The sequence below is a fragment of the Balaenoptera physalus genome, assembly GCF_965194825.1.
Source record: "Balaenoptera physalus genome assembly, chromosome: 15".
NCBI classification, from domain to species: domain Eukaryota; kingdom Metazoa; phylum Chordata; class Mammalia; order Artiodactyla; family Balaenopteridae; genus Balaenoptera; species Balaenoptera physalus.
Genome location: NC_138894.1, coordinates 93,479,374 through 93,609,044, shown reverse-complemented (window position 1 = coordinate 93,609,044; position 129,671 = coordinate 93,479,374). Strand labels below are relative to the sequence as shown.

At 47.7% G+C, this 129,671-nt stretch overlaps 1 protein-coding gene across 9 annotated transcripts; it reads left to right on the top strand.

The window, feature by feature from the left end:
* Positions 1-8,735: 8,735 nt before the first annotated feature.
* Positions 8,736-124,062, top strand: RNF144A (ring finger protein 144A). Of its 9 annotated transcripts, XM_082427590.1 has the most exons (10): positions 8,846-8,982; positions 12,277-12,402; positions 32,991-33,135; positions 86,101-86,246; positions 97,915-98,019; positions 98,156-98,216; positions 103,966-104,173; positions 107,510-107,660; positions 112,504-112,593; positions 119,855-124,062. In XM_082427590.1, exons 4-10 carry the CDS (start codon positions 86,112-86,114, stop codon positions 119,984-119,986), a joined length of 882 nt encoding a protein of 293 aa, XP_082283716.1. In that variant the 5' UTR covers positions 8,846-8,982; positions 12,277-12,402; positions 32,991-33,135; positions 86,101-86,111; the 3' UTR covers positions 119,987-124,062. The 9 variants fall into 9 exon arrangements, with proteins under 9 accessions (XP_082283722.1, XP_082283721.1, XP_082283716.1 ...); XM_082427592.1 differs by lacking the exon at positions 12,277-12,402 and having other exon boundaries at positions 8,847-8,982; positions 107,513-107,660; XM_082427588.1 differs by lacking the exon at positions 12,277-12,402 and having other exon boundaries at positions 8,847-8,982.
* Positions 124,063-129,671: the final 5,609 nt, after the last annotated feature.

Below are 129,671 nucleotides of genomic sequence, written 5' to 3'. Positions count from 1 at the left end.
GGCTGGGACACGGACAGACACATCTGGGGTACACAACCCAGTGTCAAGCCACTGCGGGCACACGTCATACCAGTCAGGGGAAAAGGCTGGGAAATTACACAGAAAACCCACATAGCAATTTCAACTCAGATGCCATTGAGCTGGGTTTGAAAGACCAGAAAGACTTTAACCACATTTTTCCCCCATGATTCTAAAAAGAATATGCATTTGGAGAATATTGGAAAAACAGAGTAAAGCAAAATGAAGAAAATAAAAATTACCCATAATTGTTATCACCCAGAGGCAACTGCTAATTCATTTCATGCATATGTCCAGTAATGCATAGTTTTAATAGAATTGAGCTCTTACTTAATTTTATTTTCCACTAATATCTTATGAAGGGTTTTAAAGCCAATTAGCATTCTTACACTTTAATGAGAACAGCCAGTTCTTAACAATTCACACAAAAAGATGAGAAGAGATTCAATGGTATTCTAAAAACCACAGTTAATTTGAAAAAAAATCACTAGATTTCGTTTTTGAGTTGTTCACATATTTGATTATGAATGTGAATGCAACCCGTGCTCTGGGAATTCATATTATCTAGAAAATATAAATATAATAATGAAAAGAAAGCTTCCCTGCGCAAGCTCATTCCTGGAGGATCCGGGGAACTGCCCAAAAGTGATTTATTTTTTCACTTGGGGCCATCTCGGCTGGTCCTTGCCTCATTCCTTTTTTTTTTAGGCTGCACCGGGTCTTAGCTGTGGCACTCTGGGATCTTCCTTGCGGCACGTGGGATCTTTCAGTTGCGGCACATGGACTTCTGCAAAATCCAGTTCTCTGACCAGGGATCGAACCCGGGCCCCCCGCATTGGGAGCGTGGCGTCTTACCCACTGGACCGCCAGGGAAGTCCTGTCCTTGTCTGATTCTGCTCCTAATTCCCATGTGTGAGTTTTTCCACACCACCAAGCAATTCTCCCACACCAGCTGGATGTCCTACAATTCAGCTCAAGTCTGACACTCTCTACCTGGTGGTAGCATCAGATTCTACAGGCTAAGGACTCTGTCCCACAAGACTGCCCCTCACCACCCCTCCCCCCCAACGCAGAGGCCAATCACAACTGCAGGTTGTCACCTGTGCTTCTGACTGACCAGCTATATTGAAGGTTCCAAGGACCCCCTCCGAGGATTGGATTAATTTGCTAGACCAGCTCACAGAACTCAGAGAAACATTTTACTTATTAGATTACCAGTTTACTGTGAAGGGATATAGCTTAGGAACAGCCGATGGAAGAGGTGCAGGGGGCCAGGTATGGGGAAAGGGCCCAGAGCTTACATGCCCTCTCCAGGGGCACCAGTCTCTCCCAGTCTCCACATGTTCACCAACCTGGAGGCTCTCTGAACTCCATCCCTTTGGGTTTTTATGGAGGATTCATTACGTAGCATGACTGGTTAAATCATTAGCCACTGGTGATTGGACTCCCCCTCTGGAGGTCTGGGGGTGGGACTGAAAGTTCTAGCCCCCTAATCACATGGTTGGTGCCCTGGCAGTCACCCCCCACCAGAGGTGGCCTAGGGGCTTTCCCAAAGTCCCCTCAGTAGAATAGCAAAAGACATCCGTATTGATGTCATTGAGATAGGCTGGGACCTGGGACCTGGGACCCCCTTACCTAAATGCTTGCACCTGGACGAATGTCTCCTACAGCAACGGAATAAAAAAAAACTACAGGGACTAAAGGTAACTGTGCACTTGCGCAGCTGGGGCAAATTATGAACAAGATACAAAAAGGCTAAAACCCAACTGCCACTTCTGAGGTGCTGGGAGCAAAAGCAGGGGACCGCACATGCCCCCTGCACACAGCACCACCAAAGGGGTGGGCACACCATCCAAGCCGCCCCTCCTGCCTGACCCATCTATCCCCCCCCCCATTTAAGGGACCAGCTCGCCCCCTCTGGGGAGCAAACAAGGAAACCTGTTACTTTTTTTCACTCCCTCCTGCTGCCGCATGAGTCCCAATAAAGCCTTGCCTCAATTCCTCATCGACCTCTAATCAATTTCTAGTGATTAAAGTGATCCAAGAACCTAGTAACAGCATCACTTAGGAAAGTCCAAGGGTTTTAGGAGCTCTGCACCAGGAATGAGGATGAAGACCAAATATGTATTTCTTATTATAAATCATGATCTCTCACCCTGAACCCCCTTAGCTCCATGTCTGAATAGACTGACTTCTATCAGTTCTCTCCTGGAGTTTGGGTTGTAATAAGTTCCCAAGAATTCCTCCCCATAAGCTGTTACTGAGGAGTCGCAAGATGTGTGTGTGTGTGTGTGTGTGTGTGTGTATGAAGCAGGAGCTGTGCATTTTCCCAAGGGATACCTCCTCACTCTTTCCGTCATAACACAGATGTCACTTTATTCAAGTGTTGTTTGCACTGACCTGACCTGTTGCAGTCAGCTCAGGTGGCCATAATAATACACCTTAAATAACAGGCATTTATTTCTCACAGTTCCGGAGGCTGGAAGTCCAAGACCAAGGTGCTGGCTGGTTGCGTGCCAGGTAAGCAATTCCTGCTGCCCTCACGTGGCAGAGACCACCGGTCGGTAACACTGGGGAGGCCTCGCCCAGGCTCCAGGCTCTGGGAGGGGGGTATTCTCTCCGCCTCCCGGGATACCCAGACTCAGCAACTCCCGGTATTACTTGGTTGTTATTTGTTTGTTTGCTTGAGTCTGTGGAGCCTTCTCTTGATGATTAGATGTTCTGAATGTGCATCTTCTTTCAGGGAAATGAGATGTGGCCTTACCCTGAGATCCTGTGATAAGAAAAAGTTCTCAGAAATACAGCCTGGTATCCAGCATTCATACACAGATATGAAATAGGACAGGAAGGAAAGGGGAAGACAGAGAGTTGATACAGACCTTCAGGCACATGCAGGATGGGGACGGAGGAAGAGGAAGCTGCATTCTTCCATCCTAACATGGAACCATGGTGCCAGAGCCATGGACACCACGAGAGTGAGGAAAGTATGAGAGCTCGGGTCAGGCACAAAGGCTGATGACCTAACGACACCAAAGGCAACAGCAGCGAACTGAGGTCTGAAATATTAGAAGAGGTTTGCCAGCTTGTCCGGGGTTAGAGAACTTAAGGAGATTGAATAATCTCCTTAAAATAAAGTATCTTTAAAATCATAGCAGAATAAAAGGTAAATACAAAAAAATCAAATGATTCTTAGAAACAAACAGAAACAAGAATCTCTAAAGGGTCTCCAGGTCTGTTTAGGTCCAGAAAGGGTCTTTGCAGCCCCAGTTCTATTCTTACTCCCATGGTCCCCCAGAACTGTCCATCCACAGGTGGTACCCAAGGCCCCGTGGATCCTGGCCGCCCAGGACCCACCCTCCACCCTCATTTCTGGTGGACAAACCCACTGCCTCGCCCAACCAGATGACCCCGTCTGATGTGTCCTGGTTCTGCCCTCTGTGTCTGTGCTGGGGCTCTTCCCGCTGTTCACTATGTCCGGGTCAGCTCTCTGGGAAGCAGGCTCTGACATGGAAGTTTCCTGGCAGGGGATGCTCTCCCAATGGCTCTCATAGGGAGTGGGGAGCAGAGGCCCTGCGAGGCGGTTGCGATAGAGCTTCAGCTGATGGGACGTGGCTGGGACCCTTCAGGAACGTTCCAAATTCATGCAGCTGAGCAGGCCTTTAACTCCCAATGGACCGATGATTGGAAGCACTGCCTCCAGACATCTGGGTGAGGCAGCTTCCTTTGGCAGAGGAGAATTCCCAGGAAATGAGCTGTCGACACCCCCTCACTCCAGGCAGCTTGGGGAGTGAGTGCTGCCTGGAACCATGGTTCCATGTTAGGATGGAAGAACGCAGGTTCTATAGGCAGGTCTGTGCAAGGCACTACAGCATCGACCTGTCACATCTCACCCAAACCCTGTCCAGTGGGCGGAGCTCCATGTCCTGTTCCCCTCTCAGCCTTTATTGTAAACCTTTAAGACATTATACCACGTGGCCACACGCATGAGGAATGAGCTCCGGGCACCACAGTCTCTGTTCTGATTCTCGCCTGATTTCCTCACGGTGTTGCCTTTCTGCCTCTCTGATGCCTCCATTCCTTCCAGGTTCCCATATTCTCTGGCTCCTGGCCGCCTGCCTCAAACGTGCTCTCACGTCTAAGACTTGATGACTCATTCTACTTAGCTGGTACTGCACATTGACTCTCCTTAAGACCCACAGTGAATTACTGTGACTCGACAGCAAGTCTAGAACGAAGGCATTAGTAAGTGTAGACTAGGTTTCCATAGCTTAACACATGCAAGTGTACATTCTTCTGGAAATTACCAGAAGAATTACCTAACAGGAGGTAACCCAGGGACCCAGACTGATTTCACTGTAGGGTCCAACCGTCTCACTAGGTGGCTGTGTGCTTACTGTGATGGGGACAGGCCGGGCCAGTTAGAGGTCTTTAAGTTCTTCTCTCTGCCTCAGCTCAGAAGTGACAGTCCTGCGCACAGTCTGGTGAACAAAATGAGCCACATGCCCCCTCCTACCTGCAAGGGGCTGGGAGATGTGGGGAAGCACATAGATATTTAGCGAGCATCAAATGTCTGCCCACAATTAAGTCCATCTAATGTTGAATATAACTGAGTCATTCCTTCAGAACTGGAAAAGCCTTTTAAAATTCTGTCAAGTCACAAGGGTCATATCCTATTGATTGTTCTAGAAAAGCAATATAATAAAACGTGAAAATAACTGAATCAGCCGAGAACCTTGAGTAGTAGTACCGTGGGTGTCACTAACTGGCAGTGATCTTGGGACCTCCAAGGGCCACTTTAAACCTCAGTGTTTCTATGTGTGAAATGAAAAGATGAGATTAAATTTTCTCTCTGGTCTAAATGTCTGCGTAGAACCTATGGCCTTTGCCTCTGAGCCATGTAGAAGTACAAGGTAGCAGAGAGTCCTGGAAGACAAGATTCATCTGTTCCTTTAGACAAATATTTATTAAGTGCCCAGAACTTGTTACTGTGCTGGGGTTAGTGGTGAACAAGACAGAAAATGTTTTTACTTTCTGAGAGGGTGCCAGAAAAATATCTTTACTTTTTGATTAACATGGTAACCTTCTTGCTTATTAGCATGTACTTTATCACCTTGGTATGACATTTTAATTTTTGTTATGAAAAACAAACAAACAAATCGTATTCTCTAAATCGTAGTCACACATGGGCACTTTCTAGCTACTTGTATTAGTGTGCTAGGGCTGCTGAAACAAAATCCTATAGGCTGAGTGGCTTAAAGAAGAGAAATTTATTTTCTCACAGTTTTGGAGGCTAGAAGTCTGAGATTAAGGGACCGGCAAGGTGGGTTCTTCCTGAGGGCTGAGAGGGAGAATCTGTTCCAGGCCTTCTCCTAGCTTCTGGGGTTTAGCTGGAATCTTTGCTGATGCTTAGTTTGTGGAGGCATCACCTCATCTCTGCCTTCACGTTCCCATGGTGTCCTCCCTGTGTGCCTGTCTCGAAATTTACCCTTTCTATGAGGACACCAGTTGTATTGGATTAGGGCCTACTCTTCTCCAGTACGACTTCATCGGCAACAACCCTATTTCCATATAGGGTCATATCAGGAGGTGGTGGAGGTTAGAACTTCAACCTATGAATTTGGGGGACACAATTCACCCCTAGCAGTGCTGTTGTTAAGTGATTGCAAGGATGAATTTCCCCTTCGCTTGTACTTTCTTTCCTGAAGTTCTGTTTTTCTTCCTTAAGCTATCATGCTTTGTTGTTTTGACCACACACTTTATTGTGACGGTAAGGTAGTTTTGCTTTTTTTGCATTTTCTCTCCAATTGTTCTGGGAAAATACCCGGAGCCTTGCATTTTTTCTAGCTCCAGGGGTCTTTGTATGGCAGAAGGCAGAGCTGCCTGAAGACAGACTCTCTGGGTTCCTTATGCGATGCTCCACCTGCGGAGGAGATTATTTGGGACATCTAGGCTGGGAAGGAAAGAGAGGGGGTCTTTGTGGGAAGGGAGGCAGGGGCTGGACAAGGAAAGCTTTCCCAAGAGGCCCTGAGAGCGGCAGAGACTTGGCATCGCCCTGGGAGGTGGGTAACCTCTCAGCTTCCCGTGTACCTGGGAGAGAAGCTGAGCACAGCCTGCTTGCAAGGGACTGCAGGGCATGGAGAAGGGACTGCTCGATGGACAGCGTGATGGGCTGAAGATGACAGGTTACATCCCATATCTCAGCACTGTAAAATCCCCCAGATTCCTGTCGCCTCTAGGGAGAGAGAAGTAGAACAACAACTGACATTTTGATTGCTTGCTACTCTAGAAATAAGGAATTGAATTTAAGTTAATTTTAAAAATTAAAGAAATGTGAATTTTCTATACTTTCAGAATGTGTGATTATGAATTCATACAAACTCCACTGTCTAAAAATGTTCTATTTTAAGCCACCAGTGTGAATCTTGAGCTTCGCTCAATTTTCTATGTAAAGGAGGAACTTCATAACAGACTTCCATTTCTCCAGCCTCTGGACCATTTATTTACTGTGGCACTGATTCCCTGGCCTGTAACCATCTAGCACAAGAATCTTGCCCTTAGTAGGTAATCAAAAAGGGGCTTGTTCAGAGAGTGAATGATGAGTCACATTGCCCACAGGCACAAACGCTTAGCAACAAAGGGTATTTTTTAAAGTGATCTTGACCTGACAAACCTCTGGGTGAGACGGTTGAGAGCCGTGACCTGTGCAGAGGGTCAGTCGGACAGAAAACCAACCAGTGATGGGTGGACATGACCTTGAGAGACATTGGAGAGAACCAGGAAGGTTGCTCGGTGGCACAGCTCAGAACAAATGACTCTAGTCTTTATTTATTGAGCACTTACTATGCTCAAGGCCCTCTGGGAAATTCCATACAAAATTACTTCATTGCTGTTCTACAGAATCTCACGACCTAATAAAATCAGGCAGTAAATATCCAAAGCATGAAGTCTAAGAGATGCCATGATCAGCATGGAGACAAACTATTATACAACTTCAGACTCCTGGAGATGGGGAAAGCAGTGATGGATTGGGAAGACTTCACAGAGGAAAACGACATTTGAGATGCAGTGCATGGCCTGCTGCAAACTGTATTGTCAACGATGGTGTCCTCTTTCCCCATCTCCCCAACAAAAATGATGTTAACAAAGACAAACAAACAAACATGGGAATGAAGTCACACACACACACACACACACACACACACACACACACACACACACGCACGTCACTGCTTAAGGACACAGTGGCTCAGTTGGGTAAGAAGTTGGCTTTGCACCTCAGCCCTCTTCCTGCCAGCCCTCCCCCCATCCCCATTCCCATGCCCCTGCTAACCATACAAACATCTGCATCTCAGTATGGCCCCATTCATCCTCCTCCCTGCTATTTGCTGTCATCCTTTCATTCATTTAATCATTCATTCATAAGCAGTATCACACCAGTACATTCCTGGTACCACAACCAGTGTATAGAAGGGGTGAATATATTTTCTGTGAAGCTCAGGCCTTTATGCAGAATCATTTTCATCTTCTGGTGAGAGGCTGGAGTAACCAAGTATTGTTGGAATTCTTCCCATTGTGCCTTTTCCTTGAAAGATGACATTTGTACAAAGAATTAGACAAAGATATCAGAAGTGCTCATTCATATTTGGGGAGGAAAAATATTTACCAGAATAACTTCTCAATGTAGATGAGAAGATTTATTATGATTATGATTATTATTTTTAAAAAGATGGTTATGTCATAGAGGAAGGCAAATGACACAGTGTCAAGATAGTTAAGAATCTTGTAGTTTGGGGGAAAATGAGACAAATAACAGCTAAGGACTATGGAATCCTTACAATTTTCCAGTTATGTTGAGATTGCTCTATGCATATTTGCCTTATTTAACCCCTGCCAAGATCTCGATGACCATCTGTATTTTTCAGATAAGAAAATCAAAGCACAGAGAAGTTAAGTAACTTGCTTAAGGTCACTGGGCCCGTAGGTGATGGCATTAGAATTCGTGTTGAAGAAAGCTATGGTGGTGGGTTTTCCCATACTTCTGGAGAAAAGAGTCTTGTCTATTGAAGGAGGCATTCTTTCATAGGCACCAATAGGTTTTGTTCAGATACGCATGCCTGAGACATGTAATTTAGCACTGGTGCAACTTCCAGCTACTAGAGGGAGTGGCAAAGAGAAATCTTACAGGAAAATTCTGCCTTCAAAGATCTTTGGCTCTAACAAGCTAGAAACCCCAAGAACAGGAAATAAACTGCTGTGCCTGGATCTCGGGAATCCCCAGAAGGAAGGACCAGACAAGTTGCCTCTTCTTCTCCGTCCGTCCAAGCAATCAGGTAGTGGGAGGCAAAGACATTTCACGTGACGCTGGCGTGGAAAGGCCCTCAGCCTTCATCTCAAGGTCCCCACACGCCGGGGCATCAAGCCCAGGTTCTGGGAGCCCCGATCTGCTCTGAGGCAGTGCTCTTTCTATCACCCGGCTAAGAGTGTTTTGGGGTCACCCGTTTCTCTCCTGTCTTGCTGATCGTTTCTCCCCGGCGCATGGGCATCTGGGGCAGTCTTCAGGCTGCCTCCGGACGACGCGCCCCGTGCTCCTCTTGGCGGCGTGAGGTCCGGGTGGTCCTCGGGCACGGGGTGTCCCCGCGGGCCTGCGCGGCCGAGGGCGGGGCGGGGCGCGGCGGCGGGCGCGGCGGGCGGGCGGCAGGGGGCGCTGCGCGCCGGGCGGGGGCGCTCGGGCCGAGCCTGTGCTCCCCGCGTCTTTGTGCCACTCGGCGCCGCCGCCCACTCTCCCCCCGCGGGCCGTGCGCCCCGGCTGGAGGGCGGGCGGGAATAAAGGGCACCTCCGGGCGGGGCGGCGGACGCGCAGCGCGGACACCCGGCCCCGGACCGCGGACCTAGGCGCGGCGCGCGGAGCCCCGCCCGTGGCCGAGCAGGAGCGGCGGCCCCGGGGCCCCTGCCGCGCGGGACCAGGTGGGTGACGCGCGTCCCCTTTGTGTCGGCCTCGCGGGAGCCGGGCGCGGCCGAGGGGCCCGAGAGAGGTGGCCGTGCCGAGCCGGCCTCGGGCGCCGGGAGCGGGCAGGGGCGGGGGCCGGTCCGCGCCCAGGGCGCCACCCTGGCCCTGCCCCTCGGTGGCTCCAGTGCCGCGACCCCTTCGGGACCCCGCCCGCCTCCCGGTCCGCCGGGTCTGCAGCGCCGCGTCCCCGCGCTCCGGCCGGTCCCGGGGACGAGGTGGCGGCCCTGGGTTGGGGGCCGCGGGACGGACCACCGCGGTGGACGGGGTCTGGCGAGGGCGAGCCGCCGGGGCGCGGGGCGGGGGGGCGTCGGGAAGGTTCAGCCCGGCCAGAGTGGGCCGGCGCCGCGTCCTTCGCGGGGCACATCCCGGCGCCCGGTGCCCGCGGCCGCCCGCCTCGCTCCTCCAAGCCGTCCCCTCCCCAGGGGCGCGCGGAAAGTTCCCTGCGGGTCTCCCCGCCCCACCCTCCGGCGGTGGCTGCCCAGCTTCCCCGTACCGTCCTGGGCACCCAGCTCCGGGCGCTCCTGCGAGACTGGAGGCTCAGGGTCGCGGGGAGGAAGGGGTGCCTCGTGCACCCTAATGATCTCCATAGGCAGACCTCTGGATGGGCACTCCAGAAGTTCTCTCTGCCTGCCCTCTTCCCAGTGAACAATTATAATAATAATAAAAATCTCGCTCGACAAGTATCCCATGCTGGCCTCGTGCCAGGCCTAAGGCAGGCGGGGTGAGGGAGCCCCAGGGGAGTATCCCCAGGGGGTCCTGCTGCCCTGCGGGGGGAGGGAGCTCTGGTCCCTGAACTAGAAACGGACCTCACATCTTGCTTTGAACTGTTGTGGGAGGAAAGCCTTTTTCTAGGAGCGGGCCTGGGGATCTGATAAGGACACATTCCAGTGAATCTGGCCTGGGGCAGCTGGCAGATAAGCTGTGCGGATAGTAAAGTGTGAGACGGAAAGTGTGGTGTGCAGACACCTGCCTGAAGAGCTGTGAGCTCTGTGCGTGCCCAGGAGGTAGAGGCAGGGGGAGGAGGGGCCCAGCTGCTGGGGAGCCTGGTACTGGGTCAGAGCTTGAAGGAGGGGCAGGTTCTAGGTGACAGGAAGGGCCCCAGGCCAGAAGGAACTGCCCAGCGGAGGAAGGGGGAAGGAACACAAAGTGTGACCCTCGAACTTTCCCCCAGGCCTGCAGCCCAGGTGTTCCCTTTCCTGGTACTGAGACTCGGGACCCGGTCTTCTGCAGTTTTCCAGCACCTTTTTAATTTTTGCTTTTATTATTTTTTAGAGAGTGCAAAGGAATTATGCCTAGAGCGGTCAGATGAGGGTAGATGGTGAAATTCTGAATTCCAGGCCTCCTTTGGCCTTGATCCTGTGGCAGTGGGCGCCATTGATGCTTTTGGAGAGTGAGCTGGGCCCTGGTTTAGAGTGGTGAAGGCGCGGTTGAAGGATGGGGACCACACCTTACTGTCCAGTGTGGGGTGTGTCGCCTTTAGTCCCCAGCATGGGCTTCCACCTGTGCCCCTTATCAAAGGTCAGGCATGGATTCAGGAGAAAACAAGGTGCAAATGACCTAATTTTAATGGGAGGGGCCTTTTCCAGATCCAGCACCACTGGGGTTTGGGAGGTTGTTTAAAGAAGCTCTGATTCAAGTGTCAGGACGCTTGGAAGAGGAGCTGGAAGGGAGAACTCAAGGGCTAGGGGCAGAGCTGCAGCTGGCGGGTGATGGTATGGGCGCCCACGGGCCGTGAAGATGGCGGTACTGAAACCTGCAAGAGCACTTGCCAATCCCTGTGTTTTAGAAGCGTGTTCCAGTGCCGTTACTTTGATCGCGTGTAATCCCTGCATCCAGGTCTTCACCTGAGTTCAGGGCTTGGCTTGTGGGCTCGATGTGGTTTGGGACTTGGAAGGGACTGCCCACACTTCAGTTGAAGCTGCTGGCATTTAGCGGGTGAACGTGCCGCTAGGCCAGACGGCGGCACGGCCAGACGCCGGGAGCCACGTTGCCTGTTTTTTCCACTGTGGTTCATAATTTGTCCCCACTGCCTTCTTTTGTGCACATTTCTCCTCCTTCTTGAGAGCCTTTCTCTCTGGTGTAGAGACAGGGGAAGTCTGTCCCCCCAGGCTGAACATCACAGAGCTCGCTGGTCAGCACAGATCACCAGGCCAGCTGGCCCACTGTGACTGAGGACACTGTGGGCTGGAGGGGGGAGGTCAGGGGCCCCAGCGACACAGAGGGCCATGGCTGGCCTGGGCCTGGCGTCAGCTCTCCCTACGGTCTGCTGTCCTTTCTCCTGTTCCACCCTAGAACTGGGAGGATGGAGATGTGTCAGCTGCCCTGGGGTCTGGTGGTCTGGAGCCCCTCAGACTCTTCCAGGGCATCTGGCCAATATGGACCTCCCCTGGATCCCGCGGGTGTGGAAGATCAGAGGCAGCCATGAGGCTGTGAGTAGAATGGAATGCTTCTACGGAAGATGGACCCTCTCCGTATTCCCTTGGGTAGTTTCCTACCTTGGAGACCTGAGAACTAAGTTGAAGGTTCTTTCCTTTAAGACTGGAAAAGTCATGTGAGGCAATCATTTCTGGAACCAGCCTCCTTTCTCCTTTGTTTCTGCATTACTGACACACATGAATACCTTTTCTTAATTAGATGAAGAAATTAAATGGAAGCAACTGTTCACATACCTGCTGGGGATTTGGGCTGAAAGGCAGAGCTTGTACAACTTTCTGACCCAGCTCTGTGACCTTGAGCAAGTGTCTTAACCTCCCTGTGTGGCCCCAGTTCCTTCAACTGTGAGACTAAGGTGTTGGTCTAAATGATTTCCAAGATCCAGATATAAAAATGTGCTGCTTTAAAGGTCTTTTCCAGGAGCATCAATATTGCCAATGCAACCATTTTTAAAGAATTTTGCAAGAAAAAACATTATATATATTTTTGCTTTCAGAACAATGGCTTTTCTCAAAGATGATAATTTGAGAGATGGGCTTTGAAGAGGGTGGCTCCTTGGTGATGAGAGTCTGCATCTTCCTTCTTTCCTGGAATCTAAAGCCTGAATCGGACTGTGTTTCCTGAATGGCCTATAGATAGACGCAGAGTAGGGCTTTCACCAAGAAGCAAGTAGACAAGCTGGATGCAGTGTTACAGAGAAAAAATAAGTTCCTGGGTAGCATGAAGAAGCATGTCAACCAACATGTTATAGTCTCCTGGAGTTTGGCTCTGGAGAGCCAGGGAACAGTAGGTGTTCATTTAGCGTTTTCCATCACCAGGTGCTGATAGGAAGTGCTCTGTGTGCTCGGACCCAGTTCTCACTTGGCCCGTAGGACAGGCATCTCTACTGTCCCCAACCTACCGAGGTGAGAGGGACAAGGAGAAGGTGTGGTGTCCGAGGCCAGGTACGTGGTACATGTTGAAGCTGGCACGGAACTCAGAGTCCTGTGGAAAAGGATATCTTCCGTGACCTTGAGGCGGCTACGGTCTGGGGGGCGGAAGGTAGCCAGTCACAGATTGTTCTAGCGCTGGGGTCGGTGTGCACCGTGCAGTGGGGCGTGGTGAGCAGTCTGCCCGCTGGAGCCATTGGTGCTGGCTAGGACCTGAAGGATGAGTCCCGGTTAACCAGGCGAATGAGAAGGTCAGGGTCAAATTCTGGGGCTGGGAACAGCAAGAAACTGCCCGGGGTGGGAAGGGAACTTCGGGCCGGCCCAGTGGGGCTGAGGCCCTGTCCTGCTGGAGGGTGGCCCGGCTCTCTCTGAACCCTGTTCAAACCAAGCTCCTGGGTGCAACGGCGCTGCTTTCACTTCTGGAATCTTCTGGACCATCCCAGCAGTGCGGGGGACTTTCGTTCTTTGGTGTTGGAGCCTCTGTCCTAGAAGTCTTCCCTCCTTTTCCCTTCCCGCCCCCAGTTTCCCCGGTAGGGGACAGAGGCTTCAGGGAAGATGAGAGGAAGCCCAGCAGCAGCCGTGGTGGTTTTTACGGCCCAGCGTCACCACGCCCTGTCTGCGGGGTCACCTGAGCAAGGCTGCTGTGATTCCCCAGGTGGTGGCAGCCGGGCCTGCAGTGGGGACGCTCCGAGCTGGAAGTGAGCCCCAGCGAAGGACGGCAGTGAGACGGGGGTCACCCCTGCTCCTGCCGGCTCCACCCTGCAGGCAAGAACCCGGGCGGAGCCGGTGGGGCAGGGGATTCCAGACCCGGAAGATGGAACCCTATGATATGGTTGACCTGGGACATGTTTTGGCCTCCAAAGGGTCAGTTTTCAAACAGTCCTTTGAAACGGCATGTTTGATGTTGAGGTGGCAGCATTTAAAGGTGGTTTGGAGGGAGGTGAGCTGTGCAGGCTGCATCGAAGGAGAACAGAGTGCCTTTCGGACTTCCACTGACCCGCTCGCCGCGCAGGTAGCCAGGGAGCCGTTCCTTGACGGTCTGTCTCTGCATCTGGGACGTGGTACCTGGCCAGCGGCAGGTGGTGTGTGCATCCCCTCCCTGCTTGTCCTCTGCAGCTGGCAGGTCTGCAGGCGCTCCCACGTTCCAGAACAGCCCCGCTGGCCACCCCTTGCTGCCCCCTCCGCGGGGAGGCTTGCCCACACACCCTACAGGAAGGGCAGCCTCCTGGGCAGAGAGGCTGCTTTCTCCCCCGGCTCATGGGTGGAAAATGCGCAGACCTCTGCATTAGGGGCCTCTTTGACCTCAAGGTAGGACAATCTCTTCAGTAGGTGTTCTGAGGCCAGAATCATTCAGATACTGTTTCACTTTCCCGGGACGATTTTTGTGGTTCCCAGTGGTGTCCGCCTCCAGGCTCACCACTGACCTCTTGTCACTTTCCTGCTGAGACACCGTTGTTTGTTAAGTCACGCATGTGCCCCTGGATCGAGCTTCCGAGATTCTTCCCACTTGGTTCCAGCCCGTCTTTCCAGGCTGATCTGTCCGCAGCTTCCACACGTAGGCCCTGGAACATTCTCCCACCACCTCCACGTGCCAAATTCCTAATGATCCTTCCAGGCTTCACACACATGTTGCCTTTTTCTTAAAGCTGTGGGATCATCGACGTGGGGGCCGTGGAGGCCAACTCCACCAGCACTGGCGTCTTGCAGATGAGAAAATGCAGGCGCGGAGCAGAGAGGACGGAATGGCAGACCTGGGGCTCCAGCCAGGCCCCTGTCCTTCCAGGCCCCAGCCTCCTCTTTCTCCCGTGAGCTGGGAGCCTCTTCTCTACCAGGTGTTTCCACACTAACATTTTTTCAGAACCTGTAATTGCACTTAAACCTCTCTAATCTAATTTTGCTGTAACTTTATCATTTCTTTTTTTTTTTTGAACTCTACTTTTTAATGGTTGGCTTTGTTCATCACTGAATTTTTGTCTTGTCTTTTGTTTTTCCCTCCTATCATTTCTTTTACTAAATTATAAGCTCTACGAGGGTAGGAACTTCTTCATGCTTGCATTCCCTCAGTGCCTATCGTGCTCTCTCTAAATGAATTTTTGCTCTGTGATTGAATCCAAGATAGAGAAACCTGGTTCAAAAGGGAACCTGAGGCAGGTTATCGACAAGGAGATGGGATCAGGGTTCACATTCTGTTCTCCAGCAAGATCTGAGCAAATCGAGAGATGCTTTCTCTTTGGGGAGGCCAGGCCACAGAGCAGGACACTGCAGGATGCGTTCATGAGGATGTCGGGGACCCGGGGCTGAGGGTGAGGCTCCATCAGCCTCACGAGTCTGGATCTTTCTAATGGGAGGCAGAGGTGCTCTAGGTAAAGAGTTGGTCAGGGTTCCTGGAGGGTTTGCCAGGTGAACGTGGTGGGGACCCTCGAGTCACATGGAAGAACGGAGCTGTTAGAGGTTCTGTACCTACAGGACATGTAAGATAATCCATAGTGGTGGGCGTGTTCTCTGTCCCCGAGGAGTCTATTTTTTGAGTGCCTTCCCCTCTGCTTTGGTGCGTGAGGCCAGTTTGCATTCTAGAGCATCTTGTAGGCTGTGTGTTCCCAGAGCAGCTTTGCTCTGGGAAGTGGGAAGGCTTGCAGACACCCTGGGGGGCTGGCTGTTGGTTATGACATTAAGAACATAAAGAAACAAACAGTCCCATAAATTGATTTTTCCTGACACCCTGATTGCCACACGGTACTTCTTGGTACCACATGCATGGCTCATAGCAGTCCTAGGACAATGGAATACAAAGAGCTTCCCGAAGGCTTTCAGAGCTGGCACCTCGGGATCCGAATTTGTTGGCGAAAACTGTATATTTCTTCCTAATCGCTTGGCAGGGGTGAGGCGGCACCAGTGCTGTTGTGGACCAGACAGAGCTGGCTGTCCCTGCTGGGATCGCAGTTGCTTCTTCTTCTTTATGTCTTGATGAAGCACTAGCCTGAGATAGTGGGAGGTAGAGCGGTGGGTGGGCTGGATGTATGAGAAGAAGAAAAACGGGATCTTTAGTCCCTCAACTCGTGGGACCCTAAGAAATTGCCTCTGCTTCCGTGTTTATTCTCCCCGCTTCTCCCAGTCTCGCTCATTGAGACCTTCCTAACTTCCCTCTTGTCCTCAGGCAGACGTATGATGCTATAGACCCAGGCTTTGTGTGCCCCCCCAAATTCGTATGTTGAAACCTGACCCTCAGTGGGATGTTGCTAGGAGATGGGGACTTTGCAAGGTGATAGGTTTAGATGAGGTCGTGAGGGTGGGGCCCTCATGAACGGGATTAGTGCCCTTGTATTGATAAAATAGACCCCAGAGAGCTCCCTCGCCCCTTCTCTGTGGCAGGACGTGGTGAAGACCGCTGTCTGTGAACGAGAAATGGGTCTCACCAGACCCCAGATCTGCTGGCACCTCGTTCTTGGACTCCCAGCCTCCAGAACTGTGAGGAATAGATGTTTGTTGTTTAGAAGCCACCCAGTCTGGAATTTTTGTTAGGGAAGTCTGGATAGACTAAGAGGCAAAATGGCTCGTCACCAGTCATATTGGGGGTGAACCCGCTCTGCTGATCATCTTCAGAGACCCTGATAAGGTCATGTTCCCAGACGCTGGGACCTAGGAGTTCAGCATATCTTTTGGGGACACAGTTCAGCCCATAACACACATCTCCCACTGCCACGCAGTACATGTGCATATGTCCTTGTATGTTACTGTATGTCTGGCCAGCAACACGACACTCCCTGTGTCCTCGGTGACAAGGCACGGAAGGGGCTGGTGGCTGGCCTTGGTTCAGCTGCTCTGACAACCCAGGGTCTCCTGTGTCTGCACCGTCTTGCCCTGGACCCCGGGGCCAGGTGGCTCTCCAGGCTGCACTCACATCCGTGTTTAGGTAGCCGGAGAGGTGGGGCAGTTGGTGTCAGATCCATTTGTCTTTCTTTATCATGGAAACCACCCTTTCCAAAAGCACCACGGCTGCCTCTGTTTCTGTCTCATTGCGCTGGGCTGGACGGCAGCTCCGGGGAGTAAGAGAAGCTGGGAACGTGAGAGACCACGGGAGCAGGGAGAGCGTCCCCGAGTGGATGGGACGGGACAGAGCTTCCGGTGTGGTGCGTGGCTAGACTGTGATTTAGTACAATGTCTTTGCTGCTCTCACTTGCTCTTCTCTGAAAGGCAAGAATCCACGTGGGATGAGGTCCAGACCACCGTGCACGTGGCTTAAATGTTCTTAGTGTCTCGCCAGGGCAGTGCAAGCACACCTGAATCTCCCGTGGATATTTGTGGTTTGGGGTGCAATGAGGGTCAGGAAATCCGTCCAGTCTTGTTCATTTCTGTATCCCTCTAACACCTGGCACACGGTGCCTGGGACACGGTAGGTGCCGAGTACATATTTGTTGAACTTAGTAGGCGTCTTTTTCCTTCAAAGACGTTCGAGTCCAGAAACAATATCGTCATTCCTTCTTTCTTTTTGTTCATTCATTCACTTGGCAACATGGTTTTGGTCCTGGGGGTTGAAAGGCAGATTAAGGAATAGACAGTGAGGGTGAGCCATGGGCGGGGTTGGGGGGGGACGGACTGGTGAGGCGTTTCTAGAACAAGATAGGGTGTGCTGTTCAGTAATCAACAGGACGGACAGGTATCAATCTCGTAAACTTCTGTAATTTTATAAAATCCAGTTTCACTAAAAACAACCACTTGGGACACATAGGAATTTCCATGTAGCAACACCGCTCACTCTCCATTTCTCCTATTTGTGAAATAGCTCCAACGTAAGGTGCATGCTTTTTAATATGCTCAATAAATATTTATTGAGCCCTCACGCTAAGCCAGGTCCTGGGCTGTGGAATGTGCAAATGTGAATAAGTCTCTGAAGGAAATGTTTTCAGTTTGTCCTTCAATGAATGTACCCTTCCTATAGCGGAGTGGGAACAGTTCTTATCTGTTAATACTTTAATCACTCCTAGGATTCTTTTCCTTTGGCCTGAAGCCATGCTTCCTTGATAGTGACCTTGTTTTCTCCCTGTCCTCAGCCACATGCAGCTGGTCCAGCCTTTGTCTAGGAGGACCAGCTCGACTGCCCGCGGGGGCCGCTGGTTGGAGGCCTTGGGCTGTGTCCTGGGGCCTGACAGATAAGACCTCTCTTTGGGGACCTCTTCCTGGTACAGCAGGAGCAAACCAAAGGCGGGCAGGCAGCAGGGAGTGCGGGTGGAGGCCCGGGCTGTCCAGGCAGCAGCCACTGGCCCCGTGGGGCTGCTGAGCCCTTGAACTGTGGCCAGTCCCACGTGAACTGTGCCCTGAGTGTAGAAAGCATCTGGCTTCCAAGATCTAGTGTGAAAAACAGAATGCAAGATGTCTCATTAATAACGTCGAAGTTGATTACATGTTGAAATGATTTTAGTTTGGCTGTATTGAGTTAAATATATTACTAAAATGAATTTCCTTTGCTTATTTTTACATTTTTTTTTTTTTTTTTAATGTGGATACCAGAACATTTAAAATTACTGATGCGGCTCTCCTGATATTTCCTTGGACTGATGGTCCGAAGGGACTTGGAGGGGTGAGTTTCTTTTTCAGCTGACAGACCTTGTGACCAGCCTAGCCCTGCTCCCTTCTAGAACCTGGCCACCCGGGGACTTGGCACTGGTGGGCCGGCCAGGAGCAGGTCTGGGCCTGGCTTGTGTCGAGTTTACTGTGACTGGACGGTTCTCTCTTGAGTTTAGTCCTGGATGCCTGAGATTCCTGCCCAGCTCGGCCCATCCTCTTCTCTGCAGCCTTCCCTATTCAGATTCAAGCGTTCCACTGAGGCCATTCAGTACCAGTTCAGATGCAAGTCCGTGGACTTTTATGTTTAATGTGTAAAAGGAGGGGTTCGCCTTAGATGAACATTTTTCTTTACAAAGCTCCTTGATCATTGAAATCTGCCTTGACTGTCAACTTCCGGCCTCGGGTTAATAGCCGCCAGCCCTCCTGGTTTTCTCTCCTGAGTCCCCTGTGGCTCACAGTGTCCACCTGGCTTGCCCTGGGACATCGGCTTCTGGCCACCCGCTGTCGAGGGTCAGGTCAAGTGCATCCAGCAGTCCTCCACCACTAGATGCCCAGTGGAGACTGGTTGAGAGAATCGTCTCCCACACATGTCCCCTCTTGGTGAATCTTGCCACCCGTGCCTGGCCTGAGTCCACACATCTCGCCTAAGATGTTCTAGAGTGTTTTCTCCAGCTGGTCAGCCGCCCACCCAGGCATCCTTCTCTAGCTGACCTCCGGAAAGCTGTCGTCCTCATTCCCGGCAACGGTGCCTGCCTTGTTTGCATCCCCGCTTCCAGAGCTGCCAGCTTTTTTTCCCTGCGTCTCTGAGATGTGTTTCTTTCGCCTGCCCTTTCCATTCTCTGGCCTGCCGTCCTTGGCTGGCTGTATTCCCTGCCGTCACTGGACACACTGCCATGGTCCAGGGCGTCCCAGGATACCTCTGCCTCCACACTCCACATCACCTGCCTTTCCCTGCATCCCAGGCTCACCTCCGCTTTCCTGACTCGGCACTCTGCCTTCTCCTGTGGCCTTCCTGGCTCACCAGCTGCTTCTCTTCCTGCCGGTTCCCGGGAGCTCTGCGCGGCCCCTTTGGCCCTCATCCTGTCCCTGAACTGCCCTGGCATTTTGTGGATGACACGGAGTTGAGTCAGCGTCCTTTTACTGCCGATCACAGCAGGCACGGTGCCTAGGGCCTGCGAGCTTTGCAAAATTGAGTATTTTAAAATCCTGGAAACAAGTATTAGCTCCAAAGTATTAAAAAAAAAAAACAAGAAAAGAAAAGAAGCCCAAAACCTGAAAAGCCAAAATTGATGGTAATACCCGTGTCGTGTTATGTCAAGAAAATATAACTGTCATTTAGTCAGCTGAGAGTTAAGACACAGTCATATAGAAAATCATATTTAACCTGAAATGAGGGTACTCTTTAGTGTTTGGCATGATTCATGGTGGGGCCTCTGGGAGTAAAACATCCCTGAGGTAAGCACTGCTCTCCATGCTTCTGCCTTCTGAGATTCGGGCTTCCCCATTTATTTGTCACACTGTCCTCGCTACATGGCAGGCCAGGCCTATCAGTCATTTTTGAATTCCCAGCACAGGGCCTTTTACACCCAGCTTCAGTGTGCTAAACTTTTATCGCAATTCAGTACGTTAAAAACATAAATAAATAAGGGACATGAAGATGCTGCCTGAAGGTTTAAAAGTTTTCTCTTTTTTCTGAAACATTACCATATGGTAGTTTTTAAAACCACTGACATTTATAAACGGACCCCACGTGACAAAAACCCTTAGATGAACTGCTAATAAAAATAATCATCTAGAAGCTGCAAATATAGTTTGTATCATTTTAGCTTAAATTGTATGTGGCTCCTTCCTTCCATGGACCCTATGTACTTTATACCACACTGCTTATCTAGAAACCGGTCTAGTTACAGTGTAACTACCATTATGTGATAATAAATACCTTGGGTCGTAAGATAAAAAATTTCTGGGTTAAAATTTTTTTTAATTGAAAAACAATCCGAAGATAAGTTAAGCTACAGGGAACATTTGCTAATATGATGAAGCGGGCTCTGCTGCAGAGCAGGGAGCGTTTAAATATAAATCATGTTGCCTCAGCAGGAAGAATGAATTTCTAGGTCTTATCTGGGGGAAGGGATGACTGAAGGATAAATGCATGATTTTTATTTGTAACCGCATGATTACTTCAGACAGTTGCACTTTGGAGAATTTTGCTCAAGGGAATGATACTAAATCTGGAGAAAAAGAAGTGCTTTAGGCCCAAATGCTCTTCATTTGTTTCTTTGTGTGTTTTTAATAATAGCCCCAAATGGCAAACATCTAAATATGGATAAGCGAATATCCCGCTCTTATTTGGTAAGATTTTTAGAGATTATGGTCATGGGAAAATGTTTAAAATATATCATTAAGTGAAAAAAATTATGAGACTGAATTGTATGCATGATATGTGTACAAAGATGGAAAATATACTACAGAAAGGGAATCCTAACTCACAAGGATTGTGACATTTTTTTCTATTTTTGATTTTTTAAATTGTGGTTCTTTTTAATTTTATAGTGGAATTATTTCAGTTTAAAAATGTTTAATTATAAATTCTGCACTCCCCCCCCCCGAATTTTATTATTTCATATACAACAAATATATTTCAGCAAATAACCCTGTGTCTCAAGTGAACGTTCTGCTTCCAAGGCTTGAAGAGAAATGAGTGTAAACTAGTAGACACCCCTCCTGTTAGTTAAACAAGATAAAGCAATACAAACACTGACATTTTCCCGAAAGGGGGCTCTTCCAGGCTTGCTTATAGCTAATGCCCCTGCATCCCAGCAGTGACACTTAATGTCAGAACCATGACACTCGGCCTGTGAAGTCCGGGCACCTCCTAGTCCTGTGGTTATGGTCACTGCCTGAGCTGAACGGAGCAGGACCACAGGCCCGGTGGCTCAGAATCCTCCTCCAGACTCCACATCCCATCGGTCACTTCCGCAAAGACCTTTAACCTCTCTGCAAATGGTCCCATTTTATCCACCTAAAAAGTGAGACTAGTACTAGGGCTACTTCTTTTTCGGGGCTCCTCTGAGGATTTCATAAATCGCCAGTGAGAAAACCTGAAGAAAAGCCTTTAAGCTCTATCCAAAAGGCAGAGTCACAAATAAGTCTTCAGAGTTCCACAGGGACGGAGGCAGCCAGGTATGAGATGTGAGGAAGTGGTGAGGGGTCTGGGAACTCGGACAAATACTGCCTCTAAATGAACTCAAATTCCATCTGGGAAGCACGTCCCGGTTGGATACAATACCGCCCTTCTGGTCCACAAAAATGGAAAGTATTAGACCCATCAAGGCTGTTATTTTCTCTAGCTTTTCAGCTGTTTCTTTTGACAACAGTCTAAATGAAATAATGCCACATTTCTTCCTTTCCTTATTTTTCTCTTTTGATTGTTGTTTTGCTTTAAATTTTCAGTGAAAATGCCCTAAACTACTGCATTGCTGGTAGACACAGCAGATACAGGCTATGGGCTGAGGTTAGTCCTACATGCATTTCTTATTGAAAGCTCACACTCCTCATGTTTTGTGTACCATCTTAACCATCACAATTTTAGCCTAGCTAGATGTTTATCAATTTTATTGATCTTTCAAAGAATCAGCTCTTGGTTTTGTTGCTTTTCTCTGTTTTGTTCTGTTTATGATTTCATTGATTTTTGCTCCAGTTTTTATGTCTTTTCTTCTGCTTGTTTTAGGCCTAAGTTGCTCTCTTTACTCTAGTTTTCTAAAGAGGAAGCTTTGATTATTGGTTTTAGATCTTTCTTCTTCTGGCGTATAGGCATTTAATGCTATAAATTTCCCTGTCGGCACTGTGTTTGCTACATTCTGCTCATCTTGATAAGTTATATTTTAATTTTCATTCAGTTCAAAATATTGTTAGTTTCTCTTGAGACTTCTTCTTTGGTCCATGTGTTATTTAGAAGTGTGCTGTTTAATCTCCAGATAGTTGGGGATTTTCCAGCTATCTTTCTGTTATTGACTCCCAATTTAATTCCATTGTGATGTGAAAGCATACTCGGTATGATTTTTGTTGTTTTTGTTAATTTGTTAAAATGTGTTTTATGGCCTAAAGTGCTCCATATGAACTAGAAGAATGTGTATTCTGCTGTTGTTGGATGGAATATTCTATGTGTCAAATAAATCAAGTTGTTTAGTGCTGTTCAGGTCAGCTGTGTACTAACTGCATTTCTTGCTGAATCTGTCCATTGCTGAAAGGAGTGGGGAAGCCTCTTAACCATAATAGTGGGTTTGTCTATTTCTCCTTGCAGGTCTGTCAGTTTTTGCGTCTGTATGTTCCCACTATGTTGTTAGGTACATACACGTTTAGTATTTTTATGTCTTCTTGGAGAATTGACTCCTTTATTGTTACGTAGTGTCCTTCTTTATCCCTGATGATTTTCCTTGGTCTGAAATCTGCTTTGTTTGAAATTAACATAGCTACTCCAGCTTTCTTTTCTTTATTATTAACATGTTATGTCTTTTTCCATTCCTTTACTTTTAACCGGAGTCTTTTTATTTAAAGTGGGTTTCTTTAGACAACATTTAGTTGAGTCTTGCTATTTTATCCACTCTGAAAATCTCTGACTTTTAACTGGTACAGTTAGACCGTTCACACTTAAAGTGATTATTGATATAGTTGGATTAATACCTACCATAGTTGAAATTGTTTTCTATTCATGACATCTGTTCTTTGTTTTTTTCTCCCCCTTTTTCTGACTTCTCTGGTTTTGAGTATTTTATATCATTCTATTTTATCTCCTCTATTGGCATATCAGTTATACTTATTTTTAACCTTTTTCAGTGGTTGTCCTAGAGTTTGCTATATATATATATATATATATATATATATATATATATATATATATATATAGCATATATATATGTATGTATTCAATATACATATTTTACTAAACTAAAAGTCCACTTTCAGATAACACTATACCACTTGCTATGTAGGAAAGGTGCCTTATAGCAAGTATTCCTGATTCTTCTCTCCCTGCCCTTATGACTTCACTGTCATTCTTTTCCCTTGTCCATATTCTGTAGTCACCCAATGCACTGTTGCTATTCCTGCTTTAAATAATTTTCTTTTAGATCAATTAAGAAAATTAAAAAATGAAACATTATATTTTACCTTCATTTATTTTCTCTCTAACTCTTTCCCTGTGTTTATGTTGATCTGTGTTTCTGACTTATTTTCTTTCTCTCTAAAGAACTTTACATTTTTTTTGTGGTAGATTCCCTCAGTTTTTGCTTGTCTGAAGAAGTATTTATTTTTCCTTCACTTTTGAGGGATAGTTTTCCTGGAAATAGAATTTTAGTTTGGTAGTGGCTTTCTTTCAACATTTTAAATAGTTCACTCCACTTTCTTGCTTGTATGGCTTCTGTAGAGAAGTCAGATCTACTTTCTTATACCTGCTCCTCTATAGGTACAGTGTTTTTTCTCCTTCATTTCTGGTTTCTTTCAAGATTTTCATTTGGTATTTGATTTGTGCAACTCAGTATGGTATGCCTAGGAGTACATATTTCGGTATTTCTCCTATTTGATGTTCTCTGAGCGTCCTGAATCTGTGGTTTTGTGTCTGTAATTGATTTTGGAAAATTCTCGGCCATGCTTGCTTCAAATATTTTCCTCTTTTTTCTTTTTCTGGTGTTCTGATTATGTATATGTCATATACTGACATATGCATATGTCAGTATGTATATTGAAATTTTCCTACAGTTCTTGAATGTTCTTTATTTATTTATCTGTCTATTTATTTATTTATTTCTGTTTGCATTTTAGTTTGGGAACTTTCCTACTGTTGAAATTTGAAATTTTCCTACAGTTCTTGGATGTTCTCTTCCTTCCTTCCTTCCTTTCTTCCTTCCTTCCTCCATCCCTCCCTCCCTCCCTTCCTTCCTTCCTTCTTTCCTTCCTTCCTTCCTTCCTTCCTTCCTTCCTTCCTTCCTTCCTTCCTTCCTTCCTTCCTTTCTTTCTCTCTCTCTCTCTCTCTTTCTTTCATTCTTTCTTTCTTTCTTTTCGGTTTGCATTTTAGTTTGGGAACTTTCTTTTACCTATCTTCAATTTCACTGACTTTTCGCTGTGCTTACTCTGTTGATGAGCCCGACTAAGGCATTCTTCATTCTTTACAATATTTTGTTTTCTAGCATTTCCTTTGATTCTTTAAAAAAATTTCCATCTTTATGTTTACATAACTGTGGATGAAAAATGTCACCTGCCACATCAGTAAACAAAGGATGTTGTGGCCATCAAGCCATCAGCCACTGCAGCCACCCACCACCAACTGTGTACCCAGAGGGGATTTAGGGTGGAGAAAAGTAGGACACTGGCCCTGGATAGCTGAGGTGCACATCAAAGGAATGGTTTCAATGAGTCCAGACTCTTACATCTTCCCATACATAGAAAAGCGCTAAATTCATTAACTTGAGATGTCTGTTTTTTCTTTAATTAACTGTAATCTTTTAATGTTCTGAAGACCCGGTTTTTGTTGCAAAACTCCTATGAATCCTGGTTCCTCCCTTACCTCTTCAGAGCGGTCCCTCAGAGTGATTTGAGAGGCTGTCTCCCAGGCTTAAGTCCTCAGAAAATCCTCCAAATAAAACATAATTCTCAGCTTTTAGGTTGTGCATTTTTTTTCAGTCCACATAACCCATTGGCTTTGCGTTTTGTCTACACTGCCCAAAAGAACCCTTATTGTATTAACCATAGCTATTTTAATCCCCTGTGTGATAATTCCAGTATCTGTGTCATGTCTGGGTCTGGGCTTGATGCTTGCTCTGTCTCTTCAGATTGCAATTTCTCTTGCATATGGTATGCTTTGTGGGTTTTTTGTTGATAGCTGAGCATGATGTATTTGTTAGTAGGAACTGAGGTAGAGAGCCTTTAGGGTGAGGTTTTATGTTAATGTTGGTAGGAGCTGAGCTGTGTTTAATGTGTGCTGTAGCTGTAGGTGCCAGAGGCTTCAAATTCCTCTTGTGAACTTTTTTGTCTTCCCTGACGTCTTTGGGGTTTCCTAAGAACTTTCTTAAGAACTCATCATTAGAGAGTGTCTGTTTCCTGCAGCCCTCTCACCTGTAATTCACTGTTACCATGCTGGTGCCCTGTTAATGGGGCTGTAAGTTGAGAGGCAGGGGAGCATTCTATACTCTCAACATTAAGCCTCAGTCTTTCAGCAGGACAGTGTACCTGGGCTGTGTTCTTCACAAGAGTTTCTTAGCTATTTTGCTCCTCCTTGGGTGAGACAGGGTGAGACAGGGTGAGACAGGACTGGAGTGGGGTCATTGCTGTTCTTCAGGTTAGGTGAGGGCTGCAGAATGGGCCTGTGTTATGTAGATCGTCCTGGGCATATTTCAATTGGTTACTCTTCCCCTCTCCAAGCTAGAAACAGGAGTGAATTTTCTTGGTTCTTCACTGTGAGAACCTGGTGGGATTCCTAGAGGTCCAACCCACCAAAGCATGGGGGCCTCCTCAAGACTGTGGCCCCTCGTAGTTTCTTTCTCACTCAGTCTAGTTCATACTCAACCTCTAGCAATTCATGAAAATTACCATGTAGGTGATCCTATCTGTTAGGGCCTAGAGGATTCTCCTTCTGGTGAACAGATCTTGGCTGTGACTCTGTGACCCCTCCAGATTTCAGGGGATTGGTTTGCCCTGTGCCCTCAGTTTTCTGACGGGTCCAAGAAGTTTCTGATTGTGGGTTTGTCCAGCCCTTTCGTGTGAGGATGGGAGTGACAGCTCTTTATGTGTCAGAGCTGAAACCTCAGGTCTCCACCCTCACAGTTTTCTGCCCACATGTGCTATTCTGCCTTACTCTCCTTTGTTCAATAACAAACCTTGTGAAGGCGTTGGCTGTGAGAGTGGAGAGGATATCAACGGAAACCGGGGCACTCAGAACTGCGGTGTGACGCTGGGGAACTTTGTGGGTCTGGGCCTTGACTTTTTAACCTATAAGTGAATGAAACCTCTGTTCCCTTCCAGCTTTGAATCTAACCTTCTCTTTCTTCTAAATTACTCATGATACTTTGCAGGATATTCTGCATAAGGTAGGTGTTCAAACTTTTCTTCAGTAGGCTGATAACTTTTTGCCCTTTGAAGTGGAACATAATTAGCTGAATAATCTTTTCATGGCTAATTTCATTGTTCTGTCGTTTATGGGAGATGATATAATGGATTTACATATATTAGGCATTTAAATATTTTTGAAAAACGGAGTGAATGACTTGAATGGAATTTTTCCAGGAAATATTTTATTTAAATTTTAGTTTTTAATAATGAAGTGCAAAAGAACCCAGACACAAAGGGTCACATATTGTATTATTCCTTTTTGTATGAAGTTCCCAGAATAGGTAAAACCATAGAGACAGAAAGCCAATTTCTGGTTGCCAGGGACCGGTTGGAGTGAGAGTGGAGATTAACTGCTTAGTAGGTAATGGGTTCTATTTTGGGGTGATGGGAATATCTTGGAACTTGATTGAGGTTCTGCTTGTACAATATTGTGAGTGCACTGAATGCACTGAACTGTTAACTTTAAAATGATTAATTCTATGTTATGTGAATTTGACCTCAATAAAAATTGTATATAGCACATTAAAAATTCAAAAGTCTAACAGTATAAAAACTTTTACAGTACAAAGCAATTCTTCCTTCTGCCCCAGGCCTTTAATCTTCTGAACCAGATGCACCTGCTATCAGTTTCTTATATACTTCCACACCAGTCCCTCTCACCTCCCTTTTTAAGTGGGAAATGCTGCATATTGCTTTTTTTCTACTTATTTTGGATTTTTCTTTATCAGCACATAAAGAACTACCTTTCTCCTTTTCAGAGCTACATAGTCAAAGGAGTTATTTTCTAAGTTCTTAAAGTTGGTGTGTGTTTTATCTCACCATTCTAAATAAACCATTCTTTCCTGTGGTAATGCCTCTACTATATAACAAGCTGCTTAATCTGTGCCTAATTCAGTATCCAGTTGGGTAAATCAATCTGCTCTTTGTGAGCAGGTTTAAACCTAAGAATTAGCTTCGTTTTTATGAGTCATTTCTTAGAATCAGGAAGGATGATGGTATTAGCCAAATGACTTTTATCACAACAAGAGAATTGAAAATCATTTAATTAATTGATAGTTAAGGAGCCAATGAATCTGTTCAATAGTTATAATTTGACAAATATCTCCATTGCTGAAGACCGTATTTTATTTTCCCCCAGAGAAGACAAATGTGAAATAACTAACTGCAGGATGACTCCAAAGGGATGGCTGTGGGGCCCTCTGTCCCCCAGTGTGTGATGCTATTAGTATACAATGCCCGTAGACAGAGATGGCTTTATACACGCTGGACAAGACCTCTATTCATCTCAGAGTCAAACAAATTGCACATATGAAAACCTCCACTTACTGTGGCCACAGAAACTGAACCGAGTAGAACTACACGCATTTTTGAATTAGGAACTTTCAAGCCCAGCAGCAACTAAAAGACAGTTCTTGATTTGGAAATTGAAAGATTGGGAAGAGGTGGAGGGACTGCCTTTGGATCTCTTTTGAGTACTTGTGTGTATGGAATTGTAGGTAAGTGGGAGGATCTCACTCTCTGAGCTGGAGTCTGTGCTGATAACCAGTTGGGTCTCAATGTCCACTCAGTGTAGAGACAGACAGGGAGAAGGAAGAGCCTCCACTAACTCTAATCCCTGTGCCCATGGCAGAGCCGGTTCCGCTCTAAGGATTTGCTTCAGGGAGCCCGGAATGCAAAGCAATGGGGCTTTTTGTGGGATTTTAATTCAGTTTGCAATATGAGATCCTGTGTGAAGCCAAAGAAAAATAACTACTTTCTCTCAATGTGTAGCATCTCATGGGTAATAGACTACATCAAAAATCTTTAGTGCTAAAAACTTAGAGTTATAAATGTAGAAAGTAAAAAAAAAAAAAAAGTTTAATTAGGAATAAAATGAAAAGTAAAATTCCCGTTAGTATAAAGTGATTACTGTTTTTTTCTACATTCTTCTAGAAAAATTTTGTGCATGTGAGTGTATAACTAAAACTTATGTTTGTGAATGGGATTATTATACACATGGTTATGTATTATGCCTTTGTATTTGCTGTTATGTCTTAGACATCTCTTCATGCCAATGCCTGCAGGTCCAGCTCCTTCTTCACTTATATGAAAGACACCATCTTATGTATTCAGCTTGGCCCTCTTGATGGACATTTAAGTCACTTTCCAGTTTTTATCTTGCAAAGAGTGCTGTGAAGCATTCTGTCATCTGCCCGTTCCCAAAGTGATACCTGGTTATTCCGACCCCCGACATCCAGCACCCACCCTGATCACTATCGTTCCTCATTGCAGCTAATCCTTTCGCTCCTGGTCTTCAGAAATACTTCATCCCCACAGGATCATCAGCCCTACTTTCTTTTCAGCGTTCACTGCCACCCTTATGTCTTCAATCCTCTTCTTTCTGAAATGTGGCCCTTTCTCCCACTTTCATAATCACCTGGCAAAACCCATTTTTGGGTAAGCCCATTTTCCAGGGCTCCGCCTGGTCCCCTGCCACCCTAGATCTGCACAGTGCTACCTCAGCAGGGCCCAGCAATCCTGCAGTATGTGTGTGTATATATATATATATATATATATATATATATATATATAGTATACGTATATATATATGTGGGTGTGCGTATATGTATTATGAAATTCTGAACGTTCTGAGTGGTTATCCCTAACCCCAGTTTTTTCTTTTGTTTTTGTTTTTTTTCGGCCGTGCCATGAGGCACAGCATGCGGGATCTTTGTTCCCCAAATAGGGATCGAACCTGTGTCCCCTGCAGTGGAAGCTCGGAGTCTTAATCACTGGACCGCCAGGAAATTCCCCCAGGTTTTTTCTTATAAGCCTGGTTATTTTAGTGATTCCAGCTGTTCTTTGTGTGGTGAATGAATTTAACAAGGAATAATCTTATGTATAACTCACTAATAGGACCCATTTATATATTGATGTACATACAATTGGTGAAATAATTTCTTTAATGCGTATTTTTGTACCAGGTTGGCTTTCTCAGGTTATTCCAAACAGTTGAGACCTTTGTTATTTGATGTAGCATCCCTGTTCCTATAAAAGGGTGAATTTATTAAATTTATATTGGAATGAAATTGAGATTCCAGAGGAGCACAGACTTAGGAAACAAGAAGCTTGGTCCTAGGCTGTGGTGTGTCATATTTGCTTCCAGTGACAAACGGTAATGTTTTTTATGTTTAATCACCCAGGAGAGTAATGTGTGGGCATAAAAGTTCCTATCAAGTCTGCTCTCCCTGAGAGCAGGATCATGCCAGATCCATTTTGGTATCATCCCTACCCAGCATCTCAGCAGATGGTAGGAGTGCAGAAAAGGGTTAATAACTGATAGATGTTTACTATAGGTGTTTCTGCTAAAACCCAGTACATAGATTCCCGGTTCTCTGCAGCACCAGCACTGAAAATAGCAAGGCTTGTGGGGACCTAGGATGGGGACTGACCGATCACAATCTGTGCAGCTTTGTAAGCAGAGCTCTGTGAAGGGCAGTGTTTCATACCTGGAGGATTGAGCCGAGGCTGGAGGTGGCCACCACTTCCACAAAACATGTGATTGAAGAACCACCGTGGGAAACGCTGCAGCGCTTTAATACTTTAACCCTTGCCTGTTTGGGGATCCCAGGCAATGCCAGTGTAAGGCAGCCCCCAGAGTGGGGCCCTGGAAGGTGGGCAGGGGTTTTCCGACCTGCTGGCAGCCTGAAAACACACAGGTTGACGGCGCAGCCTCCGGACAGAGAGCTCTGCGTGCAGCCTCTTTTCATGAACCTTTTTCTAATGCAGCTAAAACAGTCTTCTGTTGTCACTGCACCAGCTCACCAAGAGCTTTTCTTTCTTGCTGAAGATTATAGTTCTATTTACTGGCTCTTCGTACCTGGGAAAAATGGCAGAAACATGTAGTAAAGCAGACTTTTGTATTATCTTTTGTTTGAAGGGTTCCTATTGATTGCCAAGTACAGGCAGAGAAAAGATGTGCAAAACACCGGGTCACATTTTCTGAAGTTGGTACCTTGATGCTTCAGGGCAGAGGAGGAGCTTCCTGCAGATAGACAGGGTTGCTTTGTGCAGGGACCAGGTGATGGGCGGGGCTCGATCAGAGCCCTCAGCCTCCGCATCGAAGGCTGTAGACTTTGGGAGCTGGGCAGGAGCATTGCAGGAAAACTCACTTGCTCAGGCCCCACGTGGGCAAAGCTTGTCGTTTTAGTAAAAGCGCAGGGAGGAAGGGCTAGCTCCAGAGGAGATGTGGGTTTGTCCATTGGGATGTATCTCACGTCTACTCGGATGGAAACATCTGCTGCTCTCGGATGCCCTACTTTGAAGTGACTAGAAAGACAGAATTGATTTTGTTCTTTGCTTCCTGACCATAGACGCCTAAAAATAAGCCAAGTTCAGATGCTGGTGTTGCATTTCTGATGAGCAGGTGTTGTACTTGAGGAGAGAGAAACTTGGGAAATTCTGGAGTTATTATGCCCTTACATTTTTTCCAGTTGATATATTTCTTTTTTAATAATAGTTTCATTGAGATGTAATTCATAGAGTATAAAGTTCATCATTTTGAAGTATACAATTCAGGATATTCACAGAGTTGTACAAGCATCACCATCATCTAATTCTAGAACATTTTCAGTTCCCTCCCAAACCCCTGATCCAATAGCCGTAGCTCCTTACTCTGCCTTGCCTCAAACCCCTGGACACGATGAATCTACTTTCTGTCCCTCTGGATTTACCTGTTCTGAATATTCCATATACATGTTTTCTTGCAGTTTGTAGCCTTTTTGGTCTGAATTTTTTTTTTTTTTTTTTTTTACTTAGCATGATATATTCATAGTTCATCCTTAGTGTAGCATTTCAAATCCATTGTGTGGACATACCACATCTTGTTTTCACATTCACCAGTTGATGGGCATTGGGGCGGTTTCCACTTTTTGGCTATTTTGAATACTGCTGCTATGGACATCCACGTACAGGTTGTTTGCGGACGTTTGTTTTCCATCCTCTCGGGTGCATACCTAGATGTGGAGTTGCTGGGCCATACGTGACTCTGTGTTTAACCCTATGAGGAGCTGCCAAACTATTTCCCAAAGCAGCTGCACCACTTTAGTTTCCAGTAGCAATGTGTAAGTGTTCAGAATTCTCCACACCCACACCCATGCTTGTTATCTTCTGTCTTTGATTCTAGTCATCCTAGTGGGTGTGACGTGGTATCTCATTATGGTTTTGATTTGCATTTCCATAATTGAATAGTCATGTTGAACATTTTTAAATGTGCTTATTGGACATTTGGATATCTTTTTTGGAGAAGTGTCTATTCCGATCTTTTGCCCATTTTTTATTTGGGTTATTTGTCTTTTTATTGTTGATTTGAATGTGTTCTTTATATAATCCGGATACAAAGTCCTTATCAGATACGTGATTTGTATATGTTTTCTCCCTTTCTGTGGGTTGATTTAACTTTATTGATGGTGTTCTATAACACACAAAACTTTAAAATTTAGATGGAGTCCCAGTTTATCTAACTTTTCTTTTGTTGTTTGTGCTTTTGGTGACATATCTAAGAAACTAGTACATAATCTAAGGTCACAAGGATTTACTCCTATGCTTTCTTCTAAGAGTTTTATAATTTTTGCTCTTACATTTAGGTGTACAATCCATTTTGAGTTAATTTTTGTGAAAGGTGTGAGGTCTGTGTAGAGATTCATTTTCTGAATGTCAGTATCATTTGTTGAAAAGCCTATCATTTACCCTCTGGGTTGTCATGGCACTCTTGGCAAAAATCAGTTAGCCATAAATGTATGGATTTATTTCTGGACTGTCAATTCTAAGCCATTGCTCTCTATGTCTTTCCTTATGCCAGTATCATAACTCTCTTGATTACAATAGCGTTTTTTTGGGGGGGGGCATCCAAAAGTGTGAATTCTCCAACTTTGCTTTTCTTTTTCAAGGTTCTTTTGGCTATGTGAGATGTCTTGGATTTCTGTATGCATTTTAAAAACTGCTTGTCAATTTCTGCAAAAAAGAATGCTGAGAATTTAATAGAGATTGCATTGAATCTGAAGACCAATTTGGGGAGTATTGCTGTCTTAACAATATTGTCTTCCAACCCATGAGCACAGGATGTCTTTTCTGTTTACTTAGTTTTTAACTTCTTGTAATGATATATTGGTAGTTTTCAACGTACAAATCTTGCATATCTTGTTAAATTTATTCATAAGTATTTTATTCTTTTTGATTCTGTTTTGGTGCTCTTCTAACAGCGTATGTTATGTATCCATTGTACCAATTTCTGCCTTTTGATTGGAGCGTTTAGACCATTTAGTGTAACTACTGATAAGATAGAATTTATGTCTGCCATTTTGCTTTTTTTCCTTATGGATCTTATGTCTTTTGTGTTCCTTTATTCCTCCATTTTGCCTTCTTTTGTGTTAGTTTCTAGCATACCATTTTAATTCTGTTGTTCATGTTTTATACATTTTTCAGTTATTCTGTTAGTGGTTGCCCTGGGGATTACAGTTAACCTAATCTTGCCTTATGTTTAAACTTTTCTATGGCCCTAAACCTCTCCCTGTAGGAGTCCCATTGGGGCAAACCTGAATGGCTGTGATTGGAAAAGGAGGGGACAGAAATGGAGACCCAGGGACACACTGTTATCTGAGAATTGCCTGTGTTGGTAGATTTATCTGTTAACTTCTTTGTGGAATTTGATTACCTATACCGTAAACCTTAGTTTCTTCTCCGGTGATACTTTCCAAATGTTGATCAGATTAGATTTCTAGTAGTTATATCACTAGCTTTCCCTCTTGGGCTGGGGATTTGAAAGGCTGACGCTGGGTTCTAAATCAGCACAATGATCTTTGCTGCCCCCTGCCACCCCCCAACCTGCTCTCTAAGCTCCTGTGCCCTCCTGCTCCCCAGGTGTTCACCCTGCTGAGTCTGATACACTCCCCATCCCCCAGGTCTGCAGGAACCCCAGTGCCAGAGATCTTCTCCCACTACTCCAGATGGGCAGCCTGACATGAGAGGGAGGGCCAGCTGAGCACATCAGGACACCAGGATTTGGCCAGAAGACCGTTCCTCTCCTCCCATCAGGACTTTTCAGAGGTAACTTTGAAATTGGAAAATGAAAGCTTGAAAACCTGCATTTATGTCTTCTTGGTGGAATCTCAGGCCATTGTTGGGAAAGACCCCAACCTGGGTGGGTTCTCCTGTACCTCTTAACCACACCAAATAAGCAGTTGCCTAGTTTGCTTCCCCTGAATGAATCTTGAGGATGGTCTTCAACATATTATGTTAAGCGGTTATAGTAATTAGTATTTTACAAAGATTACCACACGGGTCCTCATTTTCTGCTTTTAACAAACTCATGAGGCTGTTATTGCTAGTCTGGTTTTGTAGACCAGGAAGCAGGTTAAGAAGATCAAAGTGATGCCCCTAGGGTCTCAGTGATTCATTAAGTCGTCCAGAACATATGGATTGAGCAACCGTATTGTGCCAGGTGCTGTTCTAACCCAGGACCCACGGTGAGCACAACAGACGCAAACTTCTCTCGTGGAGGTTCCAGGTTGGGGGCGGCGTGTGAGTGGAGGGTGGGGACAGACACCAAGAGACTGACCACCATGTGAAGAAGTAAATTTTATGTCTCATTCCCAGGCATTAAGTGTTGTGGAGAAAATAAAAAGCTACCAAGTTTAGAAGGGTGGAGTTTTAAATGGAGTGCTCCGGGAGGTCTCATAGAAAAGTCGACATTTGAACATGGATTTAAGGAACTGTGGGAATTAGCCATTTAACCGACTGGGACAAGAGACTTGGAGCTAGAAGAAAAGGTGGGTGTGAAGGCCCAGAGTCCAGTCTGTGCATCGCAGCACGTTGGGGGAACACCGAGAGGCAGGGGAGCCAGCAGAAGCGGTGAGTCGGGCGGCGGGGGGCAGAGAGTGGTCAGGAGGTAACAGAAACTTGACCATGTTTAGCATCGTGGGCTATTGGGGGGAATTCTAGGCTTTACGATGGGAAATCAGTGCAGTGTTTTAGGCAGAGGAGGGACGGGATCCATTCTGATAGGCTCATTCTGGTATCAGTGTTGAAGGATGGGGGGGTAGACCAGGAGACCACTTAGAGGTCATTAAAGAAATCCAATGTAGTAATTCAGACAAGAGATAATTCGGTGGCCTGCTCCACTGGTAGCCGTGGAAGTAGGGAAACGTGGTCACATTCTAGATATATTTTGAAGAAAGAGCCTTTAAGATGTCCTGGCAGAATGGGTGTGGGGCTTGAGAAGAAGGGAAAGTCCATCATGATGGCAGAGATTTTAGGTTGTGCAGCTAGAGGGAGTTGTCGCCACCTGAGATGGGGAAGTCTGCAGGTGGGGAGGGTTTGGTGCCAAAAGAGTTTAGAAGTTCAGTTTTGAACAGGTTGAGTTTGAGATTATAAGACCCCCCCAAATGGAGATGCTGAGTGGACAGGTATTTCCAGATCTGATAGTTGAAGATGGTGATCTGAGCTGGAGGTACAACGGGGGTCTTTGGCCTGCAGTTGGTATTTAAAGGAATAAGGTCAGTGAGATCCTAGTGACAGAGGAGTTCTCAGGAGTGGGCCCTGGAACATTCCAGCTTTAGGAGGAGCAAGGGAAGAGAGACACCAAGAGGCAGCCCCCGGAGAGGGAGGGGAAATCCAAGGGTGAGGCATCTCGGAAGCCACGTGAAATCACTTCAGAAGGAGGGAATGGTGAGCTGTGCCCAGCGTGTGGATGGGCCAGATGAGACGGAGACTGGAATTGACTCTTGGATCAGTGCCACGCAGGTCATTGGTGCCTTCGGTAAAAACAGCAAAATGTCATGTGGGTCTGGTGACTATGGCAACCGAGGGAAAGATGGAGGGAGAACCCTGAGACCGAGATTGTTGATGGCAGTTTGGAGAAGGTTTGCTGCAAAGGGGAGCCGAAAATGGGGTGGTACCTGGTGGGGTAAGTCAGGCCAAGAGAATTCGTTTTTAGTTGGAAGCATTAGCGTGATTTATACATGGATGGGAATGATTCAGTAGAGAGTAAAAAGTTGATAATATAGGACAGAGGGTTGCTGGAAGCATGTCTTGCGTGGGTGAGGGAGGTGCGTTCGTTCGTGTACAGGTGGAGTTGTTTGCTTCAGGAAGAGCACAGATAGTTACTGGTGGGGGACGGACCACATGACAGACACATGGGTGCCAAGGTGGCGCTCAGAAGAGGAGTTTTCTTCGGATGGCTTCTGTTTTCTTTGTGAAATAGGAAGTCAAGTCCCCAGCTGAGAGTGCCGTGGTGCAGGAGGGCTTGTAAGTTTGGGGAGGAAGGGAAGGAGGTGCGGAGTGATCACCTGTTAGTCGTTAAGAGTCCACCTGGAGCTCTTGGCCACAAGTTGAAAGACCCCATCGGTGAGATTGTGTGTTTTTCTAGACAGTTCAGCTGGGGAGTTGAGGGCACACACACAGTAGCTCAAGAATTGAATTATGGAGATCTGTGAGTCTGTTTCTGTTTTGTACAAAAGTTCATTTGTATCAATTTTTAATTAGATTTCACATATACATGATATCATATATTTGTCTTTCTCTGTCTGACTCACTTCACTTAGTATGATAATGTCTAGGTCCATACACACTACTGTATATAAAATAGATAACTAACAAGGACCTACTGTATAGTACGGGGAACTCCACTCAGTATTCTGTAATAACCTATATAGGAAAAGAATCTGAAAAAGAATGACGGATACATATATAAATATAACTGATTCATTTTGCTGTCCGCCTGAAACTAGCACAAATTTGTAAATCAACTGTACTCCAGTAAAATTAAAAAAAAAAAAAAAGAATTGAATTATCATTTGGCTGAGCAGAGAGGGACAAATTGAAAGGGGTGGCCCCAGCAATGGCATCTGCAGGAGAGAGATGGCCCAGGTCACCTGGAGATTACCACGGTGACTTGAGGACAGAGGACATCGGTCGTGAGGAGGAGGTTGGGCTGGGCGATGGGGGGATTGGAAGTGCAGGAGAAGGGCCAGAGCTGTCTGGCCGGGGACACTGGAGAGAGCGGCTGGGGAGACAAGAGGTGGTGGGCTGACCGTGTGCCTGAACCTGGGGATTTGGGGTGCTTTCGGGAACCTAAATTCCAACGTTCCTTCCCCCGAGCCTCAGGTTCTCATCACCCCGCTTTGCCTTTTCACTGCCTGCCCTTTATATTTTAAATTTTTGGGGCCACACCTCTAGGCTTGTGGGATCTTAGTTCTTAGACCAGGGATTGAACTCGTAGTGAGAGTGTGGAGTCCTAGCCACTAGGCCACCAAGGAACTCCCTCACTGCCTGCCCTGTAAAAGGGCCTGCTCGAGAGCTCTTGTTGAATCCCGAACCAGATACCAATATTACCAATGTTCCTCTGGTAATACTGGGAATATATTGCTAATTTCTTACCAACACATTTCTTTGCTGAGGCAGAGGGAGGCCTGCAGCCGTATCATCAGTGCAGTAAAGACACAGGAAATGTGACAGCTGACATTTGAAGCCGCCCTTCCCCTTCTTCACAGGCCTTGGACACTAAGAGGATTTTTCTTTTTCTTTTTTTTTTTTTTTAACCTCGACTTTAACGTTTTAGGGTTATTGCATCCCTCTCTGCAGTACATTTGCTGGTCCAGAGATAGAGTTCCCTCAGGTATGAGGGAAACATGAAAGCACCCTGGAAAAAATGCACTGCAAGGCCAAGTGGAATTGTGCATTCTTTCCTGAATCTGCCCACTCCCACCTCCCAGGACGTTCTGTTTGGGAATCTGTCTCCAGCAAATTCCAAGAGCTGAAATGGCTTCGTAGTTACAAAAGATTCATGTTGAAGAAGCCAAAATACCAGAAAATGGCATTCCAGCACAAGCAAAGATATTTTTAAATGTTTAGGATTTATAAAGAGAAACACCCTCCGAAGGATATAAACCACCCCCAATTCACACTTCTGTCATTGACGTAGCTATATCTAAAAGATAGTTTTCTTTTTTCTTTTTCTTTTTTCCCCAAGTGGAGAATGTCATTGGTAAGAAAATAAATCTTCTGTTAAAAAACTTTAACTGAGCCTTGGCCTTGACTCAGCCTTGGGAATGGCCGGCATTTGGAGAGCTGCAGCTGGGACAGCGGGGCTCAACGCTGCTCTTGGCTGGTGAAGCTTTAAGGCAAAGGTCGTTTAAAACTCTAACTAGAATCGAAAATATCAATACCCTGCTTTACTTCTCATGGTTTTGGAGTGGCTGAGGTGGTTACACGAGCAATATTTTTAGAAATAGAAACACTTAGAGATGCTGTTCTGAGATGCCATGGTGGAAGGTCCTGTTAAAATAAATCTTAACGACCACATTTCCCACATTTGTCTCAATTGCAGTTTCTTTGAATTTTTTTTTGTTCTTTTTTTTGTTTTGTTTTGAGAGCTATATGTGCTATCCTCTAAGCCGTGCTGTCAAGTCAGTATTTCTTGGGTAAGTCTCCGTGAGCGTTCTCAGTGTTTCCACATCCCAAAGTCCAGAGGCAGCGAGAACCACTGGTCAAGGAGAAGCAAGTGCCTGTTCCCTAGGACAGTGTGGATTTCTCTAGACAGCCAAGCATCAGACACCTAATGAACATCTATTATGTGCAAGGTCATGTGCTTGGGCCAAGAGGGATGGAAGAGTAGACACGGGGTGGGTTTCTGCTGTTATGTTTTCCTTTGACTACTGTTAACAAGCAGACGTGGAACGCCAATTCCCAAAACTTGAGCGCAGGACAGAGCAGAAGTGAAGCTGTGAGAAGTGGGCGCTGAGCACTAGATCCCTTCACGGCTGAGACATGTCTGAGTGGAGAGGAGAGAGGGACAGAGATGAGAAGGCGGTACGGAAGGCCACTCGGGCTGGACCCTGCAGGTTTGGAGTTAGACTCTTTCCTGTGGCTGGTCGGGAACCATTATGATTTGCTAAGGGTAGTGATAGGACTTTTTTTAAAAGTGATTTGGACAGATTCATTGGACACTCTTGTGCTCCTAATACAAAGAAAAGATGGAAAGCAGGGAAAACAGTCAAAAGGAAAAGTTTGATCATGTGGCTTAACAAAATTAATGGAATATTTTCCCCCCGATTTAAAAAATACAGTACGTTTTTGATTATTCCCCAAAGCCTAAGAACAGAGCTTCACAAACACATGCAAGCACTTTTACCAGAGAAATATCATCCTTCTATCATACTTATGATTTTAGCTACATTTAGCATTGCTTGATTAATATCAGTGAGGAAACCTTTAGTATCTAGTCATTATCATGTATTGAAAACTGTGTAGCATAATTGAATTATCTCAATCTCATTTTAATCCTGAATTTACTTATTTTAATGGCTGACTTTATGAGTGTATGCCATAATTTATCTATCATCTATATATAAACACACTTATTTGAATTTAAAAACAAGGTAAAATCTCTCTGATAGAAAGGAATTCTCATTGGCTCATTGGTTTGACAATGAAAACTGTCTTCATCTCTTAAGTTATTGGAAGGAGCTAAATATGCAAATACTATGGACAAACATATAGTTGAAACATGGTTATAATAAAATCATGTATTAAGGTATTTTCTATGGAGAGGTGCATTGAAATGAATGTATTTTTTCTCAAATTTTTTTCTGAGTGTATTTGTTTAAACAAGGGGCCTCTATAGTCAGCATGTTGTACATTAGATCCTCAGATCTTATTCATCTTGTAACTGAAAGTTTACACTCGTTTACCAACCTCTGCCTATTTCCCACACCCTCCTGCACCTGGCAACCACCTTTCTACTCTTTGCTGTTTCTCTGAGTTTTACTTTCTTTCCTTTTTTTTAGATTCCACATGTAAGTGATACCGTGTGGTCTTTTTCTCTGTCTGGCTTATTTCCAGACAGAGAAATAGCCTCCAGGTTCATCCATGTTGTTGCAAATGGCAGGGTTTCTTCTTTTTTTGAGGCCGAATAATAATAATAATAATTATATATATATATATATATATATATATACATATATATATATATACACACACACACACACACACACACACACATATACACACATATCACGTTTTCTTTATCCATTCATCTGCCAACAGACCCTTAAGTTTTTCCATACCTTGGCTGCTGTGAATAGAGCTGCAGTGAACATGGGGGTGCAGATATCTCTTTGAGTTCAAGATTTTGTTTCCTTCGACATATACCCAGTAGTGGGATTGCTAGATCACATGGTAGTTATATTTATAATAATTTGAGGAACCTCCATACTGTTTTCCATAGTGGCTGTACCAGTTTACATCTCCATTATGTGTCCAAGGGTACCCTCTTCTCCACATCCTTGCCAGCATTTGTTAACTCTTGTCTTTTTGATAATAGACATCCTAACAGGTGTGAGGTGACATCTCCTTGTGGTTTGATTTGTGTTTCCCTGATGAATGGTGACGTTGAGCATCTTTTCATGTACCTGTTGGCCATTTGTACATCTCCTTTGGAGAAATATCTATTTAAGTTCCTTGCCTGTTTTAAAATTGGATTATTTGTACTTTTACTATTTTTTTTTTAATAAATTTATTTATTTATTTTTGGCTGTGTTAGGTCTTTGTTGCTGTGTGTGGGCTTTCTCTAGTTGCGGCGAGCGGAGGCTACTCTTGATTGTGGTGCGCGGGCTTCTCATTGCGGTGGTTTCTGTTGCTGTGGAGCACGGGCTCTAGGCGCGTGGGCTTCAGTAGTTGTGGCGCATGGGCTCAGTAGTTGTGGCTCGCAGGCTCTAGAGCGCAGGCTCAGTAGTTGTGGCGCATGGGCTTAGTTGCTCCGTGGCATGTGGGATCTTCCCGGACCAGGGCTCGAACCCGTGTCCCCAGCATTGGCAGGTGGATTCTTAACCACTGCGCCACCAAGGAAGCTCTGTACTTTTACTATTGAGTTGTATGTGTTCTTTCTATATTTTGGACATTACCCCTTATCAAACATAAGATTTACAAATATTTTTTCCCATTCTGTAGGTAGCCTTTTCATTTTGTTGATGGTTTCCTTTGCTGTGCAGAAGCTTTTTAGTTTGATGTTTACTTTTTTTGTTTACATTGCTTTTGTTGCGTTTGCTTTTGGTTTCAAATAAAAAAAAAATCATTGTCAAGGCTTTTGTTAAGGAGCTTACTGCCTAGGTTTTCTTCTAGGAGATTTATGGTGTAAGATAGGGGTCCAGTTTCAGTCTTTTGCACGTGACTATCCAGTTTTTCCAACACCATTTATTGAAGAGATTATTCTTTCCCCATTGTATATTCTTGGTGCCTTTGTTGAAAATTAATTGATCCTATACATATGGGTTTATTCCTGGGATTTTTATTATGTTTCATTGATCTTTGTGTCTGTTTTACCCAACACCATACTGTTTTGATTACCATAGCTGCATCATATAGTTTGAAATTGGGAAGTGTTCAGCTTTGTTCTTCTTTCTCAGGATTGCTTCAGCTATTCATGCATATTAAAAAAAAAATGATATACTAGAAATTACATTTTTTGAACTGTTGCTACTTTATTTTAAAAAGGCAATATTTCCAATATGCCAGAAGTTACGTATTCTGCAAGTATTTAGAATTCTTCTATAATTTTTAATGGCGACTGAGGAATGTGCTAAAGGCCTGTGTACTTGTAAAAGGTTATTTTTGGCTATAACCCAGCCCCTCTCCAGTGAAACCAGAAAATCTCTGCTTTGGGCCACACAGAGCAAATTCAAGGCTTTGTGGTGTGGTGGGAAGTGATGGACACAGGGGTCAGAAGACAGGTCTAGGCCCAGCTTCGCCACTAACTTGCCCAGTGCAGCTTGGGAAAGTCACTGACGTCTCAGAGCCTGGATTTTTTCTTAGCAAAACGGGAATGACAGCAATGCTTCCCTACCTACCCGGAAGTCCCTTGTGAGGATCAGATATGAGTGAAGGATGGGGACGTTTCTCATGATGTGTAAACAACTGTCAGCTATTATTTACTGGTTAGGAACCAAATGCAAGTGAAATGACCACCTGCAGCCTCCTCTGGGATCTGAGGGAAGGGGCGGTGAAGGTGGTGTGCGTGCAGGTGGGGCCGGACCTTGGAACCACAGAAGATGCAAACAAGATGACAGGAAGCACATTGCTCACAGCTGTGAGGAGGGCTAGGCGTTCCCACAGTCATGCACGTTTTGTTCTCTGAGGAGGGATATTCTGATTACTAGGGAGGGCTGCAGGAATTTGGAGGATCTGGCTAAGGGATGTCTTACAGCACAGGAGGGAGAAGCCACAACCCTAGAGAGTTTGATTTACTCTCTGGCTTCTGAAGCCACTGTCCAAATGTCTAGGGAGAGATGAGGTAACTAGTGATGGCTGCTAATAGCTGTCGTTGGTATATCGCTTTGGAGTTCATACAGGAACCTCCATGTGCACTGTGTACTGTTATTAGCTTACACAGCTCTCCTGTGATTATAGCTATTGTTCTTCCTACTGTCCAGTTGAGAAAACTAAGACTGAGAGTGACTTGTTCGAGATGATGCAACTGGAAATTGGTGGTGGAGCCCAACAAAGCCAGGACACCCAACTTCCAGATCTCACTTGACCTTTCTGCCTGATAAAGAAGGTTTTGTATGGACTCTCAGCCCCCAGGAAAGCAGGGAAGATTAGGAAGTCTTGGAGAACATCTTGGTTCAGAAAGTTCAGAAAGGAAGTTACTTAAGTTTTTTTTTTTTTTTTTTTTTTTTTTTTGCTGGATATGGTTAACTTTACAAGAAACTTGCAAACTGTTTTCTACATTGGCTGTAACATTTGGCAGTCCCATGAACAATGTATTAGAATGTCACTTCCTCTGCATCCATGCCAACAGGAAGTTATTTAGGTTTGCAAGACATCTTGAGTGCCAGTAGTAACTATGGGAGGGGCCATATATATTGAAATGTGATGAATTATTTGCAGAGTTTAGGAACATCCTTGTGAAGTCCATTAGTGGGCGGGGTTGGTGTGGTGAGGGAAGAAGCCAGTTGGGCTCTGGGGCATCCATCCCTAGAAGTGTTAGGAAGTGTAGGCTGTATAAGATGACCACAAGGTACTTTGTAATTTTGTTCTGGATTCTCTCTGCTCAGTTCAAGTTCAACACTGTGGTGCAAGCTGAAGTGAACACCAGAGAGTGTAATCTTATCACTAATATCCCCCAGAAAGAAAATCAAATGAACTATGGGGTTTTGAAACATCAGAATGAAGATCATACTGTGATTTCTCCACTGTGTGAGTGAGTGAACTGAATGTGAGGATTAACAAGAAGCAGGATGTTTTGTGTATAAATTGCTCCAAGATGGGGAAAAAATCATATTTCATAATCTTTGAAGAGGGGGCTAGCCAGGAGAAAACAATTCATAGTCCTTTCTTCCCCCGTGTTTTGGGAATCAGAAAGCTTCCAATAGAATAGAGAAGAAATTACAAGTACAGAATCTGAGGAAGGTTCTTATTCTTTTATAGGACAGGACCCAAAGGGTGTCCTCTTTATTGAAAGGATCATGAAATGTGTAGACCTTAAGAGCTGGTATTGGAGTTGAATCTGGACTTCTTGCGCCCAGAGCTGCCTCCCTGGCCAGGGAGATGGAGGCGTGGGATTGGGTGGTGGTGTGGGCATGGTCCAGGACATCCGTTCAGAGAGCTGGCCACCAGCTCAGCCCGGACATCCTTGTTTTCTTTAATTTCATCGATGATGAATCAACAATGAGCTTTCTGAATCCAATGAGCTATCGTTGCTCATAACCACCAAATTCGAGTTCCTAAAGCTTACCAGTTAAGCTGGTTACTTAATTTTTTAAATACGTATATGCATGTAGTAAAATTATTAAAATACAGAGAGGTTATTAAATACAAATGTAAATGCTTCATCTCTTTGTCCTCCCCAGAGGAAACCACTATTGATTTTTAATTTTTCTTTTTTTTTTTTTAGTTTCCCCATCTAGAAAATTTACTACCCATGAAAAGTTACCCATTTTAAATCTGAACCAGATCAGACAACACCATTCTAAGCAGAGCTTTTAAAGAAATGTGTTAAGTCGGATCCGGTACATATAACACTTTATGTATGTGAGTTATGAAGCATAATTAATGAATATCCATGAACCTGTCTCTTAAAGAAAAACATCATTAACACTGTGACATTGATGTGGACATTTTCCTCTATCTGACTGCTCTTTCCCCCACACTATCATTTAATCTTCCCTTGCTATTTTTGGTAGTCTGTATTCCTAAAAGTATATATAATGTTACTCATTAAAAATTGTGTCATGCTGTTGTTCAGTGTTTTGTTTCTAAGATTTAACCACCTTGTTCCATGAGGCTATATTTATTCATCTCACTTACATAATATCTGATAAGGTTGACATCCATGCTTCCTCCTGTCAGTGGGTGTTTGAGTTATTTTCAGGCTTTTACTGTCACAAAATACTCTGCTATTTATATTCTTGCACATATCTCTGCTATACGTACACCATTTTTTTTCCTTTGGTTATATACCTAGGAGGAGAGTTTGGGCCTGAAGAAAGGCTAATTCATGACCAGCTTTACAAGAAAATGTCCTGGTGATTTCCATAGTGATTATACCACCAATGCACATTGCCATCAGCAGTGAATAAAAGTTTCCTTTAAGATTCATGCCTGCCTTATCCCAACACTTGGTGTTATTGGACTTCTTAATTTTTGACAAATTAATAGTAAAGTGAACTTAATGTACCAATAATATTGAGCTTCTTTTTACATATTTAATTATCATCTGTTTCATCTATTGTAAAAGGACTGTTCATCACCTTGGTCTAGTTTCCCAATGGGTTGTATAATTTTTTTCATTGATTTGAAAGCATTCTTTATATATTCTGAAGATTCATACTGTTAAAAATATTACCTTCTAGTTTGTGCCATATATTTTCACAAGGTGCTTTTTGATGAACAGAAGTTCTTGATTTTAATGTATTTAATGTATACAACCTTGGCCATTTATAGTTAGAGCCTTTCATTTAAGATATTCTTCTGTATCCCAAGGTTATAAGTTACTCCCTTATTTTCTTTTATCAGTTTTACAATTATTTGGAATTAATTTTTGTGTGTGATAGAGGAATCCAGGATTATTTTTATCCATAAAGAATAATAATTCGCCTAGTACCACTTATTGAATAATCCTTTTTTTCTATTGATCTGGGATATACAGCCTGTAATATATTGAGTTTCCCTAAGTGCATGGGTTTGTTTTTCTGTGTTATCTCTATTTGTATGTTGGTTAATTTGCCCACCTCTGTATCAGTGCTGCCTGCTCTTAATTACTGTAGCTCTCTACGAAGTCTTGATATTTGGTCCTTTCATCTTTTCCCTCTTATTGGGTGATGTTTGGCTGTACGTGGACTTTTGCTCTTCTATAGAGATTTTAGAGTTAGTTTATGAAACAGCAATAGCAACAATAAAAACAGCAACAAAACCTGTGGGGAATTTGCTTGGATTGCATTCAATCTATAGATCAATTGAGAAAAAATTGACTTTTTTTGATATTGAGTTCTCCTATCTATGAACATTGTGTCAGTATCCATATATTTGACTTCACAAATGTTTTTTGGGAAAGCTTTGTACTTTTCTGTAGATAGGTCTTACTCATTTGCTGTATGCTTCTAGGTACATGTGACATGTTTGTTTCCAGCCACCTCAGTTTTGGGGTGCCTTCAGAGATGGCGTCTTTGCTGGAGGATAAAAGTGTAATTGATATCTATACATTGATCTTGCCTCCAGCCTCTTAACTAAACCTTTAGTATTTCTAATATTTTGCCTATGGATCCTCCTATATGTAAAAAGCCATTTGTGAATAATTAAAGTATGGTTTATTCCTTTCAATTCTCACATTTTCTTTTTCCTGTTTTCCTTGTTTGAGTTAGGACCTCCAGTACAATAATGAATTGGAGCAATAGAAGATAGCCCTTCATTGTTCCTAATCTTTATAAGGAGTGTTCTAATTTGATTAAGAATGTTGTTTGCTATCACTTTTTTTCCAAATACCCTTTATTAGGTTAAGGAAGTTCCCTTATGTTTCTGTTTTACAGAGTTTTGTTTTCTGCTTTTATTCGTAAGTGTATGCTGAGTTTTATCAAAGGCTGCTCTGCATCTATTAGGATGACCGTATGATTTTCACTGTTTTCCTGTTACTATTTTATCTTACACGTATGGCCCATTCTCATGGTAAACTCTCTTCTATGCCTAGGATAAATCTAGCTTGTTCGACTTTATTTTTTTCCCCCTAAATACATGCCTTATGCACATCTGGATTCTATTTGCTCTTATTTTGTTTTAAATTTTTGTTTCTTTACTCATGAGTAAGTTTGGCCTCTATTTTTCCTTTCTTTAACTGCTTTTTGTCTGATTTAGAGAGAGGATTTTTTTTTTCTATTTTTCTATTTCTTGCAAGATTTTCTGTATGATTAGAATTATCTCCTCTTGAAATTTTGGTAGTACTCAGCTAAAAACAAGAACTCGTGCTTTCTTTGTTACAAGATTTTTATCTATTTAATTTTTTTGAGGCTTTTAAAATGATCTGAATCCCTATTTCTTTTTAAACTGAATTTCTTTCAGTTTTCTTAAATTATATTTTTCTAGGAGTATATTCCTAGTTACCTGTTTTTCAAATTAAAATTAGCATAAAATTATTCATTTAGTTTAAAATCCCTGCTATCCATATTTTTCATTACAAATATGTTAATTGGGCCATATCTCTTTTTTCTTCCTTGACCAATCTGCCAGACAGTGTATGTTTTATTATTATTTTCAAAGAAAAACACTTTTGACTCTGTTGACTCTATTTTAACTTTGTGTTTTATTTATTTTTGTTTACCTGTTAATAGGTCTTTTCTTCTACTTGCTTTGTGTTTATTCTGCAGTTGCTTTTCTAACTTCTTAAACCATAGACAGCTCAATAACTTTTAGACTTCTTTTTAAATATAAGCATTTAAGATTATAAATTTCTTAGTACTGCTTTAATGGCATCTCATAGGTTTTGTTAAACAATATTCTCAGTATGTTTAGTTCTACATGTTTTTAAAGTTCAATATTTTCTTCTAAACCCATGAGTTTATTGATAAGTCGTCTGTGATTTTCAAGCATGGAGAATCTTTTCATTATTGATGTCTGTCTTAATTGCACTGATGTCAAAATACATGATCCATATGATACCAGCTACTAGAAATTCGCTGGTCATTGTTTATGTCCCTGTGTAAGGTCAGTTTTTGTAAATGTTCTGTGTATTTTTGAGAAGATTGTGGATTTTCAGTTTGTTGATTATGAGAGTTCCTATGTCTATTAAATTTAGATCGTTAATAGTGCTTTTCATATCACCTCTATTTTTCCTAATTTTCTATATTTGCTATTAAACAATGTATTGTGATTTCCCCACTGTGGTGGTATATTTGCCGTTTTATTCAGAAACTATTTTATTTTTGCTTTTTATATTTTGAAGCTATTTGATATATACAAACTTAGAATTACTATAGCTACATAATGAATTGGGTATTTTATTGTTATATAATTGCTTTCTTTTACTCGAGCTATATCTTTTGCTTTAAGTCTTCTTTTGTCCGATAGCTTTCTTTGGCTTGCATTTTTCTGGACCACCTTTCTCCATCCTTTGACTTCCAATCTTTCCAGTTTCCTATGGTTTTATGTGTATCTCTGTTTCTAAATTTCAATTTTATCATTTATTTCTTTTGGCTATTGAGTTTAATCAGTTTATTTCTTATATGATTTAATAGGGTTGGTTATTTTCCTACTAAATTATTTTTATACTATTTTCTTTGTTGCTTTTTTTTTTAAAGTGCATGTTTGTCTCTTTGTATTCTTTTTCCACTTCCTCCTTTTACATTAGACAGTTATATATTCAATTTCTCTTCTCTTAGTGGAAACTGCTGAAATTTTACCATAAATACATCTAAGGTCTAAAATAAATATTTTAACTCCTTAATTCTCAAAATACACAAAAGCCTCAGAACACTGTAATTAACTTGGAAGCATATAAGCTAGGGGTACTTATTTATTTTTGGTTCAGTATTTTAACTGGACTTTAGTTATCTTCCAGCGTGAGAGACCTTTGCAGAATCTAATTCATCATATTGAGAGAAGTAGATGTCTCCCATTTTTTTGTTTTAAAGTAATTGCATCTTTGTTGCTACTGAAGATACGGATGGTTTCCAAGCCCATTTCAGTATTGGGAACATCACTGTGGGTGATAACCCCTTACTGCTAGGAAGGTTTTCATGACACTTATGTAGATGGTCAGTGAAATGGGTGCAGCAAGTGTTAGTGTAAAGAAATATTTGTTGGTCAGGTTGGACCAGATGACTGATCCAGATGTAACCTGTATGTAAACAGAGGGGCTTCCTTCATATATCATACAAACATACAGAAAGGACACAACAGCATTAACATTACTTCTTATCAACATGGTATTCTAGATTTTTTAATTCTGTAATTTCATTTTACCCTTATTTTCTATAGTGTATCAACACTTATAAAGAGACTTACACCCTCTTCCCTGAAAAAAAAAAAAAAAAAAAGTCCAAGTGTGTATTTCTTTAAAAAGGAACCTCTCTGTTCCATGTTTTTCTCAGTGACTTGAAGTTCTGGGACATACCATGGTTTCATTATCCAAAGGCTGGCACTATGCCAGACCCTATGGGGCAAGATCACCACTCCCTCTTCTCCTGCACGTTTCCCTCCCAGGCAGTGCCGATGTGTCTGGATATAGAATTGTGGAGTGTTCTGCTTAAAGGAAATCGTGCTGCTCATGTAGCACGTGGTTTCCACAGTTATTTCGGGGAGGTGGTTCAGTGATCCTTTCTTCAAAGAAGTCTTCTGGAAGCCTGATGTCTCAAAAATAAACAGGCTCAGATTGGAACAAACTTGGGGCACCTGTAGCCCGTGCCAGTGAAGGCCTCCCCGCCCTGGCCCCCAGGGAGAGCCGGGGAAGTGCAGACCCTACACAAGGCCTTTCCTTCTAGCTCCTAGCTCAGCAGAGGAGCAGCTGGAGACCTCAAAGGGGCCCCAGGTTGGCTGGGGGCTGGACCAGAGATCAGGTCTTTGCATCCTTTTCTAGGCCTTCCTGCCACTAATGCTTCATTTCCACAACCAGGATAGCTGCTCCTTCGTGCAAAGCCCACTAGGAAGCGATTTCCACGTTTCCACTTTCATTATTTTCTTTATATTCAGAACCACGTCTAGACGTTTTGCTTGGGTGACCCCAGTTCACCAGCTAGACTTGCTGCGTCCTGTGTCTTCTGAAACCCCAGCCCCGGGTCTGTTGCCGGCTTTCTTAGGGGTCTCCCAGACTGGGGAAAAGGTGGCTGGTAACGGGGAGATGGTGACAAAAAGCCTCATTTTATTCTGTGTCTTGGGCTTGCTTCAGGCCCTTTGCTGGTCTTCTCACTGCTGGTCACAGAGCGACCCATTCCTTCAAGCAGACAGACCACATGCTATTTCTGTTCTGTAAATTTCCAAGGCTTCTTCCCTGGCCACCTCTCCAACCACACGCAGGAGCAAAAAGTGTATTTGCAGCTATAATCAGCACGCTTAAATGCTGGTTAAATTCAGAGTAAGTACAAAATCTGTACTGCTCGTGACTCCAAAAGAAGCTATAAAAAATATCACATGGCCTTGAGCCCTCCGAGACCTTTGACAACGAGGTGGTCCCTCTGAATCTTTTCAAGGCTTATGGCTGTTCCAGAATATCCCAGATTACATGGTAAGGGGGGGTGTGATTCGTAGAGGATTGAGTCTTGGCTGCCGACTGGCAAATTCCTCTCTTGTTTCTATTTTTCTGGGACAAGATGCACAGTAATGGTCATTTATTTTCTTGTAAACGCTGTGAGGGCGGCGCCTTCCTTAATTGTCTCGGTAGCCTCAGTGTCTGGCACACGTATGGACCTGAAATAGTTGTGAAGTGGCTGAACTAGAGAGTCAGGGGGCGGAGAGCAGAAGAGGCCGCCAGCTCCCTGCCTTGACGCTCCCACGCGGACGCCCCTGATGCTTTCCCGTTTCATTTGTGCAGTCCCCGTGACGGCCCCATGAGAAGTGGGGTGGTTGCTTTTAATCCCCAATTACAGATGAGGGTGCTGAGGCTTCCAGGGGGTGTGGAAACATCCAGGAGCTTGTGAAGTCCATGTGCCATCGGCTCTTGAGTCTAGGTCTCTTGAATCTTAGGGGTTCTTTCCGTCTCACTACTGGTATATCCTCAAAGCTGCTCTTTTTTAATCTCCTGGCCCTTGGGGGCACTGGGCTACCTCAGCATCACGCTCTGGAAGGCTTGCCGCTGTAGATCCCACGCCCTCACACGTCCTCTGGTAGCCTTTCACTATGTACATACACTGCTGAAAACAGAGAGGCCCCTTGCAAATTGTTACTGATCTTCAGCAAAGTTCTCACTGGTTTCTCTGCCCCGGTAATCTAACTGGATTACTGCCGCGGAGTAATCGTCCTAAAATGATAAACATACTCTCTGTTCAAAACTCCATCACTGGCTCCCAGAGCTTCAAGGACCAAGATAAGAGTCTTTATCTGAACCCGCGAGGCAGCTCCAGCCTACCTGCAGCCTTGTCTGCTCTGAGGCCCCCGGCTCGCACCTGGCTGGAGTCCGAGGAGTGATTTCTCCGTTGTTACTCCCTTCCCTCCGTCCAGTGTCTGCAGGAAGCTGGTCCTGAGAGCCAGTTTGGTGGAGAAGCCCCTCCCCTGTCCCCTGCATTTGCTTCTGTTGGAGCCCATGTCCCTCCTCCCTGTCATCAGGATTTAACCAGCTCTGAGCGGGCTGTGAGCTTGGTGGGGAAGACCGTGCATCTCCTTGGGCTCTGACAGCACCTGGAGGGCCATGCACTTAGTCAGTGAGTGAACGAACTGCGTTTACAGTTCAAAAGTTCCCTCTTGAATCCCCTTACACGTGTGTGCGCAGTATGGGTATTTGGAAGGATGTGATGGAGAGGAGGGAGCTTGCCATGGGGTCACTCAGAGGGAACCTGCTCCACCTGACGTTCACCTTGGCGCTGGTCCTGGGCTCCAAGCCCCTGATGTACGGACGGCGCTGTGGCCTCTGCCAGGGAGGTTGCCCCACGGGGTTCGTCTCTGTGTTCTCCCAGCAGCTCTGCACAGCGCTCTGGCACGGCGCTGGCTCTCAGCCATGTTTATGGGATTGTATAACACTGTAATTTCCCTCAACACTTAGACTTTTTGAGCCTTTTCGGTTCTGGGCCTCTCATAGATCCCAGAGGACACTTAGAGGGACGCTCTGAGAGCTAATCCTACAAATGCTTTCGTTGTAATAAAAGCAGTGTCCTTTGCTCCACCCTTTCCAGTCTTTGAGCTGTGTCACCGTGTGTGTCACCCTGTGTGTCACCCGGTGTGTCACCCTGTAGGCCCCGTGGGGACCTCACACTCCCTGCTTTCCCAGCACCCTGTCCTGACTGGTCAGCAGCCCGATACAGGTTCTCGGCTTTTCTCCTGGACCGAGGCCACCTAATCTTGGATGTGTCCCATTAGTCACCGACAGACTGGGCTGGGAGCGGCAGGGGGCGTTCCGGGAAGCATGTGGGCCCCTGGAGGACTTCTGCCCCGTGCGTGGAGCGGACAGAGGGATGCCTGGCAGCCTGTAGGGTGGCGGTCATGCGGCTACCTCAGGGGCAGGCCCGCTTGTTCTCAGGATGGTGGGCCCCGTCCCATCGGCCCTGCCCCTGCAGCCCCTCCGCAGGCCCCCTGCTCTGGACTGCTGCTCCTGTAGAAGCTGGGAAAGGTCCAGAAAGTAAACAGGAGTGTTGGAAAGACAAAGCCCAGCTAACTCGCTAATGCTGTGACAGAGATGGTGTACACAGACAGATGGACAAAAAACAGACAAGCTCTTCTTGCTCTCCTTCCATCACCCAGTGAGGGAGAAAAAAAGCCCTACTGCAGGTAGAGCAGTTTCTAAGAAGGAAGGTCCTTAGCTCCCCCCAGGCCTCTTGGCACAGACCTTGAGAAAGTGGCCATGGGACCCGTCTGCGGTTCCGGGGGAGCTCCGGGCCCCTTTGGGCATCACACAGTCAGGCTGGGCTCGCACCTTTAGCTGATGATGTGGCAGCCTCTCTCCTGAATCACAGTGGCAAGTTCCTGGGCCTTTGATGTGGCTTTTTGCGCCAGGCCAGAGCCTCAGCGTCCACTATTCTGGGAACATCTGTGTGACCACAGTTGACCTCCCAGAGGGTCCCAGGCTGGCCTTCCCTCCCAATCAGTCCGGTGTTCCCGTGAATCTCGGTAGGAGGTGTGAGGGGTTTGGCCCGCACGTTGCACAGATGTCACTGACCCCGGGAGGGTGCAAGTACCTGAAAACACGGGATTTAGAGGAATACGGGGGCCTTTCGGTCCTTGGTTTTGTTGTCAGGGTAGGTGGTGTTGCCAGAGCCTGTCCACAGCTGCAGGGTTCAGTCAGAGGGTCTCAGACCCACAGGGGCCTTAGCAACGAATATAGGCCACATGTTACAAACTGCTTTTGTTTTGGCAGTGGAACTTTTTCCCTCCAAATCAGCTATCATGTGTGATCTGAGCTGGGGTGGAGGACGCAGAGCCCCCTTCCCTTCTACCCTAAATCATTGTGAAGACCCTGGGGCCCCTTTCTGGTCCTAAGCCAGCCCGCTTGCCTGCACAGGTGCACAGACACACAGATGCACAGACACACAGACACATAGATGCACAGACACGCAGATGCACAGACACACAGACACACAGATGCACAGACACACAGACACATAGATGCACAGACACACAGATGCACAGACACACAGATGCACAGATACACAGATGCACAGACACACAGATGCACTGACACATAGACACATAGATGCACAGACACACAGATGCACAGATACACAGACACACAGATACACAGATACACAGACACAGACACACAGTTGCACAGACACAGATGCACAGACATACAGATGCACAGACACACAGACACAGACACACAGATGCACAGACACAGATGCACAGACACACAGACACACACAGATGCACAGACATACAGATGCACAGATACACAGACACACACACAGTTGCACAGACACAAATGCACAGACATACAGATGCACAGACACACAGACACATAGATACACAGACACACAGATGCACAGACACACAGACACATAGATGCACAGACACACAGATACACAGACAGACAGACACAGACACACAGACACAGACACACAGATGCACAGACACACAGATGCACAGACACACAGACACAGACACACAGATGCACAGACATACAGATGCACAGACACACAGATGCACAGACACACAGATGCACAGACATACAGATGCACAGACACACAGATGCACAGACACACAGATGCACAGACACACAGACACAGACACACAGATGCACAGACATACAGATGCACAGACACACAGACACATAGATGCACAGACACACAGACTGGGGGTCGGAGGCTTGAGGGGCCCGGCGGGTTGTTCAGATGCAGGCGGGCTGGCCAGCAGCGTGAAGGGGGAAGGCCAGAGTGCTGTCTCCCCCTCGCTCGTCCACACGCCCGGATTCACCATGAACATTCACCAGCCTCATGCCATCTTCTCGGACCTTGGCTCAGGTGTCGGGGGCCTGGTGGCCTCGGGCTGTCGAGGAGTTGAGGCTTCACCTCTGTCCTCCTGGGCTACCGCCGCCGTGTGCTGAAAGGGCTAGCTTTGCCAGCGCCTGCGACAGTGAAGGATGACCAGCCCCACTGACCACTTCTTAGAAACCCTTGCAGTTAGGATGTGGTGTGTTTATATTGAATATTAGAGAGCTTAGTGTTTTGTTTTTTCTTTAAGAATCATTTACAAGCCCTTTCCCTTCAGTTCAGTGCTGACTCTGTCGTGAAGCACCGGATTCAGGCAGCTGTCACTGACGGGTTTCCTCTGTCCAGGCCCTGAGTGGCTCTGTGCGCAGAGAGGCTGGTTCATCCCTCGCGGAAACCTCACGAGACAGGCCTTATGCCTCTGTTTTTCCCATGACGAAACAGAGGCGCAGAGAGGTCAGGCTTGTGCCACAGGGCTGGTCAGTGCTGACCCCCCTTAATGGCCGTGTTTACCTGACTCCACATCTGCCCCCTGCGTCGCCCACCACCCTCCACTCCTCCGGCGGTCAGGGCACACTGTCTTTTATTTTTGTACATTTTTATACACCTGTGCCTGTTCTCCCGAGGCCAGATCAACTCAGCACAGGTGAATTAAGCTTCTGTGTTGCAGAAGGCAAACGTCAGAAGACCTAAAGGATGAAAACGTGGAGAAACTGCCACTTTTCTCTCAAAACCCTGGAGGAGAGGGTCGGGGTCATGATCTGGGTTGAGTGTCCAGGGTGCAGAGCAACACTGCGGTGGGTTGTGCAGAGCTCAAGGTCTAGAGCAGGGGGGCCGTCTGAGAGGACTTTGGGTACTGAATTAAGAATTATATTTTCCCCAACGGTCAGCCCCCCTAAATTCCACTTCAGATGAGCCAGTGTGTGGCTCGGTCACTGTCGAGCAGGGCTGGCTTCTCCTCTGATCGTCCTCTTCTCCCCTTCGAGCAGGGACGTGCGATGCTCCCGTCAAGTTGCCCCGGTGACTTATCTGGAATACACACCTCCCCCTCCCCCGTCCCCACCCTGCGAGGACAGGGGGCCTCCGAATCCCTGTAAAAGGCGCTGTTGCACCCCAGTCACAGCCCCGGGACAGCCTGGCGATCTTATACGGCACGAGCATCCCAGGCCTGAACCCGGGGGGCTCTCAGTTCCACACCCCTGGACTCTTAGGAGGCCTTGAAATGTTCACAGCCCCTCTCCTAATGAGACGTCTGGGGTTCCCAGGAGTAGGAAAAGGTGGACAGAAAGAGGAGGAATTGAGACCTGGGATGGAGCCGTGGGAGGGAAGCTCAGAGCCTCTGCAGAATCTGATGGCTAGTCAAGAGCGTGGAGGTCTTGGGTCCGTTTGCGCGCTCACATCCGGGCAGGAGAGTTGCAGCTGGAACAGCCCGTGGAGCCCCAAGTCCCATGGGTCCCCCAAGACTTGTCTGGCACCAAATAGGACTTTGATCTCACCTTCCTGCAGGAACAGAGATCACATGTTTCTCCTCTAAGCCACTTCTCTGTGACCCTTTGCTTCCTACGATCTCCCCAGCCCTCACGTTCTGTGAGTCTAAGAATAGTTCTTCTTTGGAAATGTGCAGATTGCCTCTCATACTTGAGAGGATGCTTTATGACAGTGGAGGCCTTTGGAAAACTACACGGACACACGAGAAGAGGAAGAGTCAACTGTGCCTTGTTTTGGTTTCTTGCTTATCGAAACCCTTTAATTTTATTTTTTTTTTCTGTTTCTCCCCTGGGGTGGGCTAGGGAAGATGTACAGTGTAGATGGAGACGTTGGTGCCTTTGGAAGAGAGTCTTTATAGCAGAGCCAAGCCCTCTGAGGTTTCCAGATAAACGCTGGTCTATGTTCTTATTTTTTGAAACTTAACCTCTCAACAGTCTGCTCTGGTGCCTGGAAGGCTCACCCAGAAGGGAGCCTTTGCTTCTGTTTTGTTAGCAGTTGAGTGGGGGCGTGCCCACGAGGATCCCTACGCGCTGGCTGCCCTCTCCTCTTGGCAATGAGGGTGGCCAGGCACGCGTTATGGAAAGTGGTGACCCAAACCTGTAATTGAAGAAATTTAACCCGATCTTGAACGTGAAGAGAAAGCAGTCATGACTCAGACGTGCTGGAGTTCAGGGAAAGAATTACTGAAGTCAGAGGAGCCATGGGCTTGCTCTCTGCCTGGCGTTTATTTCATCTCACTGGCCCTCAATTTCCTCACCTATAAAAGGAAGAGGTGCTGGCAGTCCTGTCTTTGCAAATCGCCCTGCATGTGGCTGTGTGTGTACTTACTCCCCTTGCCCTGGACGGGCGAGGTGTTGCAGGCAGGGTGTCGGGAGCTCTGCCGTGTTCACATTCACAAGTGGTTTGTTTGCTACCTTCAGTATGAAAGGAAGAACAGAAGAAAGTACTGTCTGCCTTTTATTTTGAACTTGGCAGTGAAGGGATTGTGTGAAGCCATTGCTCAGTGTAATGCCAGTTTAGGGTGTGTGTGTGTGTGTGTGTGTGTGTGTGTGTGTGTGTGTGTGTGGTATTGAAGAAACCTTTAAAACAGCCTGCTTAAGTGTTTGAAATAAACCTGACCTCCTTCATGTCTTTCTTGGTTTGTGAGTTTATCATTTGACTCTTTATGCCTTTTCTTGTATTTTCTCTTTAAAACATCAAGCCATACTTTTGCAATTGGAAAAGAAATAATAAATGCTTTTCTTTTTTTTAAGTCTGTTGTTAAATCAGTCCGTGGGTTTCTCACTGCCTCTTACTGCATTACAGAGAGGTTGGTTGCTTCATAGGTATTTGATATATATTTAGATTACGTTTTATTTCTTTCGTTGTACTCAGATGTTAAAATGATAACACGCAGCAAGATCAGACCAGGAAAAAAAACAAATGATTTTCTAAGGGGTGGAGGTATTTTATTTTTGCCGTTGAATTCCTGTAAAAGTACACTGTGCATCTCAGGATGCTATCTGTTCGTTTAAGATTTGCGTTAAGTGACGACTACACTCAAGGCTCTGGGAGTGGACCTTTTGGGGATCTGAAGATATTTGGCATAGATCCAGCCTTCACAGAGATGTTTATGTATTTGGAGAGATGAGACATGCATGATAATGACATCGTTAATACTTTATTTCAAGAGACACATGTCACTAAGAAATGGGAATTCCGATGAGCGTGGCTCCAGCAAGGTCGTGCTTTCATTTCCTGCATGTGGTTTGTTACTTTCCATCACTCCCTGGTCCTTCTGCCTGGCATCTCTTTCCTCTCGCATAGCAGCATCTTACTGGTCCCTTAAAGCCCCACACAAATAGCTCCTCTTCCGTGAAGCATTACCGATGAGTTCATCTGGAAGCGCGCTGTGTCTCTTCTGGGAACTCCTAGAGTGTTTGGCATTAGCTATGGTATCTGGTTGGCATTTGGAAATCTCCCATTGTTGACTAAATACATGTAAGATTTTGTGAGGAGTCTTTAACCTTCTGACAATAGGCTTCCTCATCTGTAAAGTTAGGGTAACAAATATCCCATTGGACTGAGGGCATGGCTAAATTAATGTAAATAGGTAAAGCTCCTAACACTTACTGGGCAACCAGTAAAACATCACTTCTTTTCCCTTCTATGTTGTGTAGTTATTTGTGCACGTGTCTTATTCTATCACCTGCGTTGGAAACCTCCTGAGGCTGGATGCTGTCCTACTCAGGGCCCAGTGCAGACCCTCACACACAGACTGGACGGCCCTTTGCCCTCTCCATGGTTTGTGCCATCGTGAGGCCAGTGCTGAACCTTTGGAGTCTTTGGTTGGTCTTGGTCTAGGGAGACCGCATGATCATAATGTTGATCTTGAAAGACGGAAGAATAACGGGGCCGTCCTCGGCGCAGAGAAGCAGAGGACAGGGGAAAAGTTGCACGTGGCCTGGAATCAGGCAGCAAGTCTGAGAGCAGCAGATTGATTGTTGAGATCCAGCTTTCTGTGTTTGAGACACGTGAGGGCATTTTTTTATGTCCCTTCCACAGAGAGGCACTGGGCCTTGAGTGGAGGGATCAAGGTGGCATCATGAGTTCTCCGATGACACAGACTTTAAATGTGTAACGATGCAAGCCCAACTTTTGCATGAGTGTATTTTCACCCTCACTGGCCAAGCGAGGGGTCTTTGGGTTGAAGTATGTCCGTGCATTTTAAAGAGAAAAGAATTTCCCCTCATTTTGTTAGGGCACCAAGTTACCATGCAGCCGATTCTGATCAGATAGATCCCCCGTGTTGGCTTCTTCCTGTTCTTGAAGGTGTTGATCGAGCCGAGTGCCCTCCACGTGCCCCAACCTTCTCCGCACATGTCACGCTGCTCCTCGGCGCCTGGCTGTCCTAAGTTAAACCCTTCGTCTGGCTTCCTCCCCCTTCTCAGAACGAATCTGTATAGTCAAAAGTGTGATGTCCACTTAGGTGTCCTCTGCCTGAGCCCCACGTCTGGAAAGAAAATGACGGAACGAAAGAACATTACAAGAGAAGAGAACCAAATAAACCACATGGTTTAACTAACTCCCTTTCCTTCCTCCTTCTCTCTTTATCTTTCTTCCACTTTTCTTTCTTTTTCCACACCCTTCCTCCCTCCCTTTCTCCCTCCCTCCTATTGACGAGTAAAAGTCTTCCAGCTGGTTCATGACCTGTCCAGGGGAAAAACTCAGGGTTTCTGGCTCATTTGTGCTTTATGTGCCAGTCATTGGATGAGGAACTGGGGTCACTGAGATGCATTTAGTGTAGTCCCTGGTCCCGAGTATCCTCACGTGGGGAAGGCGTCGGGCACACAGGCTATACAGAGTGAAGTGGTTTTGCACTGGAGAAGGGTCCCTCTGGGAGCTGTGCTGGGAAGTGGTCTAGTCTAGTGTTTTCCTCGCTCACCGACCGGCCCACCTCACCAGCTTGAGGCAGAGCTGTAGAAGAATTAATGAAGTGGCCCGGAAAAGAGGAGTAGGGTTAAAGGAAAACCATTGCAAGAGTAGCGGAGATGGAAAGGAACAACAAAAAAGCAGGGGCAAAGGAACACACTGGTTCCAGTGTGAATTCTCCTTATTTGGAGCAGGGCTTATGGTTTGAGATCAAGGAGACAGTAAGGAGATGAGATACAAAAGCAGGGTTTTCTGCATCAAAAGGAGTCCCGCGTGCGTGTTTATGCAGGGCCCTCGTTTGGAATTGCGTGTAGCCACGTGTACCCAGGTGGCAAACGTTTCCTTCGCCTTGGCTGGCGAGGCTGCTTTGAGCATATTACAGAAGCATAACCACTCCACGGACGAACGGGCAGTGATCGGGCTGGTGAGGAAATGAGGACGTGTCCTTTGCTGTTGAAGGAGGGTTGTCTGAGGCGGTGACACGAGACAGGTTTTCTGACCCTGCTGGGGAGACTGAGGTGTCTGTGCAGGGCTCCCCACCGGCCCTCCCCGCTACCCACCACACCTGCCAAGGCCGATGGGAGCCCCGGGGTGCGTGGGATGGCAGCACCAGGCCCCCTTCCCTGGGGAGGCTAGATTTCTCTCAGTTACAGAAAGGTCTGTACATTTAGGGCCTTGGTAAGGTTTGGGGGACCCATTTCTTATAAAGGCAGAACCTCCCAAAGTCGTCTTGGACAAGGTTGTAAAACGTGAGCACAGGTAGCTGCTCCAGGTGCAGGCGACTCCCCCAGATGTGCAGGGCTGATAGGCCAGTGGCACCAGTTCTCGGAAAATATTACAGGATTCTATCTTCATGGTTACCTAGATGAAGCCATTTGTCTATCCTTTCCAGGTGAACAGTGAAATAAGCACATTTTTCTTTTTCTGCAAGTAACTTTGTAATAGTGGAAGGAAATCTTTGTTTTAACTACCAGGTATATGTTTCTTGGGGTTTTCATTTATTATGTTTCCAGTTTTTTTTTTAATTAATTAATTAACTAATTAATTTATGGCTGTGTTGGGTCTTCGTTTCTGTGCGAGGGCTTTCTCCAGTTGTTGCAAGCGGGGGCCACTCTTCATCGTGGTGCGCGGGCCTCTCATTATCGCGGCCTCTCTTTCTTGTTGCGGAGCACAGGCTCCAGACACGCAGGCTCAGTAGTTGTGGCTCACGGGCCCAGCTGCTCCTTGGCATGTGGGATCTTCCCAGACCAGGGCTTGAACCCGTGTCCCCTGCATTAGCAGGCGGACTCTCAACCACTGCGCCACCAGGGAAGCCCACGTTTCCAGTTTTTAAACAGGATTTGCATTTTAGTTTTGAGAGAGTTAAAAGTTTAGTGTTATTTTAAAAAGGAAAAAAAAAGAAAGAAAGAAAAGGGAAGAAAAAAGAAGACTCTCCCCAAACCAAAATCCCACGTTCAGTATTAGGCAAGTCTCACTCAGCAAGCGTTTGCTGTGCCCTCGTGAGGCCCTGAGTTTGCCTCATTTTTTTAACTCCTATATAGTCAGAAAAGAGGAGATTTAATTGACCGTGTGAGTCTTTTTTTTTTTTTATAAGTAATTAACATTACAAATCCATTGCCTTTATTTTTGAAGATATTGTTCCTATTCAGTTAACCACAATTTTGTTTGTGTTCTGGGGAGATATATATATATATATATATTTTTTTTTTTAATTAATTAATTAATTAATTTTATTTATTTATTTATTTTGGCTGTGTTGGGTCTTCGTTTCTGTGCGAGGGCTTTCTCTAGTTGCGGCGAGCGGGGGCCACTCTTCATCGCGGTGCGCGGGCCTCTCACTATCGCAGCCTCTCTTGTTGCAGAGCACAGGCTCCAGACGCGCAGGCTCAGTAACTGTGGCACACGGGCCCAGTTGCTCCGCGGCATGTGGGATCTTCCCAGACCAGGGCTCGAACCCGTGTCCCCTGCATTGGCAGGCAGATTCTCAACCACTGCGCCACCAGGGAAGCCCTCCATGTGAGTCTTAATTGTGACAAATTGGCCAGAAGGGCTCTAGACTATCTTAAGATTGGGGGTATCCTCTCAACGTCGGGTACTTTCTCCACCTTCGGGCTAGGGTGCAGTACCCAGGCCACAAGCATAGCGGGCAGACGGCATGGTGCCCGGTGCCGTGGCCCAGCCCGGGGCTTCCCAGAGCCGGGGGAGGCTGGGCTTTGAGGGTTGTTTTGGGAGAAGGGTAAATTGCCACTGGAGAAATCCCCAATCACCAAAATATCCAAAACAATCTATTATAAAAAGAACATCTTAGGGTAGAGGCGAAGAGTAGCTAAATTAACAACTTCCCCCCTTGCATTTATGAAGTCCAGTCAATATTGGTCTGAGAGGGTGAGAGATTGGAGGCTATTTTGGGGTGGTCTGAAGAACCTCAAGTTTGTCTAGTAGAATAATAACCAAGGAGGGTGTTCTGTGAACAGGACAGTTAAGAGGTTAGTGGTTAGGGCCATTGGGCAGGTTTCGGCATGCCAGGTGGTCCCTTGGGCTGTGGGTACTCAGATGGGTATACAAACTACCCGATTCCCTGTTGACAGACCCGGGATACAGAGACTGGGTTTGTGTGTCCACCTGGAAGCCCTTCTGTCTTGGGAACGTCCTTGTTTCTGCCCGGCACAGACTCCTGTTCCCAAATCAACCCTGCTTTCTTGACTTCTGTTACCGTGTCAAGAGTGTCTCCAGGACCTGCGAGGGGCATTCGGGGGATACTTCTCTGTCTCCTCCTCCCCGGCCACCCATCCTTCCCCGCATCCCTCTGGCATCTTCCCTGACTATCCCCTCCATCCTCTGCTCCTTCATTTTCCCATCGCCATCCCCCTGAATGCAGGTTCTCATCAATTCAGACACGTATTCTAATAAATTCTAACCCATCTCTGTGCATTTAGGTTGTTCTGTCTCCAATTAGAGACTAATTTATCTGACAAATTACCCCAAATCAAGCTTTGAAAATGTTCTGTGAAACATCTAATTCCTCATGTACAGAAAGACACAGCCTGTTTGTCACCTGCCCCAGGAAATCTTCCCGAAGCTCAGAGCTGGGCACTCCCATTGGCGGGGGGATGGAGACCCCCGGTCTGCAGTGACTCCGGTGGTCTGTACCCCGCCCCCTGCAGCACCCAGCTGTGGGGAGGAAGCCCCCATTAACCACTGGGGGGGCTGCTCCTGATGAATCCTGCTCTGGCTGCCTTTCCTTCCTGCCTCACTCTGCACGTCTACAGCTGGGTCTCTGGGATCACTTTCCAGATAAACTGCTTCTGCTTCTGGGGGAGGCCAAGTTGAGATGCTTCCGTAGACTCTGTTTCCCTATATGCGAAACGAGGGAAAAGCCAAGAGCTTGCTGGGAGAATCAGATGAATTAAAGGGCATAGATGTACTTTTAAACTCAAAGCACTAACCTATTTGAATTTGGAATCCATATGTTGGCGGACCTCCTATGAGCATTTCAAGGAACACTGATGCTTTTCAGAAACGGGTCACTGCTTGCAGTGATGAGTCGCTGATATCTCTGGGGCCCGAGAAATGGTTCCCTCTGGAAAGGATTCTTAGTTCTGTGGGATTTGTTGTTAGTTGCTTTTAAATTGTGTCCCTCTCCTGCACTGCACTACTATTCCCCCTGCATTGCCACTATGACATGGAGTGAAGGGAACTTTTCTATGAAGACAGGATGTTATGGCCTGGGACAGTCTGATGCAAAGACAGCACGGCAGGGACAGGCGTGCTGGACTTGAGGTTCGCAGCCAACCCATCCCTGCCAACCCCTAGTGCGTCCCTTTGTCAAGTCCCTTCCGCTCTCTGGGCCGCTGTCTGGAAGGCTGGCAGAGAGACATTCCAGGGCCCTCCGGCTTTCCTTATTTGCATTAGAAAATACAGAGTCACAATATCCTCCAGGATGACTCTCAAGTTGAAATATGTTGGCAAAAACACTTTCATTTTATTTTGGTCGAAGGAGGAGTGCAGTGAATGTTTAGGGCACAGAAGGAAGCCAGGTGGGAAGTAGGGCTGCAGCTCCCTCCTAGCTGGCAGGCCCCGCTGAGCCAACTGCTGTTCACCTCTGCAGCCGGGCAAACCCTTGACTGATTCTGGGAAAACACAAACCCGTCCAGTAATTTCAGTGTGTCCTGTGGCAGTGGCAGGGATGAGGGGCTTCTGGCCCAGCCTGCTCTTGTCACAGAAACAAACATGCTTGACACAAAGGTCATTCTCTCCAACCATACAAAATAGCACCCGGAATTCCTTGTGAATTTGTTCTTTACAAGTCATTTGAGCCACCATGTCTAGAAAAACGAATTCACTCTTCTTCAGGACAAAGGAGGCACTTAGAACTTAGGGGGCAGTGGGCAATGGCTCTGCAAAGCTTCCTCCTCCAGCACCAGAAAGGGTGATGGTGGCCACGCTGTGTCCCCGAGTGCTGCCTTTCCAGGCCACCCCGTCCCCTGCAGAGAAAGCGTGAGGCTGGCAGCGTGTGACTCGTCCTGTCGGACAGACGGTGTCCTGTGCCTCGGGCTGTGCCTCCTGCCTCTGGTCCAGGGCTTGGACACGGCCTTGGTGACAGCCTGTCACCAGGGATGGAGCTCTGGGAGTGATGATGACAATGGCGGTGAGTCCGTGAAGGGCACTGGCTGAGTTTAGGGCCCTCAGCAGAGTCACTCGGGGTCTTCACAGATGGAATTAAGTTGAAATGAGGTTATTGGGGCGGACTCTAGCCCAATATCGTGAGTGTCCTCATCAAAGGGGGACATTTGGAGACAGAGACACCACAAAAGGGAGGACGATGTGAAGAGACGCGGGCAGAAGATGGCCATCCACAAGCCAAGGAGAGGGGCTACAGAGGAACCAAGCCTGCCCCCAGCCTGCCCTGGGACTTGCAGCCTCCAGAGCTGTGCGGCAATAGGTGACTGTTGTTTCAGCTGCCCGTCGGTGGTGGTGTGTTAAGGCAGCCTTAACTAACTAATGCACGTCTCCTTATCCTCATTCTATAGATGGCAACACCGAGGCTGGGTTGGTTGAGTAACTTGCCCAAGGTCCCCAGAGAGCACGGGCCGCAGGTGGGTGTGATATAGGTCATCTGGTTCCAACCACGTGCTCTTGGCCCGCAGACCCGGGGGGCAGGGGATGTGAGCCTTCTTCCTGCACAAGCTCAGGGGCTGAGTTTCCTCACCCTGCGGAGACGTCTCAAGGGACCCAGGGCTCCCTGCCTTTCTCCCAAGACCTTGTCCCTGTTCAAAGTTTTTTTAAAAATTAATTAATTAGTTAAATTTTGGCTGCGTTGGGTCTTCGTTGCTGCGCGCGGGCTTTCTCTAGTTGTGGTGAGCAGGGGCTACTCTTCGTTGCGGTGCACGGGCTTCTTATTGCTGTGGCTTCTCTTGTTGTGGAGCACGGGCTCTAGGCGCTCGGGCTTCAGTAGTTGTGGTGCTTGGGCTCAGTAGTTGTGGCGCACGGGCTTCGTTGCTCCGCGGCATGTGGGATCTTCCCAGACCGGGGCTCGAACCCGTGTCCCCTGCATTGGCAGGCAGGTTCTTAACCACTGTGCCACCAGGGAAGTCCCTGTTTGAAGTTTTGAGCTAAATTTATTGCCCCTGAAGCATGGCCTGCACACAATTTATTGCAGAAAAAAACATTTGTTAAAAAAAATGGCAAACAAACAAAAACCTTGAGGACATGAACTTTGTGCGCTAAAGTCACTCAGCTCTACCTTACTTTCCTAAACTTTTTTCTTCTTTGCCACATTTTTCTTACTTGTTTTTCTTCTTACAAAGTATAACATACACTTTGTGAAATATCTGGCAAATCTAGAGAAACAGGAAGACTGATTAGCACCTTGTTTGACTTTATTGCTGGTGTCACTGGTTGCCCACTGTCCCTTTCTGTCCTGGCTGCAGAAGCTCCAGCTGGTTTGAGGTTCACCGTAGCCCGGAAGTTATGCGGGGGCCTCGAGGGAGGGCTGTGCAGTGTTCTCTTAATTCTCTGATTTCCAAGAGTCTGTGAACCATTGTGAACCCATCTGAATACTCCTCCAGCTGTCTGGTTTCTCCAGTCAGCCTGATTTCTTTGGCGCTGGGAGCCCAGGACAGGGCTGTGATGCGGATGGCTGGGGGGCGGTCCCGCTGATTGGCATCTGGTACACGTGGTAGTTCCGACCTTGCTCCACATAAATGCCAGGAAGATGCTGAATGTTGCGAAATTAAAATACGGAGCTACCTCTGAGATGTGATGGTTAAGACTGAAAAACAGATTGAGTTCTTGGGTGGCTCTGGATAAAAACAAGATACAGTGTCAGGGTTACTGAGCGTTTTCCTTGACCCTTCTCTGTAGACCTCGTGCCTTCTAACCCTCATTTCAGCTGCGTGAACAGCTTATTCTAAACGCAGACAGCCCTCCAATCTCACTGTTCTGGTATGGCACCTCCACTGACCTGGGGATTAGGGGCCTGTCTTCTGATTAGATTCTGCCGCTCTGCTCTGTGGCCATGGAGGTCTCTTGTCTCTGAGTGATGTATATGGAAGAGGGCTTGGACAGTGTGATTCCCAAAGCTCTCCCTGCTCTTTTACTGTGTTAACAGAATGGAGTAAACTCTGCTTAACTGCAACTCTACCTTTGAATGAGGCCTTGCATGTTTCTGTGCTGTAGGTTAAGTACAGCATGTATATTTCTAGATTCCTTGTTTGCTTCTTTTGAACTTAATGCAGTTTTCTTTCTGGTCTTTTCTTACCGGTTTGCACACAGGGGAGACTGTAGCCTGGTTCATGAGCGGTGGGCCATGGGGGAGGAGCCTCATTTCTTTGTTCTCAGGCTCCTGGGGAGGAATGGCTCCCACCACCAGGCCCACAACCTTATGCAATAACCGCAAATCAGGCTGGAGCCACAGAACCCCTCCGCCATCCTGGAAGCCCCAGCGCAGCACACAGCTGAGAAGATGCTAATTTTACATGGTCTCCCTCCCCCTCCCCACCTCCTCCTCTTCATCATGAGCCAGGGTTTGGGATGGGCTCGCTCGTGGGCACATCAGTTCCACAGAAAGATTGGGTGGCAGTCTGAAATGCTGCCACATTTCTTTGTTCATTTGTCAAACTTCGGGAGACAGCTTCCCCCAGCCTACAGAAGGGATGTTATGTAACTTCTGGCAGTCACCCCACCCTCACCTTCTTAAACTGCAAGTCTTCATATGTTTGTAACTGATTTTTCCCTTTTAGAAGAATTTTCCAGTGGGTCAGGCTGAGCAGAAACAGCCCCAGGTGGTTTCTTCTGTGGGCTAATTGCTCTTTCTTGGGATGAGAGCGTAGGATCAGACTCCTTGGCAACCCTTTCCCTTTCTAGGTCCTCCCCACCCACTTCCTGGCCTCTCTAGCTTATGCACCATCTTACCATTGGCTGTAGATGTTGCTGTGATCTCGGTTGACAAGGCAGCCGGCAGTGTTCCAGGGTATGTCTGACCCTCCGTGAGGGCACTGTCCACACCTACCAAGGCCGAGATCAGGGGGCCCATCCCTGGGCTGTGTCCAGGCCCAGACTCCCAGAGGAAGACCTCCTGTAGATGCTTGTGGCTGGCGGAGCAGTTGATGAGGCAAGAAAGAGTTGATGAGGTCAGTTCTCCAACCCACCTTAGCTAGAGAGGTGTACATCCTCTACCAATGAGGAGAGAATAATCATAATAACAGCATGTGTTGAATGGTCAATAACAACAGACACCATTGCCAGTGATACCCAAGGGGCCCTAGAGTTTATGGTTGGAAGAGTGGGATTCTGGAGCCAGAATTCCTCGGTTTGGAACTAGGCTCTGCCACTTAATGTTGGACAAGTTGCAGAACTTCAGTGCCTCAGTTTTCTTATCTATAAAATGGGGATAAGAGTGCATACGTCACAGTAGGTGGAAGTATTAAATGAAGCAGTATGCATTTTATACAGCCTAAGATAGTGCCCTGATAACTGTAAGCTGATGTTAAGTTTAAGTGATTTGCCACCATCCTGAGGCCATGCTGGGATTCAAACCCAGCGACCTCTGGTCCTGGAGATTGTCCACTTTCGGCAAAGGCCACTGTCTATCGTACTAGGCTCCTGTGGATAAAGAGACTTAGGACCTTCTCTCAGAATTGCCACTAACTCTTTAACCACAGCCCAGGCGGGCTATTGTACTGCACCTCCTCAGCTCCCCGCGTGTGTATTGGGATGGGAAAGCCATCCTATTGCCATTGACCCACAGAATAAATGCTTACGTAAGAGTCAGGAGCACGGGACTTCCCTGGTGGCGCAGTGGTTAAGAATCCGCCTGCCCTGGTGGTTCAGTGGTTAAGAATCCGCCTGCCAGTGCAGGGGACACGGGTTCGAGCCTTGGTCCGGGAAGATCCCACATGCTGCAGAGCAACTAAGCCTGTGTGCCACAACTACTGAGCCCGTGCGCCCACGTGCCTAGAGCCCGTGCTCCACAACAAGAGAAGCCATGGCAATGACAAGCCCACGCACTGCAACGAAGAGTAGCCCCCTCTCACCGCAACTAGAGAAAGCCTGCGTGCAGCAACGAAGACCCAACACAGCCAAAAATAAATAAAATAAAATAAATTTATTAAAAAAAAAAAGAAAGAAAAGAGTCAGGAGCTCAAGGCAAGATGGCGTAGCTTTGTCCGGAGGGTCTTAGATACTGAGCATGGAGATAAGACGTTGTGTCTGAATCTAAGTTGTGGTCGGGGTACCTCGGACCTGGGGCCGGTGAGATTCATGGGAGGGTCATAATGCCTTGTGCTGCGGTGGTCTTGGGAGGTGCCGTTGAGCTGGATGGTGAGGGGGGCACGGATTCCCTAGGTGGAGGAGAGGCGTGGATGTCCGTGCCCTTGGAACAGAGCGAGCAAAGGCCCAGGACTTCTTCAAGAAATAAACACTAGAGCACGAGGCCCGAATGGAAGGATCTTTCTTGACCTTGACTGGGTCCCCGCCCTGCGTGAAGCCAGGCGGGCTGTTCGGTGCACCGTTTCTTCGGGCTATAGTTGGCTAAGCATCAGGGTGTGAAGTGTCTTCCCTGCAGGCTCAGGCATTCAGAATAGAAATGATTTAAAAAAAAAAAAAAAACAAAAGCAAACTTTGTTACAGTATTTAACCACGGTAGGCAGGGGGCCGGTCAGAAAGATGGGCAGGATTCCTCCACAGGCACCTACACCAGGGTCAGGATATGGGCCCTGGTTTCACTGGCGTACAGCCCCGTCCATGGGTTAGGAGCTGCCTCTGGCTGCTTTGGGGCTACGACTGCCGAGTCTAGCTGTTGCTGCGAAACCACTCTATGACCCACAAAGCCTACAGTAGGACCTCTCTGACCCTTATGGGGAACATTTGCCAGCCTCTGGTCTACACCTTTACTGGGCTTTCGTAGCACATTATTCACTAGTGGAAGGAAGGATGTAGAAATTAAGACCGGGTAAGAATTCTAGAGTCCACAGCTCCCAGGCCATAGTTAGTGCTCGTCTATTGATGGTAGCTTGGAGACTTGCTCACTTACCAGCTCCATCTCATTCATACTCTGTAAACTGGAATGGCGAAGCTCACTTACCCCCGTTCACCAGGAGCGTTGTAGTTGAACACATAGGATTCTTAAAAAGCAAGAGCGGCGATCGGAGCGTGGTCCTGCGTGTCGCTGAGGTTATAGCTGCCTCGTGACAACCAGTGCTACGTGCGGTCTCGTTGCATTCAGAAAATAAAGACGTACAGCCTTGTGGTTAGAGAACAGGCCTGGGTCCTGCCTGCCGAGAGATGCACCCCACCTCCACCACTCAGCCTCCCTGTACCCCAGCCCTCCTGCAGATGAGGGGTGCTGTTTCTTACAGCTGTTGTATGATTAAGTGGCTCATGAATTTGTGCACCTAGCACGTTCTCAGTCAATGTTAGCTGCTATTATTATTTCTTCATCTTTATTTGAATTGATGTTGCTTTTTTTCCTTGTGGGAAATATAAAACCCTCCCCCAAAGGCTGCCACTGTGAAAGTCTTATGACTCCGTGAGCTGACAGGCCCTTGTCTGAAACCTTAGCCGTGACAGGCAGCTGATCAGAGAATGTTGAACCTTTCGACAATAAAATAAATGCCAGATTTTAAATTTGGAAGAGACACGGAGGAGAGCAGACATACGTTGACAGTTTTGGAACTCTGAGCTAGCTCAGAGAAGAAAAACACTATTAAAATATCATTTGGAGCTTTTCTCTTATACAATTTTGAAATGCATCCCCTGACTTTAAGTAGGCAAGTCTATGTGTAGAATGAATAGGCATTATCCCTTGATTGAAGTAAGACCAGGCGAGAGACTCTCTGTTCATTCTAAATTACTGTTATTAAAATACTTAAGTTTATTTCATTAAAATCTTCGTAATCTCTAAACAGGAGTATCCATATAGTTCACAATCAATTTATTTAAAGGTAATATTTGAAGAGTCCTGTTTGCCTCTGTGCCCGGTCGGTCCCTCCACCCTCTAGCCCAGCCCACTCCGCTAGGTAACAGCTTTAATTATGGTTCGGGTATTCATCCAGTGTTCCTTTTATTTTTTTCATTTTCATTTTCTTTTTTTTTTTTGTTGTTGAAGTATAGTTGATTTACAATGTTGTGTTAGTTTCAAGTGCACAGCAAAGCGATTCAGTTATATATATATATATATATTCTTTTTCAGATTCTTTCCCCTTATAGGTTATTACAGATATTGAGTATAGTTCCCTGTGCTATACAGTAGTTCTTTTTTGGTTATCTGTTTTATATGTTGTGTGTATGTGTTAATCCCAAACTCCTAATTTATCCCCTTTCCCCTTTGATAACCATAAGTTTGTTTGCTATGCCTGTGAGTCTATTTCTGTTTTGTAAATAAGATCATTTGTATCATCTTTTTAGATTTCACATATAAATGATATCCTATGAGATCTGTCTTTCTCTGGCTTAACTTCACTTAGTATGATAATCTGTTTTTCCATCCATGTTGCTACAAATGGAATTATTTGTAAATAAGTTCATTTGTATCTTTTTTAGATTCCACATATAAATGATATCATATGATATTTGTCTTTGTCTGACTTACTTCACTTAGTATGATAACCTCTAGGTCCATCCATGTTGCTGCAAATGGCATTATTTCATTCTTTTTTATGGCTGAGTAATATTCCATTGTATATATATACCACATCTTCTTTATGCATTCATCTGTTGATGGACATTTAGGTTGCTTCCATGTCTTGGCTATTGTAAATAGTGCTGCAGTGAACACTGAGTGCATGTATCTTTTTGAATTACGGTTTTCTCCAGCTATATGCCCAGGAGTGGGATTGCAGGATCCTATGGTAGCTCTATTTTTATTTTTTTAAGGAACCTCCATACTGTTCTCCATAGTGGCTGCAGCATCCAGTGTTTCTTTATGCAAATACAAATAAGTACGAATATATATATATGAAGTTTACACAACATTCAGTATGCAATATACACGTTCTACACTTTGCCTTTTAAATTTACTACACTGTGCAAATCTTCCCATTTTAATGCGTGGAATGTTTCTCCTCTTTCTACAGTAGCCTAGTAATCCATTCCAGGGTTGATTTCCTCAGTTTATTTAACCGGTCACCTACTTGGATTGTTTTTAATCTTTTGATATTTCAGACAAGACCACAATGACAAACTTGGTCACATGACCACAATGACAAACTTGCTCACATATACACTGGTCACATGCCCGAGAAGTGGGATTTCTGGATCAAAGGATAAATGTAGGTGAAGTGTCGGTAGATTCTGACAACAAAACCGTTTTGATGTGTTGTATCATCTCGGACTCCAGCCAGTCGGGCAGGAGGGCAATTATTGACCGACAGCCTCGTGGACGAGTGTTTGGTCAAACGTTTGAATGTTTGCCGGTTGGAGAGTTGAGAAGTGACATCTTGTGCAGTGAATCTGCATCTCTCTTCTTAGGAATGTGTCCATCTGGGGACACTTGTCTTTCCTTCCCTGTGAACCATTTCTTGTTCTTTGATCATTTTCTATTACTGTTGCCCTTTTATCTCTCAATTTCTAAAACTCTGTACAAAGGAGGTTAACTGGGGTAAGTTTTGCAACTGTTTTATTAAATAATTTTGTTATTTATTTTGACTTACCTTGGCTTTGCAGAAGTTTTTGAAATTGTATATATAAAGGAATATTGCAGGAAGAAACATAATGTCTCCTCATCCTAATGAAGCAATGATTTTACTTGTGTGGGTGTGTATCCTTTCTTTGTCTGTGGTGGCTAACATAGCATATGATTTTTATGCTCCTTTTCCACTCACCAAAATTATATTGTAAAGCCATTGGTTAAGACTGTAAAATATCATTCTGTGGCTCGTACTTTTCCATTCTTCTGTTTTTACTGGTTTGATATTTCTTTTTAAAAAGTATATTTATGCTCTGAAAACTTTTTTAATATTACGGGAAATGCTATAATGAACATTTAATGTCCTTGATTTTTTTATTCCTTTTTTTTTTATAGATTTATTTATTTATTTTTGGCTGCATTGGGTCTTCATTGCTGTGCATGGGCTTTCTCTAGTTGCGATGAGCGGGGGCTACTCTTTGTTGTGGTGCGCGGGCTTCTCATTGCGGTGGCTTCTCTTGTTGTGGCTTACGGGCTCTAGGTGCACGGGCTTCAGTAGTTGTGGCGCACGGGCTTAGTTGCTCCACGGCATGTGGGGTCTTCCCGGACCAGGGCTCAAACCCTTGTCCCCTGCATTGGCAGGCGGATTCCTAACCACTGCACCACCAGGGAAGTCCTGATATTTTTATTCTTATGGATGAATTCCCAAAAACGGTGTTACTTGATCAAAGGAGTTGATCATTTTTAAGGTCCTTGAAAAATATTGCCTGTTGCCTCTCAGTAGTGGTCTATCATTATGTATTTCCATTAGCCATGTGTATTTAGTAGTGGCTCCGTGACTGTAACCAGATTATTATAATTCAAAAAAAGTGCAGTTGATTTTATAGGTGGAAAATCAGCCCTGACATCTTCCACATGAGTAACTCAGGGTGCAGAGTGCCCAGGAGGTGGGTCAAGGTCACAGAGCTGGCTACAGCCAGTGTCCTGGTTCCCAGGGAGAGAGAGCTGGCACATTTCCACATGAATTCACACCAAAGCACAGGTGACTGGACATGGTTCTTTGGACAATTTTCACGTAAATTTAACAGGGCCAAAATGAGCAATTTTATTTCACTGCAGAGAAAAGTCACACCAAATTGCTAATTTAGTAGTTATTGAGACATCCACTGAGTAAATATTTACTTTCCACATGTAGCGCATAATATCAGGTAGTGGATATGACATGGACATAAAATCCTCCCTGTTCCAGAAAAGCTTCTAGTCGAGCAGAGATCCCACTCACCCAGCCACCCTGGCTTTCTCCCAGGCATGAGTTTGGAGCATCAGGTAGATGGTGCTGACCTATTTTTATGGGACGCGTCCTCTGTGCCGGGGCCTTTGGATGCAAGTGTGAGCAAAGCCAATGAAAACCAGCCTCCTCGAGGAAAGGGCGGCAGAGGATAAACGGGATAAGTAAGGTAAGCCGCAGACAGTGATGGGCTCTGAGGAGGAGGAAGGTGGGTGCAGGTGGGGCTTGAGGGCTTTGCATTTCACCTGCACCGCTGGGGAGTGGTCGGAAGCTTTCAAGCAGGAGAGACCTGATGAAATAGTGTCCTGCGGACACGTGAGGCTGCTGCGGAGCCCGGAGAGACAGCCCCTCGGCCCCCATCCCTCAGCTTCCCTGCGCAGGTGCGAGCAGACTTGGAGACAAGATCTGGGTGCCCGTGGGCAAGGGTGTGTGTGGACTTGCATGGCCCTGGAGCACCTGAGCCCGCTCCTTTCTGGAATGTCAGGAAGCCGGCAGACGGCCCTTGATGCATCAGAGGCCTGTAATAACCTGTGAAAGGGGAAAACATTGGCTGGACCTAGCGGGTCCTATTATTTTGGGTGCTGTAATTCTACACTAATGATTCTCAAGTGACCAAAGAGCTGTACGTCTTTGAGAGAACGTAGTCCCTTTAGACCCACTATCATGTCAACAACTTGGTCCTTCCCCGCAACAGACTTCTCCACGTCTGTTCTCCGTGAAGGAAGGCTCCACGCACAGGAACACCATGTGCCAGTCCGCGGAGTACAACCCAGGTTTCCACACCGGGCTGGAAATAAACGTGCTTTCTAGACTCGCTTTCTTACGGGTGTTCCCAGCAGGAATGCTGCCCACCTTGGAAGCTGGGGATTTCTTGGGAGTAATTTGAAGTTGGCATCCCTGTTTCCCTGCAGGAAAGGTTGCGTCAGTTTATTTGATTCCATCCAGTTCCCTCATGGGTGGGCTTTGACAAAGCTGCGTGTTCAGGAGACGGTGCAGTAGGTCTGCAGGCAGCGCGCTGACCCTGTTCGTCTGGGGCCTTCCTTCCGTCGTTGTGACTCTTCTCTAACTTAACGCTCTGCGTCTGCACCTGTGGGGCATCAGTGCCACCACGTCAGAACGAATTTTGAGTAAGTTTTGTGGCTTTCATATTTAATAGAGTCCCCAGTGTTGTCTAGCTAAAGGCTGAAGAGTGGGGACGGGCGGGGTGTTGGAACAGGAGGGGACAAGAAGGGGTTCGTGGCATCTCCATGATCCCATCTCTCTGTCATGACTTGGGTGTCTCTCTCTCCATCCAGTAAGCTCATCTGCACTTGGGGTCTCCTCAGCCAGGGGCAGGAAAGAGAGATTGGAGCAGCCGTAGTTTTCTCTGAGTCCCTACTGGAATATGAGTTCTAGAATCGCGGGCGAGGGCTGAGCCTGGGGCTTGGGCACGTGGGGCTCAGGACTGGGTGGGAGGGACCCTTCCTGACCTCCTAATCTTGGCCACACCTCTGGACCCCTGGTCTTCAGTCCTGTCCAAGGACATACTGACGACCCAGCCTTCCTCACAGAGAGGCTAGGAAACCCCGTAGGGTGACAGATTGTTTCTCCTGATTATGAGAAAGTACAGACTCTGGCATTGGGCCTGGGGAGGACAGAGGAGCTTTCTGTGAGGTTATGATTCATCATCTCATCAAGGAAGTTGAGCGCTGCATTGATTTCGGCATCTTAGCCAACTAAATGGACCGTCCTTACCATCATGGGGCCAAATGCCTCACTTCATAACTGGAGGACCCTCGGTGACGGAAAAGATATTTTTATGTGCAAAACATGACACTTCCAGCATTCTTAGGTTAAAACGTGAGTGGCGTGTTTTCTCAGAGGGTGGCCTCTCTTGTCATCTAAAGGCAGAACAGCCCGGTTAGCGATTGGCTTTTGTGTGCAGTGGACGAGAGGAGAGGGGCCGTGAGTGGAGTTCTGGTGAGTGAAGGGGCCTCTCCAGGCTCCAGGGAAGACTCTGCCACCCCATCAGCAATCTGAGTATTGGGTGCTTTGAGAGCGTTCGGTGGACCCGAGAGTAGTGGAAATGTTGGTGCGGGAAGAGAATGTGGCTTGGAAAGTCAGGAGACTGGGTGAGAATTCTGGATTTGCCATTTGTTACCTTGAGACTTTGGCAAATGTTTGACTCTTCTTCAGCCTCTGCTCTTATCTGTTAAATGAAGATAGCTGAGCTGATTTCCTTCTTTGAAGTGTTGATTATCAACTATACAATACAAAGTGTTTTTGAATAGAAGTTCAGAAATGTTGCAGGCAATCACCAGGGCATTCTGAGATGCTATTCAGCTTTGTTTGGTCAGAAAATAGGTATATCCTCTTCACCCCAATGAAATAACTAATGCCCACTGAGGCTAGTATCTTTTTTTTCCACCTAGTTAACTAGGCAGTAAAAGAAAGAACAAAATACAGCCGTATTTTTCTTTGAGTAGTTTTTTTTGAACTGTCGGATGGTAATACTGACTCTTCTCATGGAACTTACTTTCGAGGGGGAAGAAAACAATAAATAAATAAAAAAGTGCATGTAGACAATGCCTGGGGTAACATAAAGAGGGGCAGGGGACCGGAGTTGGTGGGATGCGGGGGGTTTTATGTAGGTGATCAGATGATTGAAAGAAGGTGAAAGATGTGATAGTCTGTAGGTCATGGGCTTTGGAAAACAAAGATTCGTGATATTATTGTCATAATCATCATACTGATGAAGTGACATGGGGTTCTTTAGGCTTGTTGCAAGCTCTCGTTTTCTAAATACAGGGGTCCTTTCATAGTTATCAGGCCATTATTACATTGAGAAAATAGCTGAGCCCCCAAGGAATGAATGATGTGGATTCTGCCCAACTCGGGGCACAGCGGGTTATAATTTATTGGTGATGAAAAGTGAACTCGGAGTATACCCAAAGGTATAAATGAGAGTTTGGAGACAGCGTAGGGAAGATACTTGTCATAGAAGTGTTACAGGGGCCAAGGCAGGGGACACCACTCCTGCTCTGCACGTGGGATTTGCATGTCTCTCCCACACCTGTGCTGGCAGGTGTCAGAGGTTACTGCTTCCAGATCTGAAGACATGGGGACTGAGAGTGGCTCACACCACGAGGTGACTGCACTTTTACGCATCTGGTCCCCGTGTGAGCCATCACCTCATGGTCTGCTCCAAACAGGAGAAGCGGAATTTGAAGCTTCCTGTTTGCTTTCCCACAGGAAGTCTCCTGGATGCTGAGGGTGTGCGCTGCACCTTCTGACTTGCGCCTGCTGTGGTCTTTCTAGGACAAATCCTTAGGAGCCCTTGGGTCTCAGTGAACTAGAGCACAAAGGATGGGGCACTCAGAACTGTCTTGTCCAGGCAGTGTCCAGCCTTTGGCTGTCATACACGTGGAAGCAGAGAAAGGGCCCAAACCTCTAGTTCTTTCACTTCCTTTCTTCGAACCTCGGGAGGCTTCGGAGAGTTGCTCACGGTTACGTGTGTTTAAAGTGACATTTCCAGGATGCTGTTGTCAGGCCCTGGCCTTGGTCCTGACCTTGGGCCTGCTCTCCTGGAGGACTTCTTGTAGGAATTTCCTGTTTCTGAGCCTCATCCAGGAGTCCTAGTTGGCCCCACGCACGGAATCGAGGAGGCCGACCTGTAAATCAGGGGCTGGCAGACTGTTCTGTGCAGGGCCAGATAGTGAGCGTTTTAGGCTTTGCTGGCCCACATTTCTTTGCTTGTGTTTTTCTTTGTCTTATAATCTCTCAAAATACAAGAAGACATTCTTAGCTTGAAGAGTGTACAAAGGAAAGGCCTGGCCCTGGTTCGCAGACCCTGCTCTTCACTTGGAGGGCTTCTGCCCCTTGCAGAGCCTGCCTTGCCTGCTGGTAACGTGTACCTACCATGTCTGCTTCCTGGGAAAGCGGTTGAGCTGGGCTCAGAGGGGCTCGCTGAGATCCTGCAGCTGGCGGTAAATGATGGAGAAACCCTGGCACCTTCCTCCCACGCCCACCAGACTTGAGCAAGGGCAGCTCTGTCCTTCAGTCCTTCCACTTGCGAGGTCAAAGGCCTTGGGGCTGGCCTGGACCCTCTCTCTCTCATAACCATACCTGGACTGTCAGCTCGTCCTAGCGGCTTTTCTTCCAAGCAGGTCTAGAGTATGACCACTTGTCCTCGGCCTGTTTCTCATGGCATCACCCGGACACACCCCGTCTCTCACCTGGACAGTTGCCGTTGTCTTCCACCGGTCGCTTGGCCTCTGCCTTTGCCCCGCTGGTCTGTCGGGGACACTGGACACCATTTCAGCACATCTCCCCCGCCCTGCTTGCTTTGCCCGCTGCACACGCATTACTGGCTGACACACTGTTTTACCGATTTACCTTATTTATTTCCTGTCTCCCCAGCAGAGTGTTAGCTCCCAGAGGGCAGGGGTGCTTGTAGAGTCTGTGCACTGTTAACGTTTCCGGTGACCAGAGCAGTGCCTAGAACAAAGCGCTCCGAGATACCTGTTTAATGAATGATCGAAGGAAGACTGTCTTCTGTTGTCCCAGGTGTGAATTCCCCTAGGGACACTTTTTAGTTCATCCCAATGATACACTTGAAAACTAAGGGGTATATGTGTATGTACGTTTCTCGGGCATGCAGACCCTGAACGACCCCAGGCCTCTGGCACGTGCCGTGGCCTGGCCTGCAGGGGCACCACCAGAACCTCAGGCTGGGCCATGTGTGCCTCTTGGTTATTTCAGGCCCCTCATTGAGTCCTGCATGTCATCCTGTCGGCTCTGTCTTTAGAGAATCTGGCAGATACCTGGCCTCCTCACTGAAAACATGAATCAGCTCTAACTACCCGAGTGGAGTTTATTGTATCCACTTACTCTGTTTTTAGCAATGCCCCATCCTCTCATCTGTCCTTAAGAAGCAAAGACAAAATCCAAATAAACCTGATAGAAGAAGTGTATATATCGGTACAATAAGAAATCTGCTCCATGTATTTGGAAGCTCCAAATTTTACCTAATTTTCTGGCTAAAGTACATCAAGGAAGCTGAAACCACCTGCAGCTCAATACTGATAAAAGGGTGATTCTGCTCGACTCCCCCAAGGTTTCTTTGAACAGATCCCCTGTCATTGTATCCCTTTTATTTGATCCCTTTTCTTTCATGATGAGATCTTCACAAGCAGGTGCTTCAACCGGAGAAAAGGCTTTGGTTGTTGCCCGACGTGCTGTGTGGGTGAGACCTCTGGCCCTTGTAATCCTGTGTCTAGAACAGTGTTTGGATCATTACAGAAACCTAACGCCGGCTGGCTAACTACTGATGGCGAGTAGGTGGAAGGATTGGGGTGTGTAACCATAGGCGCTGGGATGGGGAGGGGCTTGAGGTGGAATTGCGGTGAGCTCTTAGAAAGGGAGGGCGGGACTGTTGAGATGATTTCGTGGACAGAGGGGATCACAGCCGCAGGAGTACCTGCGCTCCGAGATGGGTCTGTGGTGGCAGCATCGAACCTTCGAGAGCATGTTTTATCCTCTAGCTCTCTCTCTCTGAGACGCATCGCCCCCCAGCCCCCCTGCCGAAGCCCCCCTTTGCTGCTTCAGTCACAGCAGCAGTCCCTCTTGCTGAGAGCTGGGTGACACCTTCCGGGGTGGGTGGAAGGAGGAAGGGTTCAGGGCCTGGAGGAGTCCTGCGAGCCAGGCCCGAGCCAGAGCTCAGGTGAGCCTGCTCATCCAGGAGGGCCCAGGACAGGTCACGGGGGTCGCGTGGTCGGTGGGCAGCGAAGCTGACGTGAGAACCCCGGCTTCTGGAATCTTCACAGCGGCCTGTGTCCATCCCGCTGCGTGCTCCCTACTCCATCACGTCTTGTTCTGTTAACCCAAGGGATTGACAAGCTCCACACCCAGGAATTGCCCAGGCTCCTTGTCTTAGCAGCAGGACCTCTGTTGGGTGCCTGGAAGGACACAGCCTCGTACCTGTCCTACGCCCGTCTGAGCTGGCCAGAGCGTGCTCCCAACCACCTGCCATCACCCAGGACTGACTTAAAGCGGCGGGAGGATGCAGAGGACACCTGTGCCCCACCGGGGGCCCTTTCTTTGGCAGAGCGTGATTGGGGATGTTTGGAGCAGGGAGTGGGCGTGCCCCATGCTGTCCGTGCTCTGTCCTACATGTGTGGACATGTTCTGCTGCTCTTTTCTCTGTGTCCTTATCTGAAAAATAAAAAGTGGAGACAATGATTCACTGTGTCGCTGGCAAGGTTTGGCAATAGTACGATCAGGGTAGTTCATGACCAGGTAGAAGGCGGGGGGATGGGGCGAGGGGGCTGTGCGACCCCTTAGCAAATCCCTAACCAGCTGGGAGTAAGGAAACCATCTCTAAAATGACACACAGTCTGACGATGGTCCCCATCAGCCTTAAAACGCAATGCCTTTAGGTCTGACTTTTAAAGTTGTCGCTCGCTGGTAGCCAAAGTGTGACGTTTGCAGTGGGAATAATAGTCCCTTTGTGTCTCCCTCTGCGTTTCATTCCTGGACCGAGGTCAGAGAGCCAGGCTGGGCTGGGCCGTCTGCGGGAAGCGTTCTGTGATGAGGAAGATACTGGGGCGTTGTGAGTGAGTTCTCTGCCCTGAATGTCACTTGTTTCCTAAGCCAAGCCTCCCACAGAGGGGCAACTTACAGAAACAAGTGCATAGGTCTTCCCAGGCCGGGGAGGAAGCGTCTCAAGGCCGGAGCCCCGGCTGGCGCTGGAAACGTCTGCAAGGGCTTTTTCAGCCGGATTTCTGTCGTGCCTGTGTGGCCCTCCCTCTTTTGCACCCCGGGCAGCAGCAGGGGCTCTGGGCCCTGCTGCAGGAAGACTCACTGTGTTGGCCTCGCCCCAGCCCAGACTTTTTTCTGGCAAGAGAAGCGCAGACCCAGAGCACCAGGGTAGGATGGAGGGAGGAGGTGGACCTGCTCTGTGGAAGGAAGCGGCTCCTTTAAGTCAGCCTTCCCCTCAACCCCACTGTTTACTTCAGGGCCCAGTAATAGATGCCGCATCACGGTCAGGAGGCTCCGGGTGAAGGAACTCCTCTTCCCTCTCACCTGTGCAGGTGCATTTGAAAGGTGCAGAGCTCCCATTCGTGGATGGCTTTTTAAACCCACTTTTATTACATTTCAAGATTTTGAATATGATAAGTTTATCAAGCCATGAATCTGTAGGCAAGGCAGTCAGAACCCCATAGCCCAGTGGCGATGGGAAGCAGATCTCCTTCGCCCTCCAAACGACATCTAGAAGGGGGTTAAGGTGAAATATGTTGAACTTGAGATAACTACAAGCAGAGAAGCTCCCGGGGCTCGACAGAGGAGGGTCTGCTCCCGGGGCAGATCCCACAGCATTAAAGGAATAGAGCATCGGGCCAGACCTCTGCCTTCCCTTCCCTGCTTGAATGCAAGTATTTCCCAGCATTAAAAAAAAAAAAAGACAAAACCAAAAACCCCATTTTACGGAAGAGGTGACTGAGGGACACCAGTGTCGGGTAACCGACTGAAGACCTCAAGGGGAAACAGGCTTACCTTCCTCAGACGCGGGGCCCGGCTGGGACACGGGTTTGTGGAACAGCCTGGCAAGGGGGTTGCCTTACTGGATGGGGCCTCTGGGACGGCGGTGGGGGCGGCTGGGCAGCCGAACGTAACAGGACCTGTTTGCCCGGGAATGGCTGACTGCCTTAGACGTCCACGCTTTTAGCACAAAGAGGCTTCTGGGCCACTGTTAACAGAGGTGAGTTTATATGCTTGTAAAATGGTCTGAATCTTTGGGAGGCAGGAGGGAAGTAAACGGAAGGTCTCAGGTTAAGTGAAGGCAGGTTTCCTCATCCTGTCTATGGTAAGGGACCCTAGGACCTCTACGACGTGCGGAGTGGAAACCCTTAGCTGCGCCTGGCAGGTCTCGGGCTGTTTCTCGTGTGCAGAGTGCAGCTCGGACAGGCCGGAGTTCTCTCTGGTCCCTGGGCTCCTTGTTGATTGTCTCCTCTTTGCTATTTTCCCTGCAAAGTCTGAATGCTGGGGAACCTGTGACAGCGAAATGACTGAAAAGTAGCTTTTTTTTCCCCCCTTTTTAACCTTGATGGTGTGTGGTTGTGCTTGAGAGCGTGTTTTGTGCTTCGTCCAGTGGAGCCATACTGTACGCCCTTCTTGGAGTATCACCGTGTTCATTAACACCTGAAGGCCCGCGCAGGGTTTGATGGTTAAAAATAAGCACACGAATCTGCCCAATTATATTTAATCCCGTATTCCTCTGATTTTTAGTATCACACTTCATAGTACTGTTTGGGGTCGAATCTAAAAAAAAGGATACAAATGAACTTATTTACAAAACAGAAATAGGCTCACAGACATAGAAAGCAAATTTATGGTTTCCAAAGGGGAAAGGGAATGGGGAGAGAAAAATTAGGAGGTTGGAATTAACGGATACACACTACTATATATAAAATAGATGATCAACAAGGACCTACTGTATAGCACATTTACTATACTCAATATCTTGTAATAACCTATAATGGAAAAGAATCTGAGAAAGAATATATATATATATAACTGAATCACTCTGTTGTACACCTGACACTAACACAACATTGTAAATCAACTATACTTCAATAGAAAAAAAAATAAGTTAAAAAATAAAAATACTGCTTGGGGAAAACATGGTCTTAAAACAGATTAAAATCTTAGACTCTTAAAAGATTCCAGTTGACTCTGCATGGTAATAGGCTTATTCAGGTTTAAATGAAAACAACAAATTTTTTAAAATAAACTTTTTATTTTAGGGCAGTTTAGATGAACAGATTTGGTTTTAAATTTAGCTTTAGGTTAACAGATTTGGACTTATATTTAGAAAGCTGATGCAGATTGTATAGGGAGGTACCATATAGAAGAGTTTTAGGTCTCCACCACTGCTGACATCCCATCCCCACCAGAGGCGCGGGTGTTACAGCGCTGAACCTACACTGAGACATCCCTCCCACCCAGAGTCCATAGTTTGCTGTGTTAGCCCAGGCTGCCATAACGAAACACCGTAGACTGGGTGACTTAAAACACAGAAATGTATTTTCTCACAGTTCTAGAGGCTGCAAGTCCGAGATCGGGAGGCCAGCAGGGTTGGGTTCTCCTCAGGTGCTGGTGAAAGCCCTCTTTGTGGCTTGCAGGTGGTTATCTTCTCCCTGAGTCCTCATCTGTAGGAGAAAGAGAGGGGGATGCTGAGATCTTCCTCTCTCATAAGGCCACAGCCTTACTGGGTTAGAACCCCACCCTTACGACCCCACTGAACCTTCATTGCCTCGAAAGGACATACAATCATCACATGGAGGGTTAGGGCTTCAACATAGGAACTTTGCGGGGGACATGACTTTGCCCACACCATTGACATTGGGGTTCACACTTGGTGTGGGTTTTGGCAGATGTATAATGACATGCATCCACCATTACAAATCATACTGACTAGTTTCACTGTCCTAAAATATCCTCTGTGCTCGGCCTGTTTATCCTTTTCTCCCTGACAGGCAATCTCTGATCTTTCTACAGTCTCCATAATTTTACCTTTTCCAGAATGTCATATAGTTTTAATCAGACAGTCTGTGGCCTTTCAGAGAGATTGGCTTCTTTCACTTAATAACATGCATTGAAGGTTCCTCCATGGTTCTCCATGTCTTGATAGCTCATTTCCCTTTAGCCCTGAAAAAATGTTCCATTGTCTGGATGTCACACAGGTCATTTACCGTTCACCTCCTGAAGGACATCTTGGTTGAGGGCACGCTTTGGCAAACATGAATAAAGCTGCTGTAAATGTCCACGCACAGGTGTTTTTGTGAATATAAGTTTTCACGTTAGTTGGGTGAATACCTGGGAGCAGCACCGTCTCCTCTGGAGGAGATGACATTCAGACACCTTCCTGAAGGTTCATGGAACCACATACACTTGGATAAGTCGACCTCCCTGCAGTCAATTTTCTACCCAGCCACCAACCATTCTCATGTTTCTGCTGTGACTGGCAGCTCCAAACTGTGACACTGTAGCTTTCCACCCCGCCGCCAACATGGAAGCACTCGGGTTAAGCCCAGGAAGCTCCGTGGCAGAACTGGAATTAGTTTGTCTACAGACCCAGAAGGCTCCGTTCTCACGCAATCCATAGGATATACAAAGGAGGTCTCGCAGGCTGGTTACGTGCCCTCTCTGTGTCTTGCTTTCCTCATTGTTGAAATTGGAATAATAGCAACTATTAAGCCTCGAAGTCACTGTGCGGATACGTGAAATAATGTATAAAATTGGTTCACATGATGCCTGATGCTCATGTATGTGTATGTATGCTGGTCTGCCCGTGACCAGCACTGTCCAGCAGGATAGAAAACACTGCTTATCAATTTGGGGGACAAACTAACACACATGGCAGACGTGGAAAGGCAACACCTCCCCAGAGGGAGTCATGGCAAAGAATAAAGGAGGCTAATATGCAGAGTCTAGCCCTGTGCCTGGCAGACACAGGCTGCGCGGTGTAGCATTTTTGAGAGGTGATCATGTGTCGGGCTTAAGCCTCTATGGGCTTCGGGGTGGGAGGGTCCTGCGGGGAGATGCTATCCTGTGGAATCATGTAGCCCAGTGGTTCTTAAACTTCACTGCAGATGGGAATTCGCTGAAAGGCTAGTGAAAACTCAGATGGCTGTGACTCCCCCTGCCCCCTCGGGGAAGAACCACCAACGTGCCTCCGCGGGCTTTAGGGCAGTCCTGAGAGTAAAAGTTGGGTAGTGATTGGCTGACACCGATTTGATTTTCCCTTCCCCTACTTTGCTTTGAAGGGGTGACAGTGGGTGAATAGGGACCTGCAGAATCAACAGCCCCGGAGCCCAGGTGCGATGGTCCTGGCCAAATAACCACATCGTACTTTTAGACTATCTCCCTCAATGGGTTCTTTTCCCTTCTAGCTCTTTCTCATCCTTGTATACCTCTCATCACAATGCACCCTATTTGCATAACCCAGTCATGCTTAATAAGTAACTTGCCTTATAAACATATTGAGTTGCTTAGATTGAATAATGCTTATAATTGACCAGATGTTCTTAAAATAGTTTGTTGTTTCATTCGACTTGACATTCACATTAGGAAAACAAAGACTTTTTTTCTCTTATTGTGCATTGTGATTTTCTTTGCAAATTCCTATTTCAAGTTTGCAGCTGTTCAATGTTTGCAAAATAATATTCAGCCCATCCTGTGTGTCGGGAAGGTCGTGATGGGCTTAGACAATGTATCCTTTTTTTTTTTTTTTGTAAAAGACGTGCAATTGTTGTTCCCATTGAATCATGATTGTGAGCTCACCTTAGAGAGTGTCTACTCTGTAGGAAAGAATACTGACAAGATGCCAGAAGACCGTGTCTGACCTGCTTCACGGCTGAATCATGGGGCTGGGAGGTGAGAGGCTACAGCTAACCTGTGCCCAGGGCAGTGGAGGCCACACTGTCTCAGGTCAAGTGGAAATCATGGTCCAGGAAGAAAGGAAGTGAGAGGTCAAGCCTTGCAAGTTGAACTGAGGGTCATTATAAGCAAGAAAGGAGCCAAGCTCAGAAGCTGGGGGAGAGAGAACTGTCTGGGCAGGAAGCAGCCAGGATGGGACCAGTGGTCCAGGGTGAAAGGCAGTGAGCGGGGTCAGGGCCGTGGGCTTCAAGGACTATGTCGACGGGTTAAGTCCCTGATTTCTGCCGTCTGGGGTGATGTCCAGCCTTGGAGCACTCTGCACAGCGGATGATAAAGCAGGAGGCTTCTGAGGTTGTGGTGTCTGCTTCTTCCAAAGATGACGGCCATCAGCGTGAACTTCCTAAGCCCAAGTCCATCTTATCACCTCTCAGTTTTTCTCCTCTCCTTGGTTCGTATGGGTTAATGTCCAAGCTCTTAAACCCGACACAGCCTAATGACCTTTACTTACCAGGAATGTTACACATATTGTTTCTCACTCACTCTTCACAAGTGGACATGGGAGGTGATGGTGTGTAAGTTTTACAGAGAGAGAAAAGCTAAAGTTCCTCGAGGTTGAGTAATTTCTCCAAAATCACATGACCAAGTGGCAGAACAGGAATTTGGACCCAGGTCTGCTGGGTGACATGTCATCTGCTGCTCAGTGCCCTACAGAATCTGGACCCCAGACCTTTTGGACAGTGTCCACTGCTGCCTTTCCCCAGCTCTCCAGGACAGAAAAGCCAATTAAGCAACCTCTGTCCCCTTGGGGACATTTCCAGTCTTAAGCGATTTCTCAATGCTTCCAGTAAAGGTTTGTGACCCCTGTTAGGGCTTAGCTAACTTTCTTAATCAAAACACAGTTGACACTCTGTACTGTGAGCTTTAAGAGATATTAAGGTTTAAAACAGAAAAAGGTGCCAAGAAACATACAGAAAAAAGTCTTGGCACCTGAGCCCAGGATCCAGGCGACACTGGACATTTAAAATAATCATAATAAGCATAAATTCAAGATGCAGGGAGACATTCCAAATGAAAATGAACTCAGTGACATGAGGAGTCTTGATTCTGGTACGCTCTGCACCCCCAGATCGCTGAGTGACCCCCAAATCACCTAAGTGTTCTGGTGCCCTTGGATTAAGATCAAATGATCATGTGTGTTTAAATTATCCGGAAGGCCCCAACCCACCCCAAAATTCCTTGAATTTGTGTCAGAGTTCTTTTCTAACAATGGAAAGTGTACTTACTTTAGACTAAGTCACCCACAGATATTAACTGGCCTGGGAGGAGGCCGCAGTCCATTCCCTGCCCCGAACTCGGATTTCCTGCCCTCACTCCCAATGCCAATTCCCGCCCGAATTCAGTAACCCCCCCTCACTTGCTTGAGCTCTTATAGGTCAGGGTCTCCTCCGCTGCTCTGCCACCCTGACATCACTCACGCGCCTGGGTCGTGTGTCACTATGTCTTATCTCCTCTGCGCGTTCCCAAGACCATCGCAGAGTCTCTTCCCCAACTCACACGTGCCTTCCCCACCCCCAGCGCCCCGCGTAGAACCCACAGTGGTTCGTCCTAACTAAATATTTGCTTAGTGATACCCGTTGAACTGTGACTGTCAAAACACGAGAAATGGATATAATTTTTTTCTAAAAAAAAAGTATCATGACAGCTCCCTGACCCTGGAAATAACTTGCACACCCAGCCCCTGATTGGTATCCTCAGAGGCCTTCTCACAGGTGGACAAGCTATGGCCAAATGAGGCATCCCAGGGGAAGGGGAGAGGGTTTACTGAGCATTGCCATGTGTGCCAGGTCCATCATACGATCTCTGCTAATCCTGCACCAGCCCTGGGAGATGGAGGTTGTGGCCCCATCACACACCTGAGCAGACTGAGGCTGACAGTGGGCAAGTAACCCAGCACCCTACTAGATATGGGTGTTCTGTTTGCCCTGGAGGAGCAGAGTTCCTTCTGCCCCTACGGTGTTGCCTCCACACCCTGTTGCCTGGTGAAAGATGCTGGGATACTTCTCTCTCTTATTTTGATATCCACCCCCTTTTCACCTGTATGAAATGTAACCTCCCCTTAAAACTCAGGCCTCATCTCCCCTGCGAAGTTCTATTCGGAAGATTCTAGCCCAGGCTGATTTCCAGTTTTCCCGAGTGCCTTGAGCACTGATTTCACACATAATCCTACACTCTGCCTTGTGTTATTACCAATTAGCTTTTTATTTGGCAAAGGATGTTCCAGAGTTGAATCCAAAGACCCTAAGGTGGGGAACTCTGTCTCATACATCTTTGAGTCTTTCCAAGATCCGAGAGCCATTTTGTGTACGTTCTGGTCATTGGTTGGTATTGTTTTGTCTTGTTTTCTTTCCCTTCATGTGTGTACCCTTGTCATTATGCATACAGTCTTCTGCTGTACATGTGGAGTTGAACAAGACAAACCCTCTTTTCATGGCCTCACAAACTCGGGGGGAATGTATCTTTCTATCCAAATGTGTGTCTTTCTATCCAAATCTTTTCATGCCTCAGTTCAGAGAGTGAGGTTAGGGGTTCAGTAGGGAAGGATACCAAATTCTCTAAATCAATTTAGGTCCTGAGATTTGGATAGCAGATAGTGAGAGTTTGGATGGCTGTGGATTTTATCTGAAATTTTAACTGAATCTTTCTCAGTTCTGAGTTTGGGGGGCAAGGGGGTGCTGGTAGAATAAAGCACATACTTACCCACCACAGGTGCAAAATAAGTGTTACAAGGCTTAAATCAAGTTGAGGGGGGACACGCTAAGAGTGAGGGGCCATTTCCCTAGATGCAAGAATTCAGTCAATCAACAGGCAATTATTGAGGCCACCGTGGGTCAGAGCTAAGCTAAGAGCTGGACACTCACACCTTCTCTGTTTCCCCCAAGCAGTAAGCAGTGGAAATCGGTGTGTAACATAGCAATAGGAAGATGCCTGTTATCAGGGGAACACAGACCAGGGGTGGATGTGCACAGAGAATGTTGGGGAGGGTGGGGAAGTGAGGATTGTTCCATGGATGATTGTGAAGTGTCTGTCACACACCAGACACTGTTGGATGCACTTGACCCACATGAATGAACAAATCTGCCGAAGACACTTGCCTCCCTGAAACTTACATTTTAGACAGTCTTCCAGGACTTAGGAGGCAGTGGTGCTTGAGCTGCTTCTGGAAGGTCAGGTGACACCTGGGCGGTGAGGACCGAAACCAGTGTGGAAGGACCATTCTACTGGGAGGGCACAGAGAGGCCAGAACTTCCCCAACTGGTTTCCCTGGGATATCCCTACAGCAGAGACTGGAGCACAGTTTGATCTGATCAGTAACTATTTTAACAAAAGCTTCCTTCGCCGGGTTGCTAAGGTTCTGCCCTCCTGAGCTGAATGCTTCGTTAGTGGACGGCGTCTTCCTCAGTACCCATCGGAGGGGTGGAGGGAAGGATGCCTACGGGTAGATCACTCGCCGTCTTGAATATTACCATCAATATGGGAAAGGAATCACCCACAGACTCAGATCGGGGACCTCTGGCTAAAACTTCTCAGAGGACCCAGACGAGGACTGTAAAACCCCGGGCCCCTCAGTGTTCACTTGGCCACCCCCAGAGCCCCAGTTTCAGCCAGGAGTGACCCCTGCCTCGGTTCCGGTGGAGGCCACAAGGGTCTGATGGCTTGTGCTTCTCTCGTTTCAGACTGCTCTGCCATGACCACAGCGCGGTGCCGGCCCACCTGGGACCTGGCCCTGGACCCGCTGGTGTCCTGCAAGCTGTGTCTCGGGGAGTACCCAGTGGAGCAGATGACGACTATCGCCCAGTGCCAATGCATCTTCTGTACCCTGGTGGGTCTTGCAGAAAACGGCAGTTTAAAAGAATTCCAGGATGAGCCTTTTTCACTTTTGTTTTTGGAGACACCTTGCAGCCCTTTGCCCTCACTTTTACCCAGTTATTGGAGGGATTCTCCTCCAGATCAGTCAGGCTCCCCAAGCAGGTTCGATGGCAGGCACTCGTGGTGCAAAAGTAATCAGTTAAACAGAATCTTAGGAGCTGGGAGCTCAGTTGAGAAACCCTGATCATGGCGTGTGCGCTCCTTTCTGGAAAGGAAGAGCTTCACCACAGCTCCCTTTAAATTTAATTGAACGATGACATGCCTGAGATTGCAGGGGTGCTGGCCCGGTGAGTGAGTAGGGCAGGATAGTCAGCTCTCCGTGTCAGCTGTCACTGCTTTAGTGCTACGCTGGAGAGGCTGTATCTTGAAATCACATTTGAATTTCCTGAAGATGCAGCCAGCGACATCCTGGGCCAAATGACCTGCTCTTAATGCCTGTAGGGGCTTCTGTTTCCATCAGGCCTCACTCAGACCCAGCATTTTACTTATCAGAAGAGAAAAATGAGGGTGTAGGGTTTGTTTTCAGTTTGTCTCGTTTAATTTTGCTTGGTTTTTCTTCCCATTCAAGGATCACAAAAAAGAAAAAAGAAAAGTCCAGAAAAACAATTTTTCTTTAAATTGTGAAAAACTAAAAAAGTTTCTGAATTTGACTACTGTTATAAACGGACTACAGGGACCGCCTTCCCATGCATTGTTCAGATGTCTGGAGCGGGTTCTGTCCCCGACAACCTCCTTCTGATTTCCAGAGACTTCTTTCTTCCTGCCCCGATTTTACAGACCTTATTCTGTTTGTCTATGTTTTACAGACCTTGTCTGTTTGGGACCTATGTGCATTCAATAGCATCATCTGCATTTTACAGATGAGGAGACGGAGCTTTCAATCGTTGAAGTCTGGGTCTCTGACTTCCCTTTATGTTAGACACTGGCTTCCTGAGGGCACAGTTCTGCCCCCAGATGCCTGGCTTGCAGCAGGGCCCATGACAGATGATCGGTAGAGGCAAGCGGGGTTGAACCGCACAGAGTCGCCTCAGCCGTGCGCTTAGCAGCTGAGAAACGTGCCTCATTAAAGCCCCAGGAAAGTAACTTCAACCTGGAGCGCTGGAAGTTGCTTTGGGCTTTTTCTGAGCTGGGGAAGGATGGGAGGGAGAGAGCCCTGGGGGGAGGTGGGTGGAAAGACAGACGTGCAGCCAATGAACACAGAGAATTGGACTCGTTTTCATTTCTGGAGGATGAGACGGTCCAGTGTTGGGATGGATTAAAGAGTTCTCTCAATGCGAAAATTGCCTCCCTCTTGCCTGAAGGGAAGCGTTCCGCAGTCTCAACCAACTGGCTTGATTCCCCTCTGCAGATGTGCCTGTAGGCGAGCTTGCTGCCACTAGCTGCCCCCTGCCTGCGTCGTGTGGGGAGGGCCTCATGGGACCACGGCTTCTTTTCTGCCACCGTGAGGTCGCCCATTCACCCTGGCATGGTTTCACCCAGCCTTCCATGTGCTGTCATTGTTGTTTTAGTTTTCTATTTCCAGAGCATAGTAGTGAAAATAAATAAGCGAGTCTAATTCAGATCAAACACTTAATTTAAGTCAGGCACTGTGAATAGAGGAGAATAACATTGTTTTCTCAAAGAGGGGCTGCTGGGAGCACTGAGAAACAGGTGACAGCTGTGATTGTTTTTTCACAGCCATTTATTAAAAATTAAGATGTTGAGACAGGCTTACTTGTGCCTGCAGCTCCCTGCAACGTGAAGCACAGGAAACACCTGCGTGTCGCAGACTGGGGGAAGGCGCCCATGTCCCCCAGGGCTTCCGTCACCTGCCGTCCCCTCTGTGTAGGCCTCAGGGCCCCCCCAGCCAGCAGAATTGCCACGTCTTTTTCCTGGGGACGGACCTGGGAAGGTAGGAAAGAGTGAAGAGAGAAAATTGTGCAAAGCTGAAAGGGGGCACTCTTCAAATAAAAAACTGCTAGAGAATTATGGGCTTTAGGTCTGAGGTAGATTGACCTCAAGGAGGAAGGGGCTCGAGGGGAAAGCCTGGTGTTTGGGGTCAGGCGTCAGGGCACTGAAACGCAGGCTGTTTCTGACCTCAGCCCCCCTTGTGCGCCTCATCTGTATAATGGAGCTGAACGGAGTTTACCCTGAGGTTCAGGAAGGACATGTGTGAAGGAGTTGCCACGTGGAGGCTCAGATCCTCTCCATCTCGCTTCTGAGCTGGGACTTAGAACCGCAGGGATCAAAAGGAGTTTTGGGCAGCTATCCCCAAGCGTGTGTCCTGAGGAACACTTGTCTTCAAAGATGCACTCAGACGAACTTTGTGGTTCAGTGGATTTGCTAAACACAGCATGCCGCGTCCCTCTCTGTACCCTTACCTCTGGGACGCTCTGGGTGCCCAAGAGCACAAAGAAAGCCCCGAGGAATCCACACAAGGGACAACTGTTGATTTAACTTGCATGTCCCCAAATTACTCGAGCGCCAGAAATGTCTGCCTACCAGTTACTAACGTGGCATGACCATGACACATGTTCCGGGGGATTTCCCTTGTTTATAGGGCGCCTGGTGGCTTTAGGGTGAGTTCAAAGGTCGTGGAGGGCCTGTGCACGGGGCCGGTGGGGTGTGACTCAGGTAGGAGAGGGATGCACTGGTCCAAGGGTCTAAGTGGCTGGAGGGACCCTCCCAGCCCTGTGCACGTTCCAGGTATGATGCTAAGCTCCAGGGGTTTGGAGATGTGACGACCACCAGGTAGCTCAAATGGTCAAGTTTTGGCTGAGTGTGAAAATGAAACTTAAAGAGATAAACGTAAACTTGAACATTTGTGTGCAAAAATGTGAAATCTTCAAGGATGACCAACAGTTTCTGTGCAAAAGTACTGGGAGGAGAGAAAGGGTTGTTGACATTTATGTCAAAATATGTCCTTAAAATAAGATCCTGCACTGAGAGCCAGTCCCATTTCCATTTCATCAGCCTATGTTTCTGGTGGCCTGGGAGATGCCCCATGGACCAGAAGCTAAAATGTATGACATTTTAAGCTAAAATGAAGCCCATCAAGGCCACTGTGGTCTCCCCTATACTTGCAGCATCCTATAACATGGAACGTTTATGGTGTTTCACTGCTGACAAAGCAGGGTCAGTGTGACAGTTCCCAGCACTGGAGGGGATCTTCTTGTTCCGAAGGTTGGGGGGACTTGAGGCTCAAAGATGTGGGGTGCTGTGGCTCCCCCCTCAAGATAACACGCCCCAGGGATCAGGAAGGTGGAAATGTCTGTTTTCTGAGACCCAGAACTTCTGACTCTTTCCCTTAGTTATGTTTTCTCATCCAGAAATCCAGCAGCTGAGGAGATGGGCCTTGACTTGCACATCTTAACATCCCCGTCAGCTTTGCACAAAGTGGATGCTTGGTCACTTCCGTTCTTCAGTCCTTGTCAAGCGCCAGCCTGTGCCAGGTGCCCTGGGTACCTGGGGGAGATGAAAGCTTCCAGTCTCTGCTCTCCCGATCCCAGGTGTAGGCAAGAGAGAGGTCTGGGTCGCTGTCATTGGGACGGAAAGACTTGTATTTGCAGTATAAACAGAGGTATGTGACCGCACAGAGAAGGGAACTCACCCGGCAGGCTTCAGGGGGTCATTTGAAGAAAGCGTGATGGATGGAGCCCCATCAGGAAGGGCAGGCAAAGGACGGGGTGTCGTGAGAGGGGCCGGAACAGGAGGATTTTGCTAGGGTTCCCACAGTGACATAACTGGCAGGGATCGGAAGGGCATCAGGCCGGAAAGCTGTGAATGTGCAGCTGTGCTTGGATGGTGCCCTGCAGAGAGCAGGGCAGCCTTGGGTCATCCGCCTCCCGCAGGAGGCCGGAGACGCGCAAGGAGCAGAAAGCTTTGCGCCTAGAAAGTGCATGAACCTTCCAGTGAGACCGGCTTCTCTGCAGGGCATTGTTTGCTTAGACAACCACAGTTTGGACATTGTAGGAAGGGCGCTTGGCTGTAATTCACAAGTGGTGACTAGTTCTAGGGTCCGCCCCGCCATTAACAATGGGGGGCCCTGGGCGAGTCCCTTTCCCCGTCTTCTCTGGTGCCCTCGTCCAGGGAAGGAAAGCGGGACTCTTTAGTCTCTGAGCTCTCAGACTGCACGGACTTTGTCACTTGCCAGCCCCACTGGCACTGCCTCTGTGTAGGCATTAAGAGCTTCAGGTGACATGAGGATCCTGCCCGAGACCCAGGAAGCCTGCAGAGCTGGGGCTCCCAGTGATGGTAACAAAACGGTAGCAGCTGCAGACGGCACGTCCTCACCCCGCACTGTCCACAGGTAGAGCGAGGGCATCTCTCTCGGTAACTTGTGGGTGAAGGAGACACGTGCGTTCCCAGGAAACCCTCCGGCCTCCTTGGTTGTGTGACCGTCATTGATCCTTCTGCTGGGGCCGGCGAGTTGGGGCACTGCTCACAGGCGTGGTTTCATTTTTATGTCTGGATTTAGGGTCCCTCTAAAACTTCACCTTGTGGGTGAAAGAACAGCATCTCTGATTGCTGGCGGTCTACCCCGTGCCTTGCAACATGGCCGCACTTCCCATAAGACCCTGCAAACTGGGCAGGATTCTCCATCTCCTAAAAGGGACACCGCAGCTCAGAAAGACGGGACGAGGTGCTCTAGAACCTTCACTGGGTGTGCCTTGACTCTGGTGCATTTGCTTTTTGCATTAAAACCTGATGCCTTTGCACTAACCATGCAGAAGAAAGGGCTGACTCCTGGTATCAGCTTTGCTGACAAACATAGCAAAGAGCTGAAGGGCTGCTGGGAGGCATTTGCAGGCCACGTCCTGGGTCACGGGCACTGGGCTTCCTTCTCACGCCCCCAGATCTCAGTACCTTCCTACCCAGGAAGGACACTTGGGTCCCTCTTTCTCGCTCCCCGTTTTGTGCACTTGATTCTGAATCTCAAAGCCGACCTCCCTGTTCTCTTGCAGGAGGCCCATCCGCATCCTGCTGAGGTCAGGGTCCTGGAACCCTGCCCCATTGCTGGCAAGACACCCAAATGGGCATTCTCGGTCTCCCCAGCCCCTTCTTATTCATGAGATAAAAGACAAACAAAACTCTTGGTTTCTCCATTCGATGGAATAATCTCCAGTCGTTTGGAAAATGTAGACTGCTTAACGTAACGAGGCCGGGTGAACAGAATACCCTCTATTAGCATTAGCCCTCAGGTACCGCCGATTCTGAGCCGTTGCACATGTACTCCCATTGTCACACCCTCAGACCCTCAAACTCGTCGTATCCTTGCATCCCCTTCTCTCACATGCCTTCTTAAATTCACATGCACACACACCCGGATCCCACACCACTGCACACGAAACACACTCATGCTACTTTCAGGAAGAGTTCAACCCAAGGTTTATCTGTTGCTTCTGCATTTCCGGCCTCCTGGACATTTGGTGCAGAGTAAATGAATATCTGTTGAGTGGATGAAATGGAGGACCCCTTCGTGTCCCTGACTCTGATTTCCGTATGCTAACCCTGCCCACCACAGCCAGCTCTGTCTGGCCTTCGCTGGGAGGTCCTGGTGATGAAGGTGTGGTTTGGTGAAAGGCTCATACTTGCTTCTCCGCGACTTTGGAGAAGAGAGACCTTGTCCTACACACACGGTGTCTCCTGCAGCTCGTTTAGAAGCCCGAGGGCGAGGAGAGCGCCCTCCCTGCGGAGGAGAGAATGGTGTCTTCTCCCCAGAAAGTCCCAAGGACAGCCGGGGAGCAGAGCACCGAGGGTACCTGGAGCAGGGCTGACGGTGGGGCTGCACGTGGTCTTCAGCAGAGCCGAGGGGTCGGAGCTCAGGGGAGCTTAGTCCAGGAGACAGCAAGCAGATCTTGTGGTTTCTCAAGAGCAGAGGACAAGTAGTACACGTAGATGAGAGCTGGGTTTTGTTTTTTGGGTTTTTTTTTTTTTGGTAGAAAGTAAGTCTGAATTTTGTTTTCCCCTAAAAATTTTACAAAAGCAACCTTCATACTCTGGACTCCCCTGCTTTGGGTAAAGTCACATTCCTGCAGCCTGGAGCAGCCTCGCTGCCAGAACATTCACCGCGGGGCTGGCTGGGTGGCCTGCTCAGGTTTCCAGCCCCCGGTGGCGTGGCCGGGGGGTGGGGGGGACGCACGAGGCATCCTTGTCATGCCCGCTGTGCCAGGCGGTGGCTCCCGCCTCCCCGAGGACAGCTGTATGAGGAAGGGCTTGCCCTCCCCGCCCGCGGAGATGCCCGGGACGCCACGCCGTCCAGCTGCTCTCCGGCAGCGACCTGAGGCCCGCGCCGCCCCGGGTCTCCCCGCCTCCGCACGGCTGCCGAGCGTCCGCGTCTGCGCGGGCGTCGGCTTGTGGTGTGTGTGAGCGCTCACCTCCCCGGTTGCTGGCATCTGCCTTTCCCTGCGGCGTCGTCGATCCCTTGCTTTCTGCCAGCACTCACAGGCGCAGGGGCTGGAAAGATGAACAGTTCTTGCTTTCAGAGAGCCTGCCCTCTAACAGAGAAGGAATGTAAGCAGACCCTCGGCGGTGGAGGCCGGGGCGTGCCGAGCAGGACACGTGGCGCGTGTGCGGGCACCATGCCGGAGCGCTGCGGGCCCCGGGGCACCGACTGTAGACGCATCCTCTTCTGGCCACCAGGCTTGTCTCATTCCACACTGCGGAGGACGGGGGCTCAGAGAGGCGCAGCTCCTGCTCCAGTCACGCATCTGGCAAGCGGGTTCGCTGGCATTCCAACCCAGGGCGGGGATTCCAGGGTCCTTGCTGTTTGGACACTGTTCGTGGGGGCCCCACCGCAGTTGTTTGGAGCTGCCTGCACGGACGTTCGTACACAGTGGGTCTTGGTGAGCAGAAGCTACTCAGGCGCCTCTGAGCACAGTTTCTGGGGGTCCCTTTCGGCTTTTAGCATCATCAGTAGCCAGCAGGCCTCCAAGGGAGAAAACAGATGAAGTTCTGACTTGCTGCAGACTTTACATTAGGCAGAGGTGTCTCTGTGGCCCCCTTCTCCTTGGCAGAAACATTCTGACACAGCGGAGGTACCTTAGCAGATCAGCAGTGCTGCCTCTGCCTTTGGACTGGGTTTCAAAGAGTTGGACGACAGAGTGGAAAACGAAAGGCCTGGAACATTCTGCGGCTCTCGACAGCCCCCCTCCCTCCTCCTGCCCTTTGTGTGGTAGACGCTGCTTTGCTGGGACGTCCTGTCTCTCTGGCCAGCTTTCCATCTCTGGGATGCCTTCCTGACCACCCGCGCCCCCGAGGCGGGACCCCACTGGAGCCCCAGCCACAGTGCGTCTTAAGGATCTGCACCCGCATCTTTTCCCACAGGGGCCTTGGGGTCTTGATGTCATGGAATGTCCTGGCATCCAAGCATCAGGGACACATAAAGACACAGTCTAGTTTGACTCAGACTTTGCCACTTTAAAATGCATACAATGCTTTGTACTGAAAAAAAAATAAAACCTCATGAGGTAACAGAAAATAAGTAATAAATGATTGCTTATGAAAGAGTTCTTGATTGGGGAGGAAGAAGGCACGAGTTTAGAAAATCAAAACCCTCACCTCTTTGGAGTCAGGCACACGTGGGTTTGATCTCCAGCTCCTCCGCTTACGGACTCCACCTCTGGGCCCGTTTTTAATCTCCCTGGGCTTTGTTCTCTCCTCCATAAAATGGGAGGGATTAACACCTCCTAAGAGCCTCCTGTGTGTTTAGTTGGCTAACACAGGTAGTGATTAACACAGGGTCCTGAGGCATTTGGTTACAGAGAGCTATAACTAATACGATAGCAGGAAATATCAGTACATCAGTGCCTGCCTTTGTCCTGTATATTTTGACTGAGGTTTCTCTGGCATTTTTTTGTGCTCATTTCAGGACATCTTTTTGCTATTAGATTGAAAAACAGAGCTTGTGAGTCATGGCCTGCTTTATATCTGGAAGAATCCTGGGCTTGTTTTCCGTGGATGCTTGGTCAGACACTTGGATCCTCATCTCTTTTTATATAGTAAACAAATGGATGCTTCCAGAGCACAGTCATTTTGCAAATTGCATAGAGGCCTGCGAATGGCATAGGACGTGCGCCCCTAGGCAGTCCTCCGCAGACGTGACGCACTGCTTGTTGATACGTGCAGTCTCTTCAACAGCGTCGTTTAGACACGGAGATGCCCCCCCGGGTGTGTGCTTCACACCAGCTTTCATTGTTGCATTTTGTAAACCTTCTCTCATCATGTACTTCTCTGCACAGTATTGGGAGAGTTTTCAGCATTTTATCAGTTTACGGCATTCCAGTGTCCTCCAGAGACTCAATTTAGACAAACTTAATTGTAAAAAGTAAAATAATGATCTTGTTGCTAAGGTTTTGATTTTTTTTTCACCTATGACTGTAAGACATCTATCACCCAGATAGACACACAGCAGGTAACAGCGGTCCCTCTTACTTAGCTGGTCTGTGTGTTGGGAATTGTGCCAGGTGCTTTTACATAGTTTCTTTCTTACCGTTGCAAAAGCCCAGCAAGATGGGCATCTGTATTCTGTAGTCAAGGGAGCTGTGGCCCAAACTCATCACATAACCGGCCCGCGGCTCTGCCTGGAAGGGCAGGGATTCCAGGTGGCTCTGTAGCTCTGAAGCCTGTCGTGTTTCTCCTCCTCAGCCTGCCCCCAGCCCCACACAGGACATTCACTTTCCAGTCGCCTCCCACTGTGAACAGACCTTGCTGTGGGGGTTCAGCGCACCACCAAACCATGGTGCCGTCTTCCTGAAGAGGTGCAGGCCTGATGGAGGCTCCGCGTGACCCCCTCCCTCCTCCTCTGACCCTCCCTCGTTCTGGGAAGCTCCTGTGTTGGTTTTGATGAGTTTACCTCTGAAACCTCTGCCATCTTAGGCCTCAGAGGGAGTGCCAGGATCAGGCTCATCCCTACTCGGTTCTCTGGAGCTCTCTTCATCATCATTGCATTGGTGAAACATAGATGATCTGGGAAAAACCTAAGTTCAGGGCCCGCGTGGTCACAGGGAGCTTGGACAGGACAGAGGGATACAGGGCCCTTGGGTCGTAGGCACCAAGGCTGCAATTGACACGTGGAGTCTTAACGTTCTGTTCAGTGCTCTTGAGAGAGGCTGTAGGAGATGGGTCTTTTCGAGGATTACCTTGGTTTCTATTTTTTAAAGAAATTGCCATCTTTAGAGTCTTTAGTGAATGAAATATTCTGGTTTGCTAAAATGGTGAGAATTACCCATTTAGATCAATTGTCATTTATATATTGAGCATACACTCTTTTCCATGTCGTCTTCTAGACTCTTTCTCTTTTTGTGTTTTAATATAAATTTATTTATTTATTTACTTATTTACTTACTTATTTATTTATTTATTTTGGCTGTGTTGGGTCTTCGTTGCTCCATGCGGGCTTTCTCTAGTTGCGGTGAGCGGGGGTTACTCTTCATTGCGGTGGTTTCTCTTTGTTGCGGAGCACAGGCTCTAGGCACATGGGCTCAGTAGTTGTGGCACGTGGGCTCAATAGTTGTGGCTCGCAGGCTCAGTAGTTGTGGCTGGCAGGCTCAGTAGTTGTGGCTCGCGGGCTCTAGAGCGCAGGCTCAGTAGTTGTGGTGCTCGGGCTTAGTTGCTCCGCGGCATGTGGGGTCTTCCGGGACCAGGGCTCGAACCCGTGTCCCCTGCATTGACAGGTGGACTCCTAACCACTGAGTCACCAGGGAAGTCCTCGACTTCTTTCTCTTGCACAATATTCTTTCGACTCCACCATGAGGTAGGCTGAACCACCCTAAAATGCAGGTCCAGAAAATGAGGCTGGTAGAGAGGCAGACTTGTTCAAAGCACAGAACCAGTGGAAACTGCAGCTGGATCTGATTTTAGGACCATCCGTTCCTAGTAACCATGCATTCTTATAATGAAATGGATTAGACATTTTGGGGGGGGAGGAAGAGGCTTAGGAAACAGCTTATGTGCTTTTCTTTTTTTTTGTTTTTGAATTTTAATTTTAATTTATTTATTTTTTTATACAGCAGGTTCTTATTAGTCATCAATTTTATACACATCAGTGTATACGTGTCAATCCCAATCGCCCAATACATCCCATCACCACACCCACTGCCGCTTCCCCCCCTTGGTGCCCATACATTTGTTCTCTACATCTGTGTCTCGATTTCTGCCTCGCGTACTGGTTCACCTGTACCTTTTTTTTAGGTTCCACATATATGCATTAATATACGATATTTGTTTTTCTCTTTCTGACTTACTTCACTCTGTATGACACTTTCTAGATCCATCCACATCTCAACAAATGACCCAATTTCGTTCCTTTTTATGGCTGAGTAATATTCCATTGTATATATGTACCACATCTTCTTTATCCATTCATCTGTCGATGGGCATTTAGGTTGTTTCCACGTCCTGGCTATTGTAAATAGTGCTGCAGTGAACATTGTGTCACCTGACTCTTTTTGAATTATGGTTTTCTCAGGGTGCATGCCCAGTAGTGGGGTTGCTGGGTCATATGGTAGTTCTATTTTTCGTTTTTTAAGGAGCCTCCATACTGTTCTCCATAGTGGCTGTATCAATTTACATTCCCACCAACAGTTTATGTGCTTTTCTTGATGAATCACTATGACACGTAATAGTGTCATTATAATAGTGTAGTGGTGGTGGAATTATGAGCCCCGGTATTACACTGGGCTGTGACTGAAAGGAGGTTCGAGATTCTGGTGAGATACTGTGCTTTGCTTCCCTTCACTGAAAGGTCCGGTTTCCCATGCTCTTTGAGTTCTGATGTAAGCGCTTCAATGTTTGTCTCAGTCACATTTGGTAGTGAGCTTGCAACTAGGGAAGGTCATGACCTTTCTTCTACTTGTTGTTTACGAAGTGCTTTTTAAGGGAGTATTGGATTTCTATGACTAGCAGACAGTGAAGCAAGAGTAAACCGGCATTGGGAAAGGCCTCCTCACTTTGGTATGAACTTTGCTTTGTGTCCCTCACTGATTTTTCTGAACTTACTTCAGATGTCCAGCCAGACTGCCAAGTAGGGGAAGGTGGTAGCAAGTAACTGCCCAGTAAGTAAGGGGTCACTGAAGGAGGATGGGCAGCCATTCTGGGTTCTCGGTGTGGGGTGCAGGGGTGATTTAGAGGCAGGCGAGGCTGGGTTGGAATCTGGGCTCTGCCCTTGCTGTCTGGGTAAGCTGGCAGTTCCTTCTTTGGTCACTCAGTGTTCACACCTGAACGATGACATGGTCACACCTTTCCTGCGAGCATGTTCTAAGGAGCACATGAAACAATGGAGTATAGGGCACTGAAGATGGTGCCTGACGTCTGATGTGTGTCTGAGGGACACGGCTTCCCTGCATCCCTCGATGCCTCTGCTTCTGCCCTGGGCTCACTGGCACGGTGTTTGCCGAGGTCGGGCCCAGGGCTCCAGCCCGCATCCCTAGTCCTGGTGCACAAGAGGTACCCCGCAAATATTTGTTGAGTGAATACAACCCCTAATTTGGTCGTTGCTATGGCTACACGGCAAATATACAAAAAACCGTATTGGAACAATGTGTTTCATTTGTCCTTTTGTTTTTTTTTTTTAATGCCTCACTGCTCCTTCAGCCTTAAGGAAGTAAAGATGTTTACAGATATTTCTGGTTTTTTTTTTTCAGTGCCTGAAACAGTATGTGGAACTCTTGATCAAGGAAGGATTAGAAACTGCAATTAGCTGCCCTGATGCTGCCTGCCCCAAACAGGGCCACCTACAGGAGAACGAGGCATGTTCAACTGGGGAAACTGGGGTGCACGAGCGTGGGCTCCTCAGCGATGGGGGGTCATGGGCTCTGTCTAGGCTGACCTGGCATTGTAGTCTAGCCCTCAGATTGTTTTACTCCTTTTTCTTTTTTCCCTTAGATTGAGTGTATGGTTGCAGCTGAAATCATGCAAAGATACAAAAAGCTACAGTTTGAAAGAGGTAGGTGCCCCCGTGTCTTAGCCAGTTATGATTCCTGTGACAGAATCCGGGTAACTCGAGGGAGTGCTTTTGGTGATTGTGATTATATATCATTTGGCTACAGCAGAAGTGAAAGCATTGATGTAAAGTAGACTTGTAAAGTTCGGCTGTCATTTGAATTCTCTGCAGAGCTCACAGTTGGAAGGCCTCTGCTGGGGATCTAGTTAGGAACAGGAAAGATTCGTGAAACACAGCTTGCTTCTAGGGGTTTGGGATTTTGGGGGCAGTTTAAAGAGACCCTCGTGGGGCATTGTTCTCCAGCCAGGTTAAGGCCTAACAGTCTGAGAACTAATTCTTAGACCTCCGGAGAATTTAAAAGATACAAAGGCCTGGAAGCAAGTCTCGAGGTCAGGCAGGGTGGAATCGTGGCCCTCAGCATCCCGACCGCACGCATGTCCATCGCCTTGACAGGCTGCCTCGTGCACGCCGGGACCAGTGGGTGCTGAGTCCTTGGTTCACCAAGTCTCCCAACAGCCCGACAAGGTTGTCTGTTAACCTGACACCCACAGAGGCTAACTGACGCGCCCTGATTTCCATCTCTGGTGGGGAGTGGGGTGGGGTGTGGACCAGGTCCCCCGCAGTGCCCTGCCCAGCCCTGCTGGCTGGAGCCGGGCCGCTCTGGAGTTCAGACACGCTGACCGTCCGGGATGGGTCTTTCTCTTTGCTGTCTGAAGTACGTCAGGATCATAACATGGTATTTTTTAAAGAGTCTGTGGATTCTGTTTGGCCTCGTTTTCATATATATTCTGGACCTTGGGCTCACCTGAAAAGGAGCAGAATAAGACGTGGGTAGAAGATGCTCTGTAGGTAAAACTTTATCGTGAAGATGCCGCATCGGATTGTAAAGTTTTCAGCTCGGTTTGTGAGCACTGAAGTTTGCTCCCCCCTCTTCCTGGAGTGGTTCCCAGTCCTTGCCTGGATCAGGCCTTTATGAGAGATGCGGCCCTGGGTGGCATGTTTACAGGAAAACACCATCAGGATGGGAATGGAATGCGGAATAGACTAGAGGAAAGTGTCCAGAGACTCTTAGTTTAGCTGAATGTGGAAAGTTTTCTTTTTCTTTTTTTTTTTTTTTAAAGAAATGCTAAAGATAGCTGCATTTCCTCTTGAGGCTCACTTCTCAAGAAAAAAAAAAAAAAAAAGGTAATGTGTGGCCAACCTAAAAAAAATCAAACAGGATTTTTCATGGCATTGAAATTTGTTTTCAAGAGTTTATTTATTTAAATGCCATATATTGTTTGGTTTGGGGCAGTTTGTAGCTTAAATATAATGCCATGTGATACAAACGTCAGTATGTGGAGCAATAAAATTAACTTGGATTTCTGAGACTTTGAGCGTCTTCTGAAAACATTTTCCAGTGGGAATCTTGACAGAAACTGGCAGTTATTTGGGTTACAAGAAAATGAACTTTCTATGACATTGAATTTAAAAACGCAGCTGGGTAAATATTCCTACATAATAATTTTAACTGTGTTATTTCTTCCGAACTTTAGCTTAGTCAAAGATTTTTTTTTTTTCCTTTGCATAATGAACCCAACTCGACTTAGGTTAAAAAAATATCTCTCAAACCCATCACTTTAAAACATTTTTCTAGCATTACGTTCAAAGCAGCAAAAAACACAAAAAGGACTCAGACTTAATAGGACCAGAGACCGGTCTGAATGAAATGTTAAAATGTTAGGGCTAATAAAATACAGCTATTGATTATAGCTGGTCACCGAGCAAATTCTGAGACAGGATCAGTGAGCAAGTTTCAACGTACTCTCTCCCTTTGAAATTCATTTTCAAGTGAGGATGGTGACTGGATTAAAACTGACAGTTGCCATGATTTTCTGACAACCTTTAGTTACTAAAAAGTCCTATGGTTAAAGTTTCAAACACTGTCTTCCTGTGAACTTTGCATGTCTCATCTTATATCAGAGCCTTGATTTCAATCTGAGTTTCCCCAGTCCTCCAGCCAGGTGCTTGGGAAGCAGGAAGCCAGGAGGGAGGCTGTGAGGTGCTTTCTGAGCACCTACTCTCCCGACTGGAAGACCCCCAAGGCTGGGAACAAACAAGCTTCCAGGGAAGGTCCATCGCCTTTGCCTGCATGCCCCACTGGACTACACACGAGCTCCTATTTGACCACCGACCATACCACACTGCAGGCGTTTGTTTATATATCCAGGGCAGTGAAAATGGACCAGTATGAGCGGGGATGCTGGGACCTTCACAGTGTGCTTCTCAAAGGACAGTTGTGTCTAAGAAAGAAAAACATCTTTATGTGGCACATATATACAATGGAATATTACTCAGCCCTAAAAAGAAATGAAATTGAGTTATTTGTAGTGAGGTGGGTGGACCTAGAGTCTGTCATACAGAGTGAAGTAAGTCAGAAAGAGAAAAACAAATACCGTATGCTAACACATATGTATGGAATCTAAAAAAAAAAAAAATGGTTCTGAAGAACTTAGGGACAGGACAGGAATAAAGACACAGACGTAGAGAATGGACTTGAGGACACGGGGAGGGGGAAGGGTAAGCTGGGACGAAGTGAGAGAGTGGCATGGACATATATACACTACCAAATGTAAAATAGATAGCTAGTGGGAAGCAGCCACATAGCACAGGGAGATCAGCTCGGTGCTTTGTGAACACCTAGAGGGGCGGGATAGGGAGGGTGGGAGGGAGACGCAAGAGGGAAGAGATATGGGGATATATGTATATGTATAGCTGATTCACTTTGTTATACAGCAGAAACTAACACACCATTGTAAATCAATTATACTCCAATAAAGTTGTTAAAAAAAAAAAAAAGGAAAGAAAAACATCTTTTAAAAGAGTCTTGGGCTTTTTGATAAGTAGAGCTATTAGGGACCTGCTTCATTAATCTATTATGAATATACCTTTGGGAGATGGGAGTTAAGATGAGTTTCTTCTAGTGTGCCAGAAAATACACTGCTTGACTTGTGTGAAAATATATACAAATATGTATATATATAAATATTAGATACAATATTTATAATAGTTATAATATATCATATGATATAATGTATCTAATGTATAGTATAAGATATACATGTAATACATAGATAGGTAGACAGACATAGATATGTATGTATATACACATCCTGGAAAGAAAACCTCTGCTGTTGCCCAGTGTGGATTTTCCTATTGATCGCGTCTCATCTTGTACATCCAGCTGGCAGAATCCAGCAGCGGGGTGATGATGTAGAATTTTAATAGAAGTCTGAGAGAGGAGCCCAGGCTGTGCCCACGGGGGCATGTGTGCCGGCAACACTGCGGAAGGGTGTTCTGAGCTAGCAGATCGATGGGGCAGAGTGTTTGCCCTCTACATCTCCCACAGGGAGTCTCTCCCATGGGGATGGGCGTAGCCATAAGGACACAGGTCGCACTGTTGAAGTCATTACCATGGAAACCCTAACTGGGTCTCCGCTGCTGTGCGCTGCAGGATATAATTGGGCCTTTCATGAAAAGCACCCCCCCCCGGCAGCCACGCGTGCCCTCCAAGAGGAGTGGACGGAAGATGGCGCTCGGCCGTGAGATGCAGGAAGAGGTTCTGCTGGTCCCCTCCTGAGGTCACAGCCTCCTCAGAGCAGAAGCGGGGAGCGGTGGGACCTGGAAGGGTCTAAACTGGACAGTGGTGTCCCTTTAGGGGCAACAGCACTCAACACCTTGTCAAGCTGGCAGGGAAAGAGACCCCGCTGAGGACGTACCTGCCCGTGTCCTGCTGTTGGCAGGCCGAGCGCCCACATCCCGCAGCACTGTCCTCGGGGGCCGGGCACATGGGGCCCCTGTGATGCAGGTGCCGCAAACCCTGGCTTACCCTCCACGCACACCAGCACTGGAGGCAGAGCTCTTAGAGAATTCCAGATGAGGGAGGGGGAGGGCCGCCGCTAAAAGGCACAGGACCCTGGGGCAGCGGCCTTTGGTGTGTCCCCCGCGTGCCCCAGGCCGCCTCTGCATCCCTCCCTCCGCCTTCCTCCTGCCTCCTCAGCCCAGGGGCCTGCAGGCCGCTGCCCCACACACGTGCGTTTTCCCACAAAACTACATCCTCGGATCGGACAGCCAGAGACAGTCTTAGAAAAGCCAATACTCTCAGCTCATCATGACAAGAGCTAATTTTACTCCTTCGCTCACTATTAGGCGCATCAGGAAGATTTTACCTTGTTATAAAGAAAAACAAAAAGTATCACATTTTCCTGAATGCCTGCATTCCTTTGTATTAGCAAGTCTTCTAAAGCTTCTGCCAGACCTACCAATTTGATACTTTTGTGCTGTTGATTAATTCACCTTTTAAAAAAAGTTAGATTCGATTAGGAGTCAGCCAACCATGGCCAGTGGGCCAAATTAGTACGGCCCCTGGCTTGGGGTTATAAATCAAGCTTTATTGGAACACTCATTTACGCATCAACACAGATGCCTTTGTGCTACCACAGCAGAGCTGAGTAGTTGGATGGAGACCTCATGGCCCTCAAAGACTGAAATACTTACTGTTAGCCCCTGGATTGGATGGTGAGATGGTTTTTAGTCCTGTTGTACCTGACAGGAGCTCATTCATGGCGGGGTGAATCCACATTTGATTGGGGAACATGGCAAACACACGGGTGGCCTGTTGAAGTGAGGCCCGGGCGCCTGCAGCTCATGACAGCCCCAGCCTGTTGGAGGTCCCAGTGCCTCCAAATCCTGTCTCTGATGTGGGTGAACCGACCCACCCCGGCCATCGCTGGTCACGTGGCCAAGAAGCCTGCAGGCGCCTTTCACTGCTTCCAAGTTCCCAGCACAATGCAGTCCCTTCCTTCTCAAGAGCGACCCTCCGTGGCTGACTTGGAGGCCTTTGAACACACCCTGGAATCCTCTGGCCTCCCTCGCGGCGTTTTGGCCTTGCGTCAGCATCCGTGTGGGTTCCTGCCCAGCTCTCCCTCCCGCTGGCCTGCATTGAGAGTCCAGTCACACTGGACAGAGGGTCCAAGGAACCAGTAACCAGGCTCACGTGAAGGACAGCTCGGGACCGTTACTTAAAGAAATGTGAGATATGAAAGCAGATGTGAAGGAATGGGAGTGTTGTGGTGTTCTGTCTTTCAAAATAAACCTCCTGACTAATTTCATCAAATCAGGCTTCTTAGCGACGTGGGCTCCACTTCAGAGGGAAAGCCTGCTGTTGAAGAGTGAATTCCGTACAGTCCTTAGCTCAGGGCTTAGATTTGAACTTGGGAGGGAGACAGTCATAAGTCAGAGGTCTGACCTTTGATGAGAAGAAGAATCAACCATCTCCCTTCCCTCTTTTCCTTCCATCCTTAACCAATATTTTGGGATGCCCGACACACACCCACCCCGGGCTAGGTTGTGAGGCTACGAGCCTGAAGGATGGGCCTGACTGCATGAAGCTATGTCCCAGGGCAGGCGGGCAGGGAGCAGGAGGTGGTCCCTGGACCACAAGGCTTCCAGGATGTAGGGGCTCCTGAGCCACGAGGACTCTGGGGGTAGTTGGGGATCTGCTGTCGCCCACGTGAGTGGAGTGGGAAGTGGGCAGTGGCCCGGGGGGAGGAGGAGGAGCCAGATGGGTCCCGGATCGTGAAGGGTATATTATGTCTGACCTTGATTTCCTTTTCTCCCTTAAATACGTGAAGTCCGTGTCCATCAGTCCGAAGCCCCGCCAGATCCTTGGTCCTGCAGAGTCTGACTTGCCCGTTTTTATTCCCTGTGCCAGAGGTGCTCCTGGACCCCTGTCGGACTTGGTGCCCGGCGTCCACCTGCCAGGCTGTGTGCCAGCTCCAGGAGATGGGGCTGCAGACCCCGCAGCTGGTGCAGTGCAAAGCCTGCGACACGGAATTCTGCTCCGCCTGCAAAGCCAGCTGGCACCCTGGCCAGGGCTGCCCGGAGACCATGCCCATCACCTTCCTTCCCGGGGAGACCAGGTACGCTTGGGGCACAGACTGCAGGCCGGGAGAAGGAATCAGCCTTCTCCCTCAATGTGCCTCTGGGGAGGACAGGCCTGCAGCCCGGTCAGTCTCCACGTACGCTCTTCTCTTGGGTCTCATTCAGACCTGGATTTGTTTATTCGTTTATTATTCATTTTTGAGAACTGATTATGTGCCTGGCACTGTGCCAGCCTCTGGAAATAGAAAGATGCATAAGAAACAGAGTACACTCTGCCCATCCAGAAAGGCAAACGTATGAACAGTCAGTTACTATGCAGGGTTTTAAGTCCTGTGATACCTGAAGTTTTTCCAAGACTCCATCGTGCTGAAGATGATCCAAAATGGGGGTGCAGGAGCAGGAACGAGAGGAGGGGGGGCAGTGGTTAGAAATACCAGAAGGTTCGCCAAATACAGGCTCCTGGTGCCTGAGGCCAAGGGGGCCACATGTGCCTGAAATGGGGGGCTTGGCAGGAAGGATGCGGTAAACCGCCGTAGCGGCTTTGCCCTCCCGTCCCCCGCCAGACCCTCAGCCTGGCTGGCCAGGTGGACACCACAGCGTCACTCTGTGTACCTTGAAATTTAGTAGGTTGAAGCATAGAAATTGATAGTATTCAGCTGTTTTGTCCTCCAGTATCTGCAGTGGCATCTGGCTCAATCAGATAGAGGTGGCCCAGCGCCTGTTGAGGCCACTTCCTGGTGGAGTAAATCTCACCATCCACCCGAATGTGTCACCAGCCTGTCTTCCTCTGTCCCCATCTGCTGCCCCCGCCCCTCTCCCCACAGCTCGACCTGCCCAGGGACCCTTGTGGTGACGCCGGACACACCCCTGTCGCCTGCCGCCTGCACCTCTGTGCTGTGCCTGGAATGTCCCTTCTCTGCCCTACTGCTTTCCCTGGGGACTCCTTGCCACCCTCGAGGACGTGGCTCATGTCCCCTCTTTTGTCAAGCTTCCCAGTTCCCAGGGCAGGGTTGGAGACCCATTCTCTGTGTCCCCCATGGAGATCGTTTGCATTGATGACAACACCAGCCTTGTTGGATGTTAGTTCATCTGTTTATGTGGCCAATCCCTCCACTAGGCTGAGCTCTCCTGTTTGTTTGGACGTTGTCACCCCAAATCTCGGCATACAGCAGGCGCTGAAACGCTAGAATGATCACTTAACTTAGGGTCTTGATCCTTCATAATTTTGCAAGAAGAGCCACACTGCATGTGTGACAGATTACACATAACTGGGAGAGCTGGATTTCCAGGCTGGGGAAGAAGCAGGTAGAGGGCAGGCGGGGCTGTGCCCTCGTGAAGCAGTCGGGTGACTGTTTAAGAGAAGGCCCCATTTAGTGAGTGAGGGGCTCCTCCCTTCCAAGAACCAGTGAAACCCGGAGTCAGGAAGAACCGGTGTCCTGCTCTTGGGAGGGATGGAGAAGGGGTCCATAAACCCTTCTTAAGGTGGAGGGTGGTGGGTGTTGGGAGCCTGACGACTTAGTATTTCATCATCTGTGGTGTTCTGGTCTCATGGAGGTCATTGCCCAAAGACCGCAATCATGTCACGATGGCACGACGTACGTGTATATTAAATCATCCGTGATATACCTTAGAAAGAACAAGAACAAACAAAATGAAAAAAAAAAAAAAATCAGGTTGTGCAACCTAAGAAACTGACGCAAGGGCAACTTGAATAAGAACTCACAAATCTCATTTTGTGAAAATATAAAAAACAAAGATTTTACCAAAAAAACCTGACTTTCTGGCTTATCCAGCCACATTTTATAACACGTGTTATGACAACCCTGCTTCATTGTAAATCACATTCTGTGCGGCCAGGCTGGTCTGCAGTTTGCTGTTAAATTAGAGATGAATTTGAGCTACAGTTGTATTATCTTTCAGTAATAGTATTACTAACAACTAGCATTTATTGAGTGATTACTATATACGTGCTGGGTTCTATGTGCTCGGCACAGAGAAACTCTTTACGTCTTCATCACCCGCTCTGAGACGGATGCAGTTTGCCTCATGTCTGCAGACGTGGAGACTGATAGTATGTACACAGCCCAGCTGGCTGGCTTGCACGTCTGTCTCCAGACCCCCTGACTACGAGGAGGTACTGCTTCTTTCCAGGGCGTCTTACCTGGTCACCTTGTACTAGTGAACGAAACAAGAACCTATTAAGCTGGAGCACATGCCCCACGGTGTAGGAGCCCCGAGCTTAGGAAAACCCTGAGACTGCAATTGTTTGGAAGCTCACTGATGCTCAGACAACCGTGTAAAGTGATGACATAATTAAGGCTGACATTCACTATGATGCTTGTGGAAGACCCTTCAGCCAGAATTTACTCAGGATGCCAGAATTTGCTCACTTGTAGTGAATTTATACTCATGAATGCATTAGGTTCTGAAAAGGCTGCTCATCCCAATGGGAAATCATTTTTCTCCTGGTGACACTGAGTAGCTGCAGTGAGTTCAAACAGTACGTGCCCCATAATCAGTGATAACTGCCCTTGACCGCTTCTTTTTCCAGATGATTCTGTATTTTTAGCTGTCTTTTAAGATGAATAGCATGGGATGGACATCGTTCTACAGTCAACCTAAAAAGATACCTGGGCTGTCTTTTTATTAACAGCATAGAATCATTGCTGCCATTTACTGGGCACTTCACACAGGCCTGCACTGCCCTGCGCCCTTCACACATGCATAACGCCATCTGTCACACTCACACTGGCCAGAAGGCTGGGCCTCAGAAAGGTTGCCACCCAGCCTGTGTGCAGAAGAGCTGCACTCGACCCCAGGCTTAAATGCGACCATGCTCACCCCTGCGGGCCTGCTCAGACCCCTCAGGAAAACAATTTTGTACAGACAAGCCAAGTAGATCTTAATAAGCGATTAGTGTGTGTGTGTGTGTGTGTGTGTGTGTGTGTGTGTGTGTGTGTGTTTTTAACTTTTTTTTTTTTTTTTCTGATCATGGCAAAGAGCATACCATGTGTTATCAACCCTTAGGAAAGCACACAACTATATGAATAGGGGCATAACATTTGACCGTACTCCCATTATTCAGAGGCCTCCATTCTCAGCCCTTTGCCCTATTTTCTTTGGGTCCTCTGTGTGCATCTAAATGTAGACATGTGCTGACCGTGCTCTTTTCCCTAAGTCAAACTGGCTGCTTCCCAGTTTTGCGGTGATTGTTTTCCAGAGTTCGAGTCTCTTTGGTTTCAACATATTTCATTTAACATAGGTGACCTCAGTCCCTCTAGTTGAGCTGGTGCATCCAGGGTTAACCTGTGCTGGCAGGTGTCTCCTGGCCCTCTGGCCCTCTGAGCACAGCCCTGATGCAGCTTCTCCCTCAGCAGCTCTGCTTTCCCGCTGGAGGAGGACGACGTGCCCATCAAACGCTGCCCCAAGTGCAAGGTCTACATCGAGCGGGACGAAGGGTGCGCACAGATGATGTGTAAGAACTGCAAGCACGCCTTCTGCTGGTACTGCCTCGAGTCCCTGGACGTGAGTACGCGGCGGGGGGCTTTGTGGGTCAGGCTGAAGCCGGAGGCGTGCGCCAGCCGCTTCACTGAAGTTACATGGTCAGGCGTTTTCTCTGTGCGTATTTATGGTAATATGAGCTCCCTGGATGCAGTGGTATCAAAAGATGGGAGTTTGTGCAGGAGCTCTGGGAGCGGAGGGTCAGCTCAGGTTGGGGTTCAGCCTGGGTGTTAAAGGGGTGGGTAGGATGTCAGCATCTCCCCACATCAGGGAGCTGAAACAACAGACGTTGATCTCTCCGTGCTGGATGCTGGACGTCTGAGATCAGTGCCGGCGTCATCAGGTTCTGGACCCTCTTCCTGGTGTACAGATGGCCGCCTTTGCTGTGGCCTCACCTGGCAGAGAGAGGAAGCTCTGCACTCTCTTCCTCTTCCTGTAAGGACATGAATCCCGTCACGGGGGCCACAGCCTCATGACCTCCTCTGAACCTAAACACCTCCCAGCAGCCCCACCTCCAAACACCATCACACTGCAGGTCAGGGCTTCAACACAGGAATTTGGGGGAATGCAAACAGTCTGTAGCAGGAGCCGTTCCTGGAATAGCAAGGATGATGGAGGCAGAGGACCGCGGATGCTGGGCGCGGGGCAGTTACTTTAGTGACGCTCGTGTCACCTGCAGGGCAGAAGAACATACAGACCCTCTGCTGCCTGGCAGAATGGAAATTTCTGGCCTCATACGGCCACCATCTCCCCAGTGTACCCTGCGCTGTCTCTGCTGTTTAGAATGATGTCTGAAGCATTACAAAGTCTTTAGGGCCTTCAGAGGCTTTATGTGTATAGTTTCTTTATATATCATATATATATAATTATATATATAGTCTATATATATAGTCACTATATATCATATATAGGCTATGTATAGTCTCCCTGTATTATATATAATATATATATATGTAATTTGCATTTTACTGTATTTCTTTTTTTTGAAAACTGATTATTAAATTATGTTACATTATCTAAAGTCTGGCCTGCAATTTGCAATTCCTTATTAACTTTTCCTAAAGGGGAAAGGAAATGAAATGCCAGTTTTACCTCATGTTATCAAATCTCCTGGTAGATTTTTTGGGGGAAGTATTAGAAATGGACAGACACAGACTTCCAGAGGGAGCATTGCTTCTGCTGTGACCTCCCCTGCTACCTTGACCTCCCCGTGGTCTGTCCCCTTTGAGCCCAAAGCTGTTCTCTCTCTGCTCTGGTCTCTGGAGAGACACCCTCTCTGTCCGTCTGTGTGTCCGTCTGACTTGGCTCTAAAGCACAGTCCCCGCCGGCCAGAGGCCCCGTTGTGTCCTGGCTCTGCCCGGACCGGGGACAGAGGTAGCACAGGGCAATTTCCTCCTTGAAAGTCAGCGTCCTCGGGGCCAAGGGTGGCCTGTTTTCCTCTGTAGATGACAAGCTGCTGAAAAGTGACCCTGTGGCCACAGAAAACAGACCCTGAGGGGCAGGGGGTCAGCTCTGCAGCGGTCAGTCAAGGACAGTAGCCGTGATTTAAGACAAGTGTGTGAACGTGTGTCTGGAAGCAGCAGAGCTTCTGAGACGGAGGAGGGGCTTACACGTCCCCCTTCCCTCCTCTCGGGAATTTTCCTCTCCGAGCACCGGCTCCTGTGCACGTACACCTCCCGGAGTTATCAGTCATCTTAGGGTGAGTCTTTCCATCCTCGTCCTTGCCGCTGCCCCCCGCCAGGCCCCGCCCTCACCTGTGAGGCCCAGGACCGCACTGCTTCTCTGATGCCCCTGCAGGCCCAACATTCACCGCTTACAGACAGAAGGGACCCGCTCGCCTTCTGTCGTTTTTGGAGGTGGTGGTCAATGGTCCCTATTTACGAAGTGATGCTTATGTGGGCTGAAGGTTAGGCTATCTGTGACTTGCGCTGCACACCTCTGTTGTTCCATACGGGCACTCTTTCTGTGAGTGGTGGAATGGTGGAATGATGATTTCCTGACTTTAGGAAGCAGTCCAGGAAGGTTAGCCGTCTTTCCCCAAAGCACCGACGGAGTGAGGAATGGACTCGGCATCCACTCTCTGGTCTTTCCGACCCTAAGGCCCAGCAGCTTGGGTACGACCAGTCCCTGTCGGCCAGGGTAGGGCAGGAAGCCTCAAACCTTCCGTGGTGGAGCTGCTCTGAGGAATTCATTGTTATCTGTGAGCATCTGGGCCACCGTGCTCTCCTTCGCCAGCACCATTGTTTCTGCTTCCACCCAGAAGCTTGATGAGGCTTCTCTGAACAATGTAAGGGAAACGTTCACTCTCACCACGCACCTAGGTTCCTGGCAGGCCCTGCGGTGGGTATGCCCAAGGGCTTCATCCAGGAACTTAAAGTCACGATGAAATCACTTGTATATTGTAAAAGCATCTTGGAGTGCTTTTGTTAGGGAGAAGGCTTTTGTTTTGCTCAGGAAGCGTGCCCTGAGTGTTGGCAACTCAACTCCGCATGGAGGCCTGGGCTGCCAGGATGTCGCTGGCAAAATCTGTGACCTTGAGGGGCTGGTGACCTCCTGACTGAGAAGCCCCTGGTAGCACCAGGTCCTAGGGAGCAGTGCTACAAGACAGCTGGTGTGGAATCCCCAGCAGCCCCTCCAGGGCGGGTCACTGGGTCTGGGGTGGGAGTGGGGTGTGGGCACAGCTATGGGGAGTTAGCTGACCGGGCAGAGGGCAGAGTGTGGGAGATGGGTCACCTCCAGAGGACAGGACGTGGCCAGGAAGGATGTGGGCTGTACGTGGTCTGTGTCTGGCCGAGGCGGGGGACGTGACCAGGGTCTCCGTGCCAAGCTAGAGCTGGACCTCTGGCACGGGGGCTAGTGCCCCCCGAGCACTGGTCGAACAGCAGCTTGATGAGGGCCACGTGGGGCATCTGTGACCTGGGCACCCCCCCCCCCGACCCGGAGTCAGGATCCGCGTTTCCCCAGGTGGCCCCGGTGACTGTAACGTCCAGCTGGGTTTGTCCAGCTTTGCCAGGCGAGAGTCCTGAAGACTTCTCAGCTGGGTGACGCAGCTCAGCTTGCGTTTCAGAAAACAAATCCAAAGGCTGTTAGGCATCTACAGAGCAAGACTGTGAGAGGCAGCCTGGGAAAATGAGGCTTAAAATGGGACGTTAACCTCCGTGGTGTGTGGGTGAAAGAAAACAGAATTAGGAGTTCAAGGAACAGAGAGTCTCCGTGGACAGAAGTCATGAGAAATGGCCCCAGAGAGGACAAGCTCCAGCTGGAAGAGGCGTGCATTCACCCGCGCCTGTGCTTGCTTGGACAGATGAGGGTCTAGGACGGGGGTGAGTCGGGGGTGGCAGTCTGGGCCCTCGCTACAATCCCCAGAAAGCCAGGATTTCCGGATGCTCCAGCGTGGGTTCAGGCTTCGCGAGGCCGACCTATGAAATCATCAGACTGGAGGCCGGCGGCTCTCAGGATGAGACGGGGGCTCCCTGGGAGGACCACCCAGCGGGGCCGCGAAGGGCCAAAGGACACCACCGCCACCGGCTCTGCCCGGCCCTCGGAGGAGTGACTTCCCGTCTCAGACACCCTGGGCCTTGTGCTTATTTCCCCTTTTCTCAAAAAGAAGCTCTGTTTACAGCCTCAGTTAAGTGAAAAAACAGCATCAGCCTCTCTTTTGTGCTGTTTACTGAGCTGGTTCTTTTATGGACAATAGGAGAGAAAATGGCACCTCCTGTACGTGGAGAAGCAGAGGGTTTTGTCCAGAAAACCCACTCCTGCACCTCGGTCACTGCTTGCTGAGGTTTGGGGGCCGAGCACCGAGCCGGGGACATGGTTACAGAGGCTGACATCAGTTCAGGGTCCCAGATCCAGGACCCTGATGGTCTGGTGAAGATTGTCAGGGGAAGGTGATTGGAGATGGAGGTGGGATGTGAGGACAGCTGGAGTTGGTAGGGTGGGCAGGACGTTCCCTCGAGCTCCCTCTCACTTCTAGACAGTCCGAGGAACTGTTAGGTGGAGGGCGGGTCTCCTCTTGAGAACTGAGAACATTTTCTTGGTCTGAGCTGAGAGGAGGCACTTTCAGGGCGAGGAGGATGGAGCAGACATAAAGGAAGTCATTTCATCCCGGAATAATCCTGCCAGGGTGGCGGGAAGATGCACAGGCAGAGACTCGTGGGGAGTAAAGCACAGCCAGGGCTGGGGGAGCCTCTGACCTACTTGTTCAGAAGGCCTGCATCAGCACGGAGTGCCTGAGCCCGGGGGGCGGGGAGCCGGGCTGGGGCAGAGACCGAAGCTGGAGCAGGGCTCCCTCTAGTGGCCCCTGAGCAGTCTGTCGGGGACGCGCCACAGAGGAGGGAGAGCCTGGGGACTCACGGGGACCTGGGGTGGCAGCAGCCCCCTCTGGGTGTACGTTCTTCCTCTGCTGTCGCCCTCGTTCTCTCACATCCCCAATTTGAACTTAAAAAAAGGAAACTGGGGGCTTCCCTGCTGGCGCAGTGGTTGAGAATCCGCCTGCCAATGCAGGGGACACGGGTTCCAGCCCCGGTCCGGGAAGATCCCACATGCCGCGGAGCAACTAAGCCCGTGCGCCACAACTACTGAGCCTGTGTGCCACAACTACTGAAACCCATGTGCCTAGAGCCAGCGTTCCGCAACAAGAGAAGCCACCACAATGAGAAGCCCGCGCACCGCAATGAAGAGTAGCCCCTGCTCGCCGCAACTAGAGAAAGCCCGTGCGCAGCAAAGAAGACCCAACTCAGCCAAAAATAAATAAATAAAATAAATAAATTTATTAAAAAAAAAAAGAAACTGGGACCAGGCAGGACTCATTCACTAAACAGAGAGGACTCTCCCACCCAGCCCTGTTCTTTCTCTTCCTTCTCAGGATGACTTCCTCCTGATCCATTACGATAAAGGGCCCTGCAGGAACAAGCTGGGCCATTCCAGGGCATCTGTCATCTGGCATCGGACACAGGTAGGAGGCCGCTCACCTCGAACTCTGACCTCCGGGGGGAGAGAGGGAGAGAGACTGTGTGTGTACACGTGTGTGGGGTTTCCAGGAGACTTGCCAGTTGGTCCAAGGTCTGTTATATAGAAAAACAGCTAGTAAATGGGGTTCCTGCCTGAATTTTTCCCGGACTAAGATTATGCTTTCAGTAGGCCTGGAATAAATAGGCACCACACTTAGCCCGTGATGATTCTTCAACATCAGGCTTTCGATTGCTTGCACCTACTCTTGACCTTGGTAATGACCCACTGTGCTTAGTCAATCCTTGCATGGCCTTTAATGGAAGAGCTTTCCATAGAGGCTCCCAGGTGAGCAAATTAGTCACAGAGAAGGGTAAGAGGGAAAGAATGGAAAGGTCCCTGGGTGGTGATGTCTCTGCAGCTGGTGCGGTTATTCATACTTTCAACACATATTTATTTCCTACTGTGTGCCTGGCAGTATTCTAGGAGCTGGATATACTCCAGTGAATAAGATAGATGCATCCTTCTCTGATGGAACCCACATTCCATGTAGGGACAGATAATGTATATGTACATGATGTGAATTCAGCTATAGGGGAGGTGTGACTGGGGAGGGGTCTTTTAGATGGTGTGGCTGGGAAGGCCTGTTGGAGCTGATGTTTATGACCGAGCATTGAGTTTTGGGGAGCTGGCCGTGGGAGTAGGTGGGACAAGGCAGAGGGGACAGTCCAGGCAGGGGGGACGGAGATGGGCTGATGGGCAGAACTATGGCGTAAAGGTCCGTGGGGACAGAGCAGCAGGAGGCAGCAGTGGTCAGAGATGATCAGAGTTGACCCCACGGGCTTTGCAGGCTGAGGTGCGATCTTCGGGGTGTGCTCTGGGCGCGGGGGCAGCCCACCGAGGGGAGCTGCAGGCAGGACCCAGGTGTGCGCCAGCTCCTGGGTGCGGGGAAGAGCCTTGATGGGCTCCGACCATTACCACATTCTCGGCATTTCTCAGCACAGCCTTGAAGCAGGCTGTCTGGGAGATGCAGGAACGGAGACTCAGGCAGTTTTTTGGGAATAGAAAGAGACCACCCGCAACTGTGCTTCTTCGGTGATTCTCACTGCAGACCACGTGGCAGGGTTGATGAGTCCACAGGCGGCCGGACAGTAGACGGTCCTGGCTTTGCAGGCCGTAAGGTCTCTGTTGCAACTATCAGCTCTGCCTGGTAGGGAAGCAGCTGCGGCAGACAGTATGTCAACAAAGGCCCATGGCTGCATTCCAGGAAAACGCTTTAAACAATCAAGTGGTAGCATTGACTGTGGCAAAGGTTGCACAATTCTGAGTGCAGTAAAAACCATCAAATTGTGCATTAAATAGGTGAGTTGCGAGGTATGTGAGTTATAGCTCCATAAAGTTGTAAGAACCAAACTAAACAAAACGGACTGTGGACCGGATCTGGCCCGAGGGCCAGTCTGCCGACCTCGGTGTGGAGAGTGGATTTTAGCTGCATTTTATTTCGTCCTCCTGGCCAGTACGGCCAGCTCCAGTGCTCGCCCCTCCACCTCTGCTGTGTAAAACAAGCACCCCAAACAACAGAAATAGACTCCCTCGCAGTTCTAGAGGCCAGGAGTCTGGAGTCGAGGTGTGGGCAGGGCTCCCTCGGAAACCTGTAGGAGGGGCCCTCCTGCCTCTTCCTGGCTCCTGGCCATTCCCTGCAGTCCTAGCTCCCGGCTCCCAGGTGCGTCTCTCCAGTACTTCATCTTTCTCTGTGCACACCTGTCTCTGTGTCCAAACTTCCCTTTGGATGAAGACACCGGTCGTAATGGATCAGGGCCCATCCTGGTAATGTCATTTTAACTTGATTCCCTCCATAAAGACCCTCTTTCTGAATAAGGAGCTGCCTCTCCACGTGGCCTGAGCTCCCTAAGAGCATGGCGGCCGGAGCCGTGGCAAGCTTCCCAGGAGAGCGTGAGAGCCGTGGAAACCGTTGTCACCCTGCCCGATAACAAGGCTGGGCTGGGCGCTCACACCTCAGCCCTCGTGCCCGTTTATCCTCGGGAGTGAGTCACGTGTTCCTGGGGTCCTGGAACAGCTGCAGTTCCTGGTAACAGTCATTTAGAGAACGGGCCCTTGAGAAGTGCAGAAGCCTGGACGGGGGTCCGTAGCCTCCCTGTTGTTGAGGAAGGAGCCTGGGGGCACCCCCCACCAGCCTCTCTCAGCATCGTCGGTCGGCACCTGCCAGGGGCACCTGCTGAGTGCCAGCTCTGAGCCACATGGACAAAGGAAGCCCCCCGCCCCCGATCTCAGGCCCCTCTCGGTGCTGGTGGAATTGAACAAAGGCACTCGGGGTGCAGGGGTCTCTTCCTTGGGGTGTGAGGAGCCCTGGAGACACGCAGGGTTGTAGACAGATGTCCACACATTAGTGCTGGATTTGGGGTAAACAATAAAACATGAGTGAACAGTGTCAAAAGGAAAGTAAGGGAGTCACAAAAACTAGCAAAACGTGTGACATATAAACCAGGAACGAAGGCCAGAGGCTTGGGAATTAGCGAGGGACATGGTGTGCAGTGGAAGAGCCCTACCCAGAGCAGACATTCGCGTACAATCACAAGACCAATTTGCTCTTAAGCCTTCAGTTTTCATAGTTAGAACCACCTCCCAGCACAAGATACAGAATCTCCGTTACTGAAAGGAACTTTCGCTCTCGTAATTCACTTTTAGAGGTAGAGCATCCACGTGGAAGCTGAGAAAGTCTTCATTTCCCTTGTGAGTCTCCTGGTTTTCCGTCCGATTGGTGGCCTCCATTCCCTTACCTCTCAATGCCCTCGCGAACATCCTCTGGAAACACGCTTGTTGTGGAGCGCCCCTTGCCTTTCCCAGTGCTGTTCCAGCGATCAGCCATCATGCGTAAGAGACAAGGGCGGCATTCCTTTCTCAGTCAAGTAAAGCTTCTTCCTTAGGAGACTGGCACCTGACAAGGGGGGTCTCACCCACACTGGCTCTTCCTTTCCTTCTGAGCAGGAGACCCATCTCCCTGTAGAGAGAGCTCACTTTTAGCCCGAGGGCGGCATTTAACACGCGGCTGGTTGCTGATGTCTGTGCTCACCTGTGCTGGAGGTGCCCTCACTCAGCCCCCCGGGCCGGGCCACAGGCAGGGGCCTCGCACAGTGACCTGTTCGGAGGGTATTTTTCGCTACGCTCAGGAAAATACACACAAGTCGTGTCTTGTTCTTGAACTAGACGCCCAGGCCTCTCTGGCTTAAGTACTGGGGCCTTTGGAGTCGCTCGTTGGCCATAGATTTTGCACTGGTGAAATGAGAAACTTGGACTGGATTATCATCCAGGGTCGACCGTGGTTTCATTATTCTACGTTTACAGGGAGGTAGGACCCGCGCTTGTGACCACGGCAGGGAGGGGACGTCGTGTCAGCCCTCTGTGTGCATTCCTAGAGCCCACGCCCCCCTGGGACTGCAAGGCCATGTCTGCCTCACTTCGGTTTCCGACCTGGCGGCCCCATCGAACTCCCAGCTTCATGCCCACCTGGCTGCCAGCGCCTCCACTTGGAGGTCTAACGGTACATTTCAGATAGAACAGGTGTGAACAGAAGTTTACACTTTCCCTCAAGATCGCCTCCTCCTCCAGGTCTCCCTCATTTCGGGAAGCGCACCCCCAGCTTCCGTATCTTCTAAACAAAAGACCTGGGCCGCCCCAGGGTTCCCACTCCCCCCAGCACCCCTCCACTCCGGCCACATCACCTCCTTCCTGCTCCCCGAACGCTACTCCCAGCCTCCCTGCACGGGTAGCCGTCCTCACCTTCCCTGCTGGGGTCCTTCTCCTTCGGACAGCAGCTCGGCGGTCCCATCCTCAGAGACGGCTTCCCGTCACTCCCTTATCAGGCCCCCGTCTCTACCTGCCTGACTCCTGCGGGACCTGCCGCCTCTCCTGAGGCTGTTTTCAGTGTCCTGACTCTGTTTTTGTGCAGAAGTTTTTCATTATCTGCGTCCATCTCCTCCTCCCAACAGGAGAACCCATTCTCTCAGAGGACAAAAGCAGACCCTAATTCCCTCGCACTCTATCCAGTTCAGAACAGCAAATGTTCATTAAGCAGAGAAAAGAGGAGCTTTGTGGTGGGGCGAGGACGACTGCAGTGGGAGCGATCAGTAAACGTTCCACGTAAGCGACGCAGCTGCCACCGGCCCTCTTAGCTCATTCGTCCCCTGACTCAACACACACGCAGGGCCAGCGTAGTGAGAACATTCAACAACCGGCCATGGGGCGGCAGGGGGCAGGCCGACTTTGTAGGGTCGGTCGCTTTCTGTGGCGTCAGCACCCCCAGGATGGCTTGGTGATGTTTCAAGTTGCCAAGGTGATGTCATTGGATGGAGAACTGGGAAGAGACATGGGAGCAGCCCCCACGTACCCCAGCACAGCCCTCGGCCAATGACCCGGCCTCTGTGCAGTCAGGCCTGGGCGCGGCAGACACCCGGGCTGTGTCCGATGCCAAGTTTCAGTGAATTAAAAGTGTCCCGTTCATCTTACCATCTCTTTGACTTGGGTTAGTGTTCCCAAGCCCTGGAGTGGTTTTGTCACAGAACTCTCTGGGGGGAGAGGATTCAGAAGCTACTAGATTCCATTGAACTGGTTCATCCTATAAACACATATTGGATGTTTGTTAAGGCAGAGCCACCAGGCTGTGCACAGGGGCTTATGATGGTCACACAAACTGTGTCCTGCTCTGAACGAGTGTACCTCTTGAGAAACTGTCTGACGGGTTAGCCGTTCCTTTAAATCAAGGGTTTGCCAGTATGAATGATCCCCGTTTCACCGTGATTCCTTCTTCGTCCTTCTGTCTCCTACAGTGTATCATTTCTGCCTGACACGTACTTATAAGATGCTCACTAAGTGATTTTTTTTAAAATTAATTAATTAATTAATTTATTTATGGCTGTGTTGGGTCTTCGTTTCTGTGCGAGGGCTTTCTCTAGTTGCGGCGAGCGGGGGCCACTCTTCATCGCGGTACGCGGGCCTCTCACTATCGCGGCCTCTCTTGTTGCGGAGCACAGGCTCCAGACGCGCAGGCTCAGTAGTTGTGGCTCACAGGCCTAGCTGCTCCGCGGCATGTGGGATCTTCCCAGACCAGGGCTCGAACCTGTGTCCCCTGCATTGGCAGGCAGATTCTCAACCACTGCGCCACCAGGGAAGCCCCTAAGTGATTATTTTTGTTGTGAGGTATTTGCTTCCTGTCTCATTCTTTATTGTTGGCTGACTTCCTTCTGACAATATCTGTATCCTCCCATCACCAGTTGGGACCCACTGGGTAACATCGCTTGTTCAATGGCATGCAAAGAAAGAGACAAGATAGCCTGAGTGAAAATGAAGATGGTGTCTTTCTTATTGACCAAGAATGTGAGCATTTGGTGAAGGATTTTGGTGTGTTATCAGTGCAAGAGTCCCTGGCTCCCTAGAGACTGAGAAAGTGTCCCAGGTGGTTGAGGTTATTCAAGGTGCCCTGCAGATCAGTGACGCCTTCCTGGGGGGTTTTATGTATTCTGAAGTATCTGTGTGCGTGATTTTAACATAGCATGATCTGAATCCACACCACGTAGTTCCACCATTGACATCATGTTCAGACAAATGGACTCAGCCAGTCGGCAGAAAACACAGATTCTTAGCATGAGCGCAATCTAATTTAGAAACACAACATGGTGTGTGTGTGTGTGTGTGTGTGTGTGTGTGTGTGTGTGTGTGTGAGATGGTTTTCCGGCAGAATCTAAGGGTGTACTTTCATTCACGCTGCTGTGATGCTGTAGTGTAGCATCATACTTCTGAGCTGATACTAGCTCTCGGAGATCTTTTACTTCATCTGCTTATTTTATAATTGAGAAAACTGAAGCCCAGAGAGGTGAACACATTGAGTCAGGATTAGAACCATGAGCCCAAGGGGTTCATGTATTTATCGCTCTGAACACTAGGTGGCGGACGAACTCCACCTTCTGATTCCGATTCTGGCCTCTAGCAGCTGGTGGAGGGGACCAGTTAAAGAACAACCCCCCTTGCTTCTTTGTCCAGCCCCACTGCCTGATTTGAATGACAGTATGTCTACATTTGAGGCTTATTTCCTTCGGCATTTACTCATACCTAGGGATAAACATATGTTTTTTAAAAAAATCAAAATTCCTAACAGTAAATGTTGGGTTTTAAACTCCAGGAATAACACAGGTCTGGTCACCCGCTAATGCACCATGCCTGTGCCTTTCTGTTCTCCCACCTGGAATGCCTTCTCCCACTCATTTTCGTTTACCACCCACCTCCTCATAATCCTTATAATCTCAACCATTTCCCATTGCACGCAAAGTCTCCTGCCCCTGGAGATGTAGGTGTCTGGCTCCTGAGCTCCCTTTACACCCTGGAACCCAATGGCAGTTTTTGTAAAGTGTATTATTATCAGTTGTAGTCATGGTCTCTTTCCACCAGACTGGGTGGTCCTTGAGAGCCAAGATCTAATGTGCCTCTGTGTTTGCCACACCTAGTACAGCGTTTGGCTCAGAGGAAGCTTGTTGCTTAACTGGATGTATAATTGGATGGATGTTTGGGTATTTAGATGGAAGGAGGGAAGGGGAGAGAAGGGAAAGGAAGAAAAAAAGGGGAAAAAGGGAAGGGGGAGTGAAAGGAAGGAAGTGAAGGGAAGGAAACATGGATGGATGGATGGATGGGTAGGTTAGTGGATGCTGGATAGATGGATGATGGATGATGAGTGGATGAATAGATGGACTGATGGATGGATGGAGGGATGATATCGGTGGTAGATGATGGAAGCATGCACGGGTGGGTGGACGAGTAGATGGAGAGATGATAGATGTATGGAAAGATGGGTGGATGTTGTGTGTATAATAGATGGATGGATGGATGGATGGATATAAGTGGGTGGATGATGGGATGGACGGGGTGGATAGATGCGTGGATGAATGGATGGATGGATAGATGGGTGGATATAGGTGGGTGGATGGTGGATGGATGGTGGATGGATGGGTGGACAGATGGATGGATGGGTAGATGGATGGATGGGTGGATATAGATGGATGGATGGGTAGATGGATGGATGAGTGGATATAGATGGATGGATGGATAGATGGATGGATGGATGGATGAATGGATGGATGGATAGATGGGTGGATATAGGTGGGTGGGTGATGGATGCGTGGGTGGTTGTGTGGTTTATACTTTAGCTATCGAACCTACAGACCAGCCAACTCACCCTCTGCTCCTCTGTTTCCTTCTTGCAGGTTGTGGGCATTTTTGCTGGATTTGGGCTCCTGCTCTTGGTGGCCTCGCCTTTCCTGCTCCTGGCCACTCCGTTTGTACTTTGCTGCAAGTGCAAGTGCAGTAAAGGCGACGACGACCCCCTGCCCACCTAGAGGAAGGCGTGCTGCTGGAACAAGACCCCACCTCCGGGAAGCGTGGTTCTCTCCCATCCCCACCCGCCGTCCCCCTCTCACTAAACATCTTTCTTGCCTTATGTGCCCCATTGAGCTTCACAGTGTCACGCCGGATGCCGTGATTTCAGGGACTGATATCAGATCATTGGCGGAGGCCCCAGGTGCAGTCACCTCGGCATGGGGGAGGCAAGGCTGGCATGGGTGGGGCACGTCCCACAGAGTCGGTCGGTCTCTGCAGACTTGACAAGGGAGCTGCTGTATGGAGCACCAGGTAGTGGTAGACTAGGAACGTCTGGTGTTGCTTAGGAGACCTTCTCTCGCAGAATGTTGTCCGTCTCCTCCTTGGCTTCAAGCTGGCGCCACGTTGCTGAGAGAAGAAGTCTTTTAAGGATCGCCTCTCACTTCAGACAGAATCCAAGTGTTCTGACTTGAGAAAAGCACTCTGTTTATGACAACTCTTTTTATTACTAATGGCATTTAGTAAAATCCTTTTTAGAAGGTTTTTTTTTTTTTTTTTCCAACTGAGTAGTGAAAAATCAACAAGGTGCATTGAAACCATCCTATGCCTTTTCTTGAAATGTGCATTTTAAGAAGTTATGGTTAAATGACCTTTCTGGCTCGGCCACTTTTCAGGAGATTGAGAAAGCCTTATGCGCTCTTTGTGTTTTTCTTGAAACTTGTGGAGACTTTTTGGATGCTGTAAGCTGTGTACTGTTATCAACGTGTTTCCTGTATCGTTGCATTTCTTTGAAAATACTGATGCATTTGAAGGAACATGTCCATCCTTAGGTTTGCCTTTTGTTTTTCTCTCTCTGGTGATTCAGCTCAGCTCACAGGGCTCCTCTCTTTTCACCCAAGTGTCAGTAAATATTTTTTCATGTCTTCGGAAACCAAATGTTTTACTTGGAAATAGTTCTGCTGAGAATCCCTGTGGTTTGGCGGTAGCCTCAGTCTCCTCAAGCAGACAAAAACCAAGCAAATAGTGACATTGATGCCCAGAAGGGGGGCCTCCTATCAGGGCTGGGGGGCTCCCAGGGCCTGGGGGAGAAGCTTCCGGAGGTTCACAGTTTTTGTAATGACTAAGTTAATTTGGAGACATCATCGTAGTTCCAAATCCTGTTGCTTACCATTTTGCTTACCCTGCTGAAAAAAATCTTCCATTTCACTTAGTTATTTTGATTGGTCTTTTACAGGCTGTGTGTGTCTATTACCATGGCAGCAGGATGCCCGGATCAGTAAGACACACGGAACTCCATCAATTGCCTTTGGACAGTGTGTTCTTTACAGAAAGTTGACTTTAATAATGGCTTTTAAAGGGCAAACTGATTGCATCCAACTTGGGACTTCTAAACATAGTAGAAAGGCAAATGTTGTAGATTTATCATGGTGGAACTTTTTTTAAAGCTTACTAAGCATTCCACAAAGGAGTAAAATGAAAACAAACCCTGACTTTTATCTCAGTTGTTTGCTTGTGGCAAGCACATCTGTAAAGTGTGGTGGTGTTTTACATCCTTGACTTCTGCGTTTGTGTACCTGTCTCAGGTCCTGGTTCCCGTAGAGAGATGTCTTTATTTCCTAACATTTCATCAGTTAGGAGACACAGGCTCACCTCACTCTTCCCCTCTAGTATTGATTTTCTTTTTGAAACTGAAGCCATTTAGGAACCCAGTCTGTGTCAAAATTACATGCAAAATATCCTCCTTATAATTGCAGTTTGAAAACTCAGTAACAATAAGAACATGCCTGGGACCGTCTTTCCGGATGAAGCCTGAGCACCAGGTCTCTGTAGCTTGAGATGTTTTGATCGGGCCCGGAGGTAGAATGGCTTTTCTGGAGAGAGTGACAACTCCGTGAGGCCTGAAGATGAGGTTGGTGGCCCAGGCGTGAGACCACATCGCGATCTGTGAGTGCGCTTTAAAATTCGTATGGAATACAGCAGGCTCGTGGCCCGTGTCCAGTGGTCCACGGAGCAGGTCTTCATCATCCCAGGTCATCCTGCCTGCGCTCGCTACTGCCCGTTGCATACAGACGTCCATACAGTAGTACCCCCTCCTTTGGGGTGGGAACCAGAGCCTTTGGAGAGGTAGCATTCCCTGGGTCAGCGCTCAGGTCCCTTTATTCCTAGCGAGTCGGGCTGTCTTGTCTCTCCTAGAAGAGTCCATGGGCAAATCATGCACATCCAGAGCACCAAACATCCCTGTGCCTTTACCTCTGACAGGCTCATAGCACGTGGTTTGACCCAGGTAGGGAACAGCGGAGATTCTGGGGCCGGCCGGGGCCAAAGCAGCACCTACTTGCTCTGAGGTTTTGCATCAAGCATGCCTCAGAGTGCTCAGTCTAATTCAGTAAAAACAAAACTAAAACTGTCTACTCCCTAGAAAGATACCAGCGGGAATCGCATTGAGATCCTTACGTAGACTTGCATCGCCCCCATCTGACTCCTTTTCGTTCAGGGAGGAATGCCATCCCATTGTTTGTGGGGACGCCGTATGAACCAGGCTTGATGTCAGATGTAAACAGGATGTGGGAAGGTGGCCCGCGGTTTGGGTTTTGACCTTTCTGTCCCTCCCAGTAAAACCTGGGGATTCGATGCTTAGGAGGTGGTCTTGATTAAAAATGACACTTTTACAGGTGGTTTTCCTGCTGACTCTGGAAAGTCAGCAGGAAAAGTCTCTGGAAGCACACGTCTGTTTATTCATTTAGAGGCCTTTAAATCTGGGGACGAGGGGAGGAAGAGGACGGAGACAGACCACGGCTGACCCTGCCACTGTCCGGGTGGGGTTCTCTGAGTCCCTTTGGTAACTGACAAGGCCGTGAGGTCTCCCCGGCCGTGCCCGGTCTCCCAGCTTGATCCTGCCCTGCATCCTTCAGCCTGGCGAGCCGAGCTCGCCATCGTCACGGGGGACCAGCGCCATCAAAGGCGTCTCTGTAGATGTTCACGGGGCAGAGACCGACCTGGGACCTGAGCATGCGCAGAGCCTTAGACTGCACGCATGGCTGTCCAGACCAGTGTCGGCTCCACCTCCAGGGGGAGCTGCGGACTGAGGGACCAATATCCGCCACCCCTGGCATCTTTTTAAAGGGGAACAAATTCTCTTTACAGCATATTATTGCACAAAACCGGTTTAGCAAACCAGGCCGGTTCCCGGGGGAAGGGGAGTATCAGATATGCAAAAATTACTCCAAGATGATTTTATCTTCCTCTCCTATGTTACAAATGTTAAAGGTTATTTCGCACATTAGAAGAGAGCATTTTTCCCTTGGTCGTCTTTAAAAATGAGAGGATTGGAAAGAACCAGGGTGGGTTTTTTGTATATTTCTAAGATTCTCGTTGATTAATAAATACCCCGGTATGTGTATATAAATCACAGTAAAATCATCAAGGGAAAACATTTTGCATGTATAAAGCTTCCTGAAGGTCTCTTTAAAAAATACCAAAGCTTGTTTATTCCTTATCATTAACGCAAGCCCTTATGAAAGTAAACAAAATAAAGCGTTATGACTGGTATTGTCAAAAATGCCTGCTGGAAAGAAGGGGCTACATTAAAGCAGAATGACGGGTGCATCCTAACCAGGAGAGCCTGCTGTTTGGGTGTGTAAAGCCCGTGGTCTCCCCGTCCTTGGTTTGCACAATCCTGTCTTCCGAGATTCCAGCAGCCTTCAGGGAGGGGTAGGTACCCGACCTTTCCTTCATTCCATGCTCATTTTACCATGGGTGTATTTTAATCTTGTATAAAAATATGCATGAATGAGTCATGCACATGTATACATTATGTATTTGACAAGTGGTGGTAAAAACAAAAAAACAAAAACAAGTTTGGTTTGTGTTTTTGAAATGTCAGTACGTTTTGTGCCACTAACACTGTGATGTATAAAAGAGCTGTTTGAATGCCTTTTAATGTTGTGTTTTGTACTTTGGAATCATATGGAAAAGTTTGATTTGTAATTTCAATACATATTTTAAGTGTATTGTGTCTTATGTAGTTTGTCCCCCCCCTTTAGAAGGGATTTCTTTTTAAAGATATTTTGGCTGGAATACAGGTTACTTTTGTAAATCCTGTCTGGCTCCATCTTTTTTATACTCTTAGTTGACTGTTGTCTTGAAGATTGAAAATATTTTGAGGATTGGAGGTGGACGGGAAGGGGAACTTCTACCACCGGGAAAACAGCTTTTTAAAAAAAAAAAAAAAAGTAATAATTAACATAGGCTAGGATATTGTTTTGGGTGTACAGCATAGTGATTCAATATTTTTATACATTATGAAATGATTACCACAGTAAGACCGGCTACCATTTGTCACCGTATAAAGTTTTTACAATCTTTTCTTTTTTATTGGCGTGTAATGGCTTTACGGTGTTGTGTTAGTGCTGCTGTACAGTGAAGTGAATCAGCTATATGTATACATATATCCCCTCCCTCCCATCCCGTCCCCCATCCACCCATCTAGGTCATCCCACAGCACCGAGCTGAGCTCCCTGTGCTGTACAGCGGGTTCCCACTAGCTCTCTGTTTTACACACTGTAGTGTATGTATGTCAATCCTAATCTCCCAGTTCATCCCACCCTCCTCTTCCCCGCCGTGTCCACCCTTCCGTTCTCTACGTCTGCATCGCTGTTCCTGCCCTGCAAATAGGTTCATCTGTACCATTTTTCTAGATTCCACATACCTGTATTAATATACGATACTTGTTTTTCTGTTTCTGACTTACTTCACTCTGTATGACAGACTCTAGGTCCATCCACATCTCTACAAATGACCCAATTTTGTTCCTTTCCTTTTTATGGCTGAGTAAACTTATTGACTATTTTCCCTATATTACATTGCATCCCTGGGATCTTACAGCTGGAAGTGTGTACCTCTTAACCTCCTGCACATTACCTTGTCCATCCTCCAGCCCCCTCCCCTCTGGCAACCACCAGTTTGTTCTCTGTAACTATGAGTCTATTTCTGTTTTGTTTCGTTTGCTTGTTGGTTTTGTCTTGTAGATTGCACATATAAGTGAAATCATAGATTCTTTGTGTTTCACTGTCTGACTTATTTCACTTAGCATGATACCTCCAGGTCCATCCACATACACTGAGGTTTTATCTCTTGGGAATGTTCTCAACTCTGTTCTGCAGCCAAAACGATCTGGGGCGCTGGGAAGGTGAACCCACTCAGCCTACCCTGTCTCCTTCTCACGGTGCCAGCCCAGGAAGGCGGCATCGGAAGGCATCCCAGCCTGGCTCCTCTACCTACATCCACGGAGACAAGCACTTGCAAAACTACCAAAGTTTACAAGACCATCATCAAAATCAGTGATCATCCTTTCACTACTGGGAAAAAAAGAATAAATATGGATTCTGTGTGTTTAGCAGGGGAAAAGAATAGTAACTCTGAGTGTTCCACCTTGATTTTCCTTTGCTTCATCTAAACCTCATGGAAGAATGTACGTACCTCACTCGTTAACTTGAAATGAAAGGCTAGACATAGACAGTTAGTTACCTGTCCTATGGCTACGTTTTTAAAACCACCCTTAGAATCTGGAGATGCAGATGGAGCGAGGAGTGTTGTGTGAACTGGGGACTCGTTGCTAGCACTGAAGACACAGAGTCCCTGCTCACAGGGACTCCTAGTCTGGAGTGAGGCAGGTCTGCCCATCAGAGATGATGATTAGTGATCTGCTGGGCCACCTGCAGCCCTTCAGCCAGAGAAGGCTGTCAGGAGGATGAGCTATGTGAAGTGGGTCTTGGAGGTGAGTAAGGGTCAGCCAAGCAAAAACGAGGGCTGGAGTGTTCAAGGGAATGGCCCGGTCCAGCAAGTGCAAGGGCTTTGGTCAGACCAGCACACCGGAGCTGAACTGTCACTCAAGCGTCCACCTGCGGTGGGCATAGCGTGAAAAGCTCTGGGACTCGACCTTCATTCTAAAGCTACGGGGAGTGGGTCGGTTTTCTAGGGCTGCCATAACAAAGCCCCACAGACTGGGGGGGCTGAAATAACAAAAATGTCTTCTCCCACAGTTCTGGAGGCCAGAGGCCCAAGGTCAACGGGTAACAGGTTTGGTTCCTTCTGAGAACCCCGAGCGAGGAGGATCTCTTCCAGCCTCTCTCCCAGCTTCTAGGGGTTCGCTGGCATCTCAGGCGTTCCTTGGCTTGTTCATGCCTCAAACCAACCTCTGTCTTCATCTTCACATGGTCCTTTCCCGGTGTGCCTGACTGTCTCTGTGTCCACATTTCTTCCTTTTATAAAGACACCAGTCACTGGATTAGTCCCGCCAGGGACTAATCGTCCAGGATGACCTCATCTTAACTTGACCGTTTTCAAAGACCCTATTTCCAAATGAGGTCACATTCACAGGTGCTGGGGGTGAGGATTCCAACATGTTTTGGGGGGACACAGCTCAGCCCAAAGAGGGAGCATGGCCCATGGGTGGACAGCCCTGCCCGAGTGAGACCGATCACAGAAGGCAGAGAAGACCCAAAGGTGGGGGGCTGCCGAGCCTCCCCCGCCCTGAAGCAACCCCTCCCCACTCTGGTTGGACCTCAGTTCTTCAAGCTGACCTGGAACGTGAGAATCACCCCAGAGGACACTCTGCTGAGAAGCAAACTTCTTTTAAGCAAAATAAATCTGTGTGTGTGTGTGTGTGTGTGTGTGTGTGTGTGTGTACACATGGGCGCATGGATTCGTCCTCCCCACAAAAAATACTCCTCTCTGTACCAGCACTCACCAACATCAGCCTCTTAGGGGACCCAAACTGCAGGACGTGGGAGGGTGTCGGTACTAACCACGGCTTGTGTGCCTATGAGGGTTGCTGCGAAGGTCGACCTCACCGTGTGCCCTGTTCCTACGGGAGAATGTAGCTGCTGATGTGGCCAGATCCGGAGACAGTGTCAAATGCTCCTGTTCCCTGGGCTCTGTCTCAGCCCCTGGGTGACTCAGACGTTTAAAGATAGCCATTCCTGCTCATTACTGGTTTTTTACAATTCTTCCCTTTCTAGCGTCTCTCAGGGTGTGCGTTTTAGGAATGGGGCCGACACGGGACGGGCGGCAGAGCATCATGGTCAGGAGTGCAGCCACCGTGCTCAGGGCGCCCTGGGCTCAGGTCCCAGGTGGGTGACTTCCTAGGCATGTGACTTCCCCAGGGGGTCCCTTTCTTCATTTGAAAATGAGGGTTAAAATACTTCACAGGATTTTTTTTCTACTTGCTTTTTTCAATATTTATTTAAATTAAAAAAAAATTATACCATTTTTAAAGGTTACTTTGCATTTACAGTTATCACAAAATATTGGCTCTATTCCCCGAGCTGTGCAATACATCCTTGAGCCTGTCTTACACCCAATAGTTTGTGCCTTACATTCCCTCTCCCCCGCCCCCGTGTTGCCCCTCCTCCACTGGTAACCACTAGTTTGTTCTCTGTATCCTTCACTGGACCTTTCCAAGGATAAATGAGAAAATGTAAGTCAATCGTAGAGTGTTGGGCAACATGTCAAGTCATTGATGAATTCCGGTTCTGATGTGGGTGACGGCTCCACCAAGAATAGTCACTCACATCCTCCAACCACAAAACACCGAGGGCCTCTCCCCCTCTTCTCATTCTACGACCCGTGAAACATGCCGGATCCGATCACTTTTCCCTCTGACATCACAGCCCATGCTGCCAGGGATGCTGGTGATGGTTGTGCTGGACTCTTCAACACAAAGAAAAACGGAGTAAAATTCTCCATATGGGAAAACCAAAAGTCATTCACTTGTCCCCCTAGGTAGTTATTTGGGTCTTTTTAAATACATATTTTAACTCATTCTATATATAGTTTTTATCGACTTAGAAAATCCACTCAGAATGTCCATATATTTAATGCAGTTTTCATCACACTGGAAAGCTCCAGGAGAGCATAGTCTGTTCTCACGCCTCAGAATCTCTCTGTTTATCACAGCTTTTATGAAAGGCCCAAAATGTAAAAAGAATAAATTTTGAAAGCTTCAGAAAAGTGAACTCGATTGTTAGTTTTATCCAGGAGGTTAGGAAATTAACATTATAAATATGGGCTTTTACTGTTGGCATCACTAACTCCTACTACTGTCTGACACATGGTAGAGACACAGTAGATGCTTGTCAAATGAAGGAATTAGTTGCTCTGTGAGTGTGTGTGTGTGTGTGTGTGTGTTTACAGGAGGAAGGTCAATTGCTTGGGCCATTCGGTTAAAAAAAATCAACCATTAAATTTGAACTGGCAGACCCAGCAATCCCACTACTGGGCATATACCCAAGAGAAAACCATAATTCAAAAAGACACGTGCACCCCAATGTTCATTGCAGCACTATTTACGATAGCCAAACAGATAAAGAAGATGTGGTACATTTATACAATGGGATATTACTCAGCCATAAAAAGGAACAAAATTGGGTCATTTGTAGAGACATGGATGGCCATAGAGACTGTCATACAGAGTGAAGTAAATTAGAAAGAGAAAAAAGAGAAAAAAATATCGTATATTAATGCATATATGTGGAATCTAGAAAAATGCTATAGATGATCTTATTTACAAAGCAGAAATAGATACACAGTCGTAGAGAAAAAACATATGGACACCAAGGGGGAAGGGGCGGGTGGGATGAATTGGGAGATTGAGATTGACATACATACACTATAGATACTATATAGAAAATAGATAACTAATGAGAACCTACTGTATAGCACAGGGAACTCTACTCAGTGCTCTGTGGTGACCTGAATGGGAAGGAAATCCAAAAAAGAGGGGATATATGTATAGCTGATTCACTTTGCTGTACAGCAGAAACTAACGCAACATTGTAAAGCAACTATACTCCAATAATAATTAATAAAAAAAAATTTGAACTAGAAGTATACATACAGTCTAGAAGCAAAAGGGTCACTATAGTTGTATTATGAATTGGGACCCTATCATAAGCTGGGCAGTTTGCTCACTCCCTTACACGGGTTGATTTGAGTGCTCACAGTTCTGCAAGGACTGTCATCTCCACAGCACAGGAATGAAAGGGGCTCTGGGAGGCGTGGCCACAAGGGCCCCTGTAGGAAGTGGCAGCTGGCGGGGGATGCAGGTCTGCCCTGCTGGACACATGTGCTGCCCATCACACTATTCTCCTGCCTTTTCTTTCTTGATCCACTCTTAACAAAATTATTATATATATAATATGTATTATATGTTGTAAATATATTACAATAAACCACTCTGCATGGTTTATTGTAATATACTCTGTAGAAGTTTTGCAAACAGAAACAGTGCACAACAGATCCAGGAAGGCAGTTACTTTTTAGAAAACTGGGGGGTGACAGGGTGAGGGAAGGAAGGGGACACCCATCAGAGACTTCTCAGCCTCACCTGTGATGTTTATTTCACACACCAGACATATAACTGAGCTCTATAGGATTCAGGTTTTTTTTTTTTTTTCTACTTTTTTGGGAGTTTATTTACTTATTTATTTTTGGCTGTGTTGGGTCTTCGTTTCTGTGCGAAGGCTTTCTCTAGTTGCGGCAAGCGGGGGCCACTCTTCATTGTGGTGCGCGGGCCTCTCACTATCGTGGCCTCTCCTGTTGCGGAGCACAGGCTCCAGATGCGCAGGCTCAGTAATTGTGGCTCACGGGCCCAGTTGCTCCGCGGCATGTGGGATCCTCCCAGACCAGGGCTCGAACCCGTGTCCT

Coding starts and splice junctions, on each gene's coding strand:
- RNF144A (XM_082427595.1), top strand. CDS start 86,112: ATGACCACAGCGCGGTGCCGGCCCACCTGGGACCTGGCCCTGGACCCG. Junction 98,217..103,965: donor AAAGCTACAGTTTGAAAGAG/GTAGGTGCCCCC, acceptor TCCCTGTGCCAG/AGGTGCTCCTGGACCCCTGT. Junction 112,594..119,854: donor TCATCTGGCATCGGACACAG/GTAGGAGGCCGC, acceptor TCCTTCTTGCAG/GTTGTGGGCATTTTTGCTGG.